The 144179-nt window shown below is 38.0% G+C and overlaps 1 long non-coding RNA gene across 1 annotated transcript; it reads right to left on the bottom strand.

Moving 5' to 3' along the window:
• Window positions 1–37608: 37608 nt before the first annotated feature.
• Window positions 37609–118312, bottom strand: LOC139184940 (uncharacterized). The gene is made up of 3 exons (XR_011568509.1): window positions 116060–118312; window positions 39484–39569; window positions 37609–38381 (listed from the first exon to the last, which is right to left on the bottom strand). It is a non-coding gene; the product is annotated as an uncharacterized lncRNA (long non-coding RNA).
• Window positions 118313–144179: the final 25867 nt, after the last annotated feature.

The raw sequence follows: 144179 nt of genomic DNA, 5'->3' as shown, positions 1-144179 counted from the left end.
AGGGACTTGGCAAGTGCCTCCCTTGGAGGCAGATGGTAAATAATATCCAGATTCTGACTTGAAATAAGACCAGAGATTAGCTGGTGCAGAATGTAAAAGCAATCCAGATATGAGAAATAAACAAATTTAATGTGAGCTCAAGAGGAGGGTTTTGGTTTAGGATAGCTATAGTGATGTGATTAGAACAGATGACTCATTACCATTACACATATTTTCATGAGATGAGCCTGTTCTTAGAGCTTCTTTCTGTGATTCTTTTACGAACACTTACTTATTGTGTTAGCATCTAGGATGTGATCTAAACGCCTGGTTTCCTCACCTGTGCAATGAGCATAAGGCAAGTTGGTGAGAGTCCTGGATGATATCATGATAGTCTATGCTTAGCCCAATAACTGGCAGACAGTAAGGGCACAAAAACTGTAGCTGATTTTGTTAGTGCTGTTACAATATGGCTACCAAAATAAATGACAACTCCCATATACCTTTTGGCCCCAAATAATAGCACTCTAAAGCTTGTGCATGCTGATTCTGTGCCAGGGACTATTCCATCATTTTTGTTTTATAGATAAGAAATTGCAGTATCAGAGAGCTTAAGTACCATGCCTTTGTCACACAGGTAGTAAGTGATGGGTCCTGGACTTAATTACCTTTTCACTCAATGACTAACAGACACTTGAAACCCAGAGACATCCTGAAACGTTCAGTCTTCCCTTAACATACTAAAAGGACTCTGTGTAGATCAAAGTTGTAGTGATTTTCTGAGGATAAGGTAAGAGTAAAAAAGTTGGTTCTGTGCTCACCTTTTCGTTCCTCCAAACTCAGTTTCTTGTTTGTGTTGCTACAGCAAGGAGATTCTCAGCTTATGCTATAGTCTAAATAGCTGTGTTCCCCCCTTCCCAGATTAGTGTGTTGAAATCTTAACTCCCACAGGTGATAGTATTAGGGGTCGGGGCCTTTGGAGGTGATTAGATCATGAGGACTCTGCCCTCATGAATGGGATTAATGTCTTTATGAAAGGGATCCCAGGAGCTCCCTAGCCCCTTCCACAGGTGAAGTTATAGCAAAAGATAGCTGTCTATGGGAAGCAGGCTCTCATCAACACAGACTCTTCCAGGGCCTTGATCTTGGACTTCCCAGTCTCTAGAATTGTGAAAAATGCATTTCTATTATTGAGAAGCCACTCAGTTGGGGTCACAAAGAGTTGGACATAACTGAGCGACTAACACTTTCACTTCACTTTCAGTCTATGGTATTTTGTTCAAGCAGCCTAAATGGGGTAAAACAGCTTATTGGCTTAATAACTAGATTTTTTCATTAATTTGCCACAGAAGTCATTTAGAACAATTCCAAGGCTCAGTTAACAACCCACACTGTGAAGGTATAGGAAGGAGAGGGGATGACAAGGCAGGGACAGCACCAGTTAGCTGAGGTCAATCTGCAGAGCCATTAGGGCAAAGCTCTCAGCATCTGCCTGCCACAGGGCTGTCCAATCCCCAAAACTCTCAGAAAACACCCCCAGTATCAGCCAATCTGAGGACTGAACTGTTTCTGGAGTCTGAAGTCACAGCTAGGACAAGTTCGTCATGTAATTCATGTTCGCCTAGGATGCTAAAATTAAGGAATGACTCAATCATCAGGCACCATCACAGCTATTTTCAAGTCTGTAAGTGATGCGCTGGACCAGCACTGATGCAAAAGCTTACCCTAATTAGCTTCTGCAAACGCTTTTCCTGCAACAGGGCTCCGTTTCCTAGGAGGCTTCAATCTAATTACAAGGCTTGATTCTCCCGCAGGGTCTGCCTGGCCGGATGATTTCATTTTACTTTTAGGCTAACCTTTGCCATCAGTGATGTCACCAGAGCATTCTTCCTCTTGAAAGGCTCCTAGGAACACACTAAAAGGTTAATTTGTTTGATATTTGGTTAAAAGGCTTCTCTACTGGAGGGGCCTTGTTGTTCTGTAGGCAGGTAATAGTACAAAGCAGGCATCTTCAGAAAAAGGCAATTTGCACCCAGCCAGCACCAACACAGCTTTCTGTACTAACTACCCAGGAGCCACTCAGATGGAAAATCACTGCTGGGAAAGAAGTCAGTGGATCCTTTCTAAAATTCAGATTATTCACCTAAGAAGACTTTGCATATTTCCTACTGTTTTTCCTCTCTAAATTAACAAAACAAAAAAACAGGAGTTACAAAGCCCACTGGATAATGTTACCAGTTATGCCATAGGAAAAAAATTGTGTTCAACCGTCTTAAACATCAGAAAAATGAAAGGAAGAAGCTCAAATAACTCAAATGTAGCAATTCCATCATTATTATTCCCAAACTTGAAGTACTTTTACTACCTATGGAGATGCTCTCCACACCTCCCAGCCCTGTCTTTCGTGAGCCTGGCCTTAATTGTACCCGGTCTGTAGACATCTTCAGCTTTTGTCCTTAAGGACCCAACACTGAAGCTGAGGGTGAGAACCAAGCCAAGGCTACCAGCTGAGAAATTAAAAATTATGACTATCTAGCTTTTTTTATGAGATACATAATGAAAAATAACTGACTCTATTTTCCTCATTTACTAATATCATTCAAAAAATAAAGATTCTAATCTTAACAACACTTAGCATTCCTCTTATATCCTAGGGCTTCCCACAACACCCTCCCCACTTTTCAATCACATGGTGTAAATCATTATTTTTGTTTAATTAAATAAAGCTTCATCTCCTCTCTATCTACAACATTTCAATGTCTATTATTTCACAGAAGAATGAAAAAACCTTTACAACATAATGAGAGAGTTTGAAGCATGTTATGAAATCAGCATATGAAACCAGCAAATGAAAAAGTATAGGTCTTTTACAACAGAGAATAGCATGGTTCATTATCAAATTTGGCAAAACAATAAACCATATGGACAGACTGCACACAGACTTACACAATACACTCTGAATACAAGAATATAGCTCACATTAAATTAGAAAGCTGTAACTCAGGGTAAGTGAAAATGAAATCACTCTATTCAACAGGTGATAAATATATAAGACTTGTCTAAGTGGTAGTTTTGGTTGAAATTTTAAAAATAAATCTATCATTAGATAAGTTTGGGAATAATAACCTAAAGTTGATTGCTTATAGCTTGAGTAAAGATGAAAGATAACACAGTAATGTGTGGGGGCTAAGTCACACAGTAAAGTTAGGTCATATTTCCATTTTCCATTCTTCCTTTTCAAATGAACAATTTTTTTAAATAAATAAAAAATAAAGATGCATAACTGAAAGTAATAAGCATTAATAAGTAAAGAAACTAAAATGAAGCAACAGATTCTAGAATAAAGCAATGCAGTGTGGGTGACATAATTGGATTTTAAACCTTCACCAATATTCTGGAAACAATGCTCAGTCAGTAACATACTGATGATTTTCAATAACCCTGCCAAACTTTGGAGAAGCAAATTAAATTCTTTCTTCTTCTAAATGACAAGTAGTGGAAATTGTTCCTATGAGATATGGTCAAAAGGAAGAAATGTAAAACATGAGAATGGTTAAGTTTTCAGAGTTTATAAGAAAGGGGGATGATCTGAATTGAGATGAAATAAAAGCCCTATTGCTTAGAGAAAATCATGATTTAAGATATTCAGCACAATTTCAGCTTAAACTCATTTTCATCATGCTCTCAAATTGTAGCCTCAAGGAGAAGCCACACACACACACACAAACACACACACACACAAAGCTATTGGCCATAATAATGATAGCAAAGGAGTAAGTTTGCATTTGACCACTAAAATCAGCAAACCAGATAATCTGCACCGAATAGTTTACATTGAGTATAAGGGAGACTAAAAGAACCCTTATACCAATAATTCAAAGACATTACAGGGAGAGAAAGAAGACTGATCAAAAAGTAATGAATAAAAAACCCAAGAGAAAAAATGCCCAAGTTAAAAAAAAATACAATGGGTATGAAGGAAGCACAGCAAAACAAAAGAATTATTTTCCATAAATACATTGTACTATGGGAATGTAATAAGATAATTTTCATTTAAAAAAAAAAGAAATTGAAAAGACCTGAAAAGAAACCATCCAGGATTAAATAAAATCAGTGTTCAGAGTGACATGATGAAACACAATAATCAATTCTAAACAAGAAGAAATGAAATAGGCAAGGCTAAAAATAAAAATTGCTACTCAAAGTTAATAGTTTTTATAATCACAATAAATACAGAGAATGCATATATATGTATATACATACATATATATATGTGTATATATATATATATATATATAAAGATGGAGAGGGGAAGAAAGAAAGGGGTAAAGAAGGATGAAACAAAGGAAGAAAGGAAAGAGGAAGAAGAGAGGAAGGTGGAAAGGGAGGAAGAAGGGAAGGAAGGGAGACACCACTAAGGACATATAAAGATGTGCTTCCATAAGACAGCTGGCATCTTTGAAGAATAAAAGCTCAACCATAAAACCAGAAACATATTAAGGGCTATAAAACAAAATTTCCCTAAGATAATGGGGTAAAAATACATAAGTATAAAGAGAATGTTCTCTAATCCAGGCAAAAGTAATTCAGAACAATCAAAGCTAAAACATAACCTGGTTCACTATTAAATTTCAAAGATAAAGAAAGATTTCTCCAGGCTACCTCCAGATAACCCAAGCCACACACCAGAAGATAAAATTAGGAGTCCCCGATTTTCCACAGCATCATTTATTTATTTTTTTTTTCTAATTTTATTTTATTTTTAAACTTTACATAATTGTATTTGTTTTGCCAAATATCAAAATGAATCCGCCACAGGTATACATGTGTTCCCCATCCGGAACCCTCCTCCCTCCTCCCTCCCCATACCATCCCTCTGGGCCGTCCCAGTGCACCAGCCCCAAGCATCCAGCATCATGCATCGAACCTGGACTGGCACACAGCATCATTTAAGCCTGAAAGATTATCAGGAAAAGTCTACCAGGTTCTGTAGCAAATGTACTACATGAATTGCATATCCAGTCAAGTTTCAGGTACAATGATAATAAAAAGGTTTTTCAGAACCATACAGAAACTCAGAAAATCCAGTATCTGAATGACGAATGCTTAGGGCCTACAATAAGCCATTGGTGTGTACTGCACTTTTGTCATGTTTTGGCAAAACTAATACAATTTTGTAAAGTTTAAAAATAAAATAAAATTTAAAAAAAAACAGGAGAGTATTTTAAGAGATTGAGTTTGAGTATCAGAGATAAGTTGATTGTCCTGATGAAGGATGGATAAAATGAAGGCTCTCTAAGCTGGTGCCAATACAAAAGGGAGAGAAGAGACTCATTTATGTGTATAACTACAAAGTTTGCAAACAATACTAGCTAAATTGGTATTTTCTTGAATGCACACATCTCTCAGCTTCACAGAAGATTTAGCTATCCCAGTCTGTTCAGTAACACTTTATATTTGTATACATCCTATTCTCATTTTTGTCGCTTTCTAAAGCTTGTTTTGTTTGCTAAAAATATTTGCAAGTCAGATTATAACACTTTTTCCTTCCAGAGATTTAAAAATTTATGCAACTTTTAGAATTGGTAATGTAATTTATACAAAATAATTGGAATATCCATTATAACTTGTGAAAATTGATAAAAAGTTTGAGTATTATTCCATTTCTATTCATGCTTCAATGTTTAAACTACCATATTTTAGAATAAAAATGCTGGTACCTTTATTGCCTTATTATTGTATTTCTGATGTAATGCTATACTAACCAGGACCCTGAGGAATTAACCTACTTTTGTATAGGGCAAATAGGTACATTAACAGTCTCTGTAGAAAAACTCACTTTTCTAAGAGCCTATAGATTAAGTGTTTATATACCAACAGAAGTCTGATACATTCAGGATCCTATATAACCTAATTTCATCCACAGCTGCCTATTTGCAGTAAGGCTACTTTAGTTCTTTGACCATAGAATGCAGAATTTAGCCCTCTCACTGATTTCTATGAGTAATTTATTCGTACAAACTGTTAGAGGGCATTGCAGTCTTCAGCGAAGATCTGGGTGTTCATGGAATGGTCAGTCACATCTTAGGACAGTCCTACTAAGCATGCCTGTCTCTTATCACCTTTTTGCCACTCTCCTCTCTTTCTCCTTTTCCCAGAAATTCCCAGTCTTCACCTTCTGCTTTAGCATAGAGTAACTCCCTTGGAACATTGAAGCACAACTGCTAGCCCAGTCTAGGTGTGATGATTGTTAATTAAGGCATATTCTTACAAAGGCAGAGTCTCCCAAAGAAGAATTCTCCGTGCATGGGCAATGAGAAATGGTGAGAAATTCACCTATGGTCAATATTCAATACATTCTTTAGGAATTCACTCAGCAAATACCAACTGAATCTCACTTGCACACACAGCCAATTATTGTAAACTCAGCAAAGTCCTCTGTTTAGGGGAGCTTCATTTTCCTGTTTTCCCGCTTTTTAACTCTAGCCACATACTTGTTGTCCAGGCATCCTGTGTGTGTGTGTGTGTGTGTGCTTATGAAAGAGACAGAGAGACAGAAAGAGAGTCCATAAGTGTGTGCTATATATTTGGTTTCCCGAGTGAGCCTGCTGGGGGGCCAAGGTTGAAAACACCCCACTTGAATCATCTATCTGGACTCTCTCTTCACCCTTACTCATCCCTCACTATAGTGTGGTTCATCAGTGATAGTGTGATTTATTTGGGTTGGGTAAGAGCAGAAGTTTAAGAACATGCGTGGTACAGCTGCTTCCTTTCTCTGTTTCTTTGATTTCTTTTCTATGAAACCACACCTTCCTTTTCCATACGGTGGGCACACTTGGTTCAGAGCCCATCTAGTTCTCTAACAATGGATCTTGGAGACTAGTGTGTCTCTCTGTCCCAAATTTGGTGGAAATATGAGGCAGCAAACCTCCTTCTGTTAGGTCATATCAAGATCTGACTTGGAGTAAATGATAGGAAGCCTTGTGTGGCTACATATTGATGCCATTTTTAAATTTAGCATTGACAGTAATGAAACTAGTAATTTATCTGTCCAGCATCTTCATTGCCTTTCAAAAATTGCTTCCTAAGACACAGGAAAAATATGTCTGGTTTTTACTCCATAAAAACATCAACAATCTCCAACTCTCTTTTAACAATTAAGTTTGAGAAAGGAAAAAAAGACACAAAAAATTTACTTAAATGATTTTCATATTAGCATAATAAGAAGTCCTTGATGTTGGTTAAGATTTCTTTTCCCTTTTCCCTCTCTCCTTCCTTCCTTGTCTCTCTCCTTCCTTTCTTTTTCCCTTCTTTCTTTCTTTTCCCCTTCTTTCTTTTAATTTCCAGACGGTGCATAGGTTAAATAGAACCCAGTGCCATTAGCTGACTAGACACTGGTTCTGCCACCCTAATCCCACAGAAACTGTCCGGGGACACTTCTGTGACAGCTGTCCTGGGGCAGCCATTCATGAGGCTGGTAGAGGAGAGAAAGGCTTCCTTGAAAACCATCCTTCGGCTTCTCATTTACAACTGCTCCGACAAGTATCAGGCCATGCATATATTAAGAGCTATATTTCCCACACTCATCTCCCCAATTAGGACTCTGTTAACATTCATTAGCTTGTGTGTTCTGTGGTAAGAGACTTCTCAAGGGTATGATTTGTTTTATCTAACTGACCGGTGACCTCATTGAGGACAGAGATAAGCAATCGCTTCTCCTACTCTTTGATGTCTTGCTCTACTTCCCTACTCTTTACATACTGTTCTGACTACAGCTGATCTTCAATAAAACTTGCCATCTGATTGATAAACCATGCTAAAATGAGCTTATATTCTAAAATAGAAGATACTAATGCAGACATTGACATTTACAGAGAAGGCAAAATGATGCATGTTGAAAATAATTTTCAGGAAGCTCGAAGCTAAATTTGCTGCTCTGTTTCAGGAGCTATCTTTAGCCTATAAATTCTGGTGTAACTCTCTTGACCTAGCATAGCCCATAATCACATTCATCTGTCCTTGCTTGAATAGTTTTGGCATATCTGTGTCTTTTATTCCAAGCTGCACCTCAAATGTTTTTGGAGGAAAGAGGGGTTATAAATAGCAAGTGTAGCATATCTCTAGCAAAATACATTGGGTTAAAAAAAATAATAATTGCATTATTCTCATGTAATGAATAGGGTACAACACACATGCAGGAAAAAAAAATGAATGAAGATAAAAGGTAGCTCTGTGGTTCAAATCTATTTTAAGGAAACAGAGATGAGCAGCTTGATCACATGAACTTAGAAAGGGCAAAACATCAAGGTCACCATCTTAGCTTCATGTGAAAATGATTGCATAATTTTTAGCAAGTGGCCCACAGCAGGATCTGTGTTCACTGACTCATCCAAGAGGTGGCCCTTCCATTAGCTACTCAACTATTAAACTGAGACATTCATCTAATTCTGACTCACATTGTTAAATGCCACACTCTGAATCACCAATCCTGCTACATAAAGCACCTGGATCAAATGTCTCCATGAAACACTTATCCAGGCTGAAAATCTCCTCTTAAGCCTTGGAGACAGTGGAACTATGGTTATAGCTAGTTGCCTTGGAAGTCACAGATGAGTTTAAGTTCACTGGTTCTCTGAAAGCGAGATAAAACCCAAGCCGTCAATGGTTTTTATTTCTGTACAGTGCTTTATGATCCCACTTATACCTTTATTGTGTGCAATAAAAATTCTCATTGATAATCCTATTTCTAATAATTCTGGCTTTTAAAAATCTTTCTCTTTTAGTGGATATTGTTTTCCTATTTATTTTATTTTCCAAAGGGACATTTCAAATGGAAAAAAATGCTACAGGGCTTCCAAATGAAATTCATTCTCTAACTGTCCAGATGTTCATTTCAATGCATGCATCATATAAATCTCAGCTGATGAGAATGGTAATGGCCCAGCTCAGTCTGTCTTAGTTGGTGAACTCTAAAACAAGAAAAATAAATGTGCTCTTTTGGAGGCTATGTGAGTTTTAACAACTTAAGAAAAGAAAACACTTTTTTTGTATTTTGTTATTTGGATTTTGTGGACAATAAAATTAAGTTCCAACAATGGTCTTCTCATTATATAATAGACAAATATCATATGTTTCAAGAGGAAGTCCAAAAGTTTCCTTTGTAATGAGGCTATGTCTGTAAAAAGAGAAATAAAAACCCAAAGCCACCCCAAAATAAATTCCGAAATATAACCATTCTATTGCTTTTATTTTCTGAAGGCTTTGGTGGCAAAGGATGAGATAGTTAGGTAGCTTCACTGACTCAATGGACATAAATTTGAGTAAACTCCTGGAGATAGTGAAGGACAGGGAAGCCTAGCATACTGCAGTATGTAGCAACTGAACAAAAGCTGTATCCTTTCATTGTTCCTCACACATCTCAAGGATGGGCATATGTGATAATCTTCCATTTTTACACCTCTGAGGATTTAAATGCAATTATGCAAATACCTTGTTTGCTTTTTTATATCCTTTGAGAGGGGTTTCCCAGGTGTCGCTAATGGTAAAGAACCTGCCTGCCAGTGACGGACATGTAAGAGCCATGGGTTCGATTCCTGGGTCAGGAAGATCACCTGGAGAAGGTAATGGCAACCCACCCCAGCATTCTTGCCTGGAGAATCCATGGACAGAGGAGCCTGGCAGTCTAAAGTCTATACCGTCACAAAGAGTGGAACACAACTGAAGCAACTTAGCACGCATGCACGCACGTTCTTTGAGAGACTGGAAGAAACCTTCAAACAAAGCCAATATGAGGAACACACAGCATCCCTGTTGCTGCGTTATCCATAAAACCATTTCCTTGGATTAACAAATATGGCTAGAAATCTTCAGAACTGATTCTAGAAGGGGCAAGTGCCCTTGATGCTACATGATTCAGTGCAGTTTTTCACTTCACTCTGGGGAGGAAGACTCAGAGTGGGATCTACCTGCTAACAGCTCCAGTGAGACAACCTGGAAACACTAGAGTTTCCTTAGAGCATCTGAGGTCCTGGGCCATCAGAACTGTGTGTTGTCAACAGAGGTGTGGTTCTGCATTGCTGATCTTTCACTGGGGCCTTTCCTCTAAAATACAGTATTTCCTATAGATGTGCTTGAGTGATGAGGTTCTTAACCTTGCTTATGTGTCTGCCTAAATCATCTACACAGTAACAGTTTAACACCTTCTCTAACTCACAAAGCCCAGAACTACAATGTTAACATTATATCCTAAAGAGAAGAATATTTTCAGGGAGCCCTTCTACTTTAATTCATGCAGGCTATCATAACAAGACATCACAGACCGGGTCATTTATAAACAGCGGAAATGTATTTCTCACAGTTTTGGAGGCTGGAAGTCTGAGATCAGGGTGTCAGCTTGGTTGTCTGAAGTCCCTTTGCCAGGACGAGACTTCTCTTGGTACCCTCACACGGCAGAAAGGGCCAGGGAGCTCCATGTGGCCTCTTTTATAAGGGCACGATATAAGGTACATGAGGGTTCCACCATCATGACCTACACCTCCCAAAGGCCCCACCTTCTAACACCAGTACCTTGCAGATTAGAGTGCTTCCCAGGTGATGCTAGTGGTAAAGAATTCAGCTGCAATGCAGGAACCACAGGATATGAGGGTTTGATCCCTGGGTCAGGAAGATCCCCCGAAGGAGGGTGTGGCAACCCACTCCAGTATTCCTGCCTGGAGAATCCCATGGACAGAGGAGACTGGCAGGCTACAGTCCACAGGCTCCGAAGTGTTGGACACGACTGAAGCAATTTAGCATGTACACACGCAGAATAGCATGTCAGCATACAAATTTGGAAAGATCTAAACAATCACACCATAGCACCGCTTTAACATATCATCAATAACAAACACTAGTTCCTACATTATACTAGACACTAAAGTTAGCCATTATTTGCAGTACTATAGAATCATCAACACACCTCTAAGAAAAAATGTGATTATCTACTGATAACTTTCATTCACTGTATATGTGTCTTTGGCTATGCAAACTTAGTTTTCTATAGATGTATTCTTAAGGCATTTTATTTATACTGCATATCTCTTCCCCAAAGACTAGATTATAAACCACCCAAGTGCTAATATTGTGTCAAGAATCTATTTCTTTATAGCCTTTCTACAGTTCTTAATATAGTGACATGGACAACTTAAAATGTTAGTGACAAATGGCTAAGGCAATAGAACTGGAAACAAAAGATTTTTTTTTGCAAGAAGAGCTAGTAACTTTCTTGGCTAAAGGAGAAGCAACAAATCCAGTATTTATAATAATAAAGATTATTTACCATAAAGTGCATTTATTATCATATTATAACTTGGTTTCATTCAAGGAGTTAGCCAAGTGAAAAAGACTTTATGGTTTCATATACTGCCAAATTAGCACTGTCATTTAAAATTTTACATAAGAAGATCTTGAAAAATTTCCTGAAACCACTGATATACCTTTAAAGGATAGAGTTAGTAATTTATCTTGTGGCATTAAAATTAAGTATGTGGTTACAATCTGGCACAATGATATTTCCTGGATTAATCTCCAAGACTTTGGAACCATTTCAAAGCAGACTGTCCAAAGAAAAAGAGATGGACTGGAAGTCTTCTTTGGCCTAGTGATTATGTAACTCATAAATACAGCATAAAGATCATGGTCTTTGCATTTTTTTCTAGAAGCATTACAGCACATCTTGGAATTCCAGAATCTTCTCTCACAGATTTACAGTCCAGTGATCACTACTTTTGCTCTTAACTCAAACACCATTTGGTCTGCAGATACTGGCCCCCTCTGAGAACACTCTCTCCTGGAATAAGCATCCTCTAGACCCCTTCCCTTCCCATGCTCCTCCCCAAACCCTCTCCTCCACTCTCCACCTGATTCAATTAAAAGTTTTGAGTGACTTTGGCATTTTCATTTTAACACCTTCCTCTACATGTCCAACGCATGATATTTTATTTTCAGTGTTTTTAAATCTCCACGTTTACTTGTTTCTCACATACTCATCTCATTAGCACTTTCTCCTGGCAACTCTCCATTTATATATGTACTACTTAAGCGTGAGACACTATTATTCATTTCAACCTTTTTTTTTTTTTTATGGAGTGATAAAACCTGTCCCCAAATATTTGGGCTTATTCATGAACTTGGTGGACATCTTTATCTTCCCACATGAATAATAACTTTGTATTTTCAAGGTAATGTCCTGTTTATTGCAGAAAATAGTGTTGGAACACAAGCAATCTCACCACAAGTAAGTTAACTGCTCAGTGTGCTTCTGGAAACATTTTGGACAGAAGATTTTTGTCTCTCCTCCCGAGCTAACCAAGTTGATATCCTCCCTGGTCCAGAGGTCAGTGCACATAACTCCAGGGGCAAAGCTGGGTCTATTTGCAATCTGGCTCTGTAAATATTTAATAAAGAGTTTGAGAGGAGGCTGACTAGAGATCCATCTGTTAAGCTGCTGGAGATATACCAGACACCGTGAATTAACTACAGAATAGGTCCATTATATTTTCAGGGTTCGATAGAGGGCCAAAGATATGCAGCTGATCCCACATTCTGGGTAGACCAACACTGCAGTAGGAATGGAGCAGCAAAGTGGATGAATATAAACTCTCCTGCCAAATGAAGTGTCCTTGTGAAAAGCAGTTAACAATTCTCTGACCAGTTTAAAACAACACAAGGAGCTCTGATGTTCCAAAATCTCTACTTTCAAGCTAAGCTAAATTTTTCACTGTCGGATTTCATTTGCCAGTAGCTCCTGAGGATTGTCATTCCTCAACACATGAAAATCATGACAAGAGAAGGGCAGCAAACATAAGTTATTCATGTTGGTTAATAATTTTAAAAATCAAACACCCACAAATCAGACCACTGGGGTGATTTCTGACACACTATGAAAGATGCTTGTTTGTCTTTCAAAAAATTTAGAATCTTAGGATTTCTAATACATCATTACTAGTTCGTAAAAGGTTAACCTCCTTTGTCTCAACCTCCCTTAGAGAAAACAGGGCTATATTAAGAAGGTAGGTGAAGAGCAGAATATACTGATGCCATGTTCTATCTCTTTTAATTTTATATCCTGTTTTCCTTTAAAGAGATAATTTAAAATAGAAAGAAATGGGCTCAACTCTTACACTCACACTTTTTCCCCCTTGCATCCTAACTTCTCTCCCTTCCCCCACACTCGAATGTTGAGAAAGAAAAGCACATTGGTGAAAAGCAGCAACAGGTTCCTAGCTCTGCCCAAGCACCTTACTTTACTGCTTTCTTTTTTTTTTTTAGGAGCCTTGCCCTCCAGATGCAAAAAGGAGTTGCATCTATTAGAAGAATCTCTTAAGGCAATTGTGTTGGAGGCGGAAGGGAAGAGACAAAACAGTGCTTGACATTGAGAAAATAAGGAAATGATGTCAGTCTCTCAACTGCATTCAGACTCACATGCAATGAAAGAGGAAATGAACTTTCTTTCCACCCCCACTCCCAACTTAACACATGTGCACACACTTTCACATACACATGCATAGCAAATGTGCACTCACATACAGCATCACAGTGGCCTGAACACACATCTTCCACAGTGTTTATCAGGTGAGATAAGAAACCTATTTATCTCAGACAGACCATACCTATATAGTCTATATATATAGATGTATCTCAAATGGATTATCTATGTGTATATATATATATGTGTGTGTGTGTGTGTGTGTGTGTGTGTATCTGTGAATATATATATATATATATATTTATATATATAAAACCTTATTTCAAATAAGGAGGTCTATGTTCCCAGAGCACCATTCCTGTCCTATACTATATTGGTGTAAGCTTAACCAAAGCACCATCAGTAAAGAATCTATTAGCATTTTGTACTTGCATAAAACACAGTTTTCATGCTATTTTATGGTCAAAAACTAAGACAATGAGCAAGTAAAGGAATTTCAATCCTTCATTAAAATATGTCTATGGAGCCACTGAATTATATTGCGTATTTAAATATACCTATTTTAAGAACAAATGTTCTACATTATAGGTGGAAACAGGTTTCCATCATTAAAGAATGATCACAGTTTCACTTTGTGCTTCCAAAGGATTACCACAAAGCTCTTTTCAGTATAGGATTTTAGAAAGCAAAGCTCATGGATAGGTACAGATCATACAATCCAAGAAACATCTGATTTAAAAATACAACCTGATTGACAAGGCATTAGAGCATTCAAAAAAATTTACAATTTAGCAGGATATCATTTTCAAGCTCTTTGCTATTTGTAAAGAAACATCTAAGTAATTATGCTATCATTAAAATTTTCCAAATCCAAATTCTATTAATGCTCAAGTTAGGAAGTAGGTAGGTTCATTAATATATTCCCCTCATATGTAAGATTATTCTACAAAAGTTATTGTAATGTGTAAGTGAATAACACAAAACAGTCATTTATGCAACTAGACCTGCCTCTGTTCTTTGCATTGAAGTGAAATAAAGTGAAGTCGCTCAGTTGTGTCCAACTCTTTGCGACCCCGTGGACTGTAGCCCATCAGGCTAGTCCGTCCATGGGATTCTCCAGCAAGAATACTGGAGTGGGTTGCCATTTCCTTCTCCAGGGGATCTTCCTGACCCAGGGATCGAACCCAGGTCTCCTGCATTACATGCAGACGCTTTAACCTCTGAGCCACCAGGGAAGTTCTTTGCATTAGGAAGTGTGAAAATGTGATTAAGCTCTTGAATTTCTCTTTTTAATCAGGTGAAAGTGAAATGAAAGTCGCCCAGTCATGTCCAACACTTTGTGACCCCTTGGACTATACACTCCATGGAATTCTCCAGGCCAGAATACTAGAGTGGACAGCCATTCCCTTCTCCAGGGGATCTTCTCAACCCAGGGATTGAACCCAGGTCTCTCACATTGCAGGCAAATTCTTTACCCGCTGAGCTACCAGGGAAGCCCTTTCTCATCAAAGGGAGAAAAATTAACTGCCTTTCCTTGTCAGGTTTCTGGACATATGAAGTTACCAACTGAACAGCCCTCTGCTCCACTTTTAAATGTCCACACTAGATCAGTAACACAGCAAACCAATGCTACCTCTCTAAGAAGCCAGGCATGAGACCGCGTGCTTTTATGCACCTCTGGGGTTGGCCTTGCCACCAGCTGTAGACCCAGGTTGCCTTCTCACCAGGGTCTCTGACCAGGAGAGTTAAGATCACAAAAGTTTAATGTATTAGAGCTGAAAGTGGCCACGGAGGTCATTTAGTCCAACATTCTCACCTCAGGGATGAGGAAATGAGATCTACCCATCAAATGGCATGCCCCATGCAGTAAATTTCTGTACAAGTTTAGACTGAAACTCATGTTTCCAGACAACCAGTTCTCCAGAATCTCACCATGCAAAGCATAGCACTTATACTAGGAGTACTGGGGACGCATTAGAAATGAAGCCTCTGGATTTCCCTGGCAGTCCAGTGGTTAAGACTCCGAGCTTCCAATGCTGACTGTGTGGGTTCGATCTCTGGTTAGGGAACTTAGATCCCACATACCACACGGCATAGCTGAAAGAAAAAAAGAGAGAGAGAGAACGAAAGGAAAAAAGAGGGAAAAAAAAAAAAAACAGACTCTTATGACTTGCCCCAATCCTACTGTATTAATTGCAATTCTCTAAGTAAACAGGAACAATAAGGGATGTGTGTGTGTGTGTGTGTGTATGTGTGTTCCTAGAGACAGAGAGAGGGGTTTACAAAATTGGCTTGTGAGACTGTGGGAACCAACAAACCTGAAATCCATATGACCACTGGGTTAGAAACTTAGACAAAACTTCTGTCTTTCTATTACAGTCTTGAGACAGAATTCCTTTCTTCTTTGGAAGCCTCACTTTATGTTCTTAAGTGGCCCCCTTATTGGATTAGGTTCACCCACATTATTGATAGTAAACCACTTAAAGTCACCCAAGTGTAGATGCTAATCAGATCTACAAAATACCTTCACAGCAACATTTAGACTAAACAGCTGGGCACCATAGCCTAGACAGGCTGGCAGATAAAGTGTATTCATCATACTTAAGCTGAATCAGAATCTGCATTTTAACATGATCCCTGGGTGATTCATATGCACATTAAAGTTTGAGAAGCTCTGATTTAACTCTATGTAAATTTTGGAGATATCACAGCCCCAATTCTGTAACACAGAGAGACCCAATAGAACAGTTTATAAAGTAAGTTAGAAGCTTATTGCTCTCCCAATGAAAAGTTTGAGTGCTTAAGTCAAGGACAAGGAAAGAGATTTGACAGCCAGTAACCCAAGTCTCTTCTAACTTGTGGCTTTTCCATATTCAACACATAGTTTTCAAAGCATAGTCCAAGACACGTCTTTCCACCCTGGCCATCATACCTTTGTTCTTATTAGCAGGAAGAGAGAAAAAGGACAATGTATAGAACACTCTTTTCGTTTAAGGACATGACCCAGAAGTTACATTCAACATTGATGCTCAAATCTTGTGGTCCAGAACTTGATCATAATAGCAATAATGTTGTAGTTGTACCCACGACTAGCTACAATAGAAGCAGGAGGATATAGAACTTTTACAGATTTTTCACTAATTCAAGACAAAATCAGTATGATTCATCAGAGTTCTGGAACTAAGCAAAGGGGGGAAGAACAGTTATTAAACAACAGCTAACCATTTCTGCCACTTACTGTTGCACCTGCAAACACATTTGGGACTGCAAATGAAGAGGCAGAGGGAAGGAGGAGAGAGAGGCCGCATCTTTCCTGCTTTCTCTTGTTACAGGGAGAATTGAACCCGATGTAACACTGGATGACGAGGAAATAAAGAGTGATGCCAGCTTCTACGGTCCTTGCGTTGATTGACTACTTCCTCGACATGGAGTTGCTCTTGACCATTGCAACCAGAATGTACGTTTCCCTTGTCCCAAGGAAGTAGCAGTGGTGGAATAAGGAGCATTCTATACTCTGGCTCTTTTTCTGCTTCAGCACTTCCATCCCTTCCCTGCCACATAGGGGTGACTCACTTCTCCCTGTTTTTAAGGCCAAGAAGGGGCATAAAAGAGCAAACAGCTTTAGCCAAAGTGTCTTCTTTTCTTTTTCAATCCTAGTAACTCTCATATTCCACAGCTGGGGAGAAAAGCATGTAGAGCCACTTTCAATGTTCATGTTGACCACAGAACTCTTTGCTACTTCCTTTCCAGGGGCCTGAGGTTGTGTCTTTGGGGGTAACTGAAAAGTATTCAGAGGTATGGTTAGGGATGGTTTTATATGGGAGAGTTATGCTTGCCTAAGTATATTTTCATTTACTTGATGAAAACAGCTTTACACAAAAAATTATTTAAAGCAGAACAAAAAAATTGTAAAAATATATCATCTTCTCTGTACTACTACCTCCTTCAATATCCTACGTACATAAAGTCCCTTCGGAGACCAAGAAGGCATATTGTGCAGAATTGGCTGTAACCAAGGTAACAAAACATTGTTTCTTTGTATCAGCTTTTAAGACCAAAAAAATCACTGCTATACTGAATGTTCCTTTGTAATAATGTTTGTTGCTATGATGTTTACCTTCCTTTTCCAGATCTAGGTTATGTCAGGTTGTTCTCTTCCAGGTACTAACTATAGCGTTAAACAGACAGATAATTAGAAGCACTTGGATTATAGGTCAAATCATTTGGTGGCTGTAAATAAGACTATACTTCTGACAGGATTATACTTACTTTCATGTCTCTATGAAAAAGTATTTATTAATGAATATAACTGAATATCAGTTAACTAATACCGATGAATTGATTATATGGTCCACAATCATATATGCATACAAAAAGAGTGATATACAGTTATAAGACACTGCAAATAACTTGAAAGTTTATCATTGTTTATAAAACTATTTGATACCTTTCTTGCCATTGAGTCATTAATAATATGAAAATAGAGCAAGACAAACCATCCTGAATCTTTTGTACACTTGTAAGAATACAACGCCTCCCAAAGAAGGTACACACACTTCTTAATATATTAAGCGTTCTTTTCCCTTATACGAGAGCTTCACTTAGATGTTCAAAACTGCTTTATAAACATTTTTAATGTTCATGACAGCAGAGCTCAGTAGCATCTGGAATTCTGTGACATCATGTCCTCCCACGAAATTTTATCTTCAAAGTTTCAGTTTGATAGGAATCACTGACCAACAGGACATGCTGGTACAGTTCTCATAACTGCATGGATCCCATGTTACCTTTTAAAAATATTGTTACTTTGTGCAAACTTGACTCAGAAAGGCACAGTAAGTATTACTACTTTGGGCTGCAAAATGTGTGTGTGTATCTGTGTGTGTCTGTGTGCGTGTGTTTAATCAGTAGGGTTTACAGTTTATCGCAACACAAAATCACAAATGTCTATTGTCAATATCTCTAATGTAATAATTGTTTTACTTTCATTAATTTAAACAATGGCCATCTTTACCTTGGAAATTAAAAGTTATAAAATTTTTTGCCCTGGCTAAAATTTGGGGAAAATATGCAAAAATACCAAAGAGGTGCTAGCTATGGAATCTCAGGCCATAAAAAGTAACTTTCCTTCTATATTTCAAAAGAAACCAACATTTTCTTACAGTTTGAGAGGAAGGAAAATCTAAGTTGTTATCATGGTGCTCCCAATTTACTCTGGGAGCATGTCTTACTCAATCTGCTTCTCTTATATTTTTTCTTACATTAGGGAGAAATTGCTGCTCTGAGGATCTGAATTTCTATTCCCTGGGACTGTGTTTCCCATATGCCTCTGTTTAACGAGAATAATTTCCAGTCCCAGTCAGGAAATGAAAGCATAGGGCAGTGTAATGAGCATGTGATTGAATTTTTCCAATAGTATAGACTTATTAGCTCTAAAATTTTGCAGATTTACATTAACTTTTTTCTACCTCATGATATTTGCCCTGTAGCTCATGAATTAGATTTTTTATCCAACTTCACAGATGTCATTTGGTTTCAGACTTAGACATTTTCTAGAGATTCAGCAGAGAAGCTACAATTACTTTCTTAAAGCAGAAATTTTCACTCTTCTTTTTCCTTCAAGATAATTTTAAGAAGATATTCAGTCATAATACAACTTAATCTGTATTCTCAACTATTTAGAAGAAAACATTGATTAACAATATTGAAGAAACCTGTCTGAAAACAGTACTGCATGGGACACAGCTCAATGGTCTCTTTAAAACATTAAGTTTTGTCAAATACATTCTAGTTTTGACCATTACTATAATCAATGGTTATTGATTTTCTCATTGATGTTAAGGAAGAAGAAAGAGTTCATGATTTTTATTTATAAAACCAAACTACATCTAGCTCTGAGTCCTACCAGCATGTATAGTAAAAAACCAATCATATTTGGGAGGTGGGTGCTCCTATGTAAGAGTCTCTCCACTTGAAGCCATCATGATCTAGTGCTGTGCTGGCAGCTCCACCACTCCCAGCCTCTGCCCTTCACATAACCATCTTGACCCTAGGACAATTGCCCAGGTCTCAAAGCAGTGTCTTTGGCAACTTGATACCATGCCTCCATCCACCTCTGGGTCCCACCAGCAAGCTGGCATTGCCCACGTACTTAACACCCTCTTCATTCTTGTAATAGAAGGCCACAATCCCACACAGGTTGGCCTTGCTTGCACTTCTTCCAGCAGAGACCCACCATCTTTCAGGGCTGGAAAATTCTGGCTGCGAACTCAGTGAGCTTGGGTTTTCCAAAAACAGTAACAATAAGAACTAAACTCAATAATAATACTATATGTGGGCAGTTCAAATGATTAAGTTGTTTAGCAATCACAACCTGAGGAAAGATGTCCCCTGGAGGAAGAAATGGCAAACCACTCCAGTGTTCTTGCCTGAAAAATCCCACGGACAGAGGAGTCTGAAGGGCTACAGCTCATGGGGTTGCAAGAGTCAGACGCAACTGAGGGACTAAACACAAACACATTTTACAAATGAGGTTATTAAGGCACAGAGAATTTAGGTGACTTGTCATTAAGCCAGGAGGAGAAGAACAAGAATTCAAATCCACACATTCTGGCTCCAGGGTCTGTGTTCTTAGCCACCATATAATACTGCCTGTCCATATGGCAATCTGTTCACCTTTTCCTAAGTAGGATAAGTAATCACTGGCTTCAGTCTATAAAGGTTTGATTGTATAGAGTGGTGACTGAGGTTGAGTAATAAAAGATGTGTAAAGAAAAATACTTGTTATATTTACTCCTTCATGAAATCGCTCCAGGAAAAAGTAAACTACTGTCAAATTCTCAGTCAGGTTATTTTGCCATAAATATGATACTCACATTATAGCAGGGACATTCAGTAAGATGTATTTTCTATATTTTCATCTCTAAGTGTTCTGCTCTTCCACATGCATCCTATCCACTAGATAATTCAGTGGGGAAATGACCAATATCCAATATAGTTGTCAACTGAGTTTGGTTTAACAGTTTAAATACTCTAAGTATGTCCAGTCTATTGAGTTAATTATCCAAATTCTACTTCTGAACCCTCCCTCTTTGACATCTTTGTAAAATGGAGTCCAGGTATTTCTGAAAGGGACTCATGTGACCTATCAGTAGAGGACTTGGCATCCCCTACCTTTGCTTTACATTTACTTACCATTCAGTAGCTAATGAGCTTTGAAATGTTACTGGTCTTATATTTGCATTTTTGTAGCATGTACTGGTGCCATTTGAAGCCAGATCCACTCATGGCATCTCTCCCTCTGTCTCTGCTTGGCTATAGCCCAGGAGCTGAATCCTGGATACCTATGTCTCACAGGAGCTCTCTAAAACCCTCTGGAACGTTACATTTTTCATCATGTCCTTGGCCTAGGTGGGCCACCCTTATGATTTATATTCATAAAAAAATATATAAGTTTTACTATAGTATTGTCTTGCTGCAGCCATTGCAGACTCAGGAGGAGGCTTGTTGACTCTCCATTCAGTGGTCAGGCTACATAGAACAAAGGGAGGTAAAATGGAGAAGTAAATTAGATTCTCCCTTTCTCTTTTTCTGTACTCTAATCCTACTTAAGGTTAAACTTCAGTGCTGGTATGGAACCTCCTGCCCAAGACCCTCCCCATAGGGCATCAAATTGATGAAAGGATGAGAACTTCCACATATATACTCTCTATGCTGTGATAATATTCATATATATTGTGTATAATTTATATGTGGATGCATTACAATTAATATTTTAGTCTTATCTCAGCCTCCACGAAGTCAAATTATGATTTAATGATATATTAGGAGAATTCCCATACTGCTTAATGATTCTTCAAATAGATATATTTACTGATTGCCCACTTCCTAAGTTGACAGCATTCTGAATGGAATCATGTTTTACTGCCTAACAGAATGCAATTCAACAAATTGTCATTATCGTTCTCTTTTTTTTTTTAGTACTCTACTGTTGAGACTATCATACAGAATAATTTATTGAGATAAGATAATGTCATGAAAACTGCAGAAGCTTTGAAAACAGGTAAAAACTTGAGTCCCAATCTTGTCTCTTCAGCTTGTTCCCAATGGCAAAGAAGACTTCTACTCTGTCTCTTTAAAGTATAAATTGTTAGCATAAATGAGGAGGGTTTTATTGAAAATTAAATGTGATAAATATATAGGGAAGCTCAATTTGAAAATAAAGCCTACATAGAACATAAAATATTAAACATTAAAAAATGTTAATGTAAAGGGGTAACTCTAGAAGAAAGCACTGAGTCTATCAATGGGAAAAATGAGGGCCAAATCTCAAGGCTGAAAGGGTATAGATAGAGGGATGGATGAATAGATAGATAGACAGACAGACAGACATCTCCTGCAGGTACTGCTCTCTGGAGAACCCTGACAAACACAGTGATACGCAGGATGAAGACAGGTGTTGACAGTTACGCCGCAGGCGCGTATGGAGGCCATACAGAAGAAGAAATAACCTTGCAGAAGTTATGGATAGCCCTGCGTTCTGCTTTTGTCCTTTCTCAATTGCTGGGAACTCTCGTTGCTCACATGTGATCCCAGAAGTAATGTTTGGTAATAGAGCAAAGACGCTGAGGCCCATGGACACACCAAGTCATTCACAGTAGCTTCAATTTCCTCACAGGAAAAATGGAAGCAGGGCTGGAAGGACTGGAGATAATGTCTGTGCAGGGCCTTACACATACTAGGTGCTACATGAATCATGCTTCTAACTATTTCAGTGTTCACAAAAGAAAACATTCTCCACCACATCAGCCAAAATAAATGAAATAGATACTTTGGGGAAAAAGATGGTGGTTTTAACGGACAGTATTCAGCTTTCATATGTCGTTTGTAGGCAAAATCATTGCTGTTCCTAAACTTTAATTTTTATTTTCCAGGAGGACTTGTAAAGGATGAGAATGAAGCAAGATGGGCTGTCCAAAATAATGGATATTTCTGGTGAGTGTGACAGAATCCTGCCAAGCTATGTGAGAAACTCCTAAAATAATAACCTTCACTCCCTCTACTGCAAAAATGGAAATATTTATTGTTGTCGTTACCACCACAATTATTGTTATTGCTATTTTTGGAATCCCCCGCCAGACCCATTCATCCCTAAGGGGATTTAGTGGTTTGTGTTCCACGTCTGTACAGTCCACCTGGCAAAGCCAAGAGCACTTTCACCTTTGCTTCTGCCCAAACTGAATTTGCAGCTTTCCATCACAACGAAGAAGCCACCTGCCCGGTGGTCCGATCCTGCTCAGCTGTGAAGTCAGTCACTTGGTTTCCTGAGTGATGAGCCTCAGACTCATCATTTACTCATCCATCTCTCTCTACCCATTTTTCTCAGCTACAGTCAATACCCTTGACTATCACACCTGCTCAAATTCTTCTAAATCCCTTTTCTCTCCTCCCTGCCAGCTGCAACTGTCTTATTTTAAGACCTGAATAAAGAAAAAGTCTTAAGAGACTTTTCACTATCAACATTAAGGAGGATGTATGAGATAAATGATCCTTGGCCCAAATAGCACTGTTTTTAAATTTTTTTTTTTAGATTGAGAGTCAACCCACAGTATGAGAGACTTTGGAATACTAAAATAACAAGAAACTCTCCTAATATTAGATAAACTTTGAATATCCTTTAATTACTTTTTTTCTTATAGTCAATCCCTCCCCCATACCTCCCTTTTCTTTGATTTTTTATTTCTTTCATTCTTCTTTATTTATCCTGGGCACCACTTGGCACACTCTAAAAGGCAACCATTATGTCTTACTCAACAAGGTCTGCTCAAACAACTAAAATGCTGTATAAACCATAATAGTATTTGCTTTAAATGGTAACTAAAGATTCTGAAAATGTTATTCACTCAGTTGCATCTGACTCTTTGTGACCCTATGGACTGCAGCCCACCAGGCTTCTCTGTCCATGGAATTCTCCAGGCCAGAATACTGGAGTGGGTAGCCATTTCCTTCTCCAGGGGATCTTCCCAACCCAGGGATCAAACCTGGGTTTCCTGCATTACAGGCAGCCTCTTTACCATCTGAACCACCAGGGAAGCCCAACGAAATATTTTGCCTTATAAGAAAGAAAAAGATGTGAGACAAACAGTAATGCCATAGCTCTCATGTTAAGAGAATACATAAATCAACCACTAATCTAAGTTCTGGAATTGAAGGCTATCTTCAAAGACAATCCCAAAGGATAAGCAAAGAAGATAGTTTAGTGTATACTAGAGGTCACCTAGCCTGAAAAACAATAAAGATGTTATTATCGTTATACACATCACAAAATGGGGATTATTGTAATAATTATGAAAGATTCTACCTCTAGCGATACCTTTAAAAGCCTCACTTTGGCAAAGTGGAAAAGAGGAGAAATTATCTTCTCACCTTACAATCAGTTTCAGACATTTGGAGGGAAAACGGAGCAGAAGCTATGGGCACCATGCCCGTATATGCCAGCCCTCACACTTTAGTGCATGCTGGCTGGACTTGCAGCTATCAGCACCGGTATTTCTTTGCCTGAGGGCTTTCTTAAGCCATCAAAGGTTGCTTTGCCTGTGCAGCATTCTGGATCTATTTGGTTATTAACTTCCCCTGGGAGTCGCCTCCAACCAAATAATGAAAGGAATTGGTGTATAAACACCCTAGCAACTTTATCCCTTGTATAGAATAACTTGAAGGTATATGCTCTGCATCAACTTTCAGGGTTTCCCCAGCAGGATTAAGCTGTAGTGAACCACAGCAGTGGGAGCCTTGATAATGTACATTTCATTGTCTGCTTTGCCTCATCTCATTTCTTCATTCTTCTACCATTGCTTTCTTCCCTTTCCAGATCAATTTTTGTACACTAATCTATATCTTGAGATCTGTTTCCGAAACACACCAAGACTCTAACCATCCCTTCTACCAAAAAAAAAATAAAAAGGAACTAATGGATAAATCAAAAGTACTGAAAGTTCTAGGATAAATTAATCTTTGAATTCAGTTCAGCAAATAATTATTGTGCACCTCCTGTGTCAGGAACCATGCAAAGAAGAACAGCACTTAAATCTTGATTGGAAGGAGACCACTAATTTCAATAGTAGACAATTACTGAATTGTTTTTTGAAACATAGTAATCAGTGCATCCAGAAATAGCTATTAAGCCAGAACAGGAAGCCTGTAAATTCTGTCAGTGTGGAACTGTGAAATAATGAAAGACTTGCCAAGGAAGAAAGACTTGATCTAGTTTTCCCAGGTGGACATGAAAGGGGAATATCACACGAAGGCGGCAAATCCATAGTACAGCAAGGATCTTATCTTATCCTCTAAGGTAAGAATGTAGGGAAGACCTTGGAGAGGCTGGGTAATACAGTGGTTAACAGCACAACCATTGAAACTGGACTGTCTGAGTTCAAATCCCAGAATTTTTATTTATTGTGTGTGTGACCTTGGGCAAACCAATTCATCTCTCTGAGCCTCAGTTTACTCATCTATAAATTAAAATGCCTATTTACTACCCTTCTTTTTCATTTAGAAAATTTAATATAGGTAAAAGGCTTAGGAAAGTAACTGGCATATTGAAAGTGCTGAATAAATGATAATTGTGATTTATTATCATGGCTGGTTAATTCAGAGGGAAAGAAATAGGAGATAAAGTTGGCAAAGTAGACAGGAGACAAATCATGCAAGGTTTTATATTCCACACGAGGGAATTCTTTATCTCTGAGGTTTAGAGTTAGCAAACTACATACAAGCCACTGGCAAAATCCAATCTACCCCTTGTTTCTGTAAACAAAATTTTACTGGAATATAGCTACATTCACCAATTTTTATATTGTCTGTGACTATTTCATGTTACAATGAGCTGTTGTGACATTCCATATGGCCCACAAATTCTACAATACTAACCTTTTGATCTTTAACAGAAAAAAATTGCCAACCCCAGCCATAGGTGCAAAGAAGTGACTTATAGAGTAAAGGATGCATTGTATGGAGCAAATGTCTTCAGGCAGAATAAGATGGTCATTCCATAGGTCAAGGCTAAAGTTGATAAGGTTAATAAATCAGATTTCAAAAGAGGGAGGGTTTCGTATAAAGATGAAGGAGGAATATATTGGGAGTTGACAGTGAGTCTAGTTAAACTTGCAGACTACAAGGCATGCCTGCTGCTGCTGCTAAGTCGCTTCAGTCGTGTCCAACTCTGTGCGACCCCATACACGGCAGCCCACCAGGCTCCCCTGTCCCTGGGATTCTCCAGGCAAGAACACTGGAGTGGGTTGCCATTTCCTTCTCCGATCCATGAAAGTGAAAAGTGAAAGTGAAGTCGCTCATCGTGCCCGACTCTTAGCGACCCCATGGACTGCAGCCTACCAGGCTCCTCCGTCCATGGGATTTTCCAGGCAAGAGTACTGGAGTGGGTTGACATTGCCTTCTCCGGGTATGCCTAGCCTATAGATAAATTTTAACTACTCCATAGTGTTCATATATTTTAAATTTGCTATCAATGTTTAAAGTAGAAAGATATCACCAATGAAACATGAATATCTATGTTCTTTGGAAAAACTGGAAGATCTAGCAAGTTTGGTGGAAGGCAGCTGCCGTGTTTACAAGAGACATTTATTTTTCAATATGTTGCATCCTCCACTATTTCCTATCATATTACAGTTGAGTCAGCTTCTTTAATGTCATGAACATGTTGAGTCTGAGTCCTCTAGAATTCAAAAGTGCTAGATCCTGCCACTTATGGCCACAAGGGCATGGAGTACAGGAAAAGGAGCAGTTTCCTCTCAAAACAGATATAATAGAAACAGTGGCCTTGAAGGACAGCCAGATTTTGGTAAGAACAAGTGAGAAGAGAGTACCACCTGAAGAATTTGAGGTGTGAGTCAATTTTTTTATGAAGGAAAGGTTTACCACGACAGAGAGGAAAAAATGGTTAAGAGAAATTGAATGGAGAGTTGAAGGGGTGTAGGCTCACAGCAGGATAAAAATAACTGAATAAACAAGGATTGGTAACCAGAAATGTTGCATTTTGTCTGATGCATGAGGTTGACTAAAGGTGAGAACCATGGAAGGAGCTGATTGGCTGCAGAGTCCCCAGCTTTTTTTGAAAATTGCTATGGTGTTACAGCCAGCTGTGGGTAGGTTAGGGTCAGTGTTGTCACAGATCCTGTCTACAAATCTGTCCAAGTTAATCAGAACCACCTTTAGGCTCAATCAGAGTCATAATGAGGTTTCTTTCAAGTAAGCCCTAGGGAAAAGTGCTGAATTGGTTAAGTTAAATGGTATCTGGGGTTTCTCTGAGCTCTAAGATTATATATTTCTAACTTTACAAATGGAGGAGAAGTCATCTAAAACTATAAGTGCCTTAAAAGGAAGCTAGGATCTCAAGGTTCTTCCCTTCTCTCCTGCTTCTTAAGGAATAGATAACTCTGAGCACCTTGGTGGACTTTGTATTAATACATGGAAAAGTATTGTCCCAATGTACCTGCAGATGTTGGTCTTCTCATCTTGCATCCTGGTCCTTAATATGCCTTCTTCTATTTTTCCCTTAATTTTTCTTTGTTTTTCTGTCCTTTTAATCTCAGGAGTCAGTTATCTACTAAAAAATAAAATAGGGAATATAGTGAATGGGAAAATGTCATTAAAACTCTCAATATCTACCCTTTTCAATATCTATTACTACCTTTTTACCATAACAGAGAGGAATGCTTTGTAGGTCCCATATAATAGAACATTCATTCCTATCCTTCAGCATTTGTCCCAGAAAAATTCTATAAAGTTGTATTTTTATTCTATTAGCTGTTGGGAATAGTCATGTGGGAATGTCACCTCTCACTCACATCTACCCAGACACTGCAAGAGAGGAACCAACCTTGATCAGGAAGAAAAATCCAAGACTTCAAACTACTTAATAGGCTTACCCTATATGCTTGAGAAGAAAGGACATTTTTAACATCTGCATTCTTGGTTGAAGGTGATTCTTTATCCATAGTGAAACATTTTACATTTCAGAAAGAAACGAAACTGCAGAGAATGACGATGCAGATAGCGAGAGTGATGAGGTTTAGTAAATAAATTCACGTAAATTCCTTCTCTCAGGAATTTTCAAGGGGGCAAGAAGTGGAGTACAGGTGGCATTCAAAGAAATCCTTAAAAATAGACAAGAAAATGAAAATAATAGTAACCCTTATTCAATTAAGAGAAAGCTTATAAAGTGATATTTCTCTTTTATATGAAGAGTCATTCTGGTCTGTGCTCTGGGAGAAGAGTCTACTTGGAAATTTTAATAGATAAGTAAGAATTATAGAGGACTTTCCATAAGTTAGTGAACATGGCACTCTTTAGTGTTTTATAAAGTTGATTTCCCACAAGTGTTAAGAAAAGAGGAAGGAAAAGATGAGACAGAAAATACAAGTCCCTAATGACCCTTCTTCTGACCCTCAAATACAAGGAGAGGATGAGAAAGCACAGTTAAGCCATCATCGCTCAAACGTCTGCTAGAATTAGAAGTTCTCCACTTAGTGGAAAAAAGGAAAGCTCTGAGTTTATATTTAGATTTCTTAAATCCAAAAAAGAATAGAGTACAGAGATTATTTTTTTCTTCTTTTTTCCTACCTTTCTTTCTTCTGTTTATTTTTTTCAATTATGATTTCAACTCACAGTCTTTTAAAATGATAATATATATGTATTTCCTCATCTTTTTCTAGACATTAAAAAAATGCCCCACTGGGAAAGAACTTGATGCAATTCTTCTTTAAGAGTGTAAGAAAAGAAGTCTTCCTTTATAATATAAAATTGGCTGTCTACTTAGCATGAGTCAAGTTAAAAATTGTGCTTGCTCTGTGTGTTACCACCCTCTCAACTATGAAAAAATTCAAGAGATCAAAACACCCATTTATTTTCTCCACTAGACACAGAGGTCAAGATCCAATGGTGTGTCACAATCTGTTGCAAGCTCTGTTGCAAGTAATTTGTTACTATTAATAGTTCAAAGTTTGCAAATGATTTACTTTTGTTTGTATGTTAGAGGGAAGTCAAGGTTATCCTGAAATGTCACTCTCACTCAGCTGCAATTCTGATATCCTTCTCTGAAGAGAGAAGGGGAGGCTTTCTTAACCAAGATGCCAGAGAGTGGATGTCATCCAGTGTTTGCTTCTAGAGGTAAAAAGGTTGAGACCACTTCATCAGATTCAGGGAAGACAGCAAAATATATTGTAGACACTGAAAGCAAGGTGCATCTGAAAGTGAAACTAGAAAATCAATGGCAAGATGTATGTATTCAGAGACATATACAGTTATTCCCAAGAATCAGGTGTGTGGGGCCATGCATGAGAGAAAGTCCAGGCATCTCTTCTGGGTATGAGTGCATCATGCCCTAAGTAAGTAAATATTTGAATGACTCAATGTCCCTTGCTCTGAATGATGTGCTCAGAAAGGGCCTTTCTGAGTCTTATTTGGTTTTATATGGTTTTATTTTTTCTTCAAAGAGTGTAACATTTAAGGCCTTTGGCACGTATAATTTAGTCATAAATTAAGAACTTAGAATTCCGGTCTTATGATCAAATGAAATGTATTGACATTCTGGTTTGTTCCAGATCCTGTGCTAGGTACTAAGTTCACACAGATTCTTAGGAAAGAGTATTCTTCTCAAGAAACTTCCCATGAGAAATTAATTAATGTGAGTTTGTTCCAGAAAGGTCAATATACTCCCTCTATGTACTCAGAAAATCATGTTTATGAGCCTACAAAATCAAGGAACGGACTGAGTTGTGGTGAATCCATCAGATGAAATAGCATCTAATGAAGTCTCATGAGGACCAAACAACTGATTTCAACTGAAAAAAATCCCACATCACAATTCTCTTTGTGTATATATAAAGTTTCAGTCATTATGGAAAGTCATTGTCACTGAGCTAAAACTCAGATGATCTGAGTCCATTAGCTTATTAGCTCTAATGACTGTAAATAAGTTAACATCTTTGAGATTTGTTTTCTTACCTACAAAATGAGACGAATCATTCTTCCCATTACTCCACTCTGATGTGGTGAAGATGGAATGCATGGACAGAAGCAGGGGACCAAATTCTACTCCAACATAGAGTTGTAATTAGTAACCATTGCATGCCAAGTAGAGTGTTAGACGATTTCCCCATGTTCTCACTTTTAACCTTCACAGCAACTCTCGCTTTAGGCATTATTGCCTTAAAAGTTGACTTTCTCTAGGTCACATGAAGTCGTGGCAGAGCTAGAATTTTGAAAACCCAACTGTCTGTCTGCAGGGTGCATGCCTCCATCACTTCACCCTGCTTATATCATACCTGAGTCAATTATGTGAAACATCTTTGAAAACTGGAAGCTGTTCTACTGTTACCATCCCAAGCCAATGATCTGAGAGTGAAAATGTCCCATAACTCACTTGCTCTGTTCCTTTGCTCATGGCAAGTTTTCTACTGGAAGTATTTTGTTTTTTTTTCCCCCGTGATTAATTCTTACCCATTCTTCAAGCTGACTATATTCTCTACACAAAGGTGATCTTTCCTTCTTATAAAATCTGATATATCTATACTATTTCACTGTCACATACAGTTACTATGTTATATTTTTAGTTATTTTACATGTGTCTTGTTTCCTTAGCTAGATTAAAATTTTCAGTGGTAAATGAATGCCTTGGTACTCCTCTAGGAAGAATTTCCTATAGATATATTTTAAAATATTTTAAGATAAAGATTAAAACGATGAACACTAAAATAAACAGTCTAATCTATTTTTAGAATTTAAAATGTTTAGCTTACCTATAAGTAAAGACATTCATTTTTTACAATAATTTTTTCTCATATTCAAAATACTGCAGTATGTATGTATAAATTATGCTACTGCCTGCCACAATTATTATTTTTGTGTATATGCCTCACTATTTTTTCTATATGTGGCTATATTTACATAATTTGAATTCAAAAAATTTGAATGTCAGGGACTTTTATTATATGATGTTTACTTATAATCTATGGAAAGCATTCATATTATTATATAGTTTCTCATTGAATCATTTTAACAGATATATATTGCTTTTCCATGTTTTTTAATTTGCTTTGTCTTTCAATATTTCATCAGTTCATTGAGCACTTTCCTCAGTTATCCATTTTTCTCACCATCACAACCATTACAAGATTACTATATACCCCTCCAGAGTTAGTTAGTCTGTGTATCTAGAAGCTAACTATATTAAACCTGTATATCTATCTTTTTAAGAGCAAATAATAGACTCATAATATGCTTACCTTGCCTTTTCATGCTATAACACACTTTAGAGATTTTTTTCCAAATCAATATAGGGCTTCCCTTGTCAAGGCTGTATATTGTCACCCTGCTTATTTAACTTATATGCATCATGAGAAACGCTGGGCTGGAAGAAGCACAAACTGGAATCAAGATGGCTGGGAGAAATATCAATAACCTCAGATATGCAGATGACACTACCCTTATGGCAGAAAGTAAAGAAAAACTAAAGAGCCTCTTAATGAAAGTGAAAGAAGAGAGTGAAAAAGTTGGCTTAAAGCTCAACATTCAGAAAACTAAGATCATGCCATCCGGTCCCATCACTTCATGGCAAATAGATGGGGAAACAGTGGAAACAGTGGCTGACTTTATTTTTCTGGGCTCCAAAATCACTGCAGATGGTGATTGCAGCCATGAAATTAAAAGATGCTTACTCCTTGGAAGGAAAGTTATGATGAACCTAGATGGCATATTGAAAAGCAGAGACATTGCTTTGTCAACAAAGATCTGTCTAGTCAAGGCTACGGTTTTTCCAGTGGTCATGTTTGGATGTGAGAGTCGGGACTATAAAGAAAGCTGACCACCGAAGAATTGATGCTTTTGAACTGTGGTGTTGGAGAAGACTCTTGAGAATCCCTTGGACTGCAAGGAGATCCAACCAGTCCATCCTAAAGGAGATCAGTCCTGGGTGTTCATTAGAAGGACTGATGTTGAAGCTGAAACTCCAATACTTTGGCCACCTCATGCAAAGAGCTGACTCATTTGAAAAGACCCTGATGCTGGGAAATATTGAGGGCAGGAGAATGCGATAACAGAGGATGAGATGGTTGGATGGCAAAACCGACTCGATGGACATGGGTTTGGGTGGACTCCGGGAGTTGGTGATGGACAGGGAGGCCTGGCATGCTGCGGTTCATGGGGTCGCAAAGAGTCAGACATGGCTGAGTGACTGAACTGAACTGAACTGTGGCTCAGCTGGTAAAGCATATGCCTGCAATGCAGGAGACCTGGGTACGATCCCTGGGTTGGGAAGATCCCCTGGAGAAGGGAAAGGCTACCCACTCCAATATTCTGGTTTGGAGAATTCCATGGACTGTATAGTCCATGGGGTTGCAAAGAGTCGGACACTACTAAGCAACTTTCACTCACTCCAAATCAATACATATAGATTTGTTCTCACTCTTCTTAATCATTGTACAGTATTTCATTGTAGGAATTTATCATAATTTGTATAATCAATCCCCTATCTAATTAATTTCTTACTTAAAGGATTTGATAGACATATATACTTTCTTTTCTCCAAATGATTCATCATATCATCTTTCCTAACAAGTTTCATTCCTTTTTCTCCCTAGAGGCTTTGCTTTTACTGGCCCCTCCATTCTTGGGTTTCTGACTATTGATTAGTCTCCATGCCACAGACAAAGCTGACACCCTGGCACTACTGCTCATCTCTCTCCTGGGGTCCACTTTTCCCTAGTTACTATAATTTGCTCTTCCTTACTTAACACTTCATTTTGCTCTAGCACATTCTCCAATAACTACCTTTAAAATGCATTGGGACAATTAGATGTTTAAGTTATTTATTTAGTCTTTATATTCATTTTGGTTGAATATAGAATTCCATATAGAAAACGTATTTGAACCAACTTTTGAACATATTTCTTCCTTGACTTCTAGTATCCAGGGTAGTTATTAGGAAAGTCAGATACCTTAAGAATCTAGTACCCTGACCATTTTTCCCTCTTGGTTAAGTTTGTGAATATATTTTACCTTGTTCTATTTTCCAAAATTGTTTCTCAGCCATTTTCTAATTACATTTCATACTTGATTTTCTTTCCTTTTCTTTCTTTCTTTCTTTCTTTTTTTTTTTTTTTTGCAACCCCATGGACTATACAGTCCATGGGATTCTCCAGGCCAGAATACTGGAGTGGGTAGCCTTTCCTTTCTCCAAGGGATCTTCCCCATACTCAGTTTTCTTAGAATTCACTTATTATCCTCATGAAGCCTGAGGGGAAAAAGCAATAACCACATGTATCAATTCACAATTTCTATTTCTAAAGTCCATTGTTTAACTATTCAACACTTCAATTGAATACTTATGTTTCAAGGTTTTCATTTTCACAAATACTTACATATCATCATGGCTAAGCAGAAATCATAATTATTTCTTCAGTTCAGTTCAGTTGCTCATTCGTGTCTGACTCTTTGCGACCCCATGAATTGCAGCATGCCAGGCCTCCCTGTCCATCACAAACTCCTGGAGATTACCCAAACTCATGTCCATCAAGTCAGTGATGCCATCCAGCCATCTCATCCTCCGTCATCCCCTTCTCCTCCTGCCCCCAATACTTCCCAGGATCAGGGTCTATTCCAATGAGTCAGCTCTTCGCATGAGGTGGCCAAAGTATTGGAGTTTCAATTCAGCATCAGTCCTTCCAATGAACACCCAGGACTGATCTCCTTTAGGATGGACTGGTTGGATCTCCTTGCAGTCCAAGGGACTCTCAAGAGTCTTCTCCAATACCACAGTTCAAAAGCATCAACTCTTCGGTGCTCAGATTTCTCTATAGTCCCAACTCTCACATCCATACATGACCACTGGAAAAACCATAGCCTTGACTAGATGGACCTTTGTTGGCAGAGTAATATCTCTGCTTTTCAATAGGCTATCTAGGTTGGTCATAACTTTCCTTCCAAGGGGTAAGCATCTTTTAATTTCATAGCTACAATCACCATCTGCAGTGATTTTGGAGCCCCAAAAAATAAAGTCAGCCACTGTTTCCACTGTTTCCCCATCTATTTCCCATGATGTGATGGGACCAGATGCCATGATCTTAGTTTTCTGAATGTTGAGCTTTAAGCCGATTTTTTTCACTCTCTTCTTTCACTTTCATCAAGAGGCTCTTTAGTTGTTCTTCACTTTCTGCATTAAGGGTGGTATCATCTGCATATCTGAGGTTATTGATATTTCTCCCGGCAATCTTGGTTCCAGCTTGTGCTTCATCCAGTCCAGCGTTTCTCATGATGTACTCTGCATATAAGTTAAATAAGCAGGGTGACAATACACAGCCTTGATGTACTCTTTTTCCTATTTGGAACCAGTTTGTTGTTCCATGTCCAGTTCTAACTCTTGCTTCCTGACCTGCATATGGGTTTCTCAAGAGGCAGGTCAGGTGGTCTGGTAGTCCCATCTCTTTCAGAATTTTCCACAGTTTATTGTGATCCACACAGTCAAAGGCTTTGGCCTAGTCAAGAAAGCAGAAGTAGATGTTTTTCTGGAACTCTCTTGCTTTTTCCATGATCCAGCAGATGTTGGCAATTTGACCTCTGGTTCATCTGCCTTTTCTAAAACCAGGTTGAACATCTGGAAGTTCACAGTTCACGTACTACTGAAGCCTGGCTTGGAGAATTTTGAGCATTACCTTACTAGCGTGTGAGATGAGTGCAATTGTGCAGTCGTTTGAGCATTATTTGGCATTGCCTTTCTTTGGGATTGGAATGAAAACTGACCTTTTCCAGTCCTGTGGCCACTGCTGAGTTTTCCAAATTTTCTGGCATATTGAGTGCAGCACTTTCACAGCATCATCTTTCAGGATTTGAAATAGCTCAACTGGAATTCCATCACCTCCACTACCTTTGTTCATAGTGATGCTTTCTAAGGCCCACTTGACTTCACAATCCAGGATGTCTGGTTCTAGGTGAGTGATCTCACCATTGTGATTATCTAGGTCATGAAGATCTTTTTTGTACAGTTCTTCTGTGTATTCTTGCCACCTCTTCTTAATATCTTCTGCTTCTGTTAGGTCCATACCATTTCTGTCCTTTATCGAGCCCATCTTTGCATGAAATGTTCCCTTGGTATCTCTAATTTTCTTGAAGAGATCTCTAGTCTTTCCCATTCTATTGTTTTCCTCTATTTCTTTGCATTGATCACTGAGGAAGGCTTTCTTATCTCTCCTTGCTAGTCTTTGGAACTCTGCATTCAGATGCTTATATCTTTCCCTTTTTCCTTTGCTTTTCACTTCTCTTCTTCTCACAGCTATTTGTAAGGCCTCCTTAGACAGCTATTTTGCTTTTTTGCATTTCTTTTCCATGGGGATGGTCTTGATCCCTGTCTCCTATACAGTGTCAAACCTCTGTCCATAGTTCATCAGGCACTCTGTCTATCAGATCTAGTCCCTTAAATCTATTTCTCACTTCCACTGTATAATCATAAGCGATATGATTTAGGTCATACCTGAATGGTCTAATGGTTTTCCGCACTTTCTTCAATTTAAGTCTGAATTTGGCAATAAGGAATTCATGATCTGAGCCACAGTCAGCTCCAGGTCTTGTTTTTGCTGACTGTATAGAGCTTCTCCATCTGTGGCTGCAAAGAATATAATCAGTCTGATTTTGGTGTTTACCATCTGCTGATGTCCATCTGTAGAGTCTTCTCTTGTGTTATTGGAAGAGTGTTTGCTATGACCAGTGCGTTCTCTTGGCAAAACTCTTTAGCCTTTGCCCTGCTTCATTTTGTACTCCAAGGCCAAATTTGCCTGTTACCCCAGGTATTCCTTGACTGCCTACTTTTGCATTCCATCCCCTATAATGAAAAGGACATCTTTTTGGGGTGTTAGTTCTAAAAGGTCTTGTAAGTCTTCATAGAACCGTTCAACTTCAGCTTCTTCAGCGTTACTGGTTGGGGCATAGGCTTGGATTACTGTGATATTGAATGGTTTTCCTTGGAAACGAACAGAGATCATTCTGTCATTTTTGAGATTGCATCCAAGTACTGCATTTTGGACTCTGTTGTTGACCATGATGGCTACTCCATTTCTTCTAAGGGATTCCTGCCCACAGTAGCAGATATAATGTTCATCTGAGCTAAATTCACCCATTCCAGTCCCTTTTAGTTCACTGATTCCTAGAATGTCAGTGTTTACTCTTGCCATCTCCTGTTTGACCACTTCCAATTTACCTTGATTTATGGACCTGACATTCCAGGTTCCTATGCAATATTGCTCTTTACTGCATCAGACCTTGCTTCTATCACCAGTCACATCCACAGCTGGGTATTGTTTTTGCTTTGGCTTCCTCCCTTCATTCTTTCTCGAGTTATTTCTCCACTGATCTCCAGTAGCATATTGGGCACCTACTGACCCAGGGAGTTCCCCTTTCAGTATCCTATCATTTTGCCTTTTCATACTGTTCATGGGGTTCTCAAGGCAAGAATACTGAAATGGTTTGCCATTCCCTTCTCCAGTGGACCACATTCTGTCAGACCTCTGCACCATGACCCACCCGTCTTGGGTGGCCCCACAGGGCATGGCTTAGTTCATTGAGTTAGACAAGGCTGTGGTCCATGTGATCAGACTGGCTAGTTTTCTGTGATTATGGTTTCAATGCGTCTGCCCTCTGATGCCTCTCACAACACCTACTGTCTAACTTGGGTTTCTCTTACCTTGGACATGGGTTATCTCTTCACGGCTGCTCCAGCAACATGCAGCTGCTGCTCCTTACCTTGGACGAGGGATATCTCCTCACAGATGCCCCTCCTGACCTTAAACATGGAGTAGCTCCTCTCGGCCCTCCTGCACCCGTGCAGCCGCTGCTCCTTAGACGTGGGTTTGCTCCTCTCGGTGGCCTCCCAAGGTCAAACTTTTGCATAAAATGTTTACAAAATTTCTAATGTGTTTGATAGATACTTCTAAGCATATTCATTTCCTGTTGTTGCAGAACAACTTACCACAAATGTAGCAGCTTTATCTCACAGTTTCCAGCGGGTCTGGAGTCTGAGCCTGGCTTAACTGAGTCCTCTGCTTAGAATATTCCAGGACAGTGATTCAGGTGTTGGTTAAGGCTGCATTCCAAACTGAGACTCAGTATCCTCTTCCAAGTTGATATGATTGGCAGAATTCATTTTCTTGCTGCTGTAGTACTCACTGTGGCTCATTTCTCCAAAGCCAAGAGGAAATGAAGTATCTCATCTCAGAGAAGGCCTAAACCTTCTTTTAAACTGATTAGGGACCTTGATTTCATCTGTCAGATCCTCTTACCTTGGCCATATAATGTAACATAGTCATGAAAATGACAGCTATCATATCCTAGATATCTCTCATACAGGACACAGACACCTGGCAGGAGGAAGGAGAAAGGGGATGGGCCACAGGGGTCACCTCAGAATTCTGCCTACCACAGCAAGTTACCCTAAGAAACATATTGTATATATATATTCCTTTTTTAAAAAATCACTAAAATTACATTAAAATCCAGAGAAGTGTAAAAACTATTTATTCAAAGTACAGTATCTCTGATTTTTCTATTTATGTTTTTCATGACTTACACAACAAAATTTTGACAAACCTCTACCCTATGACCTTCTTTCTGTTTACCATGGCTTTCCAAAGGACCTATTTAATTCTTAAATGAAGTCCAACTTATTTTTCAAAAACTAAAGGATACTACAATAGCATTGCTTCTGGATTTTTACCAAAAATGTCATTAGACATTAGTATGTTCCCAGGCATTCTGCTGATCAGTGAGTATTGAGAATGCACAAGTAAGTAAAACTATGTCTTGCTCTTTGGTGCATCCAGCCTAGGAAGACAGGGACAAGTATAACAAGTATTCCAGTGAAGTAAAGAATTTCTGAGAAAGAGCTTATTAAACATGAAACCAGTGGAAGCACTCACAAAGGAAAATGATGATGAACCATGAAAAAAGTTAGGTCAATTTTTTTTAATGCCAATAAAAACATTTGGAAAGATTGAATATATAAATACATGCACACAGTATTTATATACATACACACATGCAGTCAACAAATAAGTAAAAACATGAAAGCATAAATCATACAAATTTTTAAGGATATGGATCCAAAATTCAAAGGAAATACAAATGAAAAATACTCAAAAAGTATTCTCTCTCACTAGTAATTAAAGAAATATACCAAAGGAAATAAATAGAAAAATTTGAAAACTATTATCACTAAGTGCTGGTGAGGGTGTGACAAGCTAGCATCTGCTATACATTATGAGGAAGAATAAATTGGGCAACCTTTTTTGAAGGGAATTTGTTGATAATAAGGAGAATGAAAGAACTTCATGCCTTTGGTCCTATTATTCCACAAGTGAAAGATTCTGAAGGAAACAAAGATTTCAACAATAAAGGAATCTTTAAGTAAATGAAATAGTATATACTCATTAACAATCATGTTTTCTAAATTATTTTAGTGATGTGGGAAAACAAATACATTGATACGTTAAAGAAGTCCACAACATAATTGATCACGTCTATGTAAAAAATAAATGTACGTAGAAGAAAAGTTGAAGATAAATATACTATAAATTTCAGCCATAATTATCTCAAATACACAATTATATGATTTTTACTCTATACGGCATATAGAAATTAACAAAAATTCTTAAAACAATAGTAATGTGTGTGCATGCTTAGTTGTGTCTGACTCTTTGTGACCCCATGGACTGTAGCTCACCAGGCTCCACTGTCCATAGAATTTTCAAGGCAAGAATACTGGAGTGGGTTACCATTTCCTTCTCCAGGGGATCTTCTCAACCCGGAGTTCAAACCCGCATCTCTTGTGTCTCCTGAATTTGCAGGCGGATTCTTTACCAGCAGAACCACCAGGGAAGCCCTTTAAAGCAATAGTAATAAGTCTATAAAATTACAAAGTGATAAACAGAATAGGAAAGCTTAATGTCTTCAATATCTACAAGAAACTGTCGTAGTCAGAATTAAAGGCTTGGAATTTCAGGAACATTATTAAAACATAGGATGTGACCATGAATCTACTTCATGAAGAGGGAGTGGGTCATAGTGACATGTTGATCAGAGAGCTACCAACAAGGTAGACCAGATGGGTAAAAATCAAAAGCTGGAAAGAACAGCCCAGCTAGAGAGGCATTTTCTGGTACAATCTGATTAATTCTAGCAAAAAGCAGATCACATTTTATGAACTATAACACACAATTTAAATATAAGTCAAATCTTTATCTTAACAATTGTTCTAGTTTTGAGGCTGTGGATTAAAAGCAAGTACCCAATTATTTATTGTTGAGTTCTTAAAGAAATAAAACACGTAAAGGTGAAATAAACTGTAATTGGTTATCTATAGGAGAAGGCCTAAGATGAATTGTATAAAATTACACTCCTCAAAAATTTTTATACAAATTGTATCAACAAACTTTCAAAAAGTTTGTTTAAATTTTAATGATTAATTGACATTTATATTCTAGGATATGATAAATTATGAAGAATTTGTTACTAATGAATTCTTCATCTTCATAAAAGATTGAAAAGGGGGAGGGAAGATAAACTTAAATCATAAGAGATTTTTCTTTTTCTTTGGTTTGTTTTCTATTGGGAGAGGAGCATGAATTTAAAAAATCTGTGGTTAAATGATTGCAATTTCTCAGATAAGCTTACAGTGTGGCTACCCTTAAAGATCTTCCAAATAATACACTCAAAAGTCTGACTGGCTTTAGGTTTTCACCTAAAACCTAAAGCTTCTGCCTAGAAATGGGAATGGGCAGAATGACCCACTCCTCGCTCTTAAAATTCCTGTTAATAGAATATAGCACATTCTGTAAGAGAGAGATTAAATAAATAGCAAAATATTTTAGTTATGAAAAAAGTTAATAAATATTGCATTAGAAAGATTTCAGGTACATATTGGACCGTTTGTCTTCAGTTTCATATCACATCTCTAAACATCAACCACAAAGGATGATCCATACCTGAAGGAAGAGATTTGAGAGAAAAGACGTGAAGCTTGTGGGTGGGCCTTTCAGTTGTTAAAGCATTAGTGAATGGGATCTTTTTCCTATAAGAGAAGTGCAATTTTGTCAGGAGAAAGAAGGAACTGTTTTCTTTTTTTATGAAGCAGAATTCCATTCTAATTCTCTGAGCCTTTTACTATAACTGCCTTAGCATGTGTTTTAAATTATATTGTATGCATGTGTTCCCCATAAAATTAGCCATCATGACCCATTGTTCCACAGTCCTTCCTTTCATCACATTTTAGAGGCCTGTGTTCCATATTAGCAAATAACCCTTAGGGGAAATTATACATTTTCCATACACTAGCTTTGTTACATATTTGATAACACTTATTGTACGTTTAAGGATATGGGTCAATTTATAATTTTTTAAAAATAATAAAACAACTGGCCAATTGTTTCCTCATGGCAAACAAACTAGGAAGGCAAACTGAATATATCTAGCATCAATATCAAAACAGAATTAACAGCTCCACTTTTAACCCATATGTTCGTGAATATATAACTCCATCAATATGTTAACTAGGGTGAAGGCACATTGCCAAGTTTAGAACTCACTCAAATTCCTTGTGTTCTGAGTTTAAAATGAAATTTGAGGCTTTTCAGGTTCAAGGTCCTTTTTGGTGCTATAAAAATGTGACTTCCTGGTTGGAAAAAACTAAATGTTTTTGGACACCAACTTGCTCACACAAAACACTATGATAAGTGTGAATGAATCAGTGACATATGGATTAGATTTTCCCTTTAAAATCTATTATTTTTTTTAAACATTTTAAATAGAAAATTCATGGTAAAAACATGCATTGGATTTAGCCAACTTTAAATCATTTGAAAAATATTTGTAAGGCATTTTTCTCTCAATGGATATGTGGCAGCATTTCTAGCCCATAATGTTACTGTAACTTCACTCTTTTCCCCAACTCTCCCCTCAAATCCTCAAATTAATATTCTAGAGAAAACAAACTTCTGCTTGGTGCTCCTTCTCTCTCATGCTCTTTTTACCTCCTACTTCCTTGATTGTGTCTTTAAAAACTTTATGTATCATTTCCATTGCGCTGGCACAATGTTTTTTTAATTAAATGGTATTTAAAACTATTCTAAATGTAAAACTCTAGGGAACAGAAGCAAAGGATATGCATTAATGATAAAAAAGAAATGCATTTGTTTGTAGTTCTGAATGGACATCCCAAAGATGAGAAACATTTTTTGTTCTTCTCAAGCTACAACCCATTAATCTATTAAGCAAAATTAACTATTACAACTGTATTTTCTCAGAATGACCCCTGAGTACCCAAGAGTGGCAAGTAAACATAGAAAGAAATAATAGAATATTGTAATGTCTCAAACGGAGAAGGCAATGGCACCCCACTCCAGTACTCTTGCCTGGAAAATCCCGTGGACGGAGGAGCCTGGTAGGCTGCAGTCCATGGGGTCGCCGGGAGTTGGACACGACTGAAGTGACTTAGCAGCAGCAATGTCTCAAAACTCAATATATTATGGTGTATATATGAAAAAATGCCATTTTCTGTACTTATTCCTCATTATTTAAAATGTTTTATGTCCTCAAGTACCTAGAATTAAGCTTTGACACTAGAAAATTTCCTAGGTTGTAGTCAATTCCACAAGTAAATTCACTTAATTGTCTGCCCAAATTATTTCTGAAAACAAGATTGCATTATCCCTCTGAGTTTAGGATTGCAATTCTATTCAGTTTTCTAGAATTCCGCATGTTCATTTCCTTGAGTTGTACATGTTTTCTGAATTTGGCCAGGGCACTTTGCCAGCTGCACGTTTTAAGAGTTGTACTGTCTTACCCACTCAGCTCAAACACTACAGATGTCAAAGCTACACTTGGACTAGAGATCAGAATTTATTACTTAATGAAATTCTTATTTCCAAGTACACAAAACCAATATTCTGTTTCTTAAAAAAAATAATTACTTTAATATAGATGTGGCGGGCCATCTATTTATTTTAGACTGCATTCAAGTAATATATATATATATATATATAGGCATTATATATGAAATACTGACTACCATAGTGTGCAATATGCATATTACACACTACCATAGTGTACTGACTACTATAGTATGTAACTCAACATTCAAAAAACTAAGATGACATTCCCATCACTTCATGGCAAGTAAATGGGGAAACAATGGAAACAGTGACAGATTTTATCTTCTTGGCCTCCAAAATCACTGCAGATGGTGACTGCAGCCAGGAAATTAAAAGATACTTGCTCCTTGGAAGAAAAGCTATGACAAACCTAGACAGCATATTAAAAAGCCAAGATCACTTTGCTGACAAAGGTCTGTATACTCAAGGCTAGGGTTTTTCCAGTAGTCATGTATGGATGTGAGAGTCAGACCATAACAATGGCTGAGAGCTGAAGTATTGATGTTTTCAAACTCTAGTGCTGGAGAAGACTCTTGAGACTGCCTTAGACAGCAAGGAAATCAAACCAATCAATCCTAAAGGAAATCAACCATGAATATTCACTGGAAGGACTAATGCTGAAGCTTCAGTACTTTGGCCACTTGATGTGAAGAGTCAGCTCATTGGAAAAGACTCCGATGTTGGGAAAGACTGAGGGCAGGAGAAGAAGGGAGACACAGAGGATGAGATCGTTGGATGGTATCACAGACTCAATGGACAAGAGCAAACTCCAGGAGATAGTGAAGGACAGGGAAGCCTATTGTGCTGCAATTCATGGGTTCACAAAGGTTCAGACGTGACTTAGCGACTGAACGACAGCAACAACAATAGTATGTAATATCCATCTAGGTTATTTGTATAGAGCAAAAATAAGGTGACTATAGAAAAGCAAGAAGACCGTAAGTACTCCTATTTTATGTGATGGTACAAATTCCACAATATTTTAATATATGTATTTATGTAAAACTTAGCTTTCAAGCCATGAATAGTTGCATCTCTAAACCATAACAGATTAATCCATGAAGGTTGTCTTCCAACTCTCTTATTATAAATAATGAATCTAATTACTGTGATGGATTGAATATTATGCTTTTGCTTTATAATCTACTGTGCCTATATTCTTTTTTTCAAGTGAATGAATGTCACCCTAAAAATTTCAATAATGATGAAAATTTCCTAAAGAAATTGAATTCAACTGCAATACTATTGAGATTATTTATTCAACATTTTTAAAAAAATTTGAGTACCTAAGAAATATCAGATACTTTACTACAATCTGGAGAATTTTAAAACAACTACATAAAAGTTATGCCGTAAGTGCTGAGAAATACTTTTAGGTAATAAAGACAGTTGCACTCATCTCACATGCTAGCAAAGTAATGCTCAAAATTCTCCAAGCCAGGCTTCAACAGTACATGAACTGTGAACTTCCAGATGTTCCAGTTGGTTTTAGAAAAGACAGAGGAACCAGAAATCAAATTGCCAACATCCATTGGATCATCAAAAAAGCAAGAGAGTTCCAGAAAAATATCTACTTCTGTTTTGTTGACTATGCCAAAGCCTTTAACTGTGTAGATCACAGCAAACTGTAGAAAATTCTTCAAGAGTGGGAATACCAGACCACCTTACCTGCCTCTTGAGAAATCTGTATGCAGGTCAAGAAGCAAATGTTAGAACCAGACATGGAACAAAAAACTGGTTCCAAATTGGGAAAGGAATATGTCAAAGCTGTATATTGTCACCCTGCTTATGTAACTTCTATGCAGAGTATATCATGTAAAATTCTGAGCTGGATGAAGCACAAGCTGGAATCAAGATTGCCAGAAGAAATATCAATAACCTCAGATATGCAGATGACACCACTCTTATGGCAGAAAGTGAAGAGGAACTAAAGAGCCTCTTGATAAAAGTGAAAGAGGAGAGTGAAAAACCTGACTTAAAACTCAACATTCAGAAAACGAAGATCATGCCATCTTCATGTGCATGAAGATCACTTCATGGCAAACAGATGGGGAAACGGTGGAAACAGTGAGAGATTTTATTTTCTTGGGCTCTAAAATCACTGCAGATGGTGACTGCAGCCATGAAATTAAAAGACACTTGCTCCTTGAAAGAAAAGTTATGACCAACATAGACAGCATATTAAAAAGCAGAGACATTACTTTGCCAACAAAGGTCCATCTAGTCAAAGCTATGATTTTTCCAGTAGTCATGTATAGATGTGAGAGTTGGACTATAAAGAAAGCTGAGTGCCAAAGAATTGACACTTTTGAGCTGTGGTGTTGGACAAGACTCTTGAGAGTCCCTTGGACTGCAAGGAGATCAAACTAGTCCATCCTAAAGAAAATCAGTACTGAATATTCATTGGAAGGACTGATGCTGAAGCTGAAACTCCAATGCTTTGGCCACCTGATGCGAAGAACTGACTCATTTGAAGAGACCCTGATGCTGGGAAAGATTGAAGGCGGGAGGAGAAGGGGACAGGAGAGGATGAGATGGTTGGATGGCATCACCGACTCGATGGACATGAGTTTGAGTAAGCTCCTGGAGCTAGTGATGGATAGGGAAGCCTGGCGTGCTCCAGTCAATGGGGTTCAAAGAGTCAGACATGACTGAGCAACTAAACTATCTAATAATAACAACTATGATATTCTCTTTCACATTTCCAAAAATTAGTGAGTGAATTTTCAACTGTCATCTCCAGACTTTCTTATTTACCTTTAGAATAATATTAAATGGAAGAACAACTCTCTTTCCATTCTTTAAATGGAATGTTATTTAAGTTAAAAGGAAAATAGAGAACTCCTGTTAACAGTTCTTGCTAAGTTTGAAATAAGTTTTCAAAAGTACTCTTGTAGTTATCTCTTGGAGAAGGCAATGGCACCCCACTCCAGTACTCTTGCCTGGAAAAGCCCATGGACGGAGGAGCCTGGTAGGCTGCAGACCATGGGGTCACGAAGAGTTGGACACGACTGAGCGACTTCACTTTCATTTTCCCCTTTCATGCATTGGAGTAGGAAATGGCAACCCACTCCAGTGTTCTTGCCTGGAGAATCCCAGGGACGGGGGAGCCTGGTGGGCCGCCGTCTATGGGGTCGCACAGAGTCGGACACGACTGAAGCGACTTAGCAGTAGCAGCAGCAGTACTCTCTTGATAGATGGATAAGGGAGATCTTATTCCTACTGATCAATTCTTAATCAAGAATAAGGTATCACTCAAATTGAAAATAAGAACATGTTCAGAATGTCCCATTCCACTACCTCGAAAATTAAGTATGACTCCTGTGTTTCACCCTGGCAAGTTTTGTTTCCGTGTAATTGTGAGTAAGCAAAGTGATTGGAATAATAAAAAATGTTGAAATGATGAGTTTTTCTAATAAGTTTTCATTGCAAATATACATATGCCTAGATGAATGAGTCAACAAATAAAAGCAACTTCAGCATCATTCCCATCTCTAATGTCTTTTTCTCTTATTCATCATCCCCCCACCCAGGAAAATAGTTACAGTCAGACAGTAGTATGCTGACAGTAATGCTGTAGTTATTTCAAGGTGAAGAAACAGGTGCCCGCAGAGTGCAAACTGGCCATTCAGCCAACTCATGTCAATTATCCATATCATATCATTGAAAGTAGAAATCCAAAGGTTGAAGATAAATGTCAACAATAGTAGAGAGAAGACCAAAACTTCTAGAAAGATGAGAGACGCAGAAATATTGCAACAAACATCCTTGGGTCTGGATACAGGGACTTAGAGAGCCTGCAAACTGAAAGTCACCTCTATTATGCATCTAGCTGCCTCACTACTATCAAATTCCGTCAGATAACCATGAGCTTCAGTTTACACTGTTTCAATGATGGAGAATCTGCTGCTACACAAGGGCAACTGAATTCATTTTTTAAGAGCTCGGGCTATTTCAGACTTGTTACTTAATCTGCCTCACTACAAATTCTACTTCTGGGTCTGAGTTCTGCCCTCTAAAGTTAAACATATATCCACTCTACATAAAAATCCCTCCAGTATATTTAAAATAATCACCCTGTCTGTTCTGTCTTCTCTTCTACAAGGGAAATGTCCTCAATTCATACAAATATTCCTCAGAGGGCTTGGCCTTCAACCCATTCCATCATCTTGATGGCCCTTTTGTTATTTCCCTCTGGAAGGAAATAGTCCACCTGTGGTGAATTCAATAAAAAATAAAATTAAGACACCAACATGTCCACTGATTCTTCTATATTTACTTAAACTGGCATTTTAGGATTACGAATGGATAAAGGATATCATTGGCTAAGGAATTATGGAAGATGTCTTCAAGGAAATGGCTTGTATCACTAGGAGAACTTGACATAGTAGCTGAAAATAATTTCAAGTATCCAAGAACAAACATTACCCTCACCCCTGCCTGTTTCACCATCAAAGTGCATGAATTTTAAGAGTATGGAAGGTACTCTGATATTGGAAGCAAATCTGCAGAACCAGATACAGTGGTTCCATTCAAGAAGTTCGGTGCTACTATAGACCCTCCCCACAAATATGTACACAAATCCAAAAGAAAAATTTTACTGTTAATTACTTCTATACCAATATTACCTTTTCCAGCCAGCGTTCTCAAAAATTCTAAATAGTCTCACCAGTGGAGAAGAAAAAGTCTGTAGCACGAAGACTTTCTTTCCCTCACTAAAAGATGCGGCACCCGACCAGACAGCCAAGAGAGTGGAAGAATCAGTGAGTTTCACAAAATCCTAGTAATTCTCTGTGGAATGTTGAAAAAGTCTGAAGGCAGGTTTTGTGGTTTTGTTTGTGTGTTTGACTTTGGAAGCCACAGATCCATGGAAAGGGGCAATAAGGATAGGTAGCTATGGCCAACCTGTAGACATTCTTTGGCTGAACACAAGACTCTAGATGGCAGCATGTCACTGAGTAGGGATAAGAGCTACTTCTAGAAAGTGACTCACGTTGAGTACCAAACTAGTTAGTGATGGTTGTTGCAATCACAATTGTGTACAGAGAGGTTACCACTGCTTATCTAATGAGGAGAATGACCAGTGACCTTGGCCATAGCCAACAGTCACAGCTGCACTCTGCGGGCCCCAGTGTTGAGCACATGAGAATCCCCAAAGGGGTAGAGAATCTCATAAATTTGAGAGAGTAGGAAGATGTCAGAGTTAAGAGTTGACTAGAACATTTGGAAGATCTCACTTGGGAAAAACATTCTTTTTTCCATGCTTGGGACTTAAACACCATCTGGCTGTCCGAGATGTGCACAGCTACAAATGTACACATAACACAACAAAACATCACCTCTGCATCACACAACCCAAACTTCTGTGCCCTCACTGGGCTGCTGAAGAGGTGTCGTAACTAAAATATAACAAATGGTAAGAGACCAAATTTTCGCCCAGGAACAAATGGAAAATACATCTCTCCCAAAGACTTTGGGAACATTCAGATCAGATCAGATCAGGTCAGTCGCTCAGTCGTGTCCGACTCTGCGACCCCATGAATCGCAGCACGTCAGGCCTTCCTGAACATTGGTAAAAACAAAAGAAAATACTTGATCAGTATAGAACTCAACTGGATGATGATAAATGTATACTAACAGAAAAGACAGTGCAAACCCTTTTTACCATTTCCCGTTGCCTTCAATTCCTTTCTTAAGCCCTATGTGTCATGCTCTAAGTATTTTTTCAGAGCCATTTCATATTTAAGCTCATTTAGTTTTGGTCAACTAAAATCCTAGGATAGATTTCATATGAACTGTTTTCTAGACCTGTCTCTTCTCTCCTATAATACGGAATTAACATTATTAATTGACCTGAATGCAGGTCTCAACTTTATTCTTGTTAAATTTTGTCTTGTTAGTTTTGGTCCATTATTTGAGCCTATTGGAATAATTTTTCATCTTGATTCTCTCATCAATTATATTATCTCTCATTCTCATCATTGTATGAATTAGTTAATAAGTAATATCATTTATCCTTGAGGTCCAAATGGACCAATAACAAATAGAAAATGTTACTAAAGAAGTGACTTTATTCAGTCTATAGACTTTTAAGTACAATTCATTTGCCTATTTTGAGTTTAATGAATATACAGGTTATGAACTGAGGCTTTGTCTAAAGACTAATATATATAGCTTTGGGGACAAAGCATCATTAACCATGATTTATAGAATGATCATAAATCACACTACTCTCTTTATTTACTTGCATCTTCATTAATGCACTTAACTTTTTGTTATTTTTTACTCGTGTACTTCCATTCTTCTATAACACAATCTCTGAAATGTTTAATAGTTCAATTCACTGAAAGGAAGAAAGAAAAGAGCTAAATTTATGATTCCTCCATTAGATCCAGGAACCTTGTGTAACATATTGTACCCGACATCATTCCTCCCCACAATCCTATGAATGATGTTTTACTCTAATACATTTTTATAGATGAGGAAGCTGAGTTTTTTTTTTTTAATGATGTTCATTGACTAAAAGCAGAGTTGGTAAGTACTGAATCTATGGCATAAGACCAGGTTGCTCTACTTTCAAAGCTTGCCTGGCTTGCTTTCCATGGAGGGTCTACTCACCCCACTTGCAAGATTTAAGACACTTTGCAAAGAACACTCAGAATACAAGCATGAAAAACACAGCAAAAGCAATAACGGTAAAAATCAGGCAGGTATGAGAATGGCCAGAGTACATGATGAATGGGATTGGCAGCAGGAAAGACACAAACACTGTGCTTGGAGAAAGAAGAGAAAAAAGCCACCATTGACTGTGAAAGCTGTGTTTGTCTCATGTCACTCTATTCACCCGGACTTGCATCCTTGGTGGCCTGGATCATTCTCTCTTCTCCTTGCCTGCCTTACCCTAGTGCAGACCACTATCCAGTGCAGGAAAATGGAATATGCTTTGGAAGCAAGCAAGCTGAACTTGACATTTGTTCCAGTCTTTCCAGTGACTTTGGGCTTGTTGATTTATCTTCTCAGCCTCGGTTGTTTCTCTTTGGGGAAAATTGTCATATTACCATGTAAACATAAGATTGTCATAATAAATGATACATGTCTCGTTGGCCCATAGTAGGTGTTCAGAAAAGGACTTTTTCATTCTCTTATTATCTCTCAAACTAATTTTCCTGGGGCACTGTTCTATGTGTTATGTGCAATTTTGTGTTTGAGTATTATGCTTCATTTCTGTCCTTAGAACAACTTATTATTTGCTTTGTCTTTCTTATCATATACACTTTCCTATGCGGGACTGATCAAATCCTCCTTAATCCAGTCTTTCCTTCCTATGTACTCTCACAACCCCAACTCTGTATTAATCAGAACAAGACTCCCACTGACTTATGACTACACCTCAACTTCATCCAAGTTTCAGAACTTTTGACCTTTTTTCTTCCATTTTCTGCTTATGCATCACACATATCTTGTTCACCTGACTCAGCTCTGGTTCCTCCATAGTTACAGTTAACTACTCCCACCTTGACTGATGATTTATTCTTCCTCCTGCGAGTGTATACAGTGACTAGGGTCCATAGAAAAGAACTTAGCGCTTCATTTTCAGCTCTTCTCCCAGACTCCAGCTTTTTACTCCCGATTTTATCCTGTCCCAGTTCTCAAGCCAATCCAGAAGTGAGACATGCAAGCCTGGAGGGATCATGCAGACTCAGACTGTGCTTCATGCAATTGGTCCCGCACAAGACCCCTCCAGCCCAGACCCCTAGGCCAGCACAACTTCTTAGGTTTTTACACTGTACCCTGAGTCTATTCAACGACATCCTCCCCGGTTCACCTTGGACAGCAGTGTATTTGCAACTTACTGTTTCCTCATTCTCTAATGTTGGCTCGATGCACAAAGTGAATGCCTGCCTTGTTCCTCAGGTAATCCCAGCATTCAAAGCCTGCTGAGACCCCACATGCCTCATGCATACACGTTGCCCTTATTGGTTTCTTTGCTGCTTTTGCTATTACATGTCCCTCAAGTAAATATAAATATAATGATAATAATAATCTCTGATGAGTACTCACCTTGCTTTAGACACTCCTCTAAAAATTTGCATATCTTATATCCTTTAATCTTTATGTCAGTCCAAGGCTTATTAAAATGAAAACTGGAGACATAAAGGATAACCTTTCCTGGGTCATATGGCTAGTAAGAGAGTAATCCAAGATAGGCTACTGTCTCCACAGCCTGCCATCCTAGCATTAATCCAGAATTGAGAGTTGTGCCATCCACCAAAGGAATCCCTCATGTTGTAAGGGTGAAGTCAAGTTATGACTATAGCCTAACTTACCCATTACTTTGTGCTTCATCTTGTCCAACTAAAAAATCTCTAAAACCAAACTTGGGCTTCATGCCTCAGCTTTACCATTCAAGTAGATGACCCCTGCTACAAGGTTAGTCCTGGGTCTGGCAAGCCCAGTTGGACAGGGCTTGTGGCAGAGTCCAGCTGCCTTCTGGCTCATCCCATAAAAAGGGCAAAATCTTAATTTGAATGTAGGTTTCCTGATACAGATGGTATGCTATCTGATTGACATGCCTTCCTATATCTGCAAGAAATACTAGAGAATATAATGATGTGGGAGCCCTTGGGAGCAATATCTAGTCTTTATTTGACTTTAGGAGATGTTTGGAAGAAAAATATTTCTGAAATAAAGAACAGAGGAAACAGGAATAAAGACAGTGGAATTTGTGATAAGGAGATTCAGTGGATGACGTCTCCAAGAGTGGATATAATTCGGGACGTCACTGTTACTTTTATTGGTTGCATAATTCTGGGCAACTGAACCTCAGTGTTCTCAGCCATAAATAGGGAATGATAATTTAAACCTACTGCAATGTTTTATGGGAAGGGTAAAAGAGACAAAACATAGGAAAACATTGTTACCTTTCAATTGTTATATAAATTGTTGGTTGTTGGTAAGTCATGTCACTCCTTTTCTGACCCCATGGACTGTAGCCTGCCAGGCTCTTCTGTCCATGGAGTTTCCCAGGCAAGAATACTGGAGTGAGTTGACACTCCCTTCTCCAGGGGTCCTCCTGACCCAGGGACTGAACCCACATTTCTTGCGATGGCAGGCAGATTCTTTACCACTGAGCCACCAGAGAAGCCCATTGTATAAATATGTGTTTTGAATCTGCTCATTTTTTTGCACTTCAGACAATCTTATTGAAAATGTGTGTGTTACTCACTCAGTCATGCCTGACTCTTTGCGACCCCTGTGGCCTGTAGCCCACCAGGCTTCTCTGTCCATTAAATTTTCCAGGCAAGAATGGTGGAATGGGTAGCTATTCCCTTCTCCATGGGATCTTCCTGATCCAGGGATTTAACATGGGTCTCCTGTACTGCAGGCAGATTCTTTATCATCTGAGTCACCAGGGAAGCTAACATCACCTCATATTCCACAAACTTAAATAATTGTAGACATACAGCCTGCACCTACATATACAAAGTTAAATGCCCTAGTACATAAAGGTTGTTTGTTTCTTTAAGTACTTTAAAGTTTTTGTAGGGGAGAAATATTTGGTGAATCACTCTCGTTATTTTGCGTGGATTGAGTCAACCACGGTTTTACTTCTCCCAGCTCAGACCTCAGCCTCCGGTTCTCAGAAAGTCTTAAACAGTGTCCTCTCTGAAGGGACAGTCACCTGAGAAAAGTGGCCTTGGTTACACTGCTATCCCCAGGCTAATCCTGGGCAAAGCCTGCTGTCAAGATCCTTCATTTCACCACAAAATAATTCAGCGTTTTAGACAACACTTTCAAAAATTCAAGCAAAAACATTTGTATTCTTTTATATTAAAACATTCACATTAACTTCTTTCTTAGTGGTTTTTCTTTTGGTGACAGACTGATCCTGAATACCTGAAACAGTTCTACTGGGATTACTAGAATAACTTACTCTTTTCTATATGATACAGGGCTAGGATTCCATTGAGTCTGGGAATAACTCTGAGATATACATATAAGCATCTAAGCATGCACACACACACACACACACACGCACACACAATTGTCGTCATTTGCTTCAAAACTGCATTTTAAAATGTTTTAAATTCTAGAAAGTTAGGGTACTGTCAGCAAAACCTAAATTTGGTATGGCATCTGAGCATCACAAGATTAGAGTCCTCTGTTGAAAAGACACTGAAAACATGAGATTGTTCAGAGATGTATGTGCTGTGAATGCATAAGAGGCTGCAGATACAGGGCTTGGCCTTAGTGATGAAGCAGCAGAAATGTGAAATGCCAAAACAGCTCTTTGCTTTCACAGAACGAGCTAGAATTACAGGAGATCATAGGCAAGGAATTGTAATCTTGTTTGGTGTTTGAGAGTATTAAGTAAAATGAACAGTCCTGGTTTTATGTTTGGAACTATTCTACAGGAAAAAGAAAATGGCTGAATTAAAAGCAACCATAACAAATTATTTGAATCATAGCACTTTTGAGATCATTGCTTAAGAAAGACTGTTTTAATAGTTTCTTAGGAAAATAGATATTAATGATTTGGGGGCTGTTTTTCTTCTCTATCCTTGGCAAAGAAAATGGACCTAATTTCACAGAATTTCAGATCTGCTATCTTTTTGGCTAAGCTGAAAAGATAAGGACTGACACTTTTTTGGGGGGAGGGGATACAGATAACTTAATGCATGGTTAAAGAGCTGCCAAAAAAGATGTGAAACCAACAAGATTCTGATGGAAAATAGTTACAATTACCATGTTTAGTCTTATGAACTAAGTTCTAGTCACCATTTTCTAGCTCTGGCTCACTGCAGTAATAGGTAACTGCCTCTAAAGTATTCAGGAAAGGCTGTTGAACATTACACGATACAGTGGAGAGATCTGAGGTTATTATGTATTTTAGTAAGGGCGTCTGCTCCACATATAATAATTGAGGAGCAATTGCATTAACAAGTACCATTTTGAGGCATATTTCATCCTTATTTGACTATATAGAGATAAATATTAATCAGAATCCACTTATTTAGATTTTCCTATCAAGGTAGGCAGAGACATTATTTAGCTGTAAGGAAGTTTTGCAGAGATGGCAAGGAATGATTTTTTTTTTTTTTAACAGCAAGCAAATGCAGGCTCTGTTCACCAAGCCAGTTCATTAAAATGAACTAGCCCATTCTTATTAATAACTTCCCTGGCACTCAGAGCAGAGCACAGTAGTCCAAGAAAAGACTGAGGAGATAGAATCTTACGTTGCTTAAAACTATCTAATGAGGAATGGCTGCTGCTGCTGCTGCTGCTAAGTCGCTTCAGTCGTGTCCGACTCTGTGTGACCCCATAGACGGCAGCCCACCAGGCTCCGCCATCCCTGGGATTCTCCAGACAGGAACACTGGAGTGGGTTGCCATTTCCTTCTCCATTGCATGAAAGTGAAAAGTGAAAGTGAAGTCGCTCAGTCCTGTCTGACTCTTCGCGACCCCATGGATTAAGAGTTATGAAAATGTCACCATCCTATCATAATATCCTAAAATCTGTAGGACACCATGAAGGGTTCTACAGTTCAGTCTTTATAACAGCAATAACGTATTTTGGAGTCAACACTATTTCCAATCCATGCAAGAAAAACGTAAACTTCCATCCTTACCTAATGTGAGACAAAATGAATTAAAACAAAAGTATTCAAGAATTGTGTGTGTGTGTGTACTTTCAAGGTTTTGTCTATAATAAAGCTGAAGTGGGAACCTATTTCCCATTATAGAAATGAACCAGAATGTAATTTGAAGGAAAGTCATTTAGTTCTAAGAATAAAAATGAAAGAATTATCATGCTAAGACAGTAAGCTTTCCTCCTCAGGATTTTTTCTTCAAAACAATACACAATTTGGGACATTTCTTCCAATACAGTGGATGTGGGTTCAATCCCTGGTCAGGGAACTAAGAACCCACATGCTGTGGGTCAACTAAGACCACACATCACAACTAGAGAAAACCTATATGCTGCATTGAAGACCCAGTACAGCCAAAATTTAAATATATATATATATATATATATATATATATACAATTTAGAAAATAGAAAAGCAGAAAAAAGTTTTGCATGTCTTGAAACAAAATTTATTAAGCATGAAATTCAAAAGTCTTTATTTTTTTTATCATTTCTTATTTATTGAAGTATAGTTAATTTACAAAGTTGTATTAAAGTATAGAGTAAAGTGATTCAGTTACACATATATATATTATATATATAATATATGTTTCTACTGTTCAATCACTAAGTCATGTCCAACTCTGCAACCCCAAGGACAGCAGCGGGCCAAACTTTCGCTGTCCTTCACTATCTCCCAGAGACTGATCAAATGCACGTCCATTGAGTTGGTGGTGCTATCCAACCATCTCATCCTCTGTCTCCCTCTTCTGCTCCTTCTCCTCCTGGTGGCTCAGATGGTAAAGAATCTGCGTGCAATGCAGGAGACCCAGGTTTGATCCCTGAGTAAGAAAGATCTTTGGAGAAGGGAATGGCTACTCACTCCAGTATTCTTGCCTGGAGAATTTCATGGACAGAGGACCCTGGCGGGCTACAATCCATGGGGTCACAAAGAGTCAAACCTGACTGAGCAACTAGACTCTTTCCAGACTCTTTTCTGGAAAACAGTATTATGAGAGATTGAGTATAGTTCCCTGTACTATACAGCAGGTCCTTGTTGCTTACCTATTATATATAGTGTACTGATTATTGGCTTTGAAAAGATATCACCTGGACACAAATCCTAGCTCATTTACTATGTGATCAAGGACATATTATCTAACCTCTCTGTGCTCAATTTCTTCTTTTAGAAAATAAAGTAAAAAGAGAAATTAGCTAAAAGATTGGGAGTGAGAATTAAGTGAAATGCTGTATGTAAAACTTATTTGGATGCTTCCCAACATATAGTTAATACTTCATTAATTCATTCATTCATTTATTTGGTACATATTGAACACCCACTCTGTGCAGGTACCATTCTAAGAGTTTGGGTTATGGCAGTGAACAGAACAGTGCTTCTATCCTCGTGAACTTTATATTCTAGTAAAATTTATCCATTATGTCATTAATCTGTTATCCAAGAATCTATGGAAAGCATGTGAACATGTATTAATACCCTAATACATTACAGACTTAAGACAGAGTCCAGCACTCATTGTAAAGTAATTGAGGCCTAAGGAGGAGAAGTGAGAAACGATTCTAAAAACAACCAAAAACATCTGCACAGATACCCTAAAAGCAATATATTTTTTAAAAGTTGGGGACATAAGAAACCCTTCAAGAGTTTCTTAAAAGCTGCAGATCTGTTTCAAATAAAGTTGAAATATTGACTTAAAGACCCAACAATTCTACTCTTAGGTATTTACCCCACCTCCAATTAAAAGATAAGTTCACAAAAAAACACGTGTACAGAAATGTTCACAGGGAGACTTCCCTGGTGGTCCAGTGGTTAAGAATCCACCTGGGAATACAGGGGACATGGGTTTAATCCCTGGTTTGGGAACTAAGATCCCACACACTGCAACTAAGATCCGACACAGCCAAAAATAAATAAATAATTCTTTTTTTTTAAAAAGTGTTTATAGTACCTTTATTCATGATCACCAAAAACAAATCAATGGTCCATCAAGAAAAAGTCAAATTTTGTATAGTCATATAGGAAAACACTGCTCAACAGTAAAGAGAAATGAAATGTTGATAGATGCAATAACATGATGAATCCCCAAAACATCAGAAACTACAAATGAGTACATACTACACAATTCCATTAAGATGACTTTCAAGAATACAAGGCAAAACTAATTTATAGTGATAAAAATCAGTAAGTAGTTGCACTGAGAGGTAGATGGGGAATTGATTGGAACTGGCCCCATGGGAACTCTGGTGATGGGAATACTTTATTGTTTTAAGTGGTAGTTACATAGGTGTATATGATTGTCACAACTCAAAGAAATCAACTTTTAAGATTGATGCATTTAATTACATGTAATACTCATTAAAAATTGTCATTAAAAGAACTGTAGACACTTTCCCCAGATAGAAGATAGGAGAATCTTCCAGAGAAAAAGCTTGGTCTGATTCACTGACATTTCCTATATACCAGTTCTGTTTTGACATGCCTTCTCCACAGAAAGTCAAAATAAAACGTGTTTGATCAGGATATATTCGCAATGAAGCATTTTATTATTAATTTTGAAAGGCATGGATTCTGGAATCATTTACCATTTCCTTTGAAAGGTACGTAGGGTGAAAAGTAAGGTTGTTAAGTTCACTACAAGGAAATCATATCTCTGCTTACACACCATATTGTGCTTTGAGCAATATTTTTATGTGTTCTAAAGAAATATGTGTAAGGGCCCTTTAAAAAAGAAGCAATTTTCTGTCAGGGATCAGTGACCTCGGACAAGCTATACATCTGCAAAAAAATGTCTTTAGAGGCTAGTAAAAAAAACCCTATTATATGCTAATTTCAAATTATCTTTTATACTAGCTTCAGGCTTCAAAGGGGACTAAGAGGAAAGAAATAGTTGTATGAAAAAAATTACTCTTGATTAGAAAAAAGACCTTCATGAGGGATTTTCCAATTTTGTCTCACTTCTGATTGGAGCAAAATGCCATGGAGAAGAGGAAAATGGAAGAGATTTTTAAGAAAAAGAAGACACAAGAGGAAAGACACAAGATGGTTTCTTAAAAAAAAAAAAAAAAGAGGAAAGACACAAGGTGGAAGAGAGACCCAGAGGGGAAAATATAATCCAGGCTGAAAGTTTTTACTTAGATTTGTGAGAAAAATTTAGGATTGGGCTAAAGGATGATTGAAGTTTAACTGGAAGGTATCTGACTGTACTGGAATATTGATTTAAATATGTTCTAGTTAAGTATTGCTAGTATAATGATTTATTAGTTAATAGTGCTATTTATTGATTAGCAAAAAGTTTGATATTTGCAGAAAGAGCATGATACCACAAGCTAAGTGTTCTATCTTATACATGCCTATAGGCAGTTGAGATATGTAAGTATTTGTCCTAAACCTACCAGCCTCTGTTCCCCTGAGGAAGTTGGCCTCCCTTATAGGCAAAGAACCTGCGAGACAATAATCTGTACCCATTTATCCTGTACCCCAGCCCTATAAAAATGACTAATTTGATACATCTTACATAAACCATCAGTAAAGATCAGTAGCTTTTAAACTTTTGACCAAGACCCTCCATAAGAGATACAGTTTTCCTCATGGTCCAGAACATACATCTCTTATCACTGAAACAAAAGTCCAAAAATAATCTTTACCAAATGCAATTCACTTTGATATATTTTATTCTGATCTGCTTTTTCTATTCCGTTTTTAAAGCTAATTATTATCCACTGAAATGATTTCACAAACACAGTTTAAAAAGTACATAGTACAAATGCTTGTTCTACACCTCTTTCATCTAAAATATCTCTGTGATTGGCAAAATGGCCCTAAATTTCCTTTGGCAGCATGCTAGATTCTGAAAGCTTTACATTTACTTTAAATATGGTTCTGAAAGAGTGGTTATGCAAAATACATTGCACTAATTAAGCAAACTAGAAGTAGTAAGAAAATTTGTGATTTTTTTTTTTTTGTCAATTTCTGGAACAAATGAAAAAATGCAGTCAAGAAAAAAAAAACAACAACAACTGAAGGATGGCAAGCTCTCTTCAAAAGGGACCTCTGGAGAACTTGTCTAAAGCAGCTGAGAAATTCATGAGATACCTTTCCCTGGCTCTTCCTTTCATAAACTCTGATGCTCATATTGTCCCCGTTGAAGTACGATCAGTTTCCTCTTCCGATTTCTCAGAGCAGGACTCAGCGTCTTCTTTTTTCCCACCTGGTTAATTCAACCTCGGACAACTCAGAAACAGATTTACTGATTTAGTACAACTATTTATTTTAATCAAATTGTGATAGCTTTTAGACATTCAACAAGGGATTAACGGTTCTTTTCCTTGTGTTTTGCCCTTGAATCTTCATCACTATCTTGAGATAAGTGGGGAAGATGGCAAAGAGAGGAAAGCAAAGTCTTTCCTTTTAAGAACCTATGTGTAAGGAAAGTGAGCCAAAGTCCAGTCTCTGGACCAAACTATGTCTCTACAAGGATGCTCAGAGAAGAAAGTTCTATCCTCCAGCATGTTCACTCACAGCAGCACAAGGATTTATGGCAGTGGAAAATGTAAAAGGAGGGACAGGCAAACAGCAAGTTAACTAACTGTTGTGAGACAATAAGGATCAGAGTACCCTTTATGTGTACAAGTTCCAGCCCAGTGAGTCAACCGATGAGAGCATTCGAACCATCTAAGTGGTCTACCTAAGCCACAGTTAGTTGCCCAGTGTATTGCATAATCCTAGACCCTCACATTCAGCATGAGGAGAGATGAGGGAAAGGCAAATATATGGAACCCAAGAGAAGCAAAGTGCAATTCCAGTAAAGGTAGAGAAGGAATGTATGAGCCATGCCCTCACAGTATTTTCCGCCATGACAGCTGTTGCCCCAGGATCACATGGCCTGTAAATCACAAGACAGAGCCAATAACAAATGTTGATGCTATAAGACTTCTGCTTAAGTATGTATGAAAGAGAAGTGGAGAACAGTATCCTAAACCACACACCCTGACACTTGAGCAAACCATGACCATCATTAAACTCATATACCATCATAATTCATATGCTCATGTCACAGTCCTTAATCCTCCTGTGAGGAATACTGAGGAGTTCATTGTGCCTGGAGCTGGGTGATACTATCAAGCTTGTGATGCTATCCAGTTACTCTGTATCCAATGTCCTAACAGGTAATGTTGCCATCATAGAATCCTAAATGATGTATCACGAAACAGTTTGAATAATACAGTTCCACAGCCGAGCTACTTCATACATCACATGGGCTCAAAACACTGACCTTAGAACTTAACAACCATTTTACAACGTTCCTATGAAAAATATGTTCCAGGCTCCAAATGGCATTCTTTCAGGCAAACTTTGGGAACACAATCTGCTTAGGAACTGTCTCTACTAGTCTGTGATATGTTTGTTTTGCATATAAAGTTTGTTTCATGCTCTTTTTACAAAGAGTTATCCTGTTCCTGGAAGAGGACTTCAAATAATAAATTGTCACCAAAAATGGACATGAAATTAAAAAAAAAAAAACAAAAAAAAAACAGGCAGGGGGTGGAAAAGATGAGCAAGCTGAAAACAAGTCCATTTTGGGAAGGTTTTAGACTTCCCGTTTAAGGGAGTTTTCATATTAAAGGAAAAAGCCCTCATGTGTTGTGCATTTCTTTGTTCATGGCACTTAGCAGAGATTTCTACAATGTGAAAATAGGAAGTTGGATTTATATGGCTTTTACTTTAATGATGCTAAACTGCCTGGAAATAGCAGTGCATGCTATTGCAAGTTTCAGATTTTTTTATGCTGTATTACCAAACACCTTTCTAAATTTTAGATGAGATCCCCAGTATTGTGGATATTCAAGAGCAAAGCAAGGCAAATACAGGAAATTCAGATACTTTAACGGCTCAGGGTTCCCAATTATATTATAAAGCTGAAAAGACACTCCAGCAGAGTAGTTCCTTACAATCATCTAATACCAACAACAACACCAACAACGGTTTTTAGTCATCTCCCCCTAAAACCGTACATGTATTGCCTCAGGGAGGCTTACATAAGCCCCCATCTGGGGAGAGGGGAGGAGGAGGAAATAGCAATTGCAGGATCTGCTGATCTTGGATATAGGTCTCTGCAGGAGCTCCCAAATGTGTCTTTGTTTATGTTCTGGGCTCTGGGTTGTTGTAGGACACATATTTAAGAAGGAAGGAATTTGTTGCCTCAATAAAAAAATGTGTAATTAAGATGTGGAAGAAAGGCTAGGTGAGAGAGAACAAAAAGACTACCTCCATGTATTCAAAACCAAATACTTACACATCATGACTTTAGACAGCAGCTTTTTCTTTTTTAAAATCTGGTCTTCAGGCATGAATACAGTGCTTAATAAGTCCTGATGCCTCCACACAAAGTTAAAAAAAAATGCATGGCAATGATGCATGTAATTCAAGTAGAAAGATCACTGGCTCTGGATCAGAAATGCCTTGATTTGACTTCCTAGGCAAGCAGTGTGTGTAAATTAGTAGACCTCTTTGAGCCTTGGTTTTGTTTTCTCTAAATATGAATCATAAGGATATATTAAGCATGATGATTAAATATAAGGAGAAGAAGAAAAGAAAGTAACTAGCACAATACCTCTGATATGCCATTTTTCCCTCCTTTACCTTCTCTTTCCTTTTTAAAAGGAAATTTTATATATATATATATATATATATATATATATATATATCTGTGTGTATACATTTTTAATAAGAAATTACATAATTGATTAAAAACAATTATCCAGAAAACATAATATTTCATTGTGGATATTGATAGTGGATATGAAAGAGTTAAATGGGAACACTACTTTAAAGTCTTAGGAAGGAAGATGGGGGGTGGGGGAGGGTAATAGAGGGTTTAATAGTGTTGCTGAGTCCTGGTACTGGTGGGTGTTCCTTTTGAAACTCCCATCAGACCTGAAGTGATTCTCTCAGTCCAAAGAAGTTTAAATTGCCCTCCTCTGGCTACACTGCTGAATAGTGGGAAACCCAGGACACAGAATATTCACAAGAAACAGATTAGCATTTCTAGGGATAGTATGAAAGCAAATGAGCCACCTGTCGCATAGCCTCCCCAGCAACATAGCATTAAAAGGAAAACTTGTATTAAACCTTGAGCACTTGCTGATGTAAAGGCCAAGAAAGTGATACAAACAGTAAGGAACAGCTAAAACACCCTTTCAATTCCCATTCCCGTGCTATGAAATACCTAGAGAATTACACAAAAGGACATATGCGCTCTCTCCTTGCGCACCAGATAGGTTCGCCTATTGGACAAGAAAAGAAAAGCAATAGACACTCTATCGGAACACAGAGTGTCTGTAACGTAAGCTTACTGGAGATCAATAAATAAGGCTTATCAGGACTTCATCGCAGGACATTTTAAATCTGTTTCTTCCATTAGTGCTTGTCAAGTTTGTAAAATGCACACAATTCTCTTTCATTCTTTCACCTAAGATTTATTTTCTTTTAATTAAAAGAAAGCATGGGTTTTGTCTTTATTGCTCACTTTTAGGCTTGTGACTTCCTGGCATGTAGATGCTCAATAAATATATTCTGAATGAATTTATGAATTTTTCCATGTATAAAGAAGACCCTGCCATTTTAGATAAGCAATTACAATACAGCCAGGCTTCCCAGGTGGTGCTAGTGGTAAAGAACTTGGCTGCCAGGGCAGGAGATGTAAGGGACATGGGTTCGATCCCTGAGTCAGGAAGATCCTCTGGAGGAGGCCATGGCAACCCACTTCAGTATTCTTGCCTGGTGTATCCCATGACAGAGGAACCTAGTGGGTTACAGTCCACATGGTTGCAACATGTTACAGTCAGACACAACTTAAGCAACTTAGCATGTATGTTAATGGACAAAAGAGTAGATTCATGGGCTACTCTCAGATCAAGATTAGGGGAGTTGAGCCCAGTACATGGGGTTATTCCATACAGTGGGGTCAGTTATTTCCATTTAATCCTTTTGTGGTTTTCTGTATTCATTAATTAAAACTTTCCTTAGGCTTTGGTTTATATGAATATATGCTTCTCATTACAGTCACAATTTTGCAGTCCAGAGGAACCCAAACCTCCCCTTTTAGTAGTTTCTTTTTTAATGCAGTGTCTTAATCAGACCTATTTCTATATGACTTTGGTCCAACTGACTGAGGCAAGGCATGTTCCATAGGTTAACATGATAGCCTATTCAAGAGTATCTACACAAAAGATACAGATATCAGTTATATTTGTTTAGGAGTTTATATTAGGGTGGAAGTGAGAAAATCTCCATCTTCTGTATATTAATATATTTCAGTAATTTATGAATTGACATACATTGACCTAAATGACCTAAATGACCTAAATTGACGTACACTAATTTATGTCTTCAATCTTCCATGCAATGGATTCCATTTTTTCCTTCCCTTTTCTCCTAAATAATTAATTTTATTTTTGTTAAAATTCAGTACAAGAAATTCAGCAAAATATCATTAGCCTCCCTCTACAAAAACAAACAAACAAACAAACCTGTAACATATCTTCACTAACATGAAAACTTTTCTTTCGCTTTTTCTAAATCTCAAATATTATCTACTTCTTTCTCCTTTGGCACAGTCTTACAAAGAACCATGATGGTCCAGTCATCATGATTTCCTCTTACAGAAACCACATTTTTTTCCCCCATTAGCTCATGCATGTTAACCACTAAATGACTGCTCATCATAACTTCCAGTGGGTGGGGAAGAAACTTTAGGGAGAATTACGTTTCCCTATAGAAAGGAATTTCATTAACAATCCCCCAGTATTCCATTTGTAACAAAAGTGTCACCCTCTAGTCCCTAACACCAAAACCACTTTTTATTACTCAAATACATGGATGTTATACATACTCCAAAACCACAGAATATAGAACACCAAGAGTGAATCTTAAGTAAACTACAGGCTTTGGGTGATAACCTGTCAATGTGGGCTCACCCGTGGTAACAAATTCACCATTCTAGTAGATGATGTCGATAGTAGGGAAGGTGTGAGGGGGGTGTGCATGTAGCGAGCATATAGGAACTCGGCATATTCCGTTAAATTTTTCCTGTGAAGCTAAGCTGCTTTTTTATTTTCACCAAAATAAACACCAGACATTGTTCAAAGTACTTTATATGTTTATGAAGACTAACTTATGAACTCCTCATAGCCACCATATGACAGAGCTATTAATAATGTTATTCCCTGTGTGATGACAAGGAGGCCGCAGCAGAGAAAGATTAAGTCATCTGACCCTGCCTGGGTGGAGCAACTGAAGAGTCCGAGCCGCCACCTGGCTACAGTCTATGCACCATCATTACTCTCCTGGGTTACTTTTTAATTGTGCCAAATCAAGTCTCTGGTCACACGTTCCTCCCCTCCACCCCAAGCACACTTCTTTAAACTACTAGCTGCAGTTGATGTCATAGAAACATCGTGTGTTTCACAGCAATATTTTTAACTCTGCATGTATCACTGTCAAGGATCAGCTTTACAAGGAAAAGGGGAAGTGAAAGAGTTCCTAATGGTTTTCTCAGAAAAGATGAGTGTAAGCAGTCATTTGAGTTTTTAATTTGCATCAGCATCATCAAATTGCCTCAAGGATTCCTTGGCTATCTCCCCAATTCTAAAGTATTGCACAAGTTTGTATTTATTGATTTGACAGCTTATTGCCTTGATTATCCCATGGTTATTTGGGGGAAGGTTTTTATTTTCTTCTTTTATATTTTATGTTTCAAAAATTGTCTTGCTGACCGTATCACTTCTCAAAACTGAAAAGTATCAACATTTTTTAAAGTTTAGTCAAGAGAAGTTCCTCTAATATGTTTAGAAAAGTAGTGACATTAATGTGAAAAAAATTTTCAAAGAGCACCTCTGTTTGTTCCCAAAGTTCAGATTCCTTACTGAAGAGTTAGTTCTATGAAAATAACTTTAACGTGTATTTCTGAGTATATTAATATCACATGTTCTGAAAGTATCATCCACACACAACTTACTTTACAGAAAAAGTTGTTTGGTTATAAGAAGACTTATACAAGATTTAAAGTAAACTTGGAGGAATTCTTAATACTTTGAAAACAATAGAAAAATAAAACTGAAAGTTAAAAAGATCATTTGAAAATGGAAACTGTATAAAAAGGAATATTGTATCTGCTGGCAGTTTTAAAAATATTAATGATTACTGAAATTGAGAAATGTCAACAAGTATGGAAAGAACAAAACCTACTTCCCTAATGAGATTTCTTAGGATGAGCAATTGTTTTGTTCCTTTTTTCTAATCTTCACTTTTATATTGAAACATTCAAAATAAAACAAGGCAAAGAATGTTTAAATATAAAAAAGAGTCTGTTACAAATTTAAAATATGATATAATTGACAATTAAAATAGAAATTCTCTAACCTGAAAAATCCATAGGGAAATAATGACTTGCATTCTCTACGGCATGTCTTTACAAATAAAAGGTAAAATATTTATTTGAAATAATGGTTTTCAATGCTGAAGCTTACAGAAGAGAAAAATACAGAAATAACGTGTTCGTAGACAGACATAGGATGCGCAGAGTGGATGCACTGTGTTTTCTCAGGTTGCATAACTACTTTGAAAGATTTATTTTCTGTGTCATCAATGAAGAATTTTTTGGCACAGCTGAATACTCCACCATTTGGTCTTGGAGGCTCCATGCATGCCTGAAGACATGTGCCAATTTGTTATGGGTTTTGAAGAGCATTTGGATCTTTGCAGTGTTACCCACAACTGGCTTCGGAAGAGTCTGACCTACATGTCACATTCCAGGTGTTTGCTTATTTGTTTTTAATCTCAATCTAGTTTAGCTGGAATCAGATGAGTCACCTTGTACTCACGTCAGTTGATATTTGTGTCATGGAAACTGTTTAAAAGGGTTGGATGTGAAATTGAAAAGATAAGAATGTGATTTAATAGGTCTTGTAGGAACTATGCTTTGTTTTTGTTCTTCCTTTCCCTTCTTACCTTGAAAATAAATTCCTTAATTTTAAACTAAGAATTTTAATCTTCAGCACTTCCAGAGCCTTTCTTCTGTAAAGCACAGGGTGACTGGGGAGATAGGAAGTATCTGAATTCCCGGCGGATCTCTCATCATTATCATTATCTTTGTCATCACCACCACTACCATCATCATGATGGTCATCATAGCACTTACTGTGGGCCAGTGCCAGGTAGTGTATAAAGTGCTTACGTATATTACATCATTTCATCATGGAACCACCCTTATGAATTTTATGATGAGGAAATAGACTCAAAAGGCTTTAATGATTTTCCCAAGAGCATTCAGCTAAGAAGGGTAATAGACAAGGTGCAGAGGTAGACACAACTATAGACACAAACAAGCTGTCTTAACAGTAAAGATGTTCTGTACTGCAAAGAGCCTGACATGACGTGGCCACTAAACAGTAGCAGCAGCATGCTGCCCACAACATGAATTACAGATATGAAAATTATTCACTGAATCAGCAAAGTGGAAATAAAAATATTTTCCATGTTGATTTGGTAATGCTGCTGCTGCTAAGTCGCGTCAGTCGTGTTTGACTCTGTGCGACCCCATAGACGGCAGCCCACCAGGCTCCCCCGTCCCTGGGATTCTCCAGGCAAGAACACTGGAGTGGGTTGCCATTTCCTTCTCCACTGCATGAAAGTGAAAAGGGAAAGTGAAGTCGCTCAGTCGTGTCCGACTCTTTGCGACCTCATGGACTGTAGGCCACCAGGCTCCTTCGTCCATGGGATTTTCCACGCAAGAGTACTGGAGTGGGGTGCCATTTGGTAATACTAATAGTCAAAATAGTTATGAAGCAGTTTTGGTTGAAATATTTTAGCTAGTTCTTAATACTAGGTCACCTCTCCCCAGTAAAATGATGATTTCCTAATAACTGGATGAGCAAATAAAGACAGGAGCAAAAGGTTTTACATATTTTAATCATTTCTGCCCATGACCTCAATTTCATATTCCAGAAATCCATAACTAATGATAAGTTGTACAACACTCACAGGTGTTAGAACAGCTCAGGGTGACTGGACAGAGGCTGCCTATTTCAAAAGTAAAAGTAACAACCAAACAAAATGAATCATTTCTCTCTCAAAATAATTAGACTTTCTTAAGAGATCACCATGCATTTTAAATTGTTTATGATTAGAGATATGTTACTAAATATATCTTAAGGATGTCTGTCATAAGTAAAATATCTCCAAGGTCCTTGTATTGAATTTTGATTTTTTTCATATGGTCATAGTAGAACTTTATTGAGATTAATATGTATCAAGATAAATTAAGATATCAAGCCTGACTTTTGATACTTCAGAAAACACTTCTGAAAAATATTTTCCATTTAGTCTAGATTCAGCTAGTATTCAGACCATACTATGATACAGAACTGATCCAAGGATAAGATAAAAGATATTTTCTTCACATCTTGATCTTACAACCAAAGGGCTAGGGAATAATACTCAGAGTGGAGAAAACCCAAGGACTGAAAAGTAACATTGTAGTTGAGGGTCACAAAAAAGTCTCAAGAGAGAATTGGGAAAAATCAGAGAGAGGGAGAAGAAAATGGGCAAGAAGAGAAAAAAGAAGGAACTGGGGTTTGTGGTAAGAAAGAAAGTTGGGAAGAAAATGAGGGACTGGAGGGAAAAGGGGTGAGTAAGAAAGATGGAGAAGGCCAGAGGGGCAGACAGGGAAGAAGGTGAGAGAAGGAGCATGGTTTTAGTTTTTTATCCAGTCAATGAGCTTTAAAATCTTGAACTGGACACTTTAAAAGTAACGACCTTAAGAGTAAGGGAATGTACTTGTAATTAATTCAAAAATAATAACAGCTTTATGCCATGATAGTAGAGGCTATATCTCCCAACTACCTTAAGTTATTTCAAGTGTCCTTATCTAGAGTGAGTAAAAATATCTGTCTTCCCCATGGGAAAAAAAAATTCATTCTTAATGGAAGTGAGTGGGCTGGAAGCATTTACTGTGGATTCCATATTCTCTGAGTCTTCACCACCCAAACTACAGACATCAGCAACCCCTGATAGTCTTGGGACTGTTAGACGGTGACTTATCATCTACACAAGCCATCTTCCACGAAATATGAGTGAGGGCTAGTACATTGTTCATGTACTAGCCCTTGTGAACATAAAGAATTTATCAAAGAAAAGGCAACCCAAAATATCATGTAATTTAGGTGATAACACATTTGAAATAGTGATAAGATTTAGATGTTCTATAAACACTTAGTAAAGTAACTGTGCTGAATTGGTGTATGTGATACCTTTATATATGCATACATATACTCCACCACCTAAAAAGAAACATCAAAAGAGTTTAAAATATCCTGACTTGATGACAGCTGAGGAGCTGATTGTTGCCTTCCGCTGCTGAAACTGTGTAAATGCCAAGAAAGGAACTGCTCAGCTTTTGGAGGGGATAATTAAGTTTAATGGAATCAGTAGAGAAGATGAACATTAAGCCTATCTTGGAAAACTTCCTCCCATTGAAAACTTTTAGATAATGGAATCACCTCCCAAGAGAAATGCTAGAAATCCTATCACTGAGGACAGTTAGATTGAGATGGACACCAGAAGACATTCTATTAATATTATCTAAGACTTTATGACCTTTTGTGTCCAAATGGAAAAATGTTCAAATTCTTTCTACAGGGACTATGTATATAGAGACTACACGTATATATGTGTATGTGTATATATGGGCTTTCCTGGTGGCTCAGTGGTAAAGAATCCACCTGCTAATGCAGGAGACACAGGTTCAATTCCAGGGTGAGGCAGATCCCCTGGAGAAGAAAATGGCAACCCACTCCAGTTTTCTTGCCTGAGAAATGCCATGGATAGAGGAGCCTAGCAGGCTAGAGTCCACGGGATTGCAAAAGAGTTGAACACGACTTAGCAACTAGAAAAGAGCAATAATATGTGTATGTATATACATGCAAACATCGTATGTACATAAATAGGCACACAAAAATATGGTCTCTATTTAGTCTGTGTTTATATATGTTATAATATGATTATATATGATTATATATATTTATATTAATATATAGTCCATGTGTGTATTTTCAATATACATACATATTTACATAACATAATCTGTCTATATATGTATGTTTGCATACATTACACACACAAGTAACAAAGAGGCTATGTATTATATATGTTTATATAATACACATTATCTATTTCTGCTTTATTGACTATGCCAGCACCTTTGACTGTGTGGATCACAATAAACTGTGGAAAATTCTGAAAGAGATGGGAATACCAGACCACCTGACCTGCCTCTTGAGAAATTTGTATGCAGGTCAGGAAGCAACAGTTAGAACTGGACATGGAACAACAGACTGGTTCCAAATAGGAAAAGGAGTATGTCAAGGCTGTATATTGTCACCCTGCTTATTTAACTTCTATGCAGAGTACGTCATGAGAAACGCTGGACTGGAAGACACACAAGCTGGAATCAAGATTGCTGGGAGAAATATCAATCACCTCAGATATGCAGATGACAGCACCCTTATGGCAGAAAGTGAAGAGGAACTCAAAAGCCTCTTGATGAAAGTGAAAGTGGAGAGTGAAAAAGTTGGCTTAAAGCTCAACATTCAGAAAACGAAGATCATGGCGTCTGGTCCCATCACTTCATGGGAAATAGATGGGGAAACAGTGGAAACAGCGTCAGACTTTATTTTTCTGGGCTCCAAAATGACTGCAGATGGTGACTGCAGCCATGAAATTAAAAGACGCTTACTCCTTGGAAGGAAAGTTATGACCAACCTAGAAAGCATATTCAAAAGCAGAAACATTACTTTGCCAACAAAGGTCCATCTAGTCAAGGCTATGGTTTTTCCTGTGGTCATGTATGGATGTGAGAGTTGGACTGTGAAGAAGGCTGAGCGCTGAAGAATTGATGCTTTTGAACTGTGGTGTTGGAGAAGACTCTTGAGAGTCCCTTGGACTGCAAGGAGATCCAACCAGGCCATTCTGAAGGAGATCAGCCCTGGGATTTCTTTGGAAGGAATGATGCTAAAGCTGAAACTCCAGTACTTTGGCCACCTCATTCGAAGAGTTGACTCATTGGAAAAGACTCTGATCCTGGGAGGGATTCGGGGCAGGAGGAGAAGGGGACGACAGAGGATGAGATGGCAGGATGGCATCATTGACTCGATGGACGTGAGTCTCAGTGAACTCCGGGAATTGGTGATGGACAGGGAGGCCTGGGGTGCTGCAACTCATGGGGTCGCAAAGAGTCGGACAGGACTGATCTGATCTGATACATATGTAAACATACATGACACATGTACAAAACATATGAAAGAGAAGTTTGAAATTTAAGGTTCTTTTGTATGTATATTTTTAAACTTGAAGATCACATATGAAAACACTAAAAATTGTGACTGATGTATATTAACAGACATGCTAAGAGGACAAGCCCCGCCGTTTTCCTTATTACACTAACATTCCAGAGTCATAAACAACCAGGTTTGCCTTTCCTTTCAGTTAGTACCCACTGCCTCTGAAAATAAGCCTAAAGATTAATCTGAAATTTCAATAAAAGCAACAGAAAAAAGTACAAGTGGCAAATTAAAAATGCTCAAACTCTCAGTGAGAACTTTAGGTGCAATGACCTAACTGAATTTTCTTGAGAATGAAACAATCACTTTTAGAAAACCTTTGCCCCCAAGGAATGACACATCCACTTCCTCCTACACATAGATCACATTATTAGTGTTGCCAAATATATCAACAACCGCCTGGCTGCCGAGCACCATGTTTATCTAATGGACCATAGCAGACAGCAGGAACAAGCACAGTTGGAGACAGGGATCTCTAAAAGTATCTTCTAAACCAGTACAGCTCTACTTATTTTTTATTTTTGCTTCTTTTCTCAATTAAGGGAAGGAGAGTTATTAAATAAGACAGATACACGAGCACTCTAGACATTTCCACTGAAACAATTTCTTTTGACTGAAATGTAAAATAACTCTGGAGTCAAATTTTTATGTCTTCACTCGAGAACTAGGACAGGGAAGAAGATGGGTCACAGAGTGAAGTTTCTATTGGGCACCCAACCAAATCCATTATGAATTGCAGAGAGAAAACCTTATTCTAAGGACCATAGACATAAATTCTCTACTATTCCCCTCTACAAAATGAAACAATTCAAAGCGGGAAGACCAGAAAGAGGCAAAAGGGGGTTTTATATAACTACTTGTGAGAAAAATGATACAATTATTTCACATTGTTTAATTTCAAAAATAACATATTTGTTGTTAAATATTCAGAAAACACAGGTAAATCAAAAGAAAAATAATACATATTATCCTACAATGTGGAGGTAAATTTTGTTGTTGTTCAGTCACTGAGTCATATGTGACTCTGCAACCCCTTGGACTGCAGCACATCAGACTCCTATGTCTTCACTATCTCCTGGAGCTTGCTCAAATTCATGTCCATTGAGTCAGTGATGCTATCTAACCACCTCATTCTCTGCCACCCCTTCTCCTTTTGCCTTCAATCTTCCTCAGCATCAGAGTCTTTTCCAATGAGTTGGCTCTTCACATCAGGTGGCAAAAGTATTGAAGCTTCAGCTTAAACATCCATCCTTCCAGTGAATATTCATGGTTGATTTCCCTTAGGATTGACTAGTTTGGTCTCTCTTCAGTCCAAAGGATTCTCAAGGGTCTTCTCCAACACCACAATTCAAAAGCATCCTTTAGGATTGACTCGGAGAAGGCAATGGCACCCCACTCCAATACTCTTGCCTGGAAAATCCCATGGATGGAGGAGCCTGGTAGGCTGCAGTCCATGGGGTCGAGAAGAGTTGGACCCGACTGAGCGACTTCACTTTCATTTTTCACTTTCACACGTTGGAGAAGGAAATGGCAACCCACTCGAGTGTTCTTGCCTGGAGAATCCCAGGGACAGGGGAGCCTGGTGGGCTGCCGTCTATGGGGTCGCACAGAGTCGGACACGACTGAAGTGATTTAGCAGCAGCAGCAGCAGCAGGATTGACTAGTTTGGTCTCCCTTCAGTCCAAAGGATTCTCAAGGGTCTTCTCCAACACCACAATTCAAAAGCATCAATTCTTTGGAGGGAAATAAATACTATCAAAAATATTGATTCATAGTTTTCCAGTCTCTGTTCTAAAAACAGATATTTTAAAAATAAAAACAAAAGTGGAATTACCTTGTACCTATATAATATTTTTCTATAACACCCTTTTGATGGTTATTTCATACTCCATCACAGCTTTGTCCATCATCCCATCTTTTTTTTGTTTTCGTCAAAGATTTGCTGTTAACAGTCTGTCATATGTACCCTTACATTGTCCATTTCCCTAGAATGATTCGCTTGGAATCTGTCAAAAAAATATGAAAAACTCCAAGATTGTGTGATCTAAGCAGTTAAAACATCCTCAGAGAGTTTGTCATATTTTTTTCTACCATCAAGCTTGCTTATTGTGGTTTTTTTACAGAATGCTTTTTTGTGAGTTTGTGTGTTTGTTTTTATTTTCCTTCCTTGAGCCTGTCAGTTTCTTTCATGGTTGCTTTCACAGGTTTATGTTTAGAAAAGCTTTTCCCATCCAAGGTTATTTAAACACTATGTAGATAAATAAATTATATAAATAAGTTGGCAATTGAAAGGCGAACTTTTGCTTTTTTCAAGTCACATACCTTTTTTACACACTATATTTATTTTACAGTTAGAATTTATATTGATACATAAGAGAAAAATAAACTGTTACTCAGTTTTCTCTAGACATTTATTAAATAAGCCATCATGCCCTCACTGAGTTGATGGGCTACTTCATAAAATTATTATATATACACAATTTTTATTTAATTAAATGTATAAATTAAATAATTTAATTAAATGTATAAATTAAAACCTCCCCTTTCTCACTTCCCTGCAAGACTCAGGAGTAGCAATTATCTTACCTGTGCAGGACAGAGTTAACACTGAGCAGATTCTCATTTCTATGTTTATGTTTTCAATTGAAAAAATAAAAAGATCATCGTGTATATGTACCACAGCTTTCTTATCCATTCATCTGCTGCTGGACATCTAGGTTGCTTCCATGTCCTGGCTATTATAAACAGTGCTGTGATGAACATTGGGGTACACATGTCTCTTTCAATTCTGGTTTCCTCAGTGTGTATGCCCAGCAGTGGGATTGCTGGATCATAAGGCAGTTCTATTTCCAGTTTTTTAAGAAATCTCCACACTGTTCTCCATAGTGGAATACACAATGCAGTATTGCTCAGCCATTAAAAAGAATACATTTGAATCAGTTCTAATGAGGTGGATGAAACTGGAGCCTATTATACAGGGTGAAGTAAGCCAGAAAGGAAAACACCAATACAGTATACTAACACATATATATGGAATTTAGAAAGATGGTAACAATAACCCTGTATACAAGACAGCAAAAGAGACACTGATGTATAGAACAGTCTTTAGGACTCTGTGGGAGAGGGAGAGGGTGGGGATGATTTGGGAGAATGGCACTGAAATATGTATAATATCATATATGAAACGAGTCGCCAGTCCAGGTTCGATGCACGATACTGGATGCTTGGGGCTGGTGTACTGGGATGGCCCAGAGGGATGGTATGGGGAGAGAGGAGGGAGGAGGGTTCAGGATGGGGAACACATGTATACCTATGGCAGATTCATTTTGATATATGGCAAAACCAATACAATATTGTAAAGTTAAATAAAATAAAATTAAAAAAAAATAAAACTGAAGCATTAAAAAAATAAATAAAATAAAATAAAAAGATCAAATGTTAGTTTACCCTCAAAACCTTAAGCCTACCCACAAACAAATGTGGAAATTAGTATAGTAAGTCTCCTACCTATGAACAAGTTCTTTTCTGAGAGTGCATTTGTAACTCCAGCTTATTTGTAAGTCCAACAAAGTTAGCCTAGGTACCCAACTAACACTATCAGCTATGTTGCTGCTAAGTTGCTTCAGTCGTGTCTGACTCTGTGCGACCCCATAGACGGCAGCCCACCAGGCTCCCCCGTCCCTGGGATTCTCCAGGCAAGAACACTGGAGGGGGTTGCCATTTCCTTCTCCAATGCATGAAAGTGAAAGTGAAGTTGCTTGTCATGTCCAACCCTCAGCGACCCATGGACTGCAGCCTACCAGGGTCCTCTATCCATAGGATTTTCCAGGCAGGAGTACTGGAGTGGGGTGCCATCGCCTTCTCCAATCAGCTATGTAGTTTACTGTAATGGGTTGATGATACTTTTCACGCAAATAATACATTTTTTTAAAACCTAAAAAATAAAGAAAATATTTTTAATATCTTACAGTAGAGTACCTTGAAAAGTGCAGTAGTTCAGTACAATAGCTGGCATCCAGCAGCTGGCATCCAGCAAACAGGCAAGAAGAGTTACTGACTGGAGAAGGGAGAGGACGTGAGAGATGGAGAAGAGATGGAGGGCAAGCTGCAATTTTACTCACGCCCTAATGCTGATGGCACAAGTTCTGGTTCCTTGCTAAATTCAATTCTATCTACCTTCTTGAAAAAATACACCAGTAATGTCTGGGTAGTAGGTCTTTTCTTCTCATGATAGATGACACAGTAGCACTGGATTGCATTCTGAATGGCTGCTGCAACCTTTGTGTGCCATTCTATGTTCGGGCCTGTGCCTCAAAAGCTAACAGTGCCTCCTCAGATAAAGAAAACCCCCTTGCCGTTTCCTGCATCATGAATCTCTTCTGACATCCTGGGCTGAAGTAGAGACCTGTATGACTGTACTCTCTGCAGTACTGTACAGTAAAGTACACAAAAGCACAACCACTTGTACAGGATGTGCACAGGTAACAATTTACACCAGATTCATGAACTAACTTATGTGATTGAACTTGTGAATGCACACTCGCATCTTTGAAAGTTTGAACTTTGAGGATTTGCATGTAGGGAATTTGTTGTTGTTGCTGTTCAGTTGCCTAGTCGTCTCCAACTCTTTGCAACCCCGTGGACTCTAGCACGCCAGGCCTCCCTGTCCCTCACCATTTCCTGAAGTTTGCTCATGTTCACGTCCATTGATCAGTGATGCGATCCAGCCATCTCGTCCTCTGATACCTTCTTCTTCTGCCCTCAATCTTTCCCAACATCAGAGACTTTTCCAATGAGGCAGCTATTCATATCATGACCAAAATACTGGAGTGTCAGCTTCAGCATCAGTCCTTCCAACAAGTATTCAGGGTTGATTCCCCTTAAGATTGACTGGTTTGATTTCCTTGCAGTTCAGGGACTCTCAGGAGTCTTCTCCAGCACCACAGTTCAAAGGCATCAGTTCTTTGGCATCCTGCCTTCTTTATGCTCCAGCTCTCACAACTGTACGTGACCACTCAGCAGAACATAGCCTTGGCTATATAAACCTTTGTCGGCAGAGGAATGTCTCTGCTTTTCCACACTGTCTAGGTTTGTCATAGCTTTCCTGCCAAGAAGGAATTGTCTTCTGATTTCATGGCTGCAGTCACCATTTGCAGTGATTTTTAGAGCCCAAGAAGAGGAAATCTGTCACGACTTCCACCTTTTCCCCTTCTATTTGCCATAGAGTAATGTAACATAAAGAATTACTGTAGATCAAATCCAGATGAAATTATGCAGCAGCCTGACTATAGTGGAGATTCAAATTGCAGAGGTAAATGTACCCTTACCTCAAAGACCAACAAAGTTTCAGTTCTCCTTTTCTCCCTGTCTTTTTGTGATATTTCATTTAAATCAATGGTTCTCAAAGTGAGGTCCCCAGATCAGCAGTATTTTACCTGAGAACTTACTAGAAATTGGACCACCTCAGAACTCCTGAATCAGAAATTCTGGTTATGAGGCCCAGGAACCTACATTTCATCAAGACCCACCAATGATACTGAGGTGCACACATAAATTAGAATCACTGATTTCAAAGAACTTCATCAAGAAGAAGTCTGAATAGAACATACATGAAACATCATATCTTTATCAGATTCCAGCCTTTATTGGGATCTGTAATACAGATCTTTATCCATTTGTACTTTTCCCATTTATTGTGTATTTAGTCATTTATTATTTTGTGGGCCTAGATCATGGCTGTGACACTGAACGTATTTTTTGTTCTACCTTTAAAAAAAAAGATAAAAAACAAAAAACACCTATAAAGGGAAAGTCATCTATTAATTTTTTCATTTGTCCTTATTTTAATTTCCATGACTAGTTAAATACAAGTATTCTTCTTTTTGAATATAAGTTTTCTTTGTGGAAAAAAATTCTGTGCAAGATGAGACCCTACAAAAATAATGCTAAAAGTATTTTAATTGAATAGAAATTAGAAGGAACCAGATGTGGATTCAGACTAAAAGAATCAGAAGGAAGCCTAAGTAAGTAATAACTGTTTGAAAGAGCACATAACTGAAAAAGCAGAGACTAACAAGTTCACTTAAAAAACACAGTAATTACAAGGTAGGCTAACTAGGGTGCAACTGAAAGGTTTATCTCTGGGAAAGGAGAAGGGCCACATGTAATTGAAGATACCAGCAACAATTTAGGAGATTTGGGAGTGGATATGAGCATTAGAAGCAAAGTGCAGGATGATCTCGAAGATTTCAAGCTCAAGAAAATGAAATAACCACAGTAATTATAGAAAAGAAGGACTAGCTAACGGAATCATTGATCTGGACTAATGATAGGAAACAGTTTCTCTCCTTGATCTGTGGCTCTTTCCACAGTGAGTGAAGTGATCACCTTTCCGACACCAGATCTCCACCTCTCCTTCAGGCTCAGGTCAGAACACATATATCCTCCAGGATACACTTTCCTTATCTGTACATGCCTCACTTGGCTTCATCTTCCAACAACTCATTCAATAATCACAAGAACCCAGTGCAATTTTATTCTTACAATACAGATTTATGAATGATGTAGCAAGGTAACTCACTCAGTTCGCCCTGAAGGACATCATGGATCATGGCAGAATGATACAAAAAGGGGATGTTTTCCAAAATGTTCAGGTAGAGACTTCCCGCAAGGTATTTCCCACTTTCTGGAAAACACCGAACAAGCCAGCTCTTCACAGCTCAAGTCTGATCACTCTCCTTTACCAATCAATTTTGTTTCCTGTCTTCATCTAGATACTCCTATTCATTCTTCAGATTGACATTCAGATGTCAGTTCTACCGAGAAGTCAATTCTAATTGCTTGGACAGTTCAATTCTCCTAACAAAGGCTGTTCTTACTCCTGTACCCCTCTTCACACCATGTGTTACAAATATAACTTTATGTAGACATATGTGACTAGAATCCAATTATTCTACTTGATGCCTCGCTCCTTGTCTATTTTTGTTCACATTTGAATCATTAGAACCTAGGGCATTGTTTACCACATGGCAGATGCTAACAAAACATTTAAATATTTATTGAATGAATAAATGATTTTTTCATATTCTTAAGCAAACCAACCCCCTTCCTCTTAAGCTCTTACTTAATGCTGTCTAGGAAATCTCTGGAAATCCATGTCTTATTCTTGCAATTTCTTTAGCAGCCAGCCTTTGTAAAATCATCAATGGAGATCTTTCATCCTATCATTTTAATATGAAAAGCTACTTTTCCCCTCATAGCTTTTACATGTTCTTACTTAGTGGCTGTTCCCCTCACCCCAACCCCCACCTTAAATAGAATAAATCTCTATGGAAACAAGAATGTCGACATAGTTACTACCATAGCTCCTGGTACAGTGTTGCTATAAGTGAAAATAAAAATTATCCCATGTTAGAATCACTGAAGTAGACCAGTAGAACTGAAGCACACTAGACTCTACCAAACTGTAAGTAGCCAAAAGATAAATGCACTATCCCTCTTAGGTCATTCAGAGTTGTAACAACACAAATGGGAGTGAAAGGGAGCAGTCAAGGGAGATGATGATATGTAAAATATGCAGATTTCTTACATTTTTAGTCATTGTAAGCAAGGCAGATGACATCCCAATGTTTGGGGAACTCAATAGCATGGTGAGAAGAACAAAGGAGACTTTTTCAAACCTGAGCTAATAACTCACTGCTAATACCTATTGTTTTTTGTTAATTAAATAAAAAAATATAACTCTGTGAAAAGAGCCTTTACAAGATACAAGTTATGGTAGAAAAAGAACATTGCCTGGTCCCAATAATGGGTCAGTTCAGATACTCCCCGTACCAAAATGAGTTCATTGTAAGATGAACTCATCTTCATGACAATTACCAGTGTAGGTGACATGGATATTGTGTGCACTGTGACGTTTATTTTATTTGTCATTGCCTTCTGTTATAGGCTGAAATGTGCATACACACACACACACACACACTAAGAAATCATGCTGAAGTCCATCACTATCTCAGGAGGAGACTAAGTCACAGATACATACAGAAGAAAGATCATGTGAACCTGCAGAAAGCAGACAGCCATCTACAAACCAAGGAAAGAGACCTTGGAAGAAATCAGCTGACTCAGCTGACACTTTGATCTCTGACTTCTAGCTTCCCAAACTGTGAGAAAACACATTTCCATTGTTTAAGCCACCCAGTCTGTGGTATTTTGTTATGGAAGCCATAGAAAACTAACATACCCTTCATTTATTTAAAGTTTTAATTTAAATCTATGAACTTGCAAAGTATATATATACCAAGAGTCTATTGGTTGACATACTGAATGAGAAGAAACAGTCAAAGTTAGTATTCTGTTCAGTTCAGTTCAGTTCAGTCGCTCAATCATGTCCGACTCTTTGCGACCCCATGAATCGCAGCACGCCAGGCCTCCCTGTGCATCACCAACTCCCGGAGTTCCCTCAGACTCACGTCCATCGAGTCAGTGATGCCATCCAGCCATCTCATCCTCTGTCATCCCCTTCTCCTCCTGCCCCTAATCCCTCCCAGCATCAGAGTCTTTTCCAATGAGTCAACTCTTCCCATGAGGTGGCCAAAGTACTGGAGTTTCAGCTTTAGCATCATTCCTTCCAAAGAAATCCCACGGCTGATCTTCTTCAGAATGGACTGGTTGGATCTCCTTGCAGTCCAAGGGACTCTCAAGAGTTTTCCCCAACACCACAGGTCAAAGATATTAGCAAATATTAACGACAAAGTATTTAAAAGATATTCGCTGGTGATATATTTGCCCAGGAGGAAAACACAATGACCAAGACATTGGTTTTCACACAAAAGATCCAGAATTGCCAAAGCAATCCTGAGAAAAAAGAACAAAGCTGGAGACATAACCATTCCAGACCTAAGACAATACTACAAAACTACAGTAATCAAATAGCATGGTATTGGCACAAAAACAGACATATAGATTAATGAAACAGAACAAAGAGCCTAGAAATAAAAACCCACACACTTATGGTCAATTAATCTCTGACAAAGGGGCATGAGTATATGGTGGAGAAAAGATAGTCTAGTCAACAAGTGGTATTGGAAAAGCTGAACAGCTATATGGAAATCAATTAAATTAGACCACTCCATCAGACCATAGTCAAAAATAAACTCAAAATGATTTAAAGACCTAAATATAAGACATGACACCATAAAACTCCTAGGAGAGAACATAGGCAGAACAGTCTCAAACATAAATTGTAGCATTATTTCCTTAAAGCAAAAGAAATAATAGCAAAAATAAACAAATGGAACTTAATAAAACTTAAAAGCTTTTGCACAGCAAAGGAAACCATCAACAAAGCAAAAAGACCACGTATGGAATGGGAGAAAGTATTTTAAAAAGATGTGACTGACAAAGAGTTAATATTCAAAATTTACAAACAGCTTATACAATTAATATCAAAGAACAAAAGCAAAACAACAACAACAAAACAACCCAATCAAAAACTAAGCTAAAGACCCAAATAGCCATTTCTCCAAAAAGATAGCCAATAGACACATGAATGGTTATGAATGGTCATCTCTAATGGTTAGAGGAATACAAATCAAATGAGGTAACATCTCACACCAGTTAGAACAGCCATCATTAAAAAGCCTGTGAATAATAAATTCTGAAGAGGGTGTGGAGAAAAGGGAATCCTCCTACACCATTGGTGGGAATATAAATTGGTGCAGCCACTACTGAGAACAGTATGGAGGTTCCTTAAAAATCTAAATGATCCATATGATCCAGCAATCTCACTCCTGGGTTTATATCCTGAAACGATGAAAACTCTAACTTGAAAAAATATGTATGCACTGCAGTGTTCATAGCAGCACTATTTACAATAGCCAAGACATGAAAACAATGTTAAGTGCTGGGGTGGGAAAAAAACAGCAGTTCTCCAAGAAGACTCTATATATGTATATTCTGCTTCACATATACTGATGCCAGAGAGTACAAACTAATTATTTGCACAATTTGAAGAGAAGTGAACCTAAGAGAAAAAGAAGTGACAAGTAGTAGAGATTTTGGAAAGCAAAAAATAAAATTATCGGGGATAGCAGGAGATCATGAAAATGACACTGAAAGGAAAAAGATAACCTTCTATAGAAGTTTCAGAAAAATGAGTCTAAAATGTGAAGTAAACACATAAGAGCAAAGAAAAGAAAAAGTTATTTTCATGATAGACCCAAGGCAAGAGCATTATGGCTTTTCAAGAGCTTACAGAAATATATGACTCCTTAACATAAAATGCACTGAATTTAAAAATGAAAATCACAAAATCAAATCTTAAAATAAATAAAACCTTACAAATGTTAATACTGTGTTTTTGAATCAACTGAATCCTATACATATATATATATATCAATCCTATACATATATAACAGTTCATATATCAATTATGTATTCTTTAGGAAAGGTTAACATTTTAGCATGCCTGATATGAATTCCCCAGGGGATCTTACCAACCCAGGGATCAAACCTGGGTCTCCTTAATTACAGGCAGATCTTTACCGTCTGAGCCACCAGGGAAGCCCCTGATATGATGTATGTACATTTAAAATGAAAGCACAAAGGACTTTTGAAAATCTTAAAATTATCACAGCAAAAAGGCAATGCAGGAGGAGAAAGAACTTATGATAGAGTCAGAATGACTTAATCCAAGTTATGGAATCAAGAGTTCTGGAAAATTCTTCTGGTACTACCAGACAGTTGTTGCTAGAAGAAAGTATGGGGAGACACAATAATTCGTGCTAAAAATTCAGACATCATGTATCTTACTTTTTGGTATTATGGTTGCAAAAATACAATCCCCAAAGTACTTTCTTGTATCAGCAATCTATTTTGCAAAAAGGACGGGGTTATGTCTAGATGATGATAGACAACAATAATTTAACAAACTCAGTGAAAGAAATCTGTTATCAAAGGATAAAACATCATTCACCAGTTGCTTGTCATTAGGAAGAGAGAACTATTGTACTTTTTCAAGACTGAATCACTACTTCCTATAGAAATGATGTAATAAAACACATTGGATTGCTCAAATCAACATGAATCCATTGTTCAATAAGACATGGCCAGATTTGATCATTAAAAAATAGTGTTTCCAGGGAATGGAAACAAGCTATTTTGTTAGCATCTTCAGAAAAATGTACACACTACTTGTACAATAAAAATATTAACACTTCATCAAAAACTTAAAGCAACCAGTGTGATTTCACCCTTGACAAAGGAATTATGACAGCTTAATTTAATGCCAAATTATAGAATTTTATTTTTAATAGGATAGTATGGGAATTTTAGGGAGGATATACAAATAATAAAAATCAGAATGTTTATCATATTGGTAGGTCATAATAAATTTTACAACAGTCTGCCAGCCTATGAACCCTGAAAATAAATTTGACTAACATAAAAAAGCCTGAGTTTCAGTTCTCATAAGAGGGAAATTGATTATTTAAACTATGAAAACTAAAACCATATTTAAAATCTCCCATTATTAAAAATTCTAACACCTCTAACTATATACTTTCTAATGTTCATTTAGGTATATTTCTTATGTAGGAGAACTAGGTAAATCCGGAATCCTAAGTATTTCACACAATAGGTACAGATTACAAGTTTTGCACTTATGGAGTTAATCATTAGATAAATAACTTATCTTCTTTCTTGAAACTACTATCACTTGGTATGAATCTATTACTATTGAGCTGATACACTTTAAGTATAAGTATCATTGCAATTCATCAATATAAAAGCAATTAATCAGAATGTTTTGATTCATAAATAACTATTTCTGGGATAAGAGAATATGGGAAATGAATCATCACCACTAACATGGGTGATACTGCCAACAAGTAACAATGGCCCATCAGACAATATATTTTTGAATTTGGAATTTTTTAAGTAGTGAATTTTTTAAAAGATGAAGATAATCAATATACATATACCAGGGGTTAATCTCAGTAAGTATACAGGCTGAGAGCCTTCCCAGGTGGCTCAGTGATAAAGAATCCACCTGCCAATGCAGGAGATGTAGGTTTGATCTTATACAGGCTGAGAGATTTCCCAGGTGGCTCAGTGATAAAGAATCCACCTGCCAATGCAGGAGACGTAGGTCTGATCCCTGAGTTAGGAAGATCCCTTGGAGAAGGAAATGGCAACCCACTCCAGTATTCTTTCCTGAGAAATCCCGTGGACCGAGGAACCTGGCGGGCTACAGTCAGTAGTGTCACAAAAGAGTCAGACATGACTTAGCAACTAAACATCAACAACAACAACAATACATGCTGAGAGTCATCTTTTTTTTTTTTTTCATGCTGAAATTCACCTTTTAAGATATCTATTCCTGGTATTATGGTTAGCATACTAGGTTAGACATTAAAATGCAAAGTTGTAGTATAGTCCAAGTTTTACATGCATTAGCCCTAGAATTCTGCTGCTGCTACTAAGTCGCTTCAGTCGTGTCCAACTCTGTGCGACCCCATGGACGGCAGCCCACCAGGCTCCCCTGTCCCTGGGATTCTCCAGGCAAGAACACTGGAGTGGGTTGCTATTTCCTTCTCCAATGCATGAAAGTGAAAAGTGAAAGTGAAGTCGCTCAGTCATGTCTGACTCTTCGTTACCCCATGGACTGCAGCCTACCAGGCTCCTCCATCCATGGGATTTTCCAGGCATTTCTGGCTAGTCCTTAAATATATGGAACCAAAATTTCTTCAATTTTTTTCAATAATTTTTAATGAAGCATGTATGATTTTTCTTACCTTACTCATCTCGCAAGAAGATGGAGATGCATAATACAATGGTAGTCTTAGAAGTAACAATTCTGAGCCAAATACTACCCAGATGATCTTAATGAGATACTCATGTTGGGCAAACGATCTCATCTTTTTGGACCTCAGTTGTTTAATAGCTTAGTCATGTCCAGCTCTTTGTAACCCTATGGGCTGAAGCACACCAGGCTTCCCTGTCTTCATTATCTTATGGAGTTTGCGCAAACTCATGTAGATTAAGTCGGTGATGTTATACAATTGTCTCAGCCTCTGTTACCTCCTTCTCCTTATGCTATCAATCTTTCCCAGCATTAGGGACTTTTCCAATGTGTGGGCTCTTTGCATCAGGTGGACCCAGTATTGGAGCCTCAGCTTTAGCATCAGTCCTTCCAGTGAATATTCAGGGTTGATTTCCTTTAGGATTGACTGGTTTGATCTCCTTGCAGTCCAAGGGACTCTCAGGAACCTCCAGCACTACTGTTCAAAAGCATCAATTCTTTGGTACTCAGCCTTCTTTATGGTCCAATTCTCACATCCATACATGACTGCTGGAAAAACCATAGCTTTGACTATATGGACCATTGTTGGCAAAATGATGTCTCTGCTTTTTAATATGCTGTCTTTTAATATGTTGCCATAGCTTTTCTTCCACAGAGCAAGTGTGTTTTAATTTCATGGCTGCAGTAACCATCCACAATGATTTTGAAGTCCAGGAAAATAAAATCTGTAACTATTTCCATTTTTTTCCCAAGTATATGTTATAAAATGATGGGGCCAGATGCCATGATCTTCGTTTTTTGAATGTTGAGTTTTAAGCCAGCATTTTCACTCTCCTTTTTCACTTTCATCAAGAGGCTCTATAGTTCATTTTCCCTTTCTGCCATTGTGAAAGTGAAAGTGTTGATCACCTAGTCATCTCCAACTCCTTGCAATCCCATAGATTGTAGCCTACAGTCTCCTCTATCCATGGAATTCTCCAGGCAAGAATACTGGAGTCAGTTGCCATTTCCTACTCCAGGAGACCTTCCCAAACCAGGAATCGAACCGAGGTCTCTTGCACTGTAGGCAGATTTTTACCATCTGAGCCACCAGCTGTTCATCTGCATATCTGACGTTTTGATATTTCTCCAAGCAATCTTGATTCCAGCTTGTGCTTCACCCAGCCCAGCATTTTACCTGATGTACTATGCATAGAAGTTAAATATACAGCCTTGATGTACTCCTTTCCCAATCTGGAACCAGTCCATTGTTCCATGTCTGGTTCTAACTGTTGCTTCTTGACCTACATACAGTTTCTCAGGAGGCGGATAAGGTGGTCTAGTATTCCCATTTCTTTGAGAATTCTCCACAGTTTATTGTGATCCACACAGTCAAAGGCTTTGGCATAGTCAATAAAGCAGAAATAGATGTTTTTCTGGAACTCTCTTCCTTTTTCCATGATCCAACAGATGTTGGCAATTTGATCTCTGGTTCCTCTGCCTTTTCTAAAACCAGCTTGAAAATCTGGAAGTTCATAGTGCACATACTGTGGAAGCCTGGCTTGGAGAATTTTGAGCATAACTTTGCAAGGATGTGCTGCTGCTGCTGCTGTTAAGTCACTTCAGTCGTGTCTGACTCTGTGTGACCCCATAGACAGCAGCCCACCAGGCTCCCAGAATCCCCCTGGGATTCTCCAGGCAAGAACACTGGAGTGGGTTGCCATTTCCTTCTCCAATGCATGAAAGGGAAAAGGGAAAGTGAAGTCACTCAGTCGTGTCTGACTCGTCGCGAGATGTAAGAGGACTGCAATTGTGCGGTAGTTTGAGCATCCTTTGGCATTGCCTTTCTTTGGGATTGGAATGAAACTGACCTTTTCCAGTCCTGTGGCCACTGCTGAGTTTTCCAATTTTGCTGGCATATTGAATGCAGCACACAGCATCATCTTTTAGGATTTGAAATAGCTCAACTGGAATTCCATCACTTCCACTAGCTTTGTTCATAGTGATGCTTCCTAAGGCCCAATTGACTTCACATTCCAGGATGTCTGGCTCTAGGTGAGTGATCACACCATCGTGATTACCTGGGTCATGAAGATCTTTTTTTGTACAGTTCTTCTGTGTATTCTTGCCACCTCTTCTAAATATCTTCTGCTTTTGTTAGGTCCATACTATTTCTGTCCTTTTTAGAGCCCACCTTTGCATGAAATGTTCCCTTGGGTATCTTTAAGTTTCTTGAAGAGACATCTACTCTTTCCCATTCTATTGTTTTCCTCTTATTTCTTTGCACTGATCACTGAGGAAGGCTTTCTTATCTCTCCTTGCTATTCTTTGGAACTCTGCATTCAAATGGGTATCTTTCCTTTTCTCCTTTGCTTTTTGCTTCTCTTCTTTTCACAGCTATTTGTAAGGCCTCCTCAGGCAGCCATTTTGCTTTTTTGAATTTCTTTTTCCTGGGAATGGTCTTGATCCCTGTCTCCTGTACAATGTCAAGAATTTCCATCCATAGTTCATCAGTCACTCTGTCGATCAGATCTAATCCCAGCTTGAAGGATTTTGAGATACCAAAATCAGTATTGAGATATTGAGTTATGAGATGCTGAAAACAATAATAATAGGATCAGAAATATACATGGCATTAACTACATGCTAGGCATTGCTCTGTGCATATCAAATAAATAAATCCTTAAAATCTCCAAAATGTATATAAAAGCTTTATCTCCAGTGCTTAGTAGATTTCCATATTAAATATTCTGCTTAATGAATGTTGGGTAAATAAAATGAAAAAATTGTTTAAAATATAGGATTTTTTGCATTATTTCTGTGCAAGTAAAAATACATAAATATTATTTACAAGAAAGATAAAATGTCATAAAAATAGTAAAATATTTGTATAGGTAAAATGAAAGTGAACAGATTGTTATGTTACTAATTTTCTTTAAAAAGTGAATTAAGAATAAAAGTATATGAAAAAGAAATAGATAAAAGAAGCTACTGATAAATGCATGGAACAGTCCACACTGTTAGAATTTCTTATTAAACTTAATCTGAAAAATAAAACAAAGCTTTATATCTGCTTCCAGAAGACTTTCAGTTAAAGGCTTCATTCTAACTTTTTTATTTAGTGGGTCTAGTTGCTAACAGTTAAACTCACTCTGGGAGTCATTCACAGCTATGGCTCTGTACAATCAGGAAACGGTGGTTAAAAGGAGGGCAAATTATATACTAATAACCTAGGAAGACCCATGATCCATTTTCAGGATTTAACATCAAGAGTGGCAAGAAGGGAAAATTATACTGAAATAAACATACACACAGAGATAATTTTAAAACATTTAATGGTAGTAAAGAGTAAATTATTTAACTCTAACCAGGGATAAGAGTCTTTTGGTAGCTATCACTTACTGCAGTAAATCTGCTGAAGTTTGCATTTCTTGGCTGCTGACTTTATTTATTTAAAGTCATTCTGAATGCTCTGCTAGAAATTATTTCAGTGGTGCTGCCAAATTTTCACTAGATTAAAACTGTGCAGTGCTAATAATATTTTTATGAACACCGAACACAGAATAAGAGCCATGTTCTTTAGAGATCAATTTGCTCCTCTTCTACAGTTATTATTTCTGCTAGGTGTTCTCACTTGGCAGAATGTTTGATGGGATTATTTCTGATGAAATGTACTAGGAAACTTATATTAAAGTCCTCTTCTGGATTAATTGCTGAAGTAAAGATCTCTCAGTAACTGGGGAAGCCATAGGACAATTCATCAATGGGAATGTTGGAATGTCTAAACATTTGCTAGAAAAGTGTCCAAGAAGACAAGTTTTTTGACTTCAGAAAAGGTAACAAATAAGGTGTTGTCAAATATAACTTGTAGAACAGTACTCAGATTAAATATATATTCCCTCTCAACCCTAATGCTAAGGTCAAAGTTGCTTTCACTGTTATTAAAGTAGTCATAGTTAAACAACTTTTAGGCTTTCCATGATCCCCTTACATTTATCCTGGGATATGAAAACCACAGGAGTTTTATTAAAACAGAGTTTGCTCACAATAGGTTCCATGAGTGGCAGGAAGAAGTCTAAACTGAAAACTTAGGAATCAGCAGAAATTAACGGCTAGAAGGAGGAAGTTGAATTGTTAGAAAAGAAAAGCTCTGACTAAGGAGTAGCAAGTTAAAGATTGGACTAGAGAATGTGCAGTTAGAAGCAGAAAAATATTTCCACAAGGTCAAATGCAATAGAAAATCAAGTGAGGAGGTCAAATACAAGACGCAAAAAAAAAAAAAAAACCTCTAGAGTAAAACTATGAAAATTGGTAAATGTGGAAATATTTGTTACTCTTCTTTGTTTATTCCATCTCAGAACCTCTTCCTTTGGATTGTCTAAAATCACATTTAAACTAGAGTTTCTGTGATCCAAAGGATACCTAGGACCTTCATACCAATAAAGGTCAGTCCATCTGGATCACACATATTACTGAGAGATAGGGTAGAAGGATTCGCTGTGTTGTGCTGTGCTTAATCACTCCATTGTGTTCAACTCTTTGTGATCCCATGGACTGTAGCCTGCCACACTCCTCTGTCCATGGGGGTTCTCCAGGCAAGAATACTGGAATGGGTGCCATGCTTTCTTCCAAAGGATCTTCCAAACCTAGGGGTTGAACCCAGGTCACCTGCATTGCAGGTGGATTCTTTACCATCTGAACCACCAGGGAAATTCAAGAATACTGGAGTGGGTAGACTATCCCTTCTCCAGGGGATCTTCCCCACCCAGCAATAGAACCGCGGTGTCCTGTATTACAGGCAAATTCTTTACCAGCTGAGTTATCATGGATGCCCAGAAAGGTCTAACATTATTTAAATTTTTAATTCTCATTTTAAAAAACAAATATGGACTAATATCATAGGTAGAAATTTTATATGACTTTTTATTAAACAAAAATTAATGTAAACTTACACAGTTTAATTTATGCTTTGGCCCCTGTCTGCTTTCTTTATTCCCAACCTCTACCCCACCCCTAGTTAGGGGCAATTTGACCAGCACAGAAAGGTAATTAAATTCCAGTCACTGAAAAGGGAATGAGGTTTTAGAGTAAGTTCAAGAAGGACTTCTTAATTCTTCCCAGGTACTTAAGACTTCCCTTCAGTAGTATGTACCAGCTTTTTAATGGGACCTCATTACAGCGGATCAGGCATGGCTTTTGGACTTTCAGCTGAGATACTTGGGGACAGTCATGTCAAGAGAGAGAGAGAAACAGAGGAGAAAGATATATACACACAGAGTGAAAAATATTCAGTTTACAGACAAATTAACTCTATTTTTCTAAATATGAAGGTTGAGATATACCAGAGCCAATGCTAAAAATCAATTCCAGGTGGCAATATTTTACATCATATTTTTCTTTTAGATTTAATTAATATAAATAAAAAATTACAGGTTATCTTTATTGAGCCTAAGAAGATGGAGTATGAGAAGTTGATGGCAGACATACCTAATTCCAACCCAATCTTACCACTACCATTAACTTCTTCGTGTAAAGGCTAAGCACCACCCTTAGAACTCTGATTGCATCAAGATTGTGGTTCAAGCACACTTATTCGACTAGAATGAATCTGTTGTTGTTTAGTTGCAAAGTCATGTCTGACTCCATGGACTGAAGCATGCCAGGCTTCTTTGTCCTTCACTATCTCCCCGAGTTTGCTCAAACTCATGTCCATTGAGTCAGTGATGCCATCTAAACATCTCATCTTCTGCCACCTCCTTCTTTTCCTGCCTTCAATCTTTTGAAGGTATCAGGGTCTTTTCCAGTAAGTCAGCTCTTGGCTTCAGGTGGTCAAAGTATTGAAATTTCAGCTTCAGCATCAGTCCTTCCAATGAATATTCAGAGCTGATTTCCTTCAGGATTGACTGGTTTGATCTTCTTGCAGAACGAATCTGTGCATGTGTGCTCGGTCACTTCAGTGATGTCCGACTCTTTGAGCCCCTACAAACTGTAGCCTGCCTGGTTCCTCCATCCATGAAATTTTCCAGGCAAGAATACTGGAGTGAGTTGCCATGCCCTCCTCCAGGGGATCTTCCTGACTCAGAGACTGAACCTGCATCTCCTACATTGCAGGCAGATTCTTTACTGCTGAGTCACTGGGGAAGCCCGCAGAATGAATCTAACGGAAGCCAAATGCCAAGTGTGGAAGTTGAAGGAAAAGAGACTGGGAGTCTCTACCTGACTCCCAGTAGAAAATTCACTATGAAAAATGAGAACGTCAAGTACATTGGGTTGGGTTCTCGAATAAAGACCAAGGATGGAAGAAGCGGAGGGTGCAAACACCTGTTATAGGAACCCCACCACTCTACAATACGTGAAACCTATAAATAGTAAAACTGGGTATGGATCAAGCTCAATAAAAGGAATAATACTATGAGCCACATGCTATCCTGCAGTGGAGACATTTGGAAAGAGCCTCAGACAGCAGAGAAGGTGCTATTTTTCTTCTTCTTTTCAGAGGGACACGAAGCAGTTTGAGAGCAGGCAGCCAAAGCACTGTTTTTGTTGTTGTTGTTGTTGCTGTTTTTAATTGGGGTAGAGTTGCTTTACAAGATTGTATTAGTTTCTGCTGTACAGCAAAGTGAATGAGCTATATTTATACATATATCTCCTCTCTCTTGGATCTCCCTCCCTCACCCGACCCCGATCATCTAAGTCACCAAAGAGCACCAATCTAAGCTTCCTGTGCTATACAGCAGGCTCCCACTGGGTATCTATTTTGCACATGATAGCGATTATATGTCAGTCCTAAATTTCCAATTCATTCCTCCACTCCTTCCCCTGCCCATGTCCACACATCTGTTCTCTATATCTGTGTCTCTATTCCTGCCCTGCAAATACATTACTCAGAAATGAAATTGGGTCATTTGCAGAGACACAGATGGACCTAGAGACTGTAATACAGAGTGAAGTAAGTCAAAAAGAAAAAAGCAAATATTGTATATTAACACACATAAGGGGCTTCCCTGGTGGCTCAGTGGTAAAGAACTTGCCTGCCAATGCAAGAGACTTAAGAGAGCAGGGCTCAATCCCTGGGTTGGGAAGATCTCCTAGAAGAGGAGATATTGGCAATCCACTCCAATATTCTTGCCTGGAGAATCCTATAGAGAGAGGAGCCTGGCAGGCTACAGTCCATAGGGTGGCAAAGAGCGGGGACAGGACTGAAGCGACTTAGAACGCAGAACGCAACACACTTAAGTAGCAGTGCTTTGAGTTAATGGTCCAAGCTAAGATCCTAGAATTCAACCAGCTCACCAAGTGATCACAGCAGTCAGGGGAATAGGAGAGCATCAGCTTAAGGCAGTGACAAAATGACAGCTGTATGACTGGGAACTGCTCCCATAGCAGAGGAGACTACAAGATGGCACCAAAGGAGGCAAGCTGGTAAGTGAATGGAGCAGGAGTCGAGTCCCTGTAATTTCATAGATGAGAAATAAGCAGGTAGTAAGAATTGGGCTTGCATCTCTGTGCATCATGGGATCCACAAACTAGAAAATGATGGGAGTATTCAGAAAGGGGAAGGGAACTGGGAGGAGACGCTATGGTGGTAGAATTGAAAACACTTGGGAAGCAATAGGAGAATGGTTGTCAAGAAGGAAGAAGTCAAAGATAACAATGATGTCTTGATTTTGGGTCTTTGATGGAAGATTAAGAAAATTATTCTTATAACAAATAACTTACATATGTGTGTGTGTGTGTGTGTGTGTAGAAGTGCTTGCAGATTTCAATGTCTTTTGGTTTTCTGATTGGTACATAAAATATGTTGATGTTTTTCAGTGACTAAGTTGTATCTGACTCTTTGTGGCCCCATGGATGGCAGCCCACCAGGCTCCTCTGTCCATGGGATTTCCCAGGAAATATACTGGACTGGGTTGCCATTTCCTATCCCAGGGGATCTTCCCAGCCCAGGGATTGAACCCATGTCTCTTGCATTGGCAGGCAGATTCTTTACCACTGAGCCACCAGGGAAAATTCTGGTATGTAAAATATAATCTGCTTCAAAATAAGTCTCCTAGTCTTCCACCTAAGATCTGTTTCTTTTGTCCTTCTCTATGTTTCTGGGTACTGAGATTCAGAACATCCTGCCATATTTGAGTGGTCCACTTTCCTTGCATCATATCCAATATCTGAATTCTCTAGATCCTATCTCAACAGTGTCTTGTATTTGTCTCCTTCTCTTCGTTCTTATTATCTAATTTACAGAACATGTCATTGGCGTCTTTAAGTGTCTTTAAAGTAAGTTACTTTACTAATCACCCACAAAATTCACTGAAGCTTCAAGCAGCAATGGCTCTTCTCTGATCTCCTAAAGCAGTGTTCTTTTGTCTACACCTCTTTTATGGTCATTATTAATTTCTAGCATATTAATTTTTATGGGCATTTCATCTTACCTATTAGACAGCAAGCTTGTGAGAAGAGCTGAATGATTCATTTTCAAAAAGTTTGTACATGGTAGCTGTACCATTATGGGTAAGTGAAAAAATTAATGAATGACATTCAAATTATACACAAACCTAAATATTGTGTGATGTGTTAAAAATAATGTGCTGTTCATTTTTAGTGTAGAATTTCTGATATTTATATCGGCATTTACAAGCTCAACATATAGACATCCATTGTCTTATCATTCTCCTACCAATAGATGTCTGCCGCCGCTGCTGCTGCTAAGTCGCTTCAGTCGTGTCCAACTCTGTGCAACCCCATACACGGCAGCCCACCGTCCCTGGGATTCTCCAGGCAAGAACACTGGAGTGGGTTGCCATGTCCTTCTCCAATGCATGAAAGTGAAAAGTGAAAGTGAAGCGACCCCATGGACTGCCGCCTTCCAGGCTCCTCCGTCCATGGGATTTTCCAGGCAAGAGTACTGGCGTGGGTTGCCATTTCACACATACATATCTTGCTATATTATCCTACTAAGGCATCATTTAATACTGGTAAGTTTAATCAAAAGACTTAGTTTTAGTTCTGCTCTGCCAGTTACTAGTCAAAATAATCTGACTGTTAATTTTCTTCTCTAAGCCTCCAATCTTTTTATATAAGTGATTTAGTTTCTAGGTGTTGTGAGGCTAACATGATATGATGAGTGAAAAACTGTAATCTGTTCAAAATTGATGTCAATACTTTGTAGATCTTAAGGAATAATTCACAAAGAGGACACTGCATATTTTTTGTTCCTTATATCTCTTCCTTTTATTGTCTCTCTCTCTGTCTCTCCATTTCTTCAACCTACTGTTTAATTAGTACTGAAATATTCTTTACTGTCTGAGCCACTATGTTTAGTGTATTCAGGCACCCAGTTTTGTCTGACTCTTTGTGACCCCATGGGCTGCAGCATGCCAGGTCTCCCTATCCCCCACCATCTCCCAAAATCTGCTCAATTTCATGTCCATTGCATCCGTGATGCCATCCAGCAATCTCATCCCTTGACTCCCTCTTCTCCTCTCCTCAGTCCTTCCAGCATCAGGGACTTTTCCAGTGAGTCAGCTGTTCACATCAGGTGATGAAAATACTGGAGCTTCAGCTTCAGTATCAGTCCTTCCAATGAGTATTCAGGCTTCCCTGAGCCACTGCTGCTGCTGCTAAGTCGCTTCAGTCGTGTCCGACTCTGTGCGATCCCATAGACGGCAGCCCACCAGGCTCCCCCGTCCCTGGGATTCTCCAGGCAAGAACACTGGAGTGGGTTGCCATTTCCTTCTCCAATGCATGAAAGTGAAAAGTGAAAGTGAAGTCGCTCAGTCTCTAGGGAAGCCCAAATACTGAACTAAGAGCCAAAAACTTGTGTTCTACAGTTTAATAGTTACGTGACCTTGGGCAACATAATGTTTACAAATTTTAGTTTCCTTTTCTATATAATAAAAAAAAAGGATACAAAAAATGCTTTAAAAGCTATAAATCTTTATTAATGTGTGAGGTTTTTATAAATCTAAGAAAAATAACATGAGGTCATTATGACTGCCCTAGTGGTTCTGTGTCAACCTTCCCCTGAGATTACGCTCTTGATCTTGAGTATAATAGAAACAGGATATTTAAGGGAGGGGGGCAGACTTTATTCCTCCTGCAAAATCTAAATTGAAAACTGAGTTTTAAATATATAGATGCCATATGAAGCAATTCATCTAATTGAATTAGACTATACCAGAGCATAGACTGGTAAGACTTAGGTAACTCAGCTTCAAAGTCAATCTCATTAGCCTTTATAATGTCTGGGGTGACTATACCTGGACACTGCTGCATATATATTTTGAGAAGTAACAGAAACTTAGACCCTGAATACCCAATGTACCCTGAGACTGTCTGACTGAGGAAAAACTGAAATTTTTACACATGACTCATTTTACTCCATGGATCAGAATCTTTTCGTGTTCCTCATGTATTCTAGAGACAGGTGGATCTACTTGGCGTGGTGGTGGTAAGTTGCTTCAGTTTTGTGTCTGACTCTTTGAAGCCCTATAGACTGTAGCCTGCCAGAGCCTCTGTCCACGGGATTCTCCATGCAATAATACTGGAGTGGGTTGCCTGTGCCCTCCTCCAGCGGATTGTCCCAGCCCAGAAGGGAACCCACGTCTCCTGTGGCTTATGAATTACAGGCAGATTCTTTACCACTGAGCCACGAGGTATATGGAGACAAAACCCTACCCTGCTTGAGCCCTACTTTCATTCTAACTCAGCATTATTACAAATGCTTTCCGGCTCAGTGTTGATGCTATGGGAAAACAAAATCAAATAAAAATTAGAAAAAAGCTCCTGATGTACTTTATTACTTAATGAAAGTGAAAGTCCCTCAGTCGTGTCCAGCTCTTTGCAACCCCGTGAACTATACAGTCCAAGGAATTCTCCAGGCCAGAATACTGGAGTGGGTACCCTTTCCCTTCTCCAGGGGATCTTCCCAACCCAGGGATGGAACCTAGGTCTACCGCATTGCAGGCAGATTCTTTACTAGCTGAGCCACAAAAGAAGCTTTTATTACTTAGTATATTTAATCTAATCACTAAAATCTGAAAATAGGAGCTCTCAGATATGCAAATACTCAAAAATTGGCTAGTCTTTTGCTTAGCTCTTCATTATAAAATTTTGCATGTTCTGGCAAAGATTGTCAGATCATCCTAGCTGAAAGAAAACTAACTTCCACAAACTGCTATTTGTTATATTCTTCCAAAAGTCTGTCATTACCACCTGTACACATTGGCTAATTATCGCCTGTCTGTTGTTTAAATAAATGCATTTTGTTTACAATTGTCTGTACCACTAAATAAGAGGTCTTTAAAAATAATTGATCATGAAAAACTTGAGGACTGAAAAAATAATGAAAACTTGTGGAAAATAAATGTAATTTAAGGGGAGGATGGTAGTTTAAAGAACTGTGGGGAAAAGGACATGAAGTGGGAGGAAAAAGAGAGGAAAGGAAGATGCATTCACATATTATTCATTTAACACACAGCCATTTTTTAGAAAGGTGGAATCAGACTTATATAGAAAAAAATAAAACTTTTTAAACAGGTTGTAACTGGTTAGGAGTTCTTTGAGGAAAAGAACACATGACATATACACATTCTGAAGGAAAGTCCTGTATCTGGATTGACCATTATATGAATGAGAAAGGTAATTTTATTCTGTGAAGACACTGAGTTGTTGTTTTTTTTTTTTTTTTTTAACAGCCATAATTAAGTACCCTAGTGAATACAACTATTAAATGCTGGTTCATAACGTAAAAATCACAAATGCTATAAAAGTTTTCAAAAGATGGAGATCTGTTAACATCTAAACATGGTCTCCATAGTCTTACTCCTTCATATAATGTTTTTAAATGGGTTGAAGCAGTCAAAGAAAAAAAGAATGGAAGAGAATGAAATCAAGCTGCCTTCAGGGGTAAATATGTTGCCAGTAAATAGATGGGTAAAGATTTAATTGTATTATTTTTCTTTAAAAAATTTTTTTGACAAATATGTCATTAATTTGAAAGGTAGCAAAACTATGCTAATTCTTTTGAGGGAGAGAAAAGACAAGATACAGGGGTAAAAAAGTTTGGTTGGGTAATCTTCATGAATAAAAACTTGACCTGTGGGTTTTGGTGGGCATGTAGCAGGCATTTCTCAGAAGAACTATTCCAAATTATAGTTACAATAGCTCAATTTCTTAGCCATCATGGACAACCAAGATCATGAAGAAAATTTCACTGAAAGCAGCTTTCCAAAAATATCAAATCTCTGTGATACTCAAATAATTATTTCCAGCATTCACTGTTCTTTGGATGAAATGATTTTTAAATAGCTCTTCCACACCAGAAATCAGTATTAATTGAAATTTTTAAGGTGATTTCTCCAGATTTCAGCCGACATTCACAATCCCGTCCTCAGGCCCTTCTCTCTTCTCCCTCATTCTTAACTCCTCTGAACACTTTATGTATATGTCTATCTTGTGAACTATATTTTTGTAGACATTCTTATGGGAGTATAACTGTCTAAACCTTAAATGTACAGCCTGATGAACTTTTATTAAGTGACCATATCTCTGTAACCACCACCCAATAGACTAGAGCAATAGCCTATTACCAGAACCAAAAAAGAATTCCCCAGTCCCCACCAAGAAGTAATCACTGTTCTGATGTCTATCACAAGATTTTAGGTCCTCTTTTGATTGTTCTGTGAATGGAATCAACAGTGTGCACTCATGTATCTGACTTTTGTACAATATTATGTATGTAAGATAAATCCGTTTATCAATAAAATTTTCCATTGTTAGTGTCATACTAAAAAATATTAATTCATTCAACAGCTCAGGATATATTAGTGTTGATACGAGTTTTCAGCTATTAACAAAAATATAACCATGAACACATTTCTGTTGGAAATATATTGAAAAATGAAAATGTTAGTTCACAGAATATGAAAATAGTCAACTTTAGTAATGTCAAGGAGTTCTCCAAAGTAGTTATGCTGACTTAAACTACCATTTATCTACTAGAGTTCCAATTATTATTTTTTTTTAATCTTTGCTTATGTTTGGTATTTTCAAGGCTTTTGTTGGCTCATTTCAATTTTAGCCTTTTTGGTGGGTAGCTAGTAGATGCTCATCATGGTTCTTATTTGCATTTCTCTGATGATTAATGATGTTGAAGAGTTTTTTATATGCTTGTTAGTCAATTGTGTGTTCCCTTATGTAAAGTACTTCCTAAAATTTTTGCTGATTTTTAATTGGATTAACTGCTTTCTTTCTGAGTTTTGGATTTCTTAGCATTTTCTGTGTACAAGTGCTTCCTTCTCTGTGGTTTGTTTTTTTCCTATTATTAAAGATTTTTTTGCTTGAAATTCTATTTAAATAGAATATTTTAAAACATTTTAAATTGCCAATATTTTCTTAATGATACTTTAGGGCTTTTTTGTGCTTGGTTGAAGAACTCTTTGTTCCTAAATTAAGCATTTTTCTTAAATTTTCTTCTAGAAGTTATATAGATTTATAGTAAACAAGCAGATTGTTTTGGTATGGAATTTATTTGAAGGTATGAGGTTTTCTTCCCCCCCAATTAGATACTCAGTTGATTTTACACCTCTTATTTAAAAGGTCATTTAGCATTTTGTTGCATTGGAAATTTTGTCATATATTAGGTAAATTTGTTTGATCAATACCACTCTATATTGATTCCTTATAAGTTTAATATCAACACAGGTGAGCTCTCTAGCTTTGGTCTTATTCTTCTTTGAGACTATTTTAGCTTTCTCTTATCCTTTACATTTTAATATATATTTTATAATACATTTATCAATTTTCTCAAAATTTCCTGTTGAGGAAAGATTGAAATTTTGATTGGAATTGCAGTGAATCTTTAGATCAATTGGGAGAGAATTGCTTTTTCTGCTATTTATATAATAGTGAACCATCTAATCCTTGAATATAGAATATCCTTCCACTTATTTAGCTATGTTAGTTTTACAGATTTCAACATAGAAATATTTCACTTCTTTAGTAAGATTTATTCCTTCATGTTTATTGAAGATATTGTAAGTAACATATTTTTAAACTGAAAAAAAATTTTTAATAAAATCAATGTAAAATTTGAATAAAATATATAAACATTATTTAAAATTTTTTAATGTCAGAGTATAAAAATATCATTTTAAGTAATCAACTCCATTGAAGTATTACTTATATAACATAAAGTACACCACTTCTATATGTATATAGTTTGATGAATTTTGTAGTATTTTACTTTCTCACTTATAGCAAAAAAGAGTTCTTTTTCCATCTTAACACTTAGTATTATCAATCTTTTAAACTCTAACCATTAGGGTAAGTGAGTAATTGTATTAATTCAATTTTAATTTTATTTACTTATTTTTGGTTTTTTTGTTTTTTAATTTAAATTTATTTATTTTAATTGGAGGCTAATTACGTTACAACATTGGATTGGTTCTTCCACATAACATATCCTAGATGCGTGCAGACATTGTGTCTTTTCACATGTTCATTGGCCATTTGTATATTTTCCATTGCAAATTCTCTAAGTGTTTGCCATTCTTCAAACAATTGGATTACTTCCATTATAATTATTTATCTTATTATATACATACGTATACACACACATCTATATATATATATAAATACAGTCTATTAGCTTTGGATGTGATTTTAAATGTAATATTCCTGTAAATGTTATTTATCACATTCAACAAATTCTCTAGTCCTAGTTTGCAGAGAGTTGTGTTTTGTTTTTAAACATGTGGGTGATGAATTTTATTGAATACTTTTTTCTAGGAGATGATCTAGAATTGTCTCCTTTATTCACTGAATATGATTGATATACAAATATTGCATTGACTTTGAATTCATGCAATGAACTCCACATGGTAATAATACTTTATCCTTTTTCATTTCGATTTAATTTGATGAAATTTTGTTAAATATAATTTCATCCGGTGGATCAGACAGTAAAGAATCTGCCTGCAATGCAGGAGACCTGGGTTTGATCCCTGAGTTGGGAAGATGCCCTGGAGAAAGAAATGGCAACCCACTCCTGTATTCTTGCCTGGAGAATTCCATGGACCAAGGAGCCTGGCAGCCTATAGTCCATAAGGTCACAAAGAGTCATACTTCAGTGACTTACACTTTCATATTCATTGTGGATATTGAAATATATATTTCCCTTGTGAATTGTCTGTTTGGGGTTTTATTTTCAGAGTAATCGGTTCAGTTCAGTCATTCAATCATGTCCTACTCTTTGCGACCCCATGGACTGCAACATGCCAGCCTTCCCTGTCCATTACTAACTCCCAGAGCTTGCTCAAACTCATGTCTGTCCAGTTGGTGATGCCACCCAAACATCTGATCTTCTGCCGTCCCCTTCTCCACCTGCCTTCAGTTTTTCCCTACAGCAGAGTCTTTTTCCAATAGTCAGTTCTCATAAAATGAGTTCCACCATGTTTCCCCCTCTTTGATTTTCTGAAGGACTTAGTGTATGATTGGTAAATGTTCCTACTCTTGCCTGGAAAATCCCATGGATGGAGGGGCCTGGTAGGCTGCAGTCCGTGGGGTAGCTAGGAGTCAGATACGACTGAGCGACTTCACTTTCACTTTTCACTTTCATGCATTGGAGAAGGAAATGGCAACCCACTCCAGTGTTCTTGCCTGGAGAATCCCAGGGATGGGGAGCCTGGTGGGCTGCCATCTATGGGGTCACACAGAGTCAGACATGACTGAAGCAACTTAGCAGCAGCAGCAGCAGCAGCAGTGAAGCTTTTGGGGTTTCTTTGTAGAAAGATTTTAAAACACACAGTTTTTAAAAATAGATGTAGGTCTATTTGGACCTTTTCTTTTTGTATTGTGTCAGAGCTAGTAATTTGTATGTTTCAAGGAATTTGCCAGTTTTGTTTCTCATTTCAGAAGTACTGGGAAAAATTTGTTCAAAGTATTCCATAATTTGCCTGTGCATGAATATAGTATTTGTAGTGGCTTTCCAATCTTTCATTTTTAATATTGGTAACTAGTGTTTTCCCCTGAACTTTTTCTTCTTCGACCATTCTATCTGGAGATTTGCTTTATTTATTTTTTTTTTTTCGGAAAAAAATAATATTATTTGGTTTTATTGATTTTCTCTATTGCTTGCTTGTTTTTTCAATTCATTCATCAGTTTGGAACACTGCACCATCACCCCCCATTACAAAACCAAGCAGTTAAAGATTAGGACAACAGAGTCACAGATTCAGTGTCTGATATATATTCCTGAGTTGTTTTGCAGATATTATAACTTCCATCATAAAAAAACAAGCTAACTGTATTATGGTCAGACTGTAACCATTACATATGGTTCTTCAACTTGAGCGGTACTGGACCTGTGGCTAACTAGCACAATTCCAAGAACTGGCCTAAAGAGAAAGGGATTAACAATATTGCTCATAATCTATATCTTTGTGAGTATCAAAACAATTGTAGCTTTTAAGTGGTCAATGCAAAGAAAATAAAAGAATGGGAAAGCCTAGAGATCTCTTCAAGAATATTAGAGATACAAAAGAAACATTTCATGCAAAGATGGGCACAATAAAGGACAGAAATGGTATGGACCTAACAGAAGCAGAAGATATTAAGAAGAGGTGGCAAGAATACACAAAAGAACTACACAAAAGAGATCGTAAGAAACCAGATAACCAGGATGGTGTGATCACTCACCTAGAGCCAGACATCCTGGAATGCGAAGTCAAGTGGGCCTTAGGAAGTATCACTATGAACAAAGATAGTGGTGGTGATAGAATTCCAGCTGAGCTATTTCAAATCCTAAAAGATGATGCTGTGAAAGTGGTGCACTCAATATGCCAGCAAATCTGGAAAACTCAGCAGTGGCCAGAGGACTGGAAAAGGTCAGTTTTCATTCCAATCCCAAAGAAAGGCAATATCAAAGAATGTTCAAACTGCTGCACAATTGCCCTCATCTCACATGCTGGCAAAGTAATGTTCAAAATTCTCCAAGCCAGGCTTCCACAGTATGTGCACCAAGAACTTCCAGGTTTTCAAGCTGGAGAAAAGGCAGAGGAACCAGATCAAATTGCCAACATCCATTGGATCATAGAAAAAGCAAGAGAATTTCAGAAAAAAACATCTACTTCTGCTTAATTGACTACATTAAAGCCTTTGACTGTGTGGATCACAACAAACTGTGGAAAATTCTTCAAGAGATGGGAATACCAGACCACCTTACCTGACTCCTGAGAAATCTGTATGCAGGTCAAGAAGCAACAGTTAGAACCAGACATGGAACAATGCTGCTGCCGCCAAGTCGCTTCAGTCGTGTCCAACTCTGTGCGACCCCATAGATGGAAGCCCACCAGGCTCCCCCGCCCCTGGGATTCTCCAGGCAAGAACACTGGAGTGGGTTGCCATTTCCTTCTCCAATGCATGAAAGAGAAAAGTGAAAAGAAAGTCGCTCAGTCATGTCCAACTCTTAGCGACCCCATGGACTACAGCCTACCAGGCTCCTCCATCCATGGGATTTTCCAGGCAAGAGTACTGGAGTGAGGTGCCATTGCCTTCTCCAATGGAACAATGGACTGGTTCCAAATTGGGAAAGGAGTACAGCAAGGCTGTATATTGTCGCCTTGCTTATTTAACTTATATGCAGTGTACATCAAGTGAAATGCTGGGCTGGATGAAGCACAAGCTGGAATCAAGATTGCCAGGAGAAACATCAGTGGTGGTGCAGATGACACCACACTTATGGCAGAAAGCGAAGAGGAACTAAAGAGCCTCTTGATGAAAGTGAAAGAGGAGAGTGAAAAAGCTGGATTAAAACTCAACATTCAGAAAACTAAGATCATGGCATCCGGACCCATCACTTCATGGCAAATAGATGGGGAAACAATGGAAACCATGACAGACTTTATCTTCTTGGGCTCCAAAATCACTGCAGATGGTGACTGCAGCCATGAAATTAAAAGATGCTTGCTCCTTGGAAGAAAAACTACCATTTTAGACAGCATATTAAAAAACAGAGATATTACTTTTTGACAAAAGTCTGTCTGGTCAAAGTTATGGTTTTCCCCAAAGTCATGTATGGATGTGAGAGTTGGACCATAAAGAAACTGAGCACTGAAAAATTGATGCTTTTGAACTGTGGTGTTGGAGAAGACTCTTGAGAGTCCCTTGGACTGCAAGGAGATCCAACCAGCCCTAAAGAAAATCAGTCCTGAATATTCATTGGAAGGACTGAGGCTGAAGCTGATACTCCAATACTTTGGCCACCTGATGCGAAGAGTGGACTCCTTGGAAAAGACCCTGATGCTGGGAAAGATTGAAGGCAGGAGGAGAAGGGGACAACAGAGGATGAGATGATTGGATGGTATCACCGACTCAATGGACAGGAGTTTGAAGCAGCTCTAGGAGTTGGTGATGAACAGACAAGGCTGGCGCACTGCAGTCCATGGGTTCGCAGAGTCGGACATGAGTGTGTCACTGAACTAAGATTTGATTGACTGAAAGAATCAAGAGTGGAAGATGGGAGAGGAGACAGCAATGCAATCAAAATAGAATTTTAGCTCTCCCTCAAACAAATACCTGGGTAGGTGGCCCAAATTTGATATCACGTTCCATAGTATCAAGAACTCAAGCTGCTTAATTCTCATTGTTTCCTACAGCAGAGCTCCAGCAGTCTAAATGGTAACATTTACAACTGAGGTGGTTTGGTTAGAGAGCAGTTAACACTTCACACATGCTCTCTAGTAAGAAAGTTTCCCAGAGACTGCCACATCACATTTCTGCCTAGACACCACTGGCCAAAACTTATTCACTAATTGCAAATGAGCTTGGGAAATATAGCAAGCATTAATTTGGTAGTACTTCCCATATGGCAATCACTGCTCTTAACTCCAGTGATCCACTGTTATGATAACAGATCTGTTCTTTTTCTCCTTCTGCTGCTTTCACTATTTCTACTACTGTTGACTAAGCCTTCTCTCTGCTATGGCTGCTGAATACCACTGGTATCTATCTTTCCATGATTTCTGTTTGTGGCCTTCTCTCTGCATATCTGTATGTCAATCTTATTGCAGTACCTCTACTTATATGCTTTAGATCAAAACTCTTTAAGGAAGAAGATTTTGATTGTTTTACAAAATTATCACACACTGGAGAGTGCGCCAACTGGGCAGAGCTCCCAGGCTAATTCATACCCTACTATCCTGGCCAGCAGAGAGGGCTACTTATACTTTGACTACAAATTCAAATTTTTTTCAAACCATAAAAACTGCTTTTATATTCCACATGTACTACAAAGGATACATTAAGAACAAACGTGTAGTATGAGTTTTGTTTAGTTTTCTAAACCACAGGTAATCTTTCTAATAGTTTTAGCATAGAAAATTGAAAAGGAAAAGATACTAATTTCAGCCTGTTAAAAGTCACTAGCCAGATGTTGTAAAAAAAACCACTAATGAAAGGTCTCCCTGGAGACTTTCAAAGTTTCTTTATATTCAACCTAATGCTCTTAAAGAGAATATCACATTTCATTGACATACAAGGCATTTGAGTTAAATTAAAAGGTTTGAAAAAATACCCTTCTCTGAATTGAAGTCTTAAAGACTGGTTTTGAAGTTTACCTGCTTTTCTAGGACTTCTACTTCTCTCTGCCATCAACTGAGTAATTTTTCCCAATTTGACTTGATGCCATTCAAACTTTTTAATTAGATCTATAGTTGGATGTTCAGTTCAGGTGAAGCTGAGTCAATAGTCACATTTTTTAAGTCTATTCAAGCATCAAGAAGTAAGCAGCTAAACTAGAAGTGAATTTATTAATAAAGTCTAAATAAATGTTCTTTTTTTGAGAAATCAGAAGGGGGACTAAGAAAAATAATAAGATTTTAACTGCTAGGCTTCATGAAAATCAGTTGTCAGTTGCTTTCTATGTACTTGATTCAAGGAATAATTTATGAATATAATCTGGGGAAAACAAAATTTAAAAAGAAGCAACTTGTTTTAAATAGACCTGACATAGTTGCAACCTTATCTCCATGAGTAACACAACATTTTCTTTTTCCATTTTTTCTAAAACCAACTAATTTGCAGTTACAATTTTCTTTCTGAACTATTGCCTGTAAAAACTCACTTCCTGGTTATTCATAGAAAGATGATTCCTTTCCCCACCCCCATCTGATTCTGATGTGATGAGGTAAATTTGAACAGTTGTGCACATAACTCATTTTCTTCACTGCTGGGAAAACATGAGTTTCTTGGGGGGAAGGGGGAAATCCTTTTTTAAAAACTCAACAGTCAGTCTGCTGCAAGTTCTTATGTTAAAGGAAAATGAAACAAAATTTAAATTCTTTCTCCTGTTCACATACATTTCAAAGAAAAAGAGGGTGTTCAGCCAATACTATGGTAAACATCGCTTAGAAAACTGCTTTATTCCTACAGAATTTGGGATAAACAATGTTGGAAAGACTACAAATATTAAGAAAATTACCAAGACAGTAAGACTAAGGAGGTAAAAAAATTTTAAGATGAAATCAGAAAACAGCAGTTTTTGTGAGAACCTCTGAGTACAGTATAGCTTGGATGACTTTTTTACATACAGGCAGGCGGCTTCTTGCTAACACGTTGAAAATAATCTTTCCTGGTTTCCGTACTGTTCTTTTTCCTGGACCCCAAAATGAGCCGAGTTATAGGGGAAAATGACAGTAATTAGGATATTCAACAGGAATTACCTGAGCTGACAACTCCCACAGGGAAGATAGCAAATGTCGGGGCAAAAGCCGGGAAGTTACATGGGCTTGTGAACAGGAAATTGACACCTCTGTGCCAAGTCTCTGCTGATTTCATTGGGAGAAAAATCACTGAGGACCCAAGAAAGTGTTTTACACATTGAAGTCCATGTTTGACTCAGAGAACTCTTACCTTTCTGCCTGTGAACCATTATCCTCCCTGTCCTTCTTACCTCACACTTTTGCCCTGTCACCCACCTGCCTGTTTATTTCACCTTGGCCTCTTTCTTCACTGACTGTTCTAGTCTTTTTATGTACCTCATCATCTTAGGTTTTCCATCTTGCCTGTGTACTTTGTGCTCCATAAATGTTTCAGTGCATACAAGTAATCCAAGGAGGAGAGCTCTCAGATCATGTAATCTAACTCAGCATCTCTCCTCTCCCCTAAGTAAATGACACTTGCAATGTCTCCTCACCTTGGTGGAGTTACACCCCTCCAAATCAGGGGGTGAACCCAGGCAGCTGCATTTACACTCTTCCATAAATTCTGGGAAAAAAATGAAGTTAAAAGAGAGATTTAAATATATACATACATACATCAGAAAGGGCCAAAAGAAAGATATTGGATTGTCTTTCTCAAAAAAAAAAAAAAAAAAAAGGCAGAACTATATACACTGGAATCATTTCATCCAGTGGAAAAACTACCCCTCATTTAAATCCCAAAATCAACAACAACACAAAAACACTAGCAAAACTTTCACAAGATGGTGTCATCTTATGTTATAGAATAATTGCTATTTCTGTTCTCACAAAAAATTGTAGGTTTACTTTGCAATTCCAGATGTTCAAATTTCAGTTTAGGACATTCAGTTCAGTTCAGTTCAGTCGCTCAGTTGTGTCCAACTCTTTGAGACTCCATGAATCGCAGCACGCCAGGCCTCCCTGTCCATCACCAACTCCCGGAGTTCACTTGAACCCATGTCCATTGAGTCAGTCATGCCATCCAGCCATCTCATTCTCTGTCATCCCCTTCTCCGCCTGTGACATTACATGCTAATAAATTTCATGCAAATATTTACAGCTTCAGTATGGCACACTTTCCATTGTCATGACACATGTATGCTATCAGGGTACATATATATTTGTTGTGAGCTCTTGCTCAACTCCTGCTAAGTGAATTGTCCATAGCTTTGTTTCCCTTACATAACCTTTTACCTCCATTAGCTTACTTTGCCATGCAGCAACGTGGTAATTATAGCCAGAGATGCTAAAATAAAATTTATGATGGGCCAAAATATCCCCAAGCCTCTTTTTTCTTTTTCCCTTAACAAAACATTGCCACCACTTCTGCCAAGGAAGTTGTAAAGAAAAGACGGTGGGGAGAGTGAAAATAAATGTGAGATTTCAGACCAGGGCATAGCCTCAGTGTAGGGACTTTCACTCACACTGGCAGTGTAAACATTCGCTAGAAACCTCAGTGGTCAGGATTACGCATGTTAAGAGTGAAGATTACCAGAGTCATGAGGAAAACAAAATCAGACCTTTGACAATGTCAGAATTTCTCTTGTGAAAATAAGGGTTCCTAATGCCGTTTCTCAAACCCATAGTAGTGTACCACAAATGTAATCAAATATTCTTTGAGGGGTCAAAGTGAAGTAATTCAAAAAGATTTGGGAAACGTTGTTAAATAGGTCTCTCTGCTATAGAACTTCTGTCTACCCTTAACAAGTAATTCCATTCTGAATTGTCAAAAGAGTGGAAAAAAAAAAAAAGGTAACTTTTTCCAAACTAATTGTACTTAAAACTTCATGATCACACAAAATATACTAACCTTACCCAAAACACAAGTGCCCCAAAGAGCACTTTGGAAAGTGGTATATTTGAAGTCATGCAGTTTTTGATACCAACATCTATATTGAACACAATAGGTATTTATCAAATTGATTAATATAAGGGGTAGCAACAGATATAAAACCCAATTCAAGCATCACATTCCTAAAAGTGAATCAAATAAACCAATAACAAACTTATCATAGGTCACATGCACTCTGCAATATAATTATTGTGTAATTATAGAGCAATATTAGAAATACATATTGTGCTTCAGGGGAAATGTTGGCCTGTATTGCTTTCTGTTGTGCTTGTTTTCATAACAAAATGTAGTGTGAACAACTACTTCATTAATTTTAAAACATTTGCATCATAATTCTTTCATCTCTCCTGGTGCTTACAAAATTTTAGAAATTTTTCTCCATTCAGTGAAAAGGCAAACTGCTCAAAATGGAAAGATTGTTTTGCCTCTAAGTACTTATCAAGAAGCCATTCAGATTATTACCTATATCATTTTTAAATTGGCAATTGAAAAGTCACATAGGAGTAACAAGGAGCTTCTTTCTCACTTTTTGATGGCTGAGCTGATTCTTTTCTGCATTTTTCCTATGTTACTGTGGTCCAACATGAAACTCAAGGTCTCTTTCAGATGTAGAGCTCCTTAATAAGCATTGAAGTCACTGAGGCAGTTTATTCTTACAGGATAAAATCTACATACAACATATGTCATTCTACAACCCTCATGGCAATCCAAAATTAATTGAAATCATACATGAGCTAAAATCTGAAGCATAGCTCCATGAGAAGGTAGTGTTTTAAGACATTTACATTTTTAAAAGGGAAATCATTCCTTTACCTAGAAAACATTAATAATCTGGGAAATTTTGGAGACAACTAAATTTTATCCAAACCAAAATTTTTCACATATATTAATTATCACCTGTCTTAAAAAATAAAGATTTTCAATTCAATAATCACTTGCTAAAATCTACAACTTTCTTTAAGGCTAAATAAATGAGGAAGCCATCTTGTTTTTCCACATCACTGGCTCTAGCATGCTATAGAAGATCACCATGACAACAGGAGCTGGCTTGCGTGGTGTGAAGACAGCAGTGGAGTCCTCATTTCCTAAATGCATGTTTCCGCTAAAGTTGAATCACCAATTAAAAGCCTCCTTTTTTGCCCTTGGGGGCTTGAGAGATGCAAATGGTATCGGAAGGCTATCTGGTCAGCTGCTACACCTGGTAACTCTTCCTGATTGTCTAGAAAATAAAATGACTCCTCTTTAAAGAAAAATATTTCTGAATCGCATTGAATAGGAGTTAATATTCAAAATTGAAAGACTTGCTTGTGAACTTCTATCCTTGTTATAACAACTGATTGCATTTTAAATGCCAAAAAAAGAGTATTCTGAGTGTGTTTTTAAGTATATTATTACAGAATAATGAGATACACAATGTTGTTTGTTAACACTTTGTCAACATTATGTGAATAGCAAACATAAAACTGTAATAATAAAAACTAATATAGATTCTTTAAAAGATATGAAAAAGTGTAATGATTACAGAATAGTAAAATTTAAATTTTATTTTGAATATGCTCATAAAGAATACCTTTATAATTTAAAGCAAGAAAATATAAAAGAAGTTTTTAAAGATCCAGATTCATAAAAGAGATTTTCCTGACATTTAACTAATAGCCAAACTACAAATATTATTAATGAGTTTTGACTGTAAGAAAGGAAATGTGTGTCTATTTTAGTGAGTAAATAAACTGAATATTTTAATGGAAGCATTTTTGAACGAATAATTTCTAAAATAGAGATCAGTATTACTATGATGAATAATGATAACTAATATTTTTCATCTACCTCCCTAATATACATTATTCTATGTATTTCTCCTTTCTCAATCAACTTGATAAATACATTATTTCAGTTTTAATATTTTTACTATCCTTATTGGTAAATGAAATACTAAAAATATCCAACTTATGTTACTCAGTATATTTCTGATTTTTTATAGTAAGAAAAGGAGGATATGAGATTTTCAACAAAATTAATTTTCAAGTGAAACTGCACATTTCTACTATAAGCATATGATAAAGACATACATTATTAAATGTTGCTATTTAGGAATTACGTGCATAAATTTAACAATGCACACTAGCCAATTTTCTGTAATGTGTGTTTGTATATTTAACTGTTTCTTTGTATAGCTAATTAAATGTTTGTTGCAAAGTCTCATGGGAAGCTCATTTGCATATACCTTGTTATAATGACTAAACACATTTTCACTAAGTATTGCCTGATGAATAGATATTTCACAAATGCCTGGCATAGACACAACAACAAACTATGGACACATGTCATTATTACTGTAGTTCATCAGCACAACCCTCCATGGTTCTCTCTGCATAATTGGACTCATTTAGGAATCGCTCATTTGCTTATGAGTGGTAACTAGTGTAGCACTGCATTTTAATTTTAAAAATTTAATTAAAATAAGAATTTGTTCAGTTTTTTTACATATTTGAATATGTATAGATATTTTAATGTGAGTGCACATGCAAGTCTGATTCTAGGAGAATATGTCATATCAGAAAATAAATTGTCAAATTCAGATATAAACTGAAATAAAAATAAATAACAAACAAAAATGTTAAAACTGTATCTTCTTCGCACAGTTCTCTTGTGAGAACTATGTGAGGTAATCCATGTAAATAAAATGACCATCAACAGGAAGGCTACAGTAAGCATTAATTTCCTTCTAGCTTTTTCTCTAGAATGAAAAAACTTAAAGTGACCTAAAAAGAACAGTAGGTAACTTGTGAAGTTAATTATTTTAGGAGACTCACAAGGTACATTGGCATGGATGTGAACAAAGATTGCTTAGTTTTGGTGTGATCTGAGTTTTGCAGCCATGCAACATTATAAAAGCAGAAGTCATTATGCCTCCTTCCACTTCCCATGAGTAATGGATGGACTGATTAATAAGCCTTTAACACATTCAATTAAATTTTTTGCAATCTAAATTTCATTTTGCTATTTCTTTCACATATTTCTACCTTCTTTAAATATCTGTCCTCACGGACACTCTTAACATCTCCCAATTTAGCATCATCTGTAAATTTAATTAAGTGCTTTTTCTGTCCCTTCTTGCAAATCATTAAAAAGCATACTAAATTAATCCATGACTAACTCCTACTACTTCTCACACTGTCTTATAATCTAAAGCATTTTACTTCACAAAGAAGAGAATTACCAAATAATACTTTTTAAAAAGTAGGTATTATACAGGTATTTCATTTCTACCAATGGAAAGAACCCTGAGCATTTCTTTCTAGGAGGCTACTAAAATTTTTAACAGTTATGGCCACCATAATTTTGATATATGAATAAATTATGTTAAATCAACTTGACTAAGATGACTAAAGACACTTAAATCAACACTTATATACATATGTGTAAAACTATTTTTTGAACTGTGGTGTTGGAGAAGATTCTTGAGAGTCCCTTGGACTGCAAGGAGATCCAACCAGTCCATTCTAAAGGAGATCAGCCCTGGATGTTCATTGGAAGGACTGATACTAAAGCTGAAACTCCAATACTTTGGCCACCTCATGCGAAGAGTTGACCCATTGGAAAAGACTGATGCTGGCAGGGATTGGGGGCAGGAGGAGAAGGGGACGACAGAGGATGAGATGGTTGGATGGCATCACTGACTTGATGGACGTGAGTCTCAGTGAACTCCGGGAGTTGGTGATGGACAGGGAGGCCTGGCGTGCTGTGATTCATGGGGTCACAAAGAGTCAGACACGACTGAGCAACTGAACTGAACTGAACTGATGTGTATTAAAGTATATGTCAATGCCATATATCAGTGCACATGCTAAGCTGCTGGGAGAAATAGACTCTGAGGAATGCAATTCACAGACGGAAATTAAGGAAGTTTCACTTTTTTGATGTAATATTTTTCAATTTTTTACGATGAGCATGAATTGCATGTGTTTTTATTATTTTTATTTTTTTAGTATTTATTTACTTGGCTGCACTGGATCTTAGTTGCAGTACCCAGGATCTTCAGTCTTCACTGTGGTACGCAGGTTCTTTATTTGTGGCATGTAAACTCTTCCTTGTGGCATGAGGGATCTAGTTACCTAACTAGGGATTGGATCTTGGCTCCCTGCATTGGGAACTTGGAATCTTAGTCACTGGACTACCAGTGAAGTCCCTTACATGTGCTTTTAAAAAGTAAACCTATTTATATATATTATAGAATGTTCCTGCAGGATCTGCCTTCACTATCCCAAATGTGGCACTCAGAATGAAGTCACATGAAGTCACTGATAGAAGGTCATTTTGCAAGTTCAGACAAGTTGTTATTGTGTGCTGTGTGCTTATTGCTGTCATGCCCACCTCTTTGTGATCCCATGGACTGCAGTCTGCCAGCTTCCTCTGTCCATGGGGATTTTCCAGACAAGAATATTGCAGTGGGTTGCCATTTCCTTCTCCCAGGGATCTTCCCTACCCAGGGCTCAAACCTGGGTCTCCTGCATTGCAGGCAGATTCTTTACCAACAGAGCCACTGGGGAAGCCTGCAAATTCTCATTACAAAACATCAAATTTTGTTCATCCAGTTTATCAACAAACCTATCTTGAGAACACATTACATGTGAAACATTCTGCTAAGTAGTATGGCGACCCATTCCAGTATTCTTGCCTGGAGAATTCTGTGGAGAGAGGAGCCTGGCAGACTATTATAGTCAATGGGGTCACAAAGAGTTGGATGGCACTGAGTGACTAACACTTTCACTTTCACACCTGGAACGTAGAGTTCATTTACCTGGAGGCAGTGTGGTTAATGGCTAAGATGAAAAGCTAAAGCTTTAACAACTACTAGGTATATGGCCTTATGCAAATTAATTGACCTTTCTGAACGATCCAGAGATCAAATTGCCAACATCCACTGGATCATCAAAAAAGCAAGAGAGTTCCAGAAAAACATCTATTTCTGCTTTATTGACTATGCCAAAGCCTTTGACTGTGTGGATCACAATAAACTGTGGAAAATTCTGAAAGAAATAGGAATACCAGACCACCTGATCTGCCTCTTGAGAAACCTATATGCAGGTCAGGAAGCAAGAGTTAGAAGTGAACATGGAACAACAGACTGGTTCCAGATAGGAAAAGGAGTACGTCAAGGCTGTATATTGTCACCCTGCTTATTTAACTTATACGCAGAGTGCATCATGAGAAATGCTAGACTGGAAGAAACACAAGCTGGAATCAAGATTGCTGGGAGAAATATCAAAATAACCTCAGATATGCAGATGATACCACCCTCATGGCAGAAAGTGAAGAGGAACTAAAAAGCCTCTTGATGAAAGTGAAAGAGGAGAGTGAAAAAGTTGGCTTAAAGCTCAACATTCAGAAAACGAAGATCATGGCATCTGGTCCCATCACTTCATGGGAAATAGATGGGAAAACAGTGGAAACAGTGTCAGACTTTATTTTTGGGGGCTCCAAAATCACTGCAGATGGTGACTGCAGCCATGAAATTAAAAGACGCTTACTCCTTGGAAGGAAAGTTATGACCAACCTAGATAGCATATTGAAAAGCAGAGACATTACTTTGCCAACAAAGGTCTGTCTAGTTAAGGCTATGGTTTTTCCAGTAGTCATGTATGGACATGAGAGTTGGACAGTGAAGAAAGCTGAGCACCAAAGAATTGATGCTATGAACTGTGGTGTTGGAGAAGACTCTTGAGAGTCCCTTGGACTGCAAGGAGATCTAACCAGTCCATTCTAAAGGAGATCAGCCCTGGATGTTCATTGGAAGGACTGATACTAAAGCTGAAATTCCAATACTTTGGCCTCCTCATGCGAAGAGTTGACTCATTGGAGAAGACTCTGATGTTGGCAGGGATTGGGGGCAGGAGGAGAAGGGGACGACAGAGGATGAGATGGCTGGATGGCATCACCAACTCAATGGACGTGAGTTTGAGTGAACTCCAGGAGTTGGTGATGGACAGGGAGGCTTGGCGTGCTGCAGTTCATGGCGTTGCAAAGAGTCGGACACGACCGAGCAACTGAACTGAACTGAGCATCAATTTCCTCAACTTACAAACTTAAAAATAATAGTACCTATCTCATAAAAGACCCTGAATGCTGAAAAAGATTGAAGGCAGGAGGAGAAGGGGATGACAGAGGATGAGATGCTTGGATGGCATCAGCAACTTAATATACATGAGTTACAGCAAACTCCAGGAGATGGTTGAGGACAGGGAAGCCTGGCATGCTACAGTTCATGCTACAGTTCATGTCCCCAAAGAGTTAGACATGACTTAGCAAATGAACAACAAATATCATAAAATCATTGTAAGGATTATATTAAATAATTTTTCTAATTTTTGTAAACCTGTATAACATACCTGGTACTTTGTAAGAGAACTATAAATGCAACATTTATTTTAATTAACAAATTCAAAACAAAGTTATTGAGAAATAGTCCAAGCTGTCTAAAATCATTTTGGAACAAAGTAAATTGTAAATAAGTACTGTAGACTGAATATTTGTATCCTCCCAAAATTCACATGCTAAAATGTAATTCCCAACATAATGGGATTTAATGGATGGGGAGGGGGCTGTGGGAGTGCTTAGGTCATGAGGGTGGGTCCTTCATGAATGGGATTAGTGACTTTATGAAACAGACCCCAGAGAGCTCTCTTGCCCCTTCTCCCATGTGAGGATACAGAGAGAAGACAGCCATCTGTGAAACAGGAAGCAGGCCCTAACCAGACATGAAATCTGCTGCTGCTATTATCATGAAATTCTCAGTGTCCAGAACTGTGAGAAATAAATTTATGTTGTATATAAGCCACCCAGTCTATGGTAATTTATTAGAGCAGCCCAAACAAACTAGGAGGACAAGCCAATAAACAAATACAACATTGCAAATAAAGAAACAAACAAGAGCAGCTGAATCAATTGTAGTAAACAGTCCTGATAGAGTTTACATTTTAATTAAATGGAGAAACAAACCAAGTAAACTATATAACACAATGTGCCACATCACAACAACCCGTTTCATAAAGCCACTGGAAACAGAAGCAAGTGATCAGTACTACCTGTGAAGGCAGACAAATTTTCGGGAAGAACATGATGTTCTTGCTGAAGTATAAAATAAAAATATGACAAAAGTCCTGAAAATCATGTAATGTCAGAGACTTCTATGGTGGTACAGTGGATAAGAATCTGCCTGCTAATGCAGAGAACATGGGTTCAATCCCTGGTCTGGGAAGATTCCAAATGCCTCCAGGCAACTAAGCCCGTGTTGCCACAAGTACTGAGCCTGGGTGCTGCAGCTACTGAAGCACAAGTGCCTAGAACTGTGCTCCGAAACAAGAGAAGCCACCCAAAGAGAAGCCCATGCACAGCAACTAGAGAGTAGCCTCTACTCTCCACAACTGGAGAAAGTCCTTGTGCAGCAATGAAGACCAAGCACAACCAAAACCATAAAATTAATATTTTTTAAAAAACCTAAAGAAAATAAAATTTAAAGACAAAGAATTGTTTTAAAAAATCACGTAAGGTCAGGCTTTTCATGCATACTTTTTCCTGTGTTTATAGGTTCAAGTCCAACTGAGTAACCCTGGAATAAAGTATCCTATACAGTCTGGCTCCAAACTATCTTTCCAGTTTCCTCTTTTTCACTCCACCTTAACATCCATTAGAATTTCCTCCAATATCCCTGCATTCTCTTATTCAACATTGGTAGGCACAGATATGTCTTAAAATGTAGAATGTTTCAGATCTTAGAAAAGTAATTCAGTATCCAACTTTAGATTACTGACATCTGAAAAAGATCCTGAAGAGAAGTCGCTCAGTCGTCTCCCACTCTTTGTGACCCTGTGGGCTGTAGCCCACCAGGCTCCTCTGTCCATGGGATTTTCTAGGTGAGGGTACTGGAGTGGGTTGCCATTTCCTTCTCCAGGGGATCTTCCCATCCCAGCAATCGAACCCAGGTCTCCCGCACTGTAGGTAGGGGCTTTACCATCTGAGCCACTAGGGAAGTCCTTGAGTAATGTCATATAATGAAACACATCAATACACCTGCAATAAAGGAAACGTATTCATCTCATGCCAGTTCAGGTAAGGTTCTCCTGACCTAAAATCAAATCAGATCAGGATTGATGGACAGATACCAAAAGAGTTAGGAAAAACTCAGAGTTTATAAAAGTTTGGAGACTGTAGAATTGTGAATAAGGGATTGTTGATCCCTGTCACCCAAATATGCAAAGCTCTTTTGTTCCTCTGTAAAACCTCAGTTATTAATGCTGCTTCTGCCTTTCAAACAATTCATCCTTCAAGACCCAACTCAGATATCATCATCTTGATGAAGATAATCTATGACATCCATGACACATCTCTGGGTCTCATTAGTACTTTATGAATGCCTCTCTTATTGTTTAGATGACATTGAACACTAATTATGTGTTTAAATGTTCGTAACTACCTCTTAACCATAAGCTTTCAAAGACAGGGATTGTGTCTTTCTCTTTTTAGTATCCTCTGTTCATAATATAGCATCTGGCATATGGAAAATACTCAATATTACTGGTGGAATAGAATGAACTAATAAGCATTTAAGAACATAGAGCAAGGATGCAATATACAAAAATCTATTATCAAATTTCAAAGGACAGAAGTCATAAGAATAGTTCAAACTAAAGGTTATAGAAAAGTAATTAGAAAAAGTTTCATTTCTACATATATAGATGAGGAGGGTGTTTAGGAAGTGGTAACAGAAAGAATATGTTTATGAAGTGTAATGCAGACATAAAAGTCAAATTAAGGAAGCAATCCATATAAGCTGGAGGGAATGATTCATGATTGAGACAAATAGGAGATAAGGCAACAAAAAGTGAATGCTGCTAAATTAAAGAGAATTTGGAACTCTGCAATAACAGTCTGTGCTCATGCTATAGTGCATGAGACACCAGTATTTTTACACTTCTGTACTGGACTAGTGAAAACGAAGTAGCATGAAAATGGGCAATAAGTTCTTCCTTTCTGATATGCTATGTTTGGGCAAGAAAACAATTTATACTGACTAATAAGCAAAATAAGTTTTAGGTGGATGGTTGATGAAGGAAATCATTGCTCATTCCTGCACACTGAACCATAAAAAACAAATACAGTTAAGCTGATTTGAAAGTGAGGCAGTAAAATCAATGAAAAGGAGGTTAATCGTTTTCTAACGAAAGAAAAAAGGATAACTGATGAATGAATTTTTTGAATGCTTTAGTATTTTATTTCAAATCTAGGAGGAAAAAATATACTGCCAAATTGGTGAAATGAAGAAGATGATACAGAATTTCCAAACCTAAGGGGAGAGAGAATGTGAAATTTTCCAATATTTTCATTGGTGATCTGGGTTATAAATTTTTTTTTTAAGGAAGTGCATTGTGTTTTGTAGGAGCATGCTAGTTATTAAAGCTAGTGTTAATTTTTTCCCCAAAATATGTTGTCTCTAATATTAATGGTATATTTTTTTCTAGATTAAATATTAGTCAAAATCCATATTTCCAGAATGACAGACTTGAGAGCAGGCCCAGACACGTCCGTATATGTTTCTTGGTGAATCCTTCACAGAAATCTCTCTTGCACCACCGTTAGTCTCTGATCTGTCATGGGGCTTAAATACTGACCACCAGAAATCATTGCACTGAGTCTTCCAGGGTTCCATATATCGGGTTTTTCTAGGCAAATACAAATACTTTCCAGAAGGTAGTCCTTTCAATCCCTGTAAACTTTGATAGTTTATCATGTATTCGTTCACCAATTCATTCCTGACCAGCTGCAGTGTTGAAGGTTGTGAGAAAGGATTAGGCACCTCCTCCAAAATTAAACAAACGGTGAGAAAGCAGATGCTGTGAAGAGGGGTGGGAGAGAGACAAATTTCACTGTGTTTCATGAAATTACACATTCCTAAAATGCCAGCACCTCTTTCCTTGCAGTGCCTGGTTTAACAGCAAACGGAGTTGACCCTCTGTTAATCATAAAATGGTACAAACCAGGAGCCTGGATCCCTCCACCTGCCTGTTAATTCCAGTATTACCCTACCTGACCCTACTAACTCTTTTCAACTGTTCTCTTTTCGAAAACATTTTGGATTCTCAGGCAACGCTTTAAGAGAGTGCATTGTGAAGCCACTTAACAAAAATTATATATCACATTTTCAAAAAAATGTACATTTTTGAAATTAAAACATTAGTAAACATCTTTTTAATTGAGATATAACTGACATATTATATGCTTCCCAGGTGACTCAGTAGTAAAGAATCTGCCTGCCAATGCAGGACATGCAAGAGATACAGGTTTGATCCCTGGGTTGGGAAGATCCACTGGAGAAGGAAATGACAAACCACTCCAGGATTTTTGCCTGGAAAATTCCATGGACAGAGGAGCCTGGCAGGATATAGTCCATGGGGTCACAGAGTCAGACACGACTGGGGCACACACACACACACATAATTGACATAGAACATTATATTAGTTTCAAGTATACAATATTTGTATATACTGTAAAATGATCACCAGATAAGTCTAGTTAATTTCTACCACCTTATATAGTTACATATTTTTTTCTTGTGATGATTACATTTTAAGATACTAAGTAATTTTCAAATATAAATGTAGTATTATTAGCTATAATCACCATGCTGTAATTTTATCTTATTTTATAACTGGATGAAAGTGGTCAAAAGGTACAAACTTTCAGTAGTAAACAGCTATCAGCTATAAGCAAATGTTTACATTAAATTAGTGGGGGTGATTTTCATTCTTAAGTAAAAGCAACAATGCTGAATTCTTTAGAAGTAATAACACTAATAGATTAAGGATTGATTAAACTCAGGGCCCTATCCATGTTAGCATGAACTTTACTATAATCTAATTACATGTCAATTAGATATTTCAGTTCAGTTCAGTCGCTCAGTCATATCCGACTCTTTGCAACCCCATTAATCGCCGCACGCCAGGCCTCCCCGTCCATCACCAACTCCCAGAGTTCACTGAGACTCACGTCCATCAGGTCAGTGATGCCATCCAGCCATCTCATCCTCTGTCATCCCCTTCTCCTCCTGCCCCCAATCCCTCCCAGCATCAGAGTCTTTTCCAGTGAGTCAACTCTTCACACGAAGTGGCCAAAGTATTGGAGTTTCAGCTTTAGCATCACTCCTTCCAAAGAAATCCCAGGGCTGATCTCCTTTAGAATGAACTGGTTGGATCTCCTTGCAGTCCAAGGGATTCTCAAGAGTCTTCTCCAATACCACAGTTCAAAAGCATCAATTCTTCGGCACTCAGCTTTCTTCACAGTCCAACTCTCACATCCATACATGACCACAGGAAAAACCATAGCCTTGACTAGATGGACCTTTGTTGGCAAAGTAATGTCTCTGCTTTTCAATATGCTATCTAGGTTGGTCATAACTTTTCTTCCAAGGAGTAAGCGTCTTTTAATTTCATGGCTGCAGACACCATCTGCAGTGATTCTGGAGCCCCCAAAAATAAAGTCTGACTCTGTTTCCACTGTTTCCCCATCTATTTCCCATGAAATGATGGGACCAGATGCCATGATCTTCGTTTTCTGAATGTTGAGTTTTAAGCCAAATTTTTTCACTCTCCTCTTTCACCTTAATTTAACTGCTTAAAACCTTTTTCCTTCTGGAAATCAGAAGGAATAAAAATAAATAAATCTGTTTTACTATATTTAATTGAAGGTACATTCAGGAAAATGTTACCTATGTATTTGAGTAATATAGCCTGGTTGATCTCTCCAATCACTTTCTTATGTATTATGAAAAGCTTTGAAATTCTTTAAACAGAATCTGGTCAGTTTTAAGCATACATGTATTTTTATCATCTTCCATCTCACAAATTCAGATTTTCATTATATTTTCTTCTGTATATATCTATACAATGTATATATATATATATATATATATGAGAAAATTTATATATTTTCTTCTGTATATATTTAGCACAATGTCATGGTCACCCTGAAGTTTGGATAATTTTATTTTGATTACATGAAGATAAGGAATGAAAAGTAGTCTGCAAATCTTGGAGAAATATATCTCTTTTTCAATTATCTCTCTCTTTTCCTCATATACATACAACATAATACATACACATGAACACATGCATTAATTCAGAGACTTGCAAACACATACAATTTTGTTAACTCATTTACACCCTCACCTAATCTTAAGCAGAAAAGTGAAAGTGAAATCACCCAGTCATGTCCGACTTAGCCTACCAGGCTCCTTCTTCCATGGAATTCTCCAGGCAAGAAAACTGGAATGGGTTGCCATTTCCTTCTCCATCCTAAGCAGAAAAAATGATTTTTAAAATGCAGAGATAAAGATCAAAAACTGTTACGACAAAATAATGAGAAAAAAAAAAACGCTAAAGGGGAAAATCAGAGGAAGAACACAGGCAGGAAATCCTACCCGAGGGACACAGCTATCACCGGGCCAAGTCTTAGTGCATACAGTCCTAATAGCTGAAGCAAAGAGACAATATGATGGATTACAGGGCTATCATTTTCTTAAAAAGAAAGCACACCAGTTCATCAACAGAGGCAAACTTTCCTATCCCTGAGTTCGAAGATGAATTTGTCAAAAGGATCTTTATATAATAACAGTGAGCTCCATAATGTCCCCCATAGCAATTTACAAGCAATATAGAGATGTTCCACATTCCTTACAGTACTCTGACACTGAAGCCAAGTGCATGTTGAAAGTTGTGGTTCTATAAAGGCAGAGTGGGAAGTGAGGTGGGAAATAGACAGAAAAAGGAGAAGTTGGCAGAAAGAAAAGGCCCAAACATGCATGTTTCTGCAACACGACTTAATGCAAACTTATGCTTAAACAATGTAGAAAACAAGAGTAAATACTTATAATACCTTGTTTGAATACCAGTGTCTTTCCAAGTTTCTGACAGAAGTTATATGGTAGATTGTTTAAGTGTATTAAGTTACCCGACACATAGATAACAGAGATGGTACATCAGTCTGATAATTGAATAAAATATTGCCTTTGCCATCTTAAATAACCAAATCATACGTATATGATATGGTCTGTCAGTTCATTTCAGTTCAGGTCAGTTTCTCGGTCATGTCTGACTCTTTGCAACCCCATGGACCACAGAATGCCAGGGCTCCCTGTCCATCACCAATTCCTGGAATTTACTCAAACTCATGCCATTGAGTAGGTGATGCCATCCAATCATCTCATCCTCTGTTGTTCCCTTCTCCTCCTGCCTTCAATCTTTCCCAGCATCAGGGTCTTTTCAAATGAGTCAGCTTTTTGCATCAGGTGGCCAAAGTATTGAAATTTCAGTTTCAACATCAGTCCTTCCAATGAATACCCAGGACTGATCTCCTTTAGGAAGAACTGGTTGGATCTCCTTGCAGTCCAAGGGACTCTCAAGAGTCTTTTCCAACACCACAGTTCAAAAGCATCAATTCTTCAGTGCTCAGATTTCTTTATAGTCCAACATTCACATCCATATATGACTACTGGAAAAACCATCGCCTTGACAAGATGGACCTTTATGGGCAAAGTAATGTCTCTGCTTTTTAATATGCTATCTAGGCTGGTCATAATCATAAGGGATTTGATTTAGGTCATACCTGAATGGTTTGGTGACTTTCCCCACTTTCTTCAATTTAAGCCTGAATTTGGCAATAAAGAGTACATGATCTGAGCCACAGTCAGTTTCCAGTCTTGTTTTTGCTGACTGTATAGAGGTTCTCAATCTAAATCAAATTCCTTATCATTATACAATGGAAGTGATGAATAGATTTAAGGGACTAGATCCAATAGACAGAGTGCCTGATGAACTATGGACGGAGGTTCAGGATATTGTAGAGGAGACAGGGAGCAAGACAATCCCCAGGAAAAAGAAATGCAAAAAAGCAAAATGGCTGTCTGAGGAGGCCTTACAAATAGCTGTGAAAAGAAGAGAGGGAAAAGGAGAAAAAGAAAGATATACCCATTTGAATGCAGAGTTCCAAAGAATAGCAAGGAGAGAAAAGAAAGCCTTTCTCAGCGATCAATGCAAAGAAATAGAGGAAAACAATAGAATGAAAAAGACTAGAGATCTCTTCAAGAAAATTAGAGATACCCAAGGGAACATTTCATGCAAAGATGGGCTCAATAAAGGACAGAAATGTTATGGACCTGACAGAAGCAGAAGATATTAAGAAGAGGTGGCAAGAATACACAGAAGAACTGTACAAAAAAGATCTTCACGACCCAGTTAATCACGATGATGAGATCACTCACCTAGAGCCAGACATCCTGGAATGTGAAGTCAAGTGGGCCTTAGGGAGCATCACTACGAACAAAGCTAGTGGAGGTGATGGAATTCCAGTTGAGCTATTTCAAATCCTAAAAGATGATGCTGTATAAGTGCTGCACTCAATATGCCAGCAAATCTGGAAAACTCAGCAGTCACCACAGAACTGGTAAAGGTCAGTTTTCATTCCAATCCCAAAGAAAGACAATGCCAAAGAATGCTCAAACTACCACACAATTGCACTCATCTCACACGCTAGTAAAGTAATGCTCAAGATTCTCCAAGCCAGGCTTCAGCAATACGTGAACTGTGAACTTCCTGATGCTCAAGCTGGTTTTAGAAAAGGTAGAGGAACCAGAGATCTGATTGCCAACATCTGCCAGATCATAGAAAAAACAAGAGAGTTCCAGAAAAACATCTCTTTCTGCTTTATTGACTATGCCAAAGCCTTTGACTGTGTGGATCACAATAAACTGTGGAAAATTCTGAAAGAGATGGGAATACCAGACCACCTGACCTGCCTCTTGAGAAACCTGTATGCAGGTCAGGAAGCAACAGTTAGAACTGGACATGGAACAACAGACTGGTTCCAAATAGGAAAAGGAGTACGTCAAGGCTGTATATTGCCACCCTGCTTATTTAACTTATATGCAGAGTACATCATGACAAATGCTGGGCTGGAAGAAGCAAAAGCTGGAATCAAGATTGCTGGGAGAAATATCAATAAACTCAGATATGCAGATGACATCACCCTTATGGCAGAAAGTGAAGAGAAACTAAAGAGCCTCTTGGTGAAAGAAAGAGGAGAGTGAAAAAGTTGGTTTAAAGCTCAACATTCAGAAAACTAAGATCATGGCATCCAGTCCCATCACTTCATGGCAAATAAATGGGGAAACAGTGGAAACAGTGGCAGAATTTTTGTGGGGCTCCAAAATCACTGTAGATGGTGACTGAAGCCATAAAATTAAAAGATGCTTGCTCCTTGGAAGAAAAGCTATGATCAACCTAGACAGCATATTAAAAAGCAGAGACATTACTTTGCCAACAAAAGTCTGTATAGTCAAAGCTATAGTTTTTCCAGTAGTCATGTATGGATGTGAGAGTTGGACTGTGAAGAAAGCTGAGCGCCGAAGAATTGATGCTTTTGAACTGTGGTGTTGGAGAAGACTCTTGAGAGTCCCTTGGACAGCATGGAGCTCCAACCAGTCCGTCCTAAAGGAAATCCATCCTAAATATTCATTGGAAGGACTGATGTTTAAGCTGAAACGCCAATACTTTGGCCACCTGATGTGAAGAACTGACCATTTGAAAAGACCCTGATGCTTTTCAAAATTGAAGGCAGGAGGAGAAGAGGTCGACAGAGGATGAGATGGTTGGATGGCATCACTGACCCAATGCACATGAGTTTGAGTAAACTCCGCGTGTTGGTGATAGACAGGGAGGCCTGGTGTGCTACAATCCATGGGGTCGCAGAGTCAGACATGACTGAGCGAGTGACATGAGAGGCATCAAGATTTTGCCCCTCAAACAGTGTACACGGATAGGTGTATACTTTGTGTGGACATTTAAGGTCTTGCTGTGCTGATGTGTTTACATAGTTTCATGGAGATTTTAGACCATCAAAATGTTATTTCAAAGCTCTAATTTGCATAATAGAAAGACAAGTTTCAGATATGTCACTTATAAAGGAGATTTTGTGTCATTTCACTTACAAAAAAGCTATTGGCTTAAAATTTGAAACAATTTTCTATAATAATAAATGCAACTGAACATTGCAAGAGCTTTGTGGTTAGACCCTGGTTGCAATCTCATTTCTGATAAATATTAGGTAAGTGAACTTGGGCAAGTGGCTTCAGCTTTCTTAGCTTCAGTTTCCTCATCTGTAAAATGGTGATGGTAACAGTTGTCTAGAGAATGACATGTGAATGTACCATGCCTAAAACACATTACACACTGAATTATCAATCACATAACCAACCCATCAATCAGCAACAGCTACTGAGCATTTTGAGCAATGCAATCCCAAATTCAGAACTGAGTCTTCTTTTGTCTTCAGAGAAGCAGAGACTCTATTTAATTCCACACAGTTTGCTAAAGGATTTGTGGTCTCTAAATGCTAAAAACTATATAAAAATATTAATATAAAGAGGAAAATAAGAAGCTTAAGTTGAAAACATACTTCTCCGGCTAGATATGTGAACCATGATAATCATGAGTTTTATTCTGTCCACAAGCCTATGAGACCTACGTTTTTTTCTTTTCAGATCAGATCAGATCAGATCAGTCGCTCAGTCATGTCCGACTCTTTGCGACCCCATGCATCGCAGCACGCCAGGCCTCCCTGTCCATCACCAACTCCCAGAGTTCACTCAGACTCAACGTCCAAGGAGTCGGTGATGCCATCCAGCCATCTCATCCTCTGCTATCCCCTTCTCCTCCTGCCGCCAATCCCTCCCAGCATCAGAGTCTTTTCCAGTGAGTCAACTCTTCGCATGAGGTGGCCAAAGTACTGGAGTTTCAGCTTTAGCATCATTCCTTCCAAAGAACACCCAGGACTGAACTCCTTCAGGATGGACTGGTTGGATCTCCTTGCAGTCCAAGGGACTCTCAAGAGTCTTCTCCAACACCACAGTTCAAAAGCATCAATTCTTCGGCGCCCAGCCTTCTTCACAGTCCAACTCTCACATCCATACATGACGACAGGAAAAACCATAGCCTTGACTAGATGGACCTTTGTTGGCAAAGTAATGTCTGCTTTTGAATATGCTATCTAGGTTGGTCATAACTTTCCTTCCAAGGAGTAAGCGTCTTTTAATTTCATGGCTGCAGTCACCATCTGCAGTGATTTTGGAGCCCAAACAAATAAAGTCTGACGCTGTTTCCACTGTTTCCCCATCTATTTCCCATGAAGTGGTGGGACCGGATGCCATGATCTTCATTTTCTGAATGTTGAGCTTTAAACCAACTTTTTCACTCTCCTCTTTCACTTTCATCAAGAGGCTTTTGAGTTCCTCTTCACTTTCTGCCATAAGAGTGGTGTCATCTGCATATCTGAGGTTATTGATATTTCTCCCGGCAATCTTGATTCCAGCTTGTGTTTCTTCCAGTCCAACGTTTCTCATAATGTACTCTGCATAGAAGTTAAATAAACAGGGTGACAATATACAGCCTTGACGTACTCCTTTTCCTATTTGGAACCAGTCTGTTGTTCCATGTCCAGTTCTAACTGTTGCTTCCTGACCTGCATACAGATTTCTCAAGAGGCAGATCAGCTGGTCTGGTATTCCCATCTCTTTCAGAATTTTCCACAGTGTATTGTGATCCACACAGTCAAAGGCTTTGGCATAGTCAATAAAGCAGAAATAGATATTTTTCTGGAACTCTCTTGCTTTTTCCATGATCCAGCGGATATTGGCCATTTGATCTCTGGTTCCTCTGCCTTCTCTATCTTTTCAGATAGATTTTGATAAAATGATTTACAAATCTATCTAGAGCAATTTTCTGAAAAACTTTGCTGATATTTTCATGATTATTTTATGGAGTCATATTTTTATTTAAACTAAAATCTGGTAAACTAATTAATCCAGGAGCTGTAGCAGTGTGTGAAATCCATTGATTTCTTTAAAGCATTGAGCTCACAATGGCCTCTTAACAGACCACCACTGGACACCATCAGATCACTTTTTGCCTTTGGAGGCAGAGTCTCAAAATGTAAAGGAGTATCTCAAAAAGCTGAGAGCACCAAGGAGAATAGCACTTTGCATAACTGTGTCATGAAATTTTGCTGACTTTGAGTGTGGCTCAGATGGTAAGAATCCATCTTCAATGAGGGAGACCTGGGTTCAATCTCTGGTTTGAGAAGATCCCCCAAAGGAGGGCATGGCAACCCACTCCAGTGTTCTTGTCTAAAGAATCCTCATGGACAGAGGAGCCTGGTGGGCTACAGCCCATGGGGTCACAAAGAGTTGGGACACCCTGAATGACTAAGCACCGCACATTTACACACCTATATGTAAATATGAATGAACAATGCCTTTACTTGCTCCCTTTCTCTCAGGCAATTGTACAAATGAAAAGGGCTATAGTTTTGCAAATTACTTTCCTTTTATCTTATTTATTAACAGCAAGAAGGGGACAGTATTGTCTCTCATATGTTATCTTCTCTTATATAAAGGCATTGTGGTGTAGCAGAAAGAATGTGGATTTCTGAATTAAATCAACCTGCATTTTCATTCTAGTTTCTCCTGTTCACTAGTTGAGGAAGTTTGAAAACACAGACACAGACACACACACACACACACACACACACACAGAGACCTTTTTAAACCTCGGTTTCTTTATGTGTAAATAATAGCTATCTCTTTGTTTAAAGTTAACTTTTCTATTCTAGAGAAAGTAAAATAACATTTATCCCCTTTGATATGAATGTACCACTTTATAGAAGCTGACACTCAGACTGTAAATGAAAACTCAAGCAACTCTTAATGCCATCTTTTCCCTCTAGCATTGGGAAGACAAGGGAAGGGAAGGAATTGCAGTCAGCTCGGCGTGTTCAGGGTTACACATCCCCACCCCTCCCCATACGCACTGGACACACTGACAGCCAAGAAGGACTGCACTGTTATCTTGATAGACATTCACCCTTAGAAACCCTCTTCTTGTCTCGCAAGCCAGAAGAATAACAGAACTTGTGTCAGAAGATCCTAGGAAGTATATGAGGAGGATGTCAGGCCAGCCAAATTCATGTCTGTTGCCTTACACTATCTCAGAGAAAGGCTCTCAGTAAACCCCGGTCTTACAGGTCTGGTGGGACTGGTAGAGTCTGGCTCTTTTGAGGCAAAGAGAGATGGGGCAGGAAAAGGGAGTGGCATGGAACACAGCCTATTCACATCTACAGTTATGAAGGGTTTAAAGGTGGACTTTGACAGGATGGCCAGGAAGACAGGTCTTATGATATTCCAGGCAACCCCAACCAAACACATCTAAAATGAGAGTTAAAATCCAATCCCACATTTTCAGTGATTCCCAAATCCATAATGTCAGAGTCAAATTCTCTGGACTTTTTTTTAATTTTTTTAATTTTTTTTTCTTTTGTTTCTTTTTTTAAGTATCTAAGTAACTACACTTTTAAATACCTTTCAGGCTGGTTCTGTGACCAGAGAAAATCTCCTATAAAGTGGCTTCTTAGAAGAGTCTAGATTCCAGGAAGATGAACTAACCCAGGAACCACTTATCAAAATGATAATCAAATCCTTGTGAAAAGTGTCTGGTCCATGAGACACTTAACACATGCTAGTTTCTTACTGTAGAAGAGTCATTTCTCCAATCTTTCCCTCCCAGATGTCTCAGTGGTAAAGAAACTGAGACACAGAAGATGTGGATTTGATCCCTGGGTTGGGAAGATCCCTTGGAAAAGGAAATGGCAACCCACTCCCCTGTTCTTACCTGGGAAATCCCATGGACAGAAGAACCTGACAGGTTACAGTCCATGGGGTCACAAAGAGTCAGACTCCACTGAACAGCTGGGCATGCTCCATTCTCTCAAAAAAAATATGTATTTGTTAAATGTCTCTTATGTGCTAAGCATTGGCGTTTATCTTGGAGCAAAGCAATGATGTGAATGTGAATGTGTTAGTCACTTAGTTGTGTCCAACTCTTTGTGATCCCATGGACGGTAGCCCACCAGGCTCCTCTGTCCATGGAATTCTCCAGGCAAGAATACTGGAGTGGATAGCTATTCCTTTCTCCAGGGGATCTTCCCAACCTAAGGATTGAACCGGGGTCTCTTGCATCACAGGAGTATTCTCGTCTGAGCCACCAAGAAGCCTTGAGAATGGCAATTCTAAACCTTCATAGGATGTAAGTTCTATGACGGATGAGTTACACTATTTCTCCCAGACACAGTCTTGGCTTGTGATTCATTAGACTAAGCATGTTACTGGGAAATTAAAAAAAAAAAGCAAACAAAAACAGAACTGGAATTCTAATTCTACCACTAATTAGCTATGACTTTGGAAAACCATGTAATACTCTTGGATGTCAGTTTCTATAGAAAACAAATGGACAGATAAGCTTTATTTTTTTTAATTTTATTTTATTTTTAAACTTTACATAATTGTATTAGTTTTGCCAAATATCAAAATGAATCTGCCACTGGTATACATGTGTTCCCCATCCTGAACCCTCCTCCATCCTCCCTCCCCATACCATCCCTCTGGGTCGTCCCAGTGCCCCCTTTTTCTGAACATAGGTAACTATACAGTCATCAAACACATATCCTTGGGCTTATTCATGCCATTGTTCAACCAACCAAGCTCAGTAACCCTGTGTTTTTCTTACCTGATCTTATTACCACTCTTCATGCCTAGCTGGCTAGCAATGGCAGCAGGGTTCCATTGGCCAAAGTGTAACCATGTTCCTGTGGCACAGTCATGCATAATGAAATGACTAGCAAGGCTTAAAGTGCAAGCACAGACAAGAGGGTCTCAAGCAGGGCACCCTCTCCAGCAGTGGACAGCTGCTCAGTAGCTGTCTACACCATGATTTAACACTGGGAACTTATTTTGAAACAGCTCTTTTCGACACCAGATGTCCAACAATGGCTATTTTCACAGGCCTTACACAGTCCCTGCAAGGCTGACACATGTCATTTCGCTCTAAAATGTGCTGTATCAATAACATGTCTCCACACCATCTCCTATCTCAGGTTTCCTGAGAAAAGGAAAATGCTCAAGTGAAATCAGAGACTCCGTTGGACGGACCGGTAAGTTTTAGCCTTTTTAAGGTTCCCCCATGTTTCAGGGTAGTATTGTGCACTTTGGTGATGCTGAGAACAGATTGATGCCAATAAGCCATTTGAGATAAGAACTAATTGGAAACAGAAGGTTGAAGAATGATGATGTTGGGAACGAGCAAAGGGGACAGACAAGTAATTATTCAGGCAGAATTTCTTTACACAAAAGGCAGATGGAAAAGGGAACAAAATTCCAAAGTCTATGGCAGAAGTAAGCAGCTGCACATTTCTTTTTTTGTGGCAAAGCAAACAGAGTGAGTGATTCACTCGGTTGGTAATGGGCTCCAGGGATCCCTAGGGAGTCACAATGTGCTGGCAGCCCACGGCATGTAAAATCACTCAGTGGTCTCCATCGAGCTCACCTCCTCAACTGACTCTAATTGTGAGGCATATGAGATGAGATTTAAGGAGAGACTGAAGAGAAACAGCCTCTTGTTCACACATGAATCATGGAAGAGGTGCGCTGCGGAAAAGGCAGGAAGATCAACACACACGCCAAATGTTCCACATTCGTAACGAGCCATAGATCAGAGTCAACTGAACGTTTCCATTCATAACCATAAACTCCCTATACATAAAAATCATGAAAAGGTGGCATCTGGGAAAATATTCCTCAAAATTATCATTGAGTCATCAGGTTGTGGACAAACAAAGCTCTGTGATCTCAGGGCTGACTTTGAAAAGCAAAGGCAATATAATAAATAGTAATCAGTGGGAAAACAGAGATGCCAGCTTCCCCCCAAAGCAAAAATACATTAGTAGCAATCTGACTCAGCAGGACTAATTTAAAAGATATTTAACACTGTACTGTCTACAAAACAAAATTTTTAAATAAAGACACAAAAAATCTTTCTTCGTTTTTGTCTCAGGCTCAAACTTTCTACCCTCATTTTCCTGTCTCTCTAATATTAGATATAGATATGTACGTGCAAGAGTGGACAAATGCATTGAAAGAACATTCTTCAAGGACATCTCTCACAAGGAATGATAGCATTAAAGGGACCAGGTCCCCAGCTAGCTGGAAACATGAAACTAGATGCCAGGCTTCACACTGATGAAAAAAGTTTTTAATAGGTAGAAAAGGAAAAGAAAGAACAGAAGAGAGATAAGATCTCATATGAAGTAAAAGCCATAATTTAGTCAATACGGAAAAGAAAAAAGATAGGTATAATTATTAAAGACAACAAGAAAGGTCAATAATAGATTTCAGAGTAATACATTTTACAATGGGATAAGGTATAAATCTTTACAATGAGATTTTTACTCGGTTGGCATTTTTTTACAAACTGAAGCACATCCAATCCCAATTGCAACCACTTCTTTGCCCCAACTCCCTCTTCCCTTTTCCGCTTACATGTCTAGACTCCTTTTTGCTTCAGTTCAGATACCCACAGTTCTGCGAGTCCACTTCCTCTCAGTCCTCCCCTCTGGTTAAATCACACTCAACCTGTGGCTTCACACTCCCAGTTGGAGATGCCTGACTTGAGTTCTTGCCCCACCTTTAATATGAAACCTCTAGATTGTTCTCTCATAAAACTCATGGGTTTTCTGGTAAATTCAGTTCAGTTCAGTTCAGTCCCTCAGTCGTGTCTGGCTCTGCGACCCCATGAATCGCAGCATGCCAGGCCTCCCTGTCCATCACCAACTCCCGGAGTTCACTGAGACTCACGTCCATCAAGTCAGTGATGCCATCCAGCCATCTCATCCTCTGTCATCCCCTTCTCCTCCTGCCCCCAATCCCTCCCAGCATCAGAGTCTTTTCCAATGAGTCAGCTCTTCGCATGAGGTGGCCAAAGTACTGGAGTTTCGGCTTTAGCATCATTCCTTTACACAATGCAATTTGAAATTATATATTTATTTCTATGTTGGTTTTTCTTCCCCACCACACTGTGAACTCTCCTTGAGTGAAAGCTTCTCTGCTTTGTTCACCACTGTGATATCTAGTTTCTGACAGAGCGCTTGGCACAGAGTAAGTACTTAATAAAACTTGCTGCTGAATTAACAGACACCACCCCCCTACAGGCCGTAGGATTTTGCTGCTGCTGCTGTTGCTGCTAAGTCGCTTCAGTCGTGTCCGACTCTGTGCGACCCCATAGATGGCAGCCCACCAGGCTCCGCCATCCCTTGGGATTCTCTAGGCAAGAACACTGGAGTGGGTTGCCATTTCCTTCTCCAATGCATGAAAGTGAAAAGTGAAAGTGAAAGTGAAGTCGTGTCCGACTCTTAACGACCCCATGGACTGCAGCCCACCAGGCTCCTCCGTCCGTGGGATTTTCCAGGCAAGAGTACTGGAATGGGGTGCCATTGCTTTCTCCTAGGATTTTGCTACCTATGGTTAAAAGTAATAATAAGTCTTATTATATATAATTGTATTATGTATATTATACATAACAATAACAATGGGCTTCCCTGGTGGCTCAGTGGTAAAGAATTTGCCTGCCAATGCAGGAAACACCGGTTGAATCCCTGGATCAGAAAGATCCCCTGAAGATGGAAATGGCAATCCACTCCAGTATTCTTGCCTTGGGAAATCCCACGGACAGAGGATTCTGGCAGGCTACAGTCCATAGGGTCGCAATAGAGTGGGACATGGCTTAGAAACTAAACAACAGCAAACAATAACAACAATTATATCTAGGACTTAACGATTAACCCTCTGTCAGGCACTGTTCTGAGAATCTTATTTACACTGAGTCATTTAATCATCATGACACCCCAATGATGTAGGTACTATTATGATATCCATTCTAGAAATGACATTTATGCACAGAAAATTAGATAACTTGCTCAAAGTCAACTGGCTATTAAATGATGGAACCTGTATTAGAAAGCATTCCTCAGAGCAGCAGGACGTGTATATATTACCAGGGATTTATTTTAAGGAATTTGATTACGTGTTTGTGGGGGCAGGCAAGTCTGAATCTCCAGGGTAGGCTGAAGACCCAGGGAAGAGTCGGTGTTTTCATTCAAGTCTGAAGCAGATCTACTAGCAGAACTCCCTCTTCTTGAAGGATGTTAGTCTTTTCTCTTAAGGTCTTCAACTGATGGGATAAGGCCTATCACTTTTCAGAAGGTAACCAACTTTACTTGAACTCTAAAGATTTAAATGTTACTCACATCTTAAAAAATACTCTCACATCAACAGCTAGACCACTGATTGATCAAAACTGGGTTCTAAGATCTCACCAAGTTAATGCATAAAATTAACCATCACAGAGCCAGGATACAAATTCAGTCTACTTCCAACATCCAAATACTTAGATCGTATACTATTCAGGCATTTAGACTGTGAGGATTCCCTTAAAGTTCATTTTCTATACTTTAGACAGTAGGAAAAAAATGCATAGATATTTGTGTTGTGTGTGTATGTAATTCTTTGTGAGAATTAACAATAAAATGCAGGACATTTGTTTCAATGAGTTCCACAGGTAAAAATACTTTCTCATTTTATTGGGATAATTGTTAAGTACGAAGATGGAAAAAGATAAACTGTGAAACTTACAGTTTAAAAATGACATATTACTTATTGTCAATTTTCAAATGAGTTTTAAATTGCAGGAAAGACACTCAGCACTTCAAAGAAATTCTTATATCAGTATCCCAAGACAAAGAGAATAAAATTAATAGTTGTGTTTCAAAACAGAACAGTGAATGGAAGTGACAACCCCTGAGTTCTAGTTTTAATTCTGCCAAGAATGGTCATAAACAGAGCCGATCATGAACACTCAGGATGACTATCAGTTCCCCACAGCAGCATCACCACCAACTTCCCTTCAAATCTAAAAATTCAAGTTTCACGCTCATTTTTTAGAGCAAAGTACCACCTCCAGACATCTGGGTTAAATAAAAAATATGTCACCCTGTGGTTAATATATTAAGTCATGGATATACAATCACACAAGCAAAATAATATATTATTTATAAGCCACCAGAGTAGAGAACCAAATCCTGTCATCATGGAACACGGATCCAGTCTTCTGTACTTTTCACATCCATAAAGTAGGGATAGAATTTCCAATTATGGATGTTGACACATTATAGAATATTAACAGAAGCAATTTCAGAAGCACATTTTCAAAGAACAGCTTTTCCTTTAAAGTAAAGCTTGGTTTGTAGGAGATTCCCACTAGAGAACTGGAGTAAATATTTGCAAGGGTTTTTTTTTTTTTAAGATCTGAGGATAAAAGAAGCTGTTTGCTGAGAACTTTCATCCATCATTAAAACTGATACCCTAAAGCCTGGCAGTGAATGGAGTTCTACTTCATCCCCTGACCTACCCACTTTTTGGTGTAAACCACAGTAAAGGTGATGAATCATCAGATCCCAGAAAAATAAGACTCCAAAGGCCAGTTCCTTCAGGGCAGAGTATCCAAATAGAACAATAGCTATGTCAATCACCAGAAATATACATCAGTTCATCTAAAATGTTCAAGCGAAAAGAGTCCAAACGGAAGAATCAAAATTTTATGTATAACTAGAGGCATGATAATTGATGATTTGGATCACCAAGAAACAATGTTTACATTTCAAACATCCAGGGCTTGATTTTCCTGGCATGAACATGAATCAGACAAAAAGGATATACACAGTTACACAGGAGGAGACATGTTTCAGCTATGAACATTTCACTGGAAATGACAAAAAGAGCCTATGGGAAAACCCAGAGGACAAGAGAATTGAGTGAACACAATAGGAACTTGCACATTAAGATGAAGTTAAAAGGGATAGAACCATGCCATTTAAGAAGAGAATAAGTCACATTTCATGATTTTCCATTTGCCTGTTTTTTTTTTTTTCTCTTGACCGTAAAGAGAAAATATGTTCAATCTTCTGCTGGGTTCCCCCAAAACAATGACATGATAAGGCAATTCTATGGGGCTCAGCAAATACTGTCAGAGAGGATATTATGAAAAGTATGTGATAAATATATCAGCTCATGAGAAAATATCAGAGAGGAAGAGGTTGGAAGTTTGTTTTGTTTTTTTTTTTAAAGACTAGTTGTCAAGGGACTGTGTAAACATGGAGAAGAAGAAGTGAAATGATCTCCAAATTTTAAGTGTTGTTCAGTCCTTCAAGTTGTGTCTGACTCTTTGCAACCCCATGGACTGTAGCACACCAGGCCTCCCTGTCCTTTACCATCTCCCAGAGCTTGCTCAGATTCATGTCTATTGTGATGCCACCCAACCATCTCATCCTCTGTTGCCCCCTTCTCCTCCTGCCTTGTATCTTTCTCAGCATCAGGGTCTTTTCTAATGAGTCAGCTCTTCCTATCAAGTGGCCAAAGTATTGGAGCTTCAGCTTCAGCATCAGTCTTTCCAATGAATATTCAGTGTTGATTTCCTGTAGGACTGATGTTGGAATAAAAAGAGTTACTGACCATCTGAACAGAAAACTGGTAAGGAAGAGATGCTGTGGGAAAAATATAAACAATAAACTGTTTTATGAAGCACCCCACTCCCCACCCCCACCCCTGTATGTCTGGAGCATGTTGACCTCATTTGCTGCCCCGTCTGAGACGCAAGAGGAAGGTAGAAACATGCAAGCAGGGGAGAGTTAGGAAGGGGGGTGGCAGAGCCTGAGGGTTCATTCATATGCACAGCAGGTGGCACCTGAGCCCTGGTGACTTAATAGGATCCCCTAAGTGAAACAGCAGATGGAGAAGACAGAATGGGCAAGTTTAAAGATGGGATAGGCACTGAAAGAAATAGCAAAGTAATAAAAAGAATTGGATTATACAGTGGATTAGAAAGAGGAAGTATTAAATTTAGTAGAAAGGGGAAGAGAAAGCCTGTAAAACAAAATAGGAAATTGATGAGGAAAAGGGACTCAAATGCTAAACAGAACACTTAACTGATTTCAGAAAAATAATGCAAACTGGAGACAAGTCAATTATCTTGATCAATCAAGTAATACAAATGTTAACTGAGACCAAGTTTGAAGGTCTCCCTCTTCTTCAGGCCTCCAGAATCTTTATAAAGCAAACAATTCCTCTTTGCAGTGTATTTCCCCCACACACCTCCCTCAGCTGATGGTGAGTGTAAGTTGCTCAGTCATTTCTCAATCTTTGTGACTCCACGGACTGGGGCCTGCCAGGCTCCTCTGTCCATGGAATTCTCCATGTAAGAATACTAGAGGTTGCCATTCCCTTCTCCAGGGGATCTTCCCAACCCAAGGATTGAACCCAGGTCTCCTACAATGCAGGCAGATTCTTTACCATCTGAGCCACCAGGTAAATAAATGGTAGAGGCAGATGGTGATGGTAGAGGCTCGCTTTGGTCACCGAGAAAACAATCAAAGTTTTGCACAGTTCTAAAAGCAAGTCAGACGTCTTTCTCTTCTACAAGGGTCAGCACTTCCATGATGTATAGCAAGTTCTAGCTATAACTTGATCTGATTGAGTTTTAAAATATATGAAGCCATGCAGAAGCTAGAGCTATTTTGCAAGCATATACCCAAGTAGAATAGCAACTGAAGCAAAGTTGGTTTCCATAACATTCAGCTCACAGTCCCCCTTTCTGTACCCCATTCCTGCTCTCATCTTGGTAGCCACTGGGGTCTCCCTGAACTTGCCATGCCTTTCATCTCATTAGCATCTTGAGTAGGCACATTGCCAGTGACCATAGCATGCGTCTAACCACTGCTGAGCCAAAGGACACATATCCGTGTCTTGAATCTTCATTAACAGACCTGCTTTTCTCTTATTTTCTCTATTTAATTTTTAAAATAGCTTTTTCCGGTTCTGTGACTTTTCAACATATGAATAAATGTTCTGCCTCCCTCGGTTCTAAAAATGAGTGGTTTGAAAAACTGTCAGCTGTAAGTCAGAAACAGGTTCAGATGGAAGCATTTTCTTCTCTTCCCTGTCCACTCCAATATTGAAAAGTCCATTATGCTTTATGCTTGTGGAAAAGCACAGGGCCACATTTCAACTTCACCTGAATGCCCTCTTGCATAGCTAAAGATTTTGCAATAGTTTATGAGGCGAAAGCATACTAGGGTTTAGTTTTTGCGGTGGCGGTGGTGGTGGTGTCGTGGGGTGGTGTGTGTGTGTGTATGTCCTTCCAAAGGGAAGGTGTTCTTTTCACCTCTATGCCTCTTTGGGGCTTCGGCAGAGAAGAAAGCCTCTACAGTTTACATTCGCTTTGTCAGCCCTGTAAGCAACCATCTGTTTCAGCGGTGGAGTGCGATCTGTCAGTTTTGGTTTTGGTGGGGATGTAGTGGCAGGAGCTGGCTCATAGTTGCTTCTTGGAGAACTGCAAAGTAATTAACCATTCCAGTACTGGCTACAAAAGAGATGGCCACTCTCAACGTTGGCCAGATTTTTGCTTTATCCAGTGCTGGAAGGACTACAAAAAACTGAATAGCTATTCATCGTGCTTCATTGTTCCCTAAAGAGGCAACATGCTCTTTGTTATAAAGGCAACCTGGATTTTCCGACATACCGTTTCATTTCAATGTCTGTGTGCCAGAGATGGAACAAAGTCTGAGCGCTGTAGACAAACAATCAGAACATGACAGTGACAAACGCCCTGAGAGACCGCATTCACCAACATGTGAACGGGGACCTGTCGTCCGCAGATGATGGGAGGTGTGAGCTGGGGCTGGGAAGAAAACAGGAACGCAGAGAGGACAGGAGATTTGGGAGATGTGATGCTTCTCTGATGGAGTGTAATGTTATAGGACACAGTCCTAAGAAATCAAAAACCTGGAAAAAGATAAGGAGCAACAAATTTTATTTTTTATTCTATTTTCCTCCTAGATTCTCTTCATTTGTCTTTCCCACTTTTTCTTTAATCTTGAACATAATGCTCGGTCTCTGTTGCCATCCATAAAATAGGCTAAACGATTGAGCTACAAGATGTTAAAAACACCTCTCAAATGGTTATGTAAAATAGATTTTGAGAACTTTTAGAAATAGTGAGGGGAATGAATAAATTATTCTTTTGTTTCTAACATTATGCTCTCTGGACACACTGGAGTATGTATTTATTAGTTTAATAGTACTATAGTACTAGTCAAACATAAATGTTATCTCCATTTTCAACTGACTCATTTATCTTTTCCAGCATATTAAAAAGTTTGATGAAATAGTTAGGTTGGCTATCATATGAGATAAGGAAATATTTTAAGTGTCATGGGCTAAATAGTCCACATAAGTACTCTTATTGCCCTGTACACAGTGGCAAGTTTTGACAAATTAGGTTCTCACCTTCTGAACATAGTCTCAAAAAGCCATTCCACCATTTTCCTGACAGCTTACTAGACTTCTTGTTCCTAATTAAAGTTTTTCTTGCATTGAATAATAATTTATAAAAATATTTTACTTTATAATTAAAATCACTCCTTCTTAGTTAATAAGTAATTAATATGTCCGATTAACAATGTTCCTTTAGCATTTTTAGGCCAATCTCAAGTCTTCCATTCTTTTCTCCACACTAAACATTTATCAATTTTACATTTTCCTATAGATGTTTCAGTTCAGTTCAGTTCAGTCACTCAGTCATGTCCAACTCTTTGTGATCCCATGGACTGTAGCACACCAGGCCTCCCTGTCCATCACTAACTCCCAGAGTTTACCCAAACTCATGTCCATTGAGTCCAGGATGCCATCCAACCATCTCATCCTCTGTCATCCCCTTCTCCTTCAGCCTTCAATCTTTCCTAGCATCAGGGCCTTCTCCAATGAGTCAGTTCTTCCCATCAGGTGGCCAAAGTATTGGAGTTTCAGCTTCAACATCAGTCCATCCAATGAACACTCAGGACTGATCCCCTTTAGGATGGACTGGTTGGATCTCCCTGCAGTACAAGGGACTCTCAAGAGTCTTCTCCAACACCACAGTTCAAAGGCATCAATTGTTCGGTGCTCAGCTTTCTCTATAGTCCAACTCTCACATCCATACATGACTACTGGAAAAATCATAGCCTTGACGAAACAGACCTTTGTTGGCAAATAATGTCTCTGTTTTTTAATATGCTCTATAGATTGGTCATATCTTTCCTTCCAAGGAGTAAGCGTCTTTTAACTTCATGGCTGCAGTCACCAACTATAGTGATTTTGGAGCCCCAAAAAATAAAGTCTGTCACTGTTTCCACTGTTTCCCCATCTATTTGCCATGAAGTGATGGGACTGGATGCCATGATCTTTGTTCTCTGAATGTTGACCTTTAAGCCAACTTTTTCACTCTCCTCTTTCACTTTCACCAAGAGGCTCTTTAGTTCTTCGCTTTCTGCCATAAGGGTGGTATTATCTGGATATCTGAGGTTATTGATATTTCTCCTGGCAATCTTGATTCCAGCTCTTGCTTTTTCCAGCCCAGCGTTTCTTATGCTGTATTCTGCATATAAGTTAAATAAGCAGGGTGACAATATATAGCCTTGACGTACTCCTTTTCCTATTTGGAACCAGTCTGTTGTTCCATGTCCAGTTCTAACTGTTGCTTCCTGACCTGCATACAGATTTCTCAAGAGGCAGGTCAGGTGGTCTGGTATTCCCATTTCTTTCAGAATTTTCCACAGTTTGTTGTGATCTTATCCATTATATTTTTGGCCTGTTATTTCGATTGTTCTTTTTTAAAAAAACTGTGTACATAAGTAATATTGAGGCCTAACCAAAACCATATGAGGCAAGGTAAGTTTTACTTCCCATTTTTAAGAAATTAAAGTCTTTAAGCTGGGAAAATCATTAGTTTATAAACTTAAGGGTATCATCTTCTCAACTCAAATATTTCAACTATGGGTCTCTACATGACTTCAAAACTTTTGAAGTATTTGTGTGTTTAACTAGAATCACACAAATGTTTCTGTTGTCTTGATTAAATTCAGTTTATATTATCCCACCACTCCTTATAGAGAAAATATCCTGCATCTGACCTTTGGGCCCATCTGGTCTGGTGGCCATGGCATTTATGGATATTGTGACTAAACAGGTACAGGTATCTTTATCCTGCTGTCTGCATCCAAAATAATACAGACTATTCTTATCAAGGTAGAGTCTTCTAAAGAATATTGAAAGTTCAGCCAAAAAGAAAGTTCTTCGCAAAATTACAGAGTAAGAGGTTGTTTAAGTGGTGTATCTTTGACCCTCTCATTGTAATTCAGTATCTGTGAAAGCAGGCTCAATGTTATGTTCAACTTGCAATTCTCTGCTTTGGTGTCTACCCTCAGCCTCGGTTCTTTCAGCCTAATAATAGAAGGCTTCAGAGTGGACTCCATGACATTTGCCTATATCCCATGCCTTCTCTCTCTTTTGTCTTTACCTCTCCAGCATATTCAAATAAAATCCATAGGAAGATCCACTGCTCCCAAGAATATTGACATGCCTAGGCATCTCAGAACTCGCTGAAACGTGATGACTCACCCTTATCAACAATCAATAAAATCTTTACAAACTGATTTATGCTGTACATTTATACTTCTGACCCCAATTCTACTTCCAATGTGTGGGTTTTTTACTTATTTCCAAGCAGTGCAAAGATAGTATCAGAATTCACAGGTTAAGGGCTCAGTCTCAAGAGACTGCCCCCAATTCAGATGCAAATCACAAGTCCAGGTGGTCACTTGGGTTTCCAACTAACCAAATACAGATCAGAGGTTCCCAAGAGGTTCCCATAACCTTCTCAGATTTGATTAATTTGCTAGAGTGGGTCACAGAACTCAGATAAATGTTTACTTACTAGGTTGCTAGTTTATTATAAAAGTATAACTCAAGAACAGCACAGGGAAGAGATGCATAGGACAAGGTGTGGGGGAGGGGCTTGGAGCTTCCATGCGTTCTCCAGAAGTTGTTCTCTTCTGAACTCTTCACTGGTTCACCATCCCAGAATTTTTCTGACCCTCATCTTTTTTTTTTTTCCTTTCTTTTTTTATGGAAGCTTTATTACATATGCATGATAGATTAAATCATTGGTAGTTTGTGATGAATTCAATTTCCACAGCCTTTTCCCTTCTTCAATGGTCAAGCGTGGGGCTGAAACCCTATAATCATTTGACAACGTATTTTGGTGACCAGCTCCCATTCTTAGGTGATGTAGGGGCATTCCAGAAGTCATCTCATTAGCATAGCAAAAGATATCAGCAGCTTCTTATCGGGAAATTCTGAGGCTTTTTGGAGCTCTGGAGGGTCTGTACAAAGACCAAATATATATTTCTTATTATACATCACACTATCACACTAATATATATATATAATTGTGTGCATATATATGTATATACATAAACATTTGTGAATACACATACATACACACACACAAATGGGCTTCTCAGGAGAATTAGCAGTAAAGAACCTGCCTGCAATGCAGGAGCTACAGGAGAGTTTGATCCCTGGGGTGGGAAGATCCCCTGGAAGAGGGCATGACAACCCACTCCTGTGTTCTTCCCTAGAGAACCTCATGGACAGAAGAGCCTGGCAGGCTACAGTCCATAGGGTCGCAAAGGGTCAGACATAACTGAAGTGACTTAGCACATGCACAAATAGATATTTCAACAGAATCAAATGGAAAGAAATATATATCCTTGAAATGGTTTTCTTTGTCCTATGATGTACAAAAAATTTTTGCTTTCAGAAAAGAGACGTTCAGTGGTAATGCATTTTTAGGGAAAGCATATTGAAAATGCCCTGTTCTTTTTAAAAACCTTGGTTTCTCAGATAAATATATAGTATTCAAATTTTTGTAATAATCTATCAGGGAAAAGAACCAAAAAAGAATGGATACATATATATATATATAAATATATGTATGTATATACACACACATATATAAATGAATCACCTTCAATGTATCTGAAACTAACACAGCTGGAGTTGGTTGCCATTCCCTTCTTCAATACATCAATAAAGCTGAGGAAAAAAGTAAAAAAAAATAAAAATAAAAGCTTTGGTTTAACACTTAAAGGTATACTAATTCAAAAGTATAGAGATAACTTCAATTTATTTAGATTCTTGATCTTTAATGGTTGTTACAGTTGGAAAAGCGTTTTTCAAAGGAAAGGATATAGATATGGAAGAAATGCATCACTGTCTGCACTTATAACATCATACAAGCAATAGTTCAACTCCACCCATAATTCTGAAAAGTTTCTATCGAAATGTACCTAGAAATCTGTATCTTCCTTAATGTCATTCAGTTGTTTGAGGAAATTGAGGATGTTATAATTTTATACTAGTAAAAAATAGGCATAGTTCAATTTCCTCCACTGTTATATATCAAAACAAGTTTGGGAATCCTCTATTTCAACATTTTTAATTGTTTAGATGTGAGACTTCAAACTGACAAAGTATCTGCATTACTTTCAGCAATAAAATCACTCTGAATTTTCCTAGTATGGATTTTTAAAAGCTTTCTCATGGCACCAATATCTTTCAAAAGCCATTGCTTTTACACTCCTTGTTAAAAATGGCACATTTACAAATATATGTATGTACTAGATCACTTACTTAGACAGCGATTTTTTCATAATTTGTTAGCTAAAAAGCTACTATGAGGGACAAAAGTGTCAATTGTGCCGTTTTCTTGTTCTCTTGTACCTGCCTTATTAGTAATTTCTCAGCCAATTTCCTTCACAGGCATCTTATTAATAATAATGTTTGTCTATTTTGTCCACTTCCTAACCTGGATAATGTAATGAATTAATCAAGTTAATGTAGCTTCACATTAATGAAATTCAGTATATCACATTATTAAATGCAGAGGATAAGAAATGCAAAGAAAATTTTTTCAAATTACATTTCCAATAAAGAACTTGAATCCAGAATACATAATGAGTTTTTAAAACCCAACAATAAGAAAATAATGACTTGACTCAATTTCAAAAAATGGCAAAAGTGTGAAGAACAGATAATTTACCAAAAAAAAAAAAAAGATGTAAGAATGGGAAGAAAGAAATAAGCACAGGAAAAGATACTTACTGTCATTAGCCATTAAGAAAATGCAAATTAAAAATCACAATGAGATACCACAATACACCCATTAGGATTCTAAAACAAAAAATACCAGCAATAACAGCTGTTGGCAAGAATACAGAGCCACTAGCTCTCTTCTATATTGCTGGGAAAGTGCAAAATGATACAGTTATTTTCAAAAAAAAAGTTGATAGCTTCTTATAAAGTCAAACATATATTTACCATATGATCTGGCAACTCCACTCTTGAAAATCTACCCTAAATAAATGAAAATTATGTTCACTTAACCTGTAAACAAATGTTTAAATTGCTCTTTTTTAAAATAATTTTCTAAATTGGAAACAACTCAGAGGGATTTCATTGAGTAAATTGATAAACTATGGTTTAATCACACAATAGAATACTACTCAGCAATAAACAGAAACAAACTATTAATACAGCAATATGAACAAATTTCATAGGAATTATGATGAGTAAAAGAAGCCAGTCTCCAAAATCATGACTTGTATGACTCCATTTTTATGAAATTCTTGACAAGATAAGGCTTCCCTCATGGCTCAGTCAGTAAAGCATCTGGCGGCAATGTGGGCAACCCAGGTTCAGATCCCTGGGTTGGGAAGATCCCCTGGAGAAGGAAATGGCAACCCACTCCAATATTCTTGTCTGAAGAATCCCATGGACAGAGGAGCCTGATAGGTTACAGTCCATGGGGTTGCAAAGAGTTGGACACGACTGAGTGACTGCACTTTCACTTTCTGACAAGATAAATCCACAGCAGTAGAGAATTGTTGCTAGGGATTATGGGTTAGGGTAGCTATAAAGAGATAACTCAAGGGAGGAGTTATAGCTATATAACAGTTTTGTATCCTAATTATGGTGGGGGTTGTATGACTCTATATATGTGTTATGATTTATAGATCTACTAGTTTTGAAACATAGAATTAAAAATAAAAGGTAAATAAGACCAAAGTCAACCAACCAGAATTACGACAATTTGACAGGGACTAACCGAGAGAATGGGAGAAGGCAATGGCACCCCACTCCAGTACTGTTGCCCGGAAAATTCCATGGAGGAGCCTGGTAGGCTGCAGTCCATGGGGTCGTTAAGAGTCGGACATGACTGAGCGACTTCTTTCACTTTCTACTTTCATGCATTGGAGAAGGAAATGGCAACCCACTCCAGTGTTCTTGCCTGGAGAATCCCATGGACGGATAAGCCTGGTAGGCTGCAGTCCATGGGGTCACACAGAGTCGGACACGACTGAAGGGACTTAGCAGCAGTAGCAGCAGAAACTGAGAGAATAATGCATGTTTAGTAGTCTTTTAGGTGAAAAGTAAATACAAGTAAAAAACTCTGATATGTTTTCCTGCTACTCAGTAGATTGTCCAAGCACACATATGACTTGGCACACTACAGCTCTAGGCATGTCCTACTCAAAGCATAGTCCGTGGATCAGCATCCATTCGCATCCTTTGGGAAATTATTAGAACTCTGGATACGAAGTCCAGCAATCTGGTTTTTAACAGGCCTGCCAGATGATCTTGATTCATGCTAAATTGAGAAATGCTGCCATGGGGTGTGTGTTAAAATGCAGTTTTCTGGGCTTATCCCTAGAGTTTTTGATTCAGTATATCTGGTGTAGGGACCAAAAATTTTACTTTTAACAAGTTCCTAGTTAATGTTGTTGCTGCTGATCTTGGTACTACACTTTGGAAACCACCACTCTAGCCAACTTTATCCATTACAGTAACTGCCTGCCATGGGTGGCTGTTTGAAGTTTAATTAATTAAAATAAAATTAAAATTAAGACTTTAGTTTCTCATTTGCACTGTCACATTTCACTTGCTCCAGAGTCACATTATTATGTGGCCATTCACAAAACAGTTTTCTGACTGTTCTAGGGAAGTATGACTCAATGATGGAAATGTGCTGCTGCTAAGTCACTTCAGTCGTGTCCAACTCTGTGCGACCCCATAGACGGCAGCCCACCAGGCTCCGCCATCCCTGGGATTCTCCAGGCAAGAACATTGGAGTGGGTCGCCATTTCCTTTTCCAATGCATGAAAGTGAAAAGTGAAAGTGAAGTCGCTCAGTTGTGTCTGACTCTTTGCAACCCCATGGACTGCAGCCTACAAGGCTCCTCCATCCATGGGATTTTCCAGGCAAGAGTACTGGAGTGGGGTGCCATTGCCTTCTCTGGAAATATGCTATATATGTGCTAATACAGTAGCCACTAGCCCTGTGTGGCTATTCAAACTTACATTTTCATTAATTACAATAAGTGAAGTTAAAATTTTAATTCTTCAGCCATACTAGTCACATTTCAAGTACCTATTTAGCTACATGTGGCTAGTGGCTACCATACTGGATAGCCCAAGTACAGAATATTTCTATCATCACAAAGAGTTCTATTTATTGGAAAGTGCCTCTCTAGATCATGGGTCAGGGAATCTTTTCTTAAATTTTACTTAATAGTAATGAGAGTCCCTTGGACTGCAAGGAGATCCAACGAGTCCATTCTAAAGGAGAGCAGTCCTGGGTGTTCTTTGGAAGGAATGATGCTAAAGCTGAAACTCCAGTACTTTGGCCACCTCATGCGAAGAGTTGACTCATTGGAAAAAACTCTGATGCTGGCAGAATTGAGGGCAGGAGGAGAAGGGGACGACAGAGGATGAGATGGCTGGATGGCATCACTGACTCGATGGACATGAGTTTGAGTGAACTCCGGGAGTTGGTGATGCACAGGGAGGCCTGGTGTGCTGCAATTCATGGGGTTGCAAAGAGTCGGACATGACTAAGCAACTGAACTGAACTGAACTGAAAGAATAAACAACTGAGGCTTCCAGACCCTAAGAACTCTGTCACAACTACTCAACTCTGACTTTGTATCTAGAAAGCAGCCATAGACAGGAAGTAAACAAATGAGCATGACTGTGTCCTGATGAAACTTTATTTGTAAAAACAAACAGCTGGTCTATAGGCCACAGTTTGCTGATCCCTGCTGTAGACCATTCCTAACACCAAGCCTTCAAAGTCTCTGGGAGCCTGCTTTCATACTATAAAATGAACACTCCATACCGTAATAGAAAAATTGCAGTGGGAAAGTCTTCCAACAGCCCTTTTGGTTTCTTTAACTCTGGTTATGCCAAGGCAATGTTCAAACATTGCAAAAGACTAAGTAATATTATAGGAGATTTAATGCCAAGTAAAAGTAAAGGTTGGCTCTGCAGTATGCCTAAAATAAAGATATTGTGATGCAGATTGAAACACTTTGGAAACTATTTATTTCCTGGTGGCTCAGATGGTAAAGAATCTTCTTTCAATGCAGGAGACCCAACCCCTTGCATTGGGAAGATCCCCTGGAAAAGAGAATGGATACCACTCCAGTATTCTTGCCTAAAGAATTCCATGGAAAGAGAAGTCTAGCAGGTTACAGTTCGTGGGGTCGGAAAGAATAGGAAACGACTGAGCAACTAATACTTTCTCTAACTTAGAATACATTAATAACCACCTACCATGGGGCGCTTTTTCATTGCTGTTGTTTCATTTATTGCTTCACAATGTATATCTCCATTTATCATTATTTTTCACTGTTTCACCCACAGTATTCTAATTCTCCATGAAGTGAAGTGAAGTTAGTCGTGTCCGACTGTTTGCGACCCCGTGGACTGTAGCGCACCAGGCTTCTCCGTCCATGGGATTCTCCAGGCAAGAATACTGGAGTGGGTTGCCATTTGCTTCTCCAGGGGATCTTCCCCACCCAGGGATCAAACCCAGGTTTCCTGCATTGCAGGCAGACGCTTTAACCTGTGAGCCACCAGGGATTCTCCATGATAATATGTTAATTCAGATCTTTGCAACTATCTTCTCAACTATAACACTGCTTTACTCCTATTAATGTATGATTTCACACTTGTTTTGTGCTATAAGTATTAATACTTTTTCTCAGAAGTCTAATAATTGATTCCATTGAGAATTACTGCAGTAAATTTTGGTCCCATTGGTGTTTTCCATTCCTCCAGTTACTCCCTGTTCTATTGTTTCCTTGTTGGAGATATATAGTCGACTGTCATCACCAAGGAAAATGCAAATTCATGTTTAGATATGTTTAAGCCAAAACCCATAGTAGGTAGGGAGCATTCTATGTTTTATCAACAACTGTGAGTACTTCACTAATTTTTTTTTTCTCACAATATTTAGAAACAATTTTTCTTATTTTAAAATTATTTGGGTATTTCAAATTTGTATATTTACACCATTCTTAATAAAGCACATATTTCTATGGAACTGATTAGAAAAAGAGAGTTTTCACTAAGTGTACATTATTTGACAATTGAATTACAAAATTAACCTCATGGAATGTAGAATAAAGAAACAGCAATTATCTGTAACAAGTTGTGATTTCATCATGAACCTCAAAAACATTTTAAAAAATAATGTAAATAAAATCTAAGGGATATTTTAAAAACAAATGAAAAACAAAAATTTTTAAGGTCAAATTACAGTTTTAAGTAAATGGAATTGAATAAATAAGATGCATCATTTAATGCAATGATAAAAGTGTTTATTTAGAATATTTCTCTTTTCCTTTTTTTTTTTTAACTAGAATTTTGTGTCTACATTTTCATGTATTAACATCTACTTAGGCTTTTTGGTTTATTTCTTATTAGAAATATGTTTAACTTCTTAAGCATTAAATGTAATTGAAAGCAAATTTGTTCTGTAACCATATAACCAACCAATGCCCAATATCCAGTACTTAACATGCAGGGAAGATATACCACATAAAGGGGAAGAGCTGTTCTTAGTATGCTTTGCCACTAACACATATGTGAACTTAGAGAGCTCTAATATCCCTGAGCCTCAATTCCCTCCTCTTTAAAAGGAATTAGATATCTTTTAATTTTGCTTTCAGTTATGATATTCTTTGATTCTAAAAAGGTTGTTTTTCTTGCCAAAATATTGATATAAGCAGTATGTCAATAACAAGGTTGAGGGTAACCCCACACAAAGGACTACATACTTAATCATGTCTATGAAGAACATATAGTATGAACTAAATGGAAAAAATAATAATAATAATAAAGTTTATTAAAAATGTGGGATACAGCAAAGGCAGTGCATAAAGGGAAATTTATGGAATCAAATGCATACATTAGAACGAAAGATCTAAAATAAATCATATAAATTGTCATCTTATGAAACCAGGAAAAAAAGCAGCAAAATAAGTCCAAAGTAGGCAGAAGAAAGAAATAATTAGAACAGAAGTCAATGCAGTTAAAAATAGAAAATCAATAGAGGAAAATCAATAAAACCAAAAACTGGTTCTTTGAAAAGATCAATCAAATTGATAAGACTCTAGTTGGGCAATTTAAGAAAAAAAGAGATAGGACACAAACTACTAATACCAGAAAAAGCAATCATCAGCCACTGAAAAATAAAGGATAATAAAGGAATCCTATGAACAGCTCTATGCCCACAAACATGACATTCTAGATGTAATGGACCAATTCCTAAAAAGACACAATTTGCCAAAACTCACACAAAAGGAAATAGACAATGTGAGTTGGCCTATATCTATTAAAGAAGCTGAATCAATAATTAATAACCTTTTAAAACAGAAACTACCAGACTTAGACAGGTTTACTGGCAAACTACTAAATATTTAAGGGAAAAAAATATATATATCAGTTCTCTACACTCTCAGAGAGAATATTTTCTAACTCATTCTAGGAGACTAGCATTATACTAATACCAAAATCAAAAAACTTAAAAAAATAAAGAAAACAAACAACCCATTTTAAAAAATAGGTGAAAGTTGCTCAGTCATGTTCGACTCTTTGTGACCCCATGGACTATACAGTCCATGGAATTCTCCAGGCCGGAATACTGGAGTTGGTGGCCATTCCCTTTTCCAGGGGACCTTTCCAACCCAGGGATTGAACCCAGGTCTCCTGCATTGTAGGCAGATTCTTTACCAGCTGAGCCACAAGGGTCATTAACAAACACTTCACTAAAGAAGATATGCAGATGGAAAATAAGCATATGTCATCAGAGAAATGCAAATTAAAACAAAAATGAGATTCTACTACACACTTACTAGAATGGCCCAAACTGGAAAGGAAAACTGATAATACCAAATGGTGGTGAGGATGTGGAGCAACAGGAACTCTCACTCATTGCTGGTGGGAATGCAAAATACTATATATACACACTAGAAGATAGTTGGTGGTTCCTATAAAACTAAACATACATTTACCATACGATCCAGGATTCATACTCTTATATGGATTTACCCAAAAGAGTTGAACGCATGTTGATACAAA

The sequence above is a fragment of the Bos indicus genome, chromosome 9 (genome assembly GCF_029378745.1).
Source record: "Bos indicus isolate NIAB-ARS_2022 breed Sahiwal x Tharparkar chromosome 9, NIAB-ARS_B.indTharparkar_mat_pri_1.0, whole genome shotgun sequence".
Classification (NCBI taxonomy): Eukaryota; Metazoa; Chordata; class Mammalia; order Artiodactyla; family Bovidae; genus Bos; species Bos indicus.
This window is presented reverse-complemented; position numbering and strand designations above follow the sequence as displayed.